This window comes from Bos indicus, chromosome 10, assembly GCF_029378745.1.
Source record: "Bos indicus isolate NIAB-ARS_2022 breed Sahiwal x Tharparkar chromosome 10, NIAB-ARS_B.indTharparkar_mat_pri_1.0, whole genome shotgun sequence".
Taxonomy (NCBI): Eukaryota; Metazoa; Chordata; class Mammalia; order Artiodactyla; family Bovidae; genus Bos; species Bos indicus.
Window position 1 is genome coordinate 80,643,187 of NC_091769.1, and position 134,518 is coordinate 80,777,704.

General features: G+C 41.5%; 1 protein-coding gene across 2 annotated transcripts; it reads right to left on the bottom strand.

Moving 5' to 3' along the window:
* Positions 1–7,796: 7,796 nt before the first annotated feature.
* On the bottom strand, positions 7,797–101,237 carry DCAF5 (DDB1 and CUL4 associated factor 5). Of its 2 annotated transcripts, none has more exons than XM_070797759.1 (9): positions 101,119–101,237; positions 75,236–75,379; positions 72,689–72,725; positions 71,604–71,743; positions 69,722–69,851; positions 50,218–50,431; positions 34,568–34,634; positions 18,134–18,261; positions 7,797–12,466 (listed from the first exon to the last, which is right to left on the bottom strand). In XM_070797759.1, the coding sequence occupies exons 2-9, from the start codon at positions 75,345–75,347 to the stop codon at positions 10,697–10,699; spliced, it is 2,598 nt and encodes an 865-aa protein (XP_070653860.1). In that variant the 5' UTR covers positions 75,348–75,379; positions 101,119–101,237; the 3' UTR covers positions 7,797–10,696. The 2 variants fall into 2 exon arrangements, with proteins under 2 accessions (XP_070653860.1, XP_019824671.2); XM_019969112.2 differs by having other exon boundaries at positions 100,940–101,198.
* Positions 101,238–134,518: the final 33,281 nt, after the last annotated feature.

Below are 134,518 nucleotides of genomic sequence, written 5' to 3' on the forward strand. Positions count from 1 at the left end.
GGGGCAGGAGAGAAAGGCCCAGGAGTGGGCAGAAAGGGGCACAGAGGGTCTGGTCACCAGAAGGCAGGGATGGTGCGGAAGCTGTTTCTCAATCCCACCCTCTGACCCCTCAGTCCTTCCTAGAGCAGGACCCACGGAGTGTCCCAGGGGGAGGGCTGAATGGCAGAAGCACCTGGGAAACCGCACAGCTGACCCTCTCTTGGCCTTGAAGTCACCCTGAGGGCTGAGAAGAAGATTCCTGTGATGTCAGCCTGGCAGGGGTCACGGATGTGTGGTGGGCTCAGGTTTTCCCTCCACCCGGCCTGTGCAATGACCTGGTCCTTGTGCTAAAGGCTGGTCAGAATAGGGGAAGGAAGGGAGACTGGGGAAGGGAACCCTGTAGGGAGGGAGTCCACAGTGCACTTAGCAGAAGGGTGAGGAGAGAATGAAGGAGACTGGGACTCAACATGCCTCCTTTTCTGGACTGGGAGCGCCACTGGAGGGGGCTGGCAGGATCACGGTGTGCAGCTGAGCAAATGGTGCCTCCCACCGCACTGGGAGGTGCCAGTCATGTAGACCACAGTGCAGATGGCAACCCCTAGGGTCAGGCGCTCCACAGGCTGCAGGGCATAGGAGTAGTCACGCCCTCTGTGCCTAGTTGCTGTTGTTTAGTCACTAAGCCGTGTTTGACCCTTTCAGGCCCCATGGATTGCAGCAGGCCACACTCCTCTGTCCTCCATTATCTCCCAGTTTGCTCAAATGCATATCCATTGAGTCAGTGATGCTATCTAACCATCTCTTCCTCTGCCGTCCCCTTCTCCTTTTGCCTTCAATCTGACTCTGTCTGAAAAGCAACAGAATCTTTTCCAATGAGTTGGTTCTTTGACTCAGGTGGCCAAAGTACTGGAGCTTCAGCTTCAGCATCAGTCCTTCCAATGAATATTCAGGTTGATTTCCTTTAGGATTGACTAGTTTGATCTCTATGCAGTCCAAGTAACTCTCAAGAGTCTTCTCCAGTACCACAGTTCAAAAGCATCAGTTCTTCGGTTCTCAGCCTTCTTCATGGTTCAACTCTCACATCTGTTCATGACTACTGGAAAGACCATAGCTTTGACAGTACGGACCTTTGTCTGAAAAGTGGTATCTCGGCTTTTTAATACATTGTCTAGGTTTGTCTCTGTGCCTAGAGAACATTTTAGAGGCTACTGCCTATTCTAGACTTTGAAGGTAGGAGCACTCAAGACTTGAGCATTGTCCAGGAATTGAAGAAGCCTTCTGAAGAGGCCATCATCAGTCATAAGGTCAAGTGGTTCTGGCAGGGGCCTGGCCAGAGAGGCCTTCCTGACTGCCATGTCTTGTCCCTGGCCCCATAGGCACCCAGGACTGAAATGGCAGAGTTCTTGATCTTTCCCTGCATCACCAATCACAAGAGTCAATCCCAGTTAAAAAGAGAAAGTCTAAATAATCTCAGGCACACATGAGCCAGTCCTCTACAATGAAGACACAGCGTTGCCTCTTAGGCCTGCTGCCCCAACCGTTCCATCTAGCTTCTAAGTTTGACTTCTTTCCAGTGGAGACCCCAGAGGCATGCTTGCCGTTGGTTCTTTGCCTTTTCAGGTCCCCATCCCTCCTCCTGGATTCCCATCAGTAAAAAGAGTGTAGATGTTTAGTGGGCAGGGGGCCCAAACCCCACCCCTCAGGGATGCCTCAAGTATACTCGCCCATCTTGGGGGGAAGCGAGGTTGCCCACGGGATCCCAGATTAGGGGAGCAGAGAGAGGAAGTCAGTAGTCAGACGGAGCTGCTCACTGGACTCAGTTGACCTCACAAGGAAGACACACAGCACCCCGAATCAATAGGAGCCAAGCCTAGGGCATCCTCTCCAGTCTCTCTGTAGAAGGACACTCTGGGAGAGTTGTAGGATTTGGACACTGGCCTGAGCAGAAGGACAAACTTGCCTTTGTGTCAGCTCTTGCCCCCATGGTCAGCCAGACATGAACGAGGCAGGGTCTCTGCCAGCTCTTCCATCTGTTGGGGCTGCCCTGCTGTCCCCAGTCAGGCTAAACTAGGTGGCACCTGCTCATGGAATGCCAACCCAGGCAGGTGCTTGCAGAGCAAAGTGTTGGAGTTTTCTTTGAGCAGGGAAGTTTAAAACTGAGATAAAGATGAAGAGATCTGAACTGTAAGCTGCTTCTCACAGCTAGTTTAGGAAAAAGATCTTACCAGGACCCCACAGCCAAGATGAGTACAGAGATTTGGACAGTCTTCTTTGGTCTCCAACTGGGTAGATTCCATTTGAAATGTGTTCCTTCCTCTTCTGGTCCTTGGGTGCTCGTAACTGGAAAGTTCTTCTCTCATTCTTCAGTGCCAGCATACCTAAAACCTAATGAGCTTACACAAAAAATCTACAAACAATAAATGCTGGAGAGGGTGTAGAGAAAAGGGAGACTTCTTGCACTGGAGATGCCTTTAAAAACTAGGAATAAAACTACCATATGACCCAGCAATCCCACATAGGCATGTACCCTGAGAAAGTCATAATTGAAAAAAGTTACATGTACCCCAATGTTTACCGCAGCACTAGTTACAATAGCTAGGGCATGGAAGCAACCTAGATGTCCATTGACAGGTGAATGGGTAAAGAAGCTGTGGTACATATACACAATGGAATGTTACTCAGTCATAAAAAGGAACACATTTGAGTCGGTGCTCATGAGATGGATGAACCTAGAGCCTATTATACAGAGTGAAGTCAGTCAGAAGGACAAATATCGTATATTAATGCATGTATATGGAATCTAGAAAGACGGTACCGATGAACCTACTTGCAGGGCAGCCGTGGAGATGCAGATGTAGAGAACAGACTTAGGCACATGGGGACGGGGATGGTGGAGAGGGTGGGGTGAATGGAGAGAGTAGAACGGAGACATATTCACTAACATATGTGAAATAGATAGCCAGTAGGAATTTGCTGTATGACTCAGGGAACTCAAAGTGGGGCTCTGTGATAACCTAGAGAGGTGGGATGGGGTGGGAGGTGGGGGGAGGTTTAAGAGGCAGGGGACATATGTATAGCTATGGCTGATTCATGTTGATGTATGACAGACACCAGCACAATACTGTAAAGAATTATCCTTCAATTAAAAATAAATAAAAAACCTACTGGCCATCCTCTGATCCCTTTGATCTTTTCTTCCAGTCTCCCAAGATGTTTATCAGTCCCCTCTGAAATTCACCCAAGAGATGTGCTGACCTTTCTGGGCACTGAAACATCAGGATGGCACTCAGCACCCTACGAGCCATCAGAGCTGCTGAGAGGTGCAGCGACAAGAAACGTTAGTCTGAGGGTAAGGGCCCTGGTGTTGATTTTCTGCGGGTGAGGGCGGTCCAAGCTCAGCTGTCTCTGGTCTTCCTTTGCACAAGGCTCTTCCCTCCTCGCCCTGCCTCCTTACAGGCCATCTTCAATCCCCCACTAGGGCTGTGTACTGTCGTCAGAGCCCTGCTGGAGTCACACTGAGGGTGGGGAGATCAAGGTAAGTGCCCCCCTTCCTCCTCCCCCTAAGAACTACACCTAGGAACAGCATGATGTAAGGCAGGTGTCGGACTCAGAGGCCAGGCCAAGCCACTAACTGGCCTTGGGCTCTCCTCAGAAAGGAGAGGGTAGACTAGACAATACAGCTACCCACCCCACCCCTTCAGGAGCAGCCCTTCCACCCTTTCTTTAGCTTCTCTTCCGGCAGATGTGTTTTATCTAAAAAGTTCTCCGCCTCACCCAACCGCAGTATAATTTCACTGTCTCTTTTCCACCAGCAATTCATATCCATCCTTTCTCCTATTCCTCTGCTTACCCTCTTCAAAGGCCTGTGCTCTTGAGATCTCTATTCCAGATCTGGCCTGAGGCTTTAGTGGGTGGGGACTGAACTCTGACCATTTCCGCTCTTGGCTTAGTCGGACTTCTTTTGTTTTTTTTATGGTTGAACTTCTTCTTAAATTAGATGTTACAAAATATTTAACACACATACACATGTGAAACAATCCTGCATGGAAAACTCTGGTCAAAACTTTTCTTTGGCACAAACACAGAACATTTCCATGGCTTCCCACTTTCTTGATTCTCTAGGGCTGGCCCATGGCCAGATGGAGGAATTTTAGCTCTCAAGGCCAGAGAGAAGTTTGCTGTCCCAGCTCCTGAGGTCTGGGTCATCTCCAGTACCACCATATTAAGACTGTAGTTTAATAAAATCTGCCAGTATACCCCGCCCCCTAGCCCCGAAGGCTTGCTAATAGCTAAGCAAGGATCTATGGGCCCTGTCAGCCAAGTCTGGTTCTTTTTTAGAAGCTCTTAGACAAAGCCTTTAGACAGCTGGCTCCCTATGTAGGAGGTAGTGTCCAAGGCCTCAAGCTCAGCTTTAGTCTGGTCCACTATAATGGGGATAATTTACTCTTTTCTATGATTTCAGAGTAAGAATAAGGTTTGCTTTTGTTGAATCTGTGTGCATGCTCAGTGTCTGAATTTTTGCGACCCCGTGGACAGTAGGCCACCAGGATCCTCTGTCCATGGAATTTTCCAGGCAAGAATACTGGAGTGGGTTGCCATCTCCTCCTTCACGGGTTTCCAACCCAGGGATAGAACCCATGTCTCTTGCGTCTGTGGCACTGGCAGGTGAATTCTTTACCACTAGCGCCACCCGGGAAGGCCCAAGGATTGCTGCTGTTGCTGCTAAGTCACTTCAGTCGTGTCCAACTCTGTGCGACCCCGTAGACAGCAGCCAACCAAGCTCCCCCGTCCCTGGGATTCTCCAGGCATGAACACTGGAGTGGGTTGCCATTTCCTTCTCCAATGCATGAAAGTGAAAAGTGAAAGTGAAGTCGCTCAGTCGTGTCCGACTCTTAGCGACCCCATGGACTTCAGCCTACCAGGCTCCTCAGCCCATGGGATTTTCCAGGCAAGAGTACTGGAGTGGGGTGCCATTGCCTTCTCCACCAAGGATTGCTAACAAACAGTAAATTCTTTCTCTGAAGGAGAAGTTACTTTCTATATTCCTTGGCAGACCCCATCCAAAAAAGCCTTCTTCATGGTTGCTATCAACAAGCAATGAGGGCAGAGTAGAGAGGAATAATGAATGCAAACACTTTAGTGCTTTCTATACATCGGGCTCTAAGGCACAATAATATGCACGCACCCATGCACGCACATGTGTGCAAATGTTTTATCCTCTAACAATGTACTGGCATTTCCCCCCATTTTACAAATGAGGAGCTTGAGGTTCCGAGCAGCTGTATACTTACCAAAGATCTTGGCTCAGCGGTCGGTTCTGGTGGGCACTATAGTGATGTCTCAGGAATGAGAACTCATAGGAATGGGATGTAGACAGTACATGGAATTGTTAGGGGAAACACACTGACTGAAACTGCCCACCCTGGCCAGGCACCACAGTAGCCATTTGCACGTTATTTTACGACAGGAGGTCCTGGTAAGGAACACAGAACGAACAAGCTACTGCCAACCAGAATTCAGGAAAGGTCAAAGGCAGATGCCAGGTGTCCTGCCACCTCCCAGAATCCTTCTTGCTGGCACCCATCTTGGCTGAGCAATGCACAGGGTACCAGGAAGGACCCTGACTCAGAGTGACTGGCCAGAGAAAACCCAGAAGTTAATCCCATCACAATAAAAATGGAAACTGCAAGCCACGTGCCTGAGCAGTCTTCCTAGGTACCCTTACCTTCCTGCTTTCCACCCAGGTGCCCATTTTCCCAGTAAAGTTTCTTGCTTTGTCAGCACACGTCTCCTCAATTAATTTCTGAATGTTAGACAAGAGCCCACTCTCAGGTCCTAGAAGGCTCCCCACCCCCACCCCCCCATCCCGCAAACTTCCTGCAACAGTATGGAAAGAATGATATTTTGGAGTTGAGAGGGACCTCGATTGTACAGTTCTCAAGAATCTGAGTGATCTGCCCAAGGTTCATGAAGCTACTCCATTGAAGAATCAGTACAGAATCCACTTCTTTTGTTATTTCAATGCTATTTCTGTCCTGCTCACAGGTGTCTCTTATGAGGGAAAACAGACATTAGCTTTAGTAATTTAAGGTAGGGTCTTGGAGAGGCTAGAAATGTTAAAAAAAACACTGACTCTGAAAGAAAAAATAAGTAAGGGGAAGCCCGAAATAGTGTCACGGACCATAGCATCTACGAACAGTCCAACAGGGAGATGTTACCCTCTGAAAGCCTATACCAACCACTAACAATCATACTCATCTGTTTTGGGTACTTGTTTCAGTGTGCTGGTTCTCAGGATTATTTTTTCTTGGAATGTATGCATTCCAGCAAAGCAAATTTCTCCCAAACCAATCCTTCACTTTTATGACTTCCATTATAAATTTGGCAATTTTCAAGAATCTTGATGACCCGGTGTTTGAGGCTGATGCGGCACGTTCAACGCTAGTTCTGTGATCTGGAAGCAGTGCGAAGGCACCTAGCATCTCACTCCTCCTACTGCAGCAGTCCTATTCTTCCTCCCTTCAAACATCTTCCATGTCAGCTTCCCTGGACCACATCTCTCGTGGCTAAAGATCTGGGTTAGCACCCTGGTAACCTTTTGTTTTACTACCTTTCTCCAGCCTTGGTGGAGGTACTGACAAAGTCAGATACAGGGAGACTCGAAAGCTAGCCCTCTATATTTCAGCTGGAATATTCCATTAGCTCATGGCTTTGGGCTCCAGAAAGGAGTCATTTCCCAGAAATTTGAAATACTAGATACTCGATTTCCTTACAATGTGACTGTCTTGTAGATAAGCGCTGTGGGCCCCTGCTGCACAGCTCAAGTAAACTGTGGGTGAACAGGACTGACCAACTCTTCCTGCTGTCCCTGGCCAGGTCAGCGCTGGCCCAGTCATTTATCTTTGCCTTTCAGCCTCCTTCCTTTTTACTTTGCTTACCACCTTTTTACTAAGAGTGAAATGCAATTAGGGTACAGATGGCTTAGATTTTCTTTTCATATACATTTTTCTTCTGCTGCATGTGGGAAGCACTGTACTTTGAAGAAATTCAAAATTATTCCCAAGACACTTAATGTTATTTTTACTCCAGCATGAGTGCTCAAGGACAAATGAGCACTTAAGACGGAAACATCTCGCCTGAGAGAAACACACAGCTTGTCCAAAGCCCTTATCCTGATGCTGTGGGCAAGTCTGGACTCACCGAGCTGTACTTCACCTTTGTATTTCAATTGCTGGCATGTTGCCTTGCTTAGGTCATAAGGGATGGATAGTCTTCCTTTGGCAGTATAGATTTTCCTCACAAGAATTTTGGTTGGCAAGAACTTTTCAATTAACTGAAAGAGGCAGCTTTATAGGCAGGAGATATATGATGGGTTGGGTTTATTTTTAATTTCTGTTAGAAGTTTACCATGTATGTCTGGGACAGGGCAGGAAAAGCAACTTGATATTTGGAAACATCAGAAAACATAATTCTTTTGAGGCTGTCTGCAATGTCACTTTGCTGCATCTTTCCCTCAGTTCTGACTAACAAAAGGGTCAATTCCAGGATTTCAGTATCCTAAGTCCATCTAAGCCTGGGAAAGGAGATCAAGTAGATACTTGCTCCAACTCTAAATTTTGTGGTCCTAATGTGACCTTTGTCCCAATACCTAGAAATGACCTTGACCACTGGCATTGAGGCAGTGTACCACAGCTTTTCTTCTAGTGTTCAGGGTGGCTTTGAATCAAGTTTCCAATTAGGAAAGAATTGAAACAGGAAAGGAATAAAGGAGGAGGGGTGTCTAAGCAACCAAGTCTTCCTTGGAAGAGAAGAGGAAGCCATGAGAAGTGAATAATAGGTTTATTTGCATATACATAAGAGAAGAGCTAGCGTTGCTGGGAGAGAGGCAGGGCTTGTGAGGAGGTAAGGCTTCAGCAGAGGAAGGCACCTTGACAAACAAGGACTCCGGGCTCAGTAAACCAAGCACAGTTGCAACCTTCTTTCGCCCCAAGCCCACTACTCATTTAACTCATTTACCTGTTGTCAGAGAGACATGGGAATCACTTACAAAACCAGGTGGTAAATAAAGTGGAGGGAACCAATTTTATAAATCTGGACCAGCCACTTAAAACTTTATGTACAGGATGCAGAAAAAACCCATAAGAGGCACCTTTGAATAGTTCAAACCTAATCAAGTGCCATCTGCCCTGTTAGTAAAAATAGCTATCACGGAAGAATCTGGGGATTAAATGTGCCTCCAAAGTTGAGGCCTCAATCCTACAAGTTTAGGCAAAGGGACCCTAGAAGTGGAAGTTCCTGCCAGGTTTGCAGGACAATGATCACAGACAGGAGATCTTTGGGGATCAGAGTGGAATGGCTACAGAGACAAGCATTTCTCAGCCTGCTTCTGTGGCTACGCTGTGGGGCCGAGCTCCTGGCAAGCAGAATCTGGGGTGTCTCCCAAGGATGGAAGGCATCCTTGCTAAAAACATCTTTTCTTGGATTCTAAAGTTGAACCAGAATGAACTTTGACTTCTCTTCTGAGTACCCAAATGAGATAAAGGCTCTTAACATGAAAAGATCAAGTTCTGCATTTGGGAACAGTAACTACCCAGTGGCTAGTTCTCAAGGGAGCTTTACCTACTTCTTTTTCTCCAGGAAGATATGTGGATTGTCCTTAGAGAAGTCAGAAGTGGCCAGCTGCTGCTAGATGCAGTAATATAAAACAAAAAGACTGGACATGCTGACTAGGAAGGGGAAGAGAAACACACACTGAGTGATTATATCTTTTTTTTTTGTATATAAAGGATTAAAAAATTCCAATTTAATAATAAATTTTGGAAAAGCAAATGTAAAATGACTTGGGCTTATAAAACCAGAATTTACAATTATCTGTGTATAGTCAAAGACAAATCATAGAACCGTTCTGATTACAGATTAAAGTAATTCTACTGGTTACAGAATCACTGACCCACTCCCCGGTGAGATTACAGTTGTTCAATTGTAAGCATCTCCACTGCTACTCACACTCCTTTGTCTCCTCCTCCTCAGACAGTGTTTTCACACCCAAGTCACAGCACACACACCAGGCACGTCTTTCTTTTCACAAAACTTAGCAAGATGATCCCTCCTTCTGGCTTAGATCAACAACCTTCTTTTATAAATAACCCCCCTTCCCCTGGTCACTAAATGCGTCCACGTCTTCATCCTCCACAGGCTCCCTCCCCTTGGTCCCAGTTCCAGTAGGACATGTTCATCCCTAAAAAGAACGCTGGATTTGTGAGGCCACACCAGTCACAAGCTAGGACCTCCCCAGGCCCATGGCGCTGGGCTCCTGGTTGTCCAGTGCCTTTGTGCTCAAGAAAGCTGTAGTGTTCTCTCCCCCTCATCTCTGCCCAGCATTCTCCTGCCCTTTCATGACATCCACGCCAACAAGCTGTCTGCCATTCTAGGTTTCCCTGTCTTGTACAAGCCTTCATCAATAACCAAGTGACTGTAACTACCACGGCAATGCTGAAAAGATCCTTGTCTTTTCCTCTCTCAATCTTTATCTACCTTCATGAACAGAGTCTCTTCTAGAGGCCAGTGACTCTTCTCTCCACACACTCTGCATCCTGAGGGACCTACTCAATAAGAATCTGTTACTCTGAGATACCTACTCTGCAAGATCCAGTCACAACACCACAGCCTCTGTGAACTGCAGGCTGGAGGGAAGATGCCAGGCCCACCAATTCTGATCGATCATTTCGGGTTAAATTAAATGAACGCAGTACCACACTCTGCTCTTCCCTACACTTCTTCATTAACACACCTATAACATCCACTTTAGTAGTCTGAGCACAAAGCTCTTGAGAGCTGTCTTTCCCCTTCTTTCCATAGGCCGAGACACCACCATGTGGGGCCAAGCAAGTGCCTGCTGGCCTTCTGAGTGCCTCTTAGGAACTAGCACCTAACTTGTTAAAGTGTTACCCACAACCAGTTATATTCTATGGCCCCTACAGAATGGTGCTGCACCATCGATCAATTTGCAACCAGTGAGCTTTATCAGGGATCTATGTTCTCTCGAATCTGATCTTAACTGCTAACCTCTCATGAGCATGAAAATCGCTCCACTTTTAGTACACCTACTTTAATGCTCAATGAAGAAGTGCTACTGAGAAAACACGGAAGATTTCTTTAAGAAAGGAACCATGCTTTCCTTCCCAGCACAGCCAGTGGGCTGAAGGCCTGTTTCCACTCGTCTCCATTCTCTCAGCGTGAATCCACTACTCACTGGCAACACAGTCTGATTTAGCAGGCACTCGTCATTAAAACCAGAACATCTATGGCATATAAACGAGGTGAGATGGCAAAAAACACAGATCCAGAGAGCCTTTCTGATGGAGAATGGAAAGACAAGTCTGAGACAGTGAGCTCACGCGTGCCAGTGCACACACATGAGAACGAGTCAAACATCTCAACAAGGATTTACTGTAACAGAATCTGCACAGGTACACTATGCTCAAGTCTTACTAGAAAGGACTCACTTGCATTTTTTCCCTTTCTTAACGCAGCACGACCAATGGCCAGCTAAACATCAGACCCATTGTTGAATAGAAGGGAGCAGCATCAGACACAAAATTCCAGGCCCTGGTTTTACGTGCCTTTAATACTATTTTTCCTTTCCTCTGTGTTCACTAAACAGGATTTAAAATTTTTGTAAAGCTACTTTTCATAGCTTTTTGTTTTCCCTTTGTATTTATCATGTTTTTAATTTCTTCTCTGAGGAGGAATTCTCCGAATCTGGGTCTTCCAATTCGATTCGGTGCCTCTTGAGGCCACTATGGCCATGAACAGCCCTGCTGCTGTCTGTGTCTGGGGGGTCAGTGGGGTCCTCTCTCGTTCCAGCACTGGGGGACTCACAGGCCATTTCAGACCCACAACAGTCTTTGTGTAGGAGTATCCCTGTCAGGGACAAGTTATCGTGGTCAGTGTCCACACGTCCTGGGGAAGAGCAGGCCAGTGCCTCCAGCTCCCCGAAGTTCTGCCCATTGCTGTGGGGATGCGGGGGGCGGGGGTGCAAGCGTCCATTGTTGTGGTTGGCACAGATGGTTTCGAGGCTTCTCTCCTCACTGTCATCAGACTGGGTCCTGAGACAGTTGCCAGACCCGCTGCTCAGAGTGGAGCCAGATGCCTTGGGGACAGGAGGGGAGGGTGGCTCCTCAGCCCGGCTGCTCAGGGCCTTGCTTAGGGCCTTTCCATTGAGCTTCTTGGTTTCAAAAGTGTGTTCTACAGTGCCACCATTGTTGGAGTCCTGAGAAGCATCCTCGGGTGCCTCTGCCCAAGGGTGGCCACTGGGCTCGGGGCCCGGGCCATTGTTGGGGCTTACGGCAGAAGTCCCTTCTTTAAAAGCGTCCTTGCTGCGGCCTTCCGGCGGCATGTCCTGGGTCCTCTGGGCTACCGCCGAGTTTAGACAGGCTTCCTTGCTGGAAGAAGGGGCTGGGTTGTCCTTGTGGCTGGTTCCCGCCCTCCCTTCATCGGCCTCCCCAGACACGAGCGAGCTCTCTCCATCTTTGTTGTTTGAGTAGGAGATGTAGGAGTAGCGGAGCCACTTGTAAGCTTTATAAATCTTCCGCTCAACTGACTCTATGTCGGAAGTTGGCGATGCTCGGCTTGGCTGAATCTCCAGAGTGGACGCGCTCCGATCAGGGGAGGAGGTGGGGGAGGAAGAGAGGTCATCTACTTTGATCTGGGGGTAATCATAGTTGTCTTCGCCAATGTAGGTGTCGGTGGGCTTGGGAGGGGCGCCAGGCCTCTCTTCTCGAGGCGTCTTCTGCCGGCGCCGCATGGCATTCCGCTGCCGGGTGGATGCGCGCCGTTCGTTCAGCTCCTCCTCTTCCTCAGAGCTGCTGGAGCTGCTGGAGCTGCTGGACTCGTCTTCGGGGCTGGGAGACCGTGGCCGGGGAAAGAGGTCTGTGTCCAGTTCCACCTCACAGGCATTCTCTTCAGAGTCAGACTCGTTGGAAAGGGCCAGGAGGCGTTTGTCCTGGTAGCGCCGCAGGGCAGACAGGCGCTGCTGGCGAGACGTGGCATCCTCACACGAGGGCAGCGGCGGGGTGGACGCCACCACGTTTGTGGCAGTGACCCGCAGGGGGCCCAGGTGGAAGGCGCTGTCGGCAGACTCATCCACTGTGGGCGGAGGGGAGCGGGGCAGCGAGGCGGAGGACTCGGAGTCGGTGTAGCCAGAGCGCTCGCTGACCCCCGCGTGCAGCTGGAGGATGGTGCTCTCGCTGAGGTCACTGTCCGAGTCAGAGCTCCAGCCCTCGATCTCGCGACGCACCAGGGAGTCAAAGAAGGCCATCATCCGGGGGTCTTCCTGCACAGACTGGTTGGCGTAGTCGTGAGACAGGCCACTCCCACTGTTCAGCACAAGGCTGATGTACTCTTCGTGGGTATAGAGACAGCGAGAATCATCCTCAATCCGACCGTCCAGATCTCCGGTACATCCTGGCTGCTTGTACGGGCTCCAGATCTGCACAGAAAGTGAAAACAAAACCAAGGAAGCCTGATTGGAATGTATTCTAAAGCTGTTGGCCATAAAGAGCTTCCCCAGACTCTCCCTGTCATTTAGCCAGGACTTGCTAACCAACTTTAAGCCCAGGATAAACACATACCATGACTCCCACTGCCCCCCTCCCCTTTAGCTTCCTCTACCAGTAGCCTGGAAATCACAATAACCCCCTACATAATATCAGAGGACAGAGGATGACTTGAAGATTGCCCAGTGTGTTCAAAACTCTCAGAAGACTGGAGAGGTACCACTTTTCCAAAGTGAAAACAGACCAGCAGTCAGTCCTCTGCAACAGTTAATATTTCAGCCTATAACTACTTCTCCCCAAATGCAACATTTCTATTTTTAACTAATGGGAATTGCTTAGTGGAGCTTGGGAAGAACAGCCAGCTGCCTACACTGCAGTTCCCTCTTGGACATGCAGGCATCAGTTACCCAGGAAACTGGGTTCCCTTACCCAGGGAGCTGCTGGCTTGCTCCCCAACTATTCTGTTAGCTATTGGAGTAGGCAGGACTCACCCTCCAAGCCCACAGACCCATCTCTTAATACATTCCACAGTCAGACCTTCGCGCTCATAGCCAAAAAGTGGCAGAACTAGGATTCAGACTAAAGTCTGTCTGAATGCAAAAGCCCAGCTTTATGAGCTGAATTAAGTTATGCAAAAGTGGAGTTCAAGGTAATTAAGCTGTCACTGCAGATGAGAACGATTAGCTTCACCTGACTCTGCCAGACTGGTCCTGAGCAGCACAGAGAAGCTCGGTTATATCAGCTGGTAGTTATGGCAACTCAGATGAAATTCCAGGTGATTTTCTTGCCTTAACAGGCTCCTGTCTATCTTTAGATGGCACCCAACCCAGAAAGTAGTGGCTTCTCATTCCCTATCCTCTATCAAGCCAATGGCTTTGCTTCCCCAAAGTTATCCAAGGACAAATTTGCCTTCCTGTGAGCATGCTCCTGAGGCCTGCTCCCTCTATGCTTTACTTTGATCTCCCAGGAGGCAGCATCTCTCAGGAGGATCCCCAGTTCAAGAGGGGCTGAAGAAACCTTCTAGACTAGGTCTGTTCACCAATTCCCAATTCAGATTCATTCCTCCTTCAACTTTGTCCCCTGCCCACAACTCCTCAGGTGTCCTCCCACTCCCAGCTTCACAATCTCACCCAGGGGAGGGTTAAGGCAGTGATTCTCAAACTTTGGTGTGAATGTGAATTACCTGAAGAATAATTAAAACACTGACTCCTGAGCCCCACCCTCAGAGATTCTGATTTAGTAAGTCATGGGGAGGTTACCAGGGCTCTGCACTTTTAATAAGCACTCGAGGAGTGTGAAAGTGGAGGCACCAACTTTTAAGAAACACTGGAATATATTAATAGTTAGCATAAAATAAGTTGCATAAAATAAAGGCTTTGTCTGAAGCAATTCTCAAATTCTTTGTGAGACTCAATGTTTGGGAAACATTTAGATCTGGTCTTTAGCAACAGGCTCAAGCTATAAATGACTATCTTTGCAAACAGATGTCTCTGGGAATAAAAGTTTGGTGGCTTAGGAAAAAAACTGAAAGGTTCAACAAGCAAAAGCCCTTAGGATGTTTCAGAGTCGTAGTCTATATGCTGGGCTAAATCTCACTCCCCCAGTTAAAAATGGAAAATGTTACTAACCATGTTATATAATGTGAAGATAAATCCTTATGTACTTCCCAGAAACTCAGAATTTAACAGAAGAACAAAACGTTCATGGTGAGATGCTTGCTGGCCCAACTATCCAACGAGCCTGGGTTTAGTCTACTGCCCAGCCCCCTGCATCTTCACTTCAGGAATGAAAATCACAACACTGAAAGCTGGCATTTATATGCGCTCTGGAATGTATTAAGCTGAGGTAGACTTCATTCCTGAAGCCTGGAGTAATGGAACAAAATGCTGGGTCAGAAGGCAAGAGGCTTGAGTGTGGGTTCCCACACAGCTCTCGTTTGCTCAGCTCCCCATCCAAACAGTGAAATTAGACGGGTCTCATGCAACCCGAAGATTCAGAGCAAAACAAAAGATCCATCCCAGATGGCCAGTCTCCAGTCCTCAAGGGACCTATAGCACAGAGCTGTGGGAGAGGCAGAACAGGTAGGGACCTGAGCCTCCTCACTCACATGGCCCAGAGCAAATGACTTCGCCCTTGAAGGCTCTTTCCTCAGTTGTAGACATGAGAAGGATGAAATGATGCAACATATACCAAAGTACCAATAACTGTAGTGCTTCCTCCTTCATTTGGCAAATGAGTACCTCAACTAGAGGTTTGAGACTCATCCTCAAACAGACTTTTGAACAACAGAGGCACTGACCATCCCAATTATGTTAGTCCTCATCCTTAAAACATCAATTTCAAACATTTGTGAAATTATCTTTTTAATACTGAAAGTCAACAACTCAGAAGTGAAGCAATGAAAGCACAGCTTCCTGTTGCATGTGAACTGTGGCTAGACATCCCTCCTCATGGGACAAGGTTCATGAGAAAAGGAGGAGGGATGTGCAGCTTTCTCTTGAAGCCCAGTGACAGTGACAAGTTTAGCTCAAGAGGCTGTTGAGCAAACAGATGCAGTTCAATTCTTATTCAAAAATCATCGAGATGGAACACAATTTCAGTAACAAGTGTTCTGACCCACACAGGTGACCGTGACATGCTTGATGTAGCATCTCTAAACCCTCTTCTCTCTCTGCACTATTATACTAAATTCAGACATCTGGCCACCTACCAAGAAAAACGACACAGACAGAGACTTAAGTTGTTATTCCAGGAGCGCTTCACACTCTCTAATCTGGATTCCAAGACTCCCTGGGCCCACCTGTGGCCTACACCTTCCCAGCCTTACATCCAAGCCCTCCCCTTTCTGTGCTCTTCACTTTGGCCAAATGATCATTTCTTAAACAGGCCCTACACTTTGCTGCTTGTGAGCATTTACTCATGAGCATACTACCTGGAGTGCAGTAGGTGATCAATAAATATTTATTGATTCAGTAAAATAAATATCCAACCTCTCTCTTTAAAATGGCCTTCCCATCTTATTCCTTTTCTTTTGCAGACTTTTTTCTTCAAAATCTGGTTCAAGTATTACTTGAGATAGTTCAAGTGTACTGAGATTACCCCAGATGGGGGGAAAAAAATCTCTGCCTCCCCACACAGCAATGTTTCTATCTCTTATGTACTTTGCACTTTTCATTACTTTTATTTGTCTTCTCTCCTACTGGGTCATCAATTCCTATGGGGACCTGCATTCCTCACAGGGCCTAGCGCAAATCACACACAGTAGGTATGGTTCACAAATACTGGGTGAATAGACAAATATTGGTCTTTGAGGAAAAAGAAAACGCCAGCAATTGTTCATCTTTCTCTCTCTTATGTTTAACTACAAAATAACCCTGTTTTTTTGCTAAGTGTGGGCATTCAAGAGGATATACGATCTGTTGTGGGTGAGAAGAGGCTGGCCCTGACTCCTTTCCTCCAGGCTAGTAAGGCATCAGTAAAGGACAAGTCAGGGAGAAGAAGGTGGAGCAGAGACAGGTGGAGAGAGAGGCTGGCTGGATTAAAGTATGGTGGAATGATGCTCTTTGAGCCATTGACTCTCTCAGAAAAAACACAAGAAAGAAAGAGATTGTTTTTTTAAGTTTTTTTTTTTTTTAAAGTGGACTATTTTTAAAGTCTTTATTGAATTTGTTACAGTACTGCTTCTGTTTTATATTTTAGTGTTTTGGCCATGAGGCAAGTGGGATCATAGTTCCCCGACCAGGCATCAGACCGGCCTTCTCTGCATTGGAAGGTAAAATCTTAACCATTGGATTGCTAGATAAATACCTGAAAGTGACTTTTATTAAAATAGAAACTGTCAGGCACAGGTAACCTGTAAGGCACTCCTAGGTGTCATTCACTTGACAGATGGGAGACAGATTCAAAGAGCTGCCCAAGGGTACTAACTGTTACTGACTTAAGGTTTCCAGTGGCTAAACATGCCTCCTGGTGGGGCAGGGTTCAGACCCCACTGGAACCTGGAAGCAATGAGTTCTACAGTTTAGTCTGAATATTTTCACAGAGAAAATATTTTCTCCTTTAAGAACTTGGCTAGTCTCCAACCTCTAACCTCTTGGTTAAGGATTCCAACTGACTAAACAACGATCGGAGAGACTTAGCACAGAAGCATCCTAGGGTGTCAGCCAAGCAGGAATCTCTCTTCTAAAGGAGATGCTCAAGCAGAGCTCCCTGATAAAGAGAATGATGTCAACAGGACTACGGAGGACATGCTACTATGCCAACCTGTGAGTCACATGCTAAAGGAAAAGGGAAAGCAACGCAAGGGACAGGGCGGCTCAGTGATCACCCAAGTGAAGGACTGCTGAGAGGAACAGATACAGCGGGAGCGCCAGGCCACCTGCTGCCTTCCCACCAGCACGGGAAGGGCGGCCGGACACCGAGGAGAGCAAAGAATGGGGCCCGGTGCTGGCCTTACCACTGCTAGCTATATAATTAACCCCAAACAGTAAATTTATAATTTACATCTCATCCTCTGCGAAAAGAAAAAGTCTATAAAAACCGTCTAAGTCTAGGTCTAGCCCTGTTTATTTATGGGTAAATAAATGTATGCAATCATGAAAGTCAGCCCTGATCAACAATAAAACCTAAATAAAGGGAGTTGGAATAATGACAAATAAAAATACCGACCCATACTCCAACATTACACTTCTGATAGTTTCCTCTGTCTCAGACTTAAGTTGGATAGTTTTTAAAAAAAGAACAAAAGAAAATGAAAACTATCCATTTGTTACAAATCAATCTTCACATTTCCCCTGAAATCTCCCTCAAGTTTTCAATTGTTATTTTGGGGGAAAGTGAGGAGTTTTATGTTTTGCTGGGGGGAAGAGGGAGGAGATATCACCTATCTTTACTTAAAAGTCAAGTCATCACAGGGTCCTCAGGAATTCATCATTTGTCTTGAGCCCTCATTTTCTCAGCTGTGGAGAAGGGTTACTAGCAGTCCACTGGAATGTGAGTGATGGGCAGTGGGCCATCCTTCCGTGGACACAGGCCAGACTGGGTCTCTCATTTACAAGCTCTAAAAATATCCCTTGGCAGGGTTACGTTCATTCAGTCAATGCGCAACTGATGCCAAGTGTTCATCCTCAATCACAACCACATCAAGTGGTTTCTGATATGTCCTGAGACAAGTTAGCTATGGTTCTGGAAGTCACTTGTTGTATCTGTGCCATATGAGGACAGCAATTAATGCAAAGTGCACACCCAGTAACTGAGGGGATGGTAGCTTCTTTATCTCCAGATGGGGTTTGGAAGGCAGAATTCATCAGACTCCAGATCAAACGCCATTGGAAATGCAGCAGCATACAGGTAGTATCTGGTTTCAAAGCCTCGTGACTAATTTTTAAGAAAAGAGTCCCTCCTGAAAGGAGGGTTTAAAAACCGCTCTATTTATTATAACATAAATTTTTCCATATTTTGTAATATGCCAAAATAATTAAGAATTCTGATAGACCTTTAGTTATGTTTAGCTATGACGTGCTACATACATTGTTTTGTTTTTTTCCATTTATAAACTTGCAGTGATTTCTCTAAAAGGACAAAAGGGGAATGTGCCTCACCTTGATAATCTTTTCTACACCAGAAGAGCAGATCATGTAGGTGTGGGGGTTAAATCGGACCTGGTTAACAATAGACCGATGCCCTTTCAGCACCATGAAGGCTCCGTTGACCACCCTACCAATGCCACCTGGGAAGACAGAAGGAAACAAAAATCAAATGATGAAACAGATGGAAGTAAACAGGCTCCAGTAATAGCAAACAAACAGCTCTGAACCAGAGTCGAAATTTTTTACTAACTGATCACCAGCAGAATGCCTAATCTTACAGATAAAGTTGCTATGGAAAGAAGGAAGACGAAATATCTCTCAACATATGTGCTCTTACCCAGAGCCTTTATTTAGCCTTTAAGCATTGCCCACACCCACCCACTGCAATTCCATTGTCAATGGAGCCACAGCCACTTAAAACATTTCTCAAGTTTTTGATCCTTAGGATAGAATCCCAGTGTTACCTTAGAAAAGGCCAGTCATAAGCAAAATGAGACTGATCTGCTTGGGAACAGTTAGGCAGCTAAGCCAGGGACATGCAGAACCAGAAACATATAATTACTTAAGTGTACCCAAAACATCACTGATCTAGTTGCCCTCAATTTCTATGATGAAAGTAGCAAACAAAACATACAAAAACCTCTGGGAAAATAATGGAGAAAATTCTGTCTTCACTCTGATAGGGAGAACTAAGGATAAAGCAAGGAGATACGGGTCACTTTCACAGTAAGCAGACTCCAAGTATGGAAAATTACAGAGGGTGGGCCTTGAAGACATCATGTATGGAGGCTGCTGATAGAAACCAGTATCTTATGGACCATCCTGTAGGCTTTCTTTTTTGATGATGAGAAAAGTACCAGAGGCCTAGAACTTATAACACAGATGAAAATGTCATCATTTATGAACTTGGGATAATCTTAAAGGTTCAACTTCATTGGTAAGGGCATCACACTCCCACAGGACACAGGCACCCAAGTCTTGAAAAAGCTCACTTTTAAGCAGCCATCAACAGCTCAGTACACACAGGCTGACATGTGCTCCTGGTCGACTGGCAAACTGTGATGCATACTGCCGTTGCTGCTGCTAAGTCGCTTCAGTCGTGTCCGACTCTGTGCGACCCCATAGACGGCAGCTCACCAGGCTCCCCTGTCCCTGGGATTCTCCAGGCAAGAACACTGGAGTGGGTTGCCATTGCCTTCTCCATTGTGTGAAAAGTGAAAAGTGAAAGTGAAGTCGCTCAGTCGTGTCCGACTCTTTGCGACCCCATGGACTGCAGCCTACCAGGCTCCTCCATCCATGGGATTTTCTAGGCAAGAGTACTGGAGTGGGGTGCCATTGCCTTCTCCGGTGATGCATACCGACACAGACAAATGAGTGCTCATTTATTTAAGCAGGGAGAGCCTTCCCAGACCTTGTCAGGAGTGCAGCATCGCTGGGGCACAAAGTGCCATTGGCACCACCTTGGCTCCATGTGCTCCACCCCAGGGCCAACTTTATTCAGTTCAAACATTCATGCCAAACATTTCTCATCTCACTATCTGCAAAGAAAATGGCTAGAACAATATCCCTCTTCCAGGGATAATCCAGTTCTGCAGAAGGTGTCTTCTGCTTTTGGCCTCCTGACACAATTCCTCTTTCACCTGTCCTGCCTCATGCGAGATATTCCTCTCTACTGACATGTACATAACGTATCTTTTTTTTTTTTTGGCAACAGCAAGAGGTTGGAGATTGCACTGATTTACTTCTGAGTGGTGTCAACTTGGCTAGCACCAGGTGCTTACTCTACTTGCCGAGTGACAAAAATGTTCTTTCCCTAAATTCTGCCCCATGTCTGACATTATTAACATCTGAATAACCCAGAATGGACACTACACTTATAGCTATTCGTATTTCAGCCCAACATCATCACATTTGCTAATAAATCATAAAAGAGAAGAAAGTAACTGGGACATAGGTGTGTTTTTATGGAGACAAAAGAGTCAGGAAAGGTTTAAGCACCCAGGTAGGCTGCCATGACGGGACCACTGAGGCATCCTGAGTGTACCAGGTTCCTAAGGTGGGGAGGGAGGAGGGGAAGGTAGCCTGAGCCTAGTCAAAACAAAAAGAAACTTGAGAGAACTAAGAGGGATCCATGGGAATCTAAAACAGTTGTCTCAACACACCCCCAAAGAGTTCCTTTGGGTCTGTTTCTTTTCTATAAATGGTTGATTCAATAAGCAGCAATCCGGCTCACGCATTTCTTCTCAATCCTACGTTTCAACAGCCCACTCCTATCCATGCCTCCACTGGGGTGGTCACTAGCAAAGAAATTTAGGCTTGAACCTAGTACCAATGTCATTGAATCCTTCTGCTTCTAAGAAAAAGAATTAAGTGACTCAGAGAATTTCACTGACTTCTTCCAACTAGCTTGGCAGAGCCAGAATTTGAACCAGAGTCTGTTTGGTTTTAATGCCTAATATCCTTTCCATTGTATAAGTGGCCTTTAAGAGATGAAAAGGTTTGAATAGGGATAGAATCAGAAGGTCATAACCAATTTCTAAATCCTTCTGGCAGTCATCATATAAGTTGGTTTTCACTTTAAGTCCTAAATTTAGTAGCGGGTGGGGTGCTTCCCAGGCGGTGCTAGGTGTAAACAATCCACCTGCCAATGCAGGAGACGAGACAGAGGCGGGTTCGATCCCTGGGTTGGGAAGGTCCCCTGGAGGAGAAAACGGCAACCCACTCATGTATTCTTGCCTGGAAAGTCCCATGGACCAGAGGAGCCTGATGGGCTACAGTCTATGGGGTTGCACAGAGCTGGACATGACTGAGTAACTGAGCACAGGCAGAAGCGGGTAAGGAGAAGATTCTATCCAATGGTATCCTGAGTGCAAGGTCTATAGTATCAGCACAGGACATTTCATTCCATTGCCAACACCAAACAGTCTATGAAGGAGAACTGGATCTCCTGCACACCTAGAACCTGGAGTGCAACACCTGAACTAAAGCAGGTAACCACTGTTGAACAGACAATGTTTCAGGAGAGGGCAATTCTAGAATAAGTACCACTAAAGGAGGACTTTGGTGAGATAGAAGGTCGCATGTCTTAAAGAAACAGCTACCATAGAACCAAGGTTTATTAACTAAACCAATCTTTCTGTCGAAGATGACTTACAATACAATTACACTAACTTTCAGATCTAAAGAATAATTGAAGGGTATCAGTGCTTGAAAAATTCAGACCACGGAAAATCTGTTTCTACTGCTCTTTCACACGCTGTGACCTCATTTGGTTTCTCTTCTTGGCAGTAATTTTAATACAAGATAGTGTCTCATTCCTACCCAAGAAACCTGAAAAAGAGGAGGACGTCAATAAAGCCAAGAGACTAAAAGTGGAACAGGTACAGAAAGAATTACTGCTGCCATCTGTATAAAGTAATCCAGGCTATTCACAGAATCACAGCAATGAATAGGCTTCAGAGAGGTTCTCTATAGTCCCTTTCCAGTTTTCAGGTTTCAAGTGATTGAAAACAGCTGCTACTGTACAATTTACATAGAATGAGTTTAGAGAAGAAATTTTTATCAGTTCTGGAGATGTGTATAAATCAGATAGATTCCTTGAGTCTCAAATGACTAATGTCAAGACGCCAATACCAGTAAGAACTTGGGTTCTCCTCTCCTCCATTATCCAAGCAGAGCCTGCCCATCAACAGCAAAATCAAGCTTAAAAAACTTAGGCAGGGAATATTTTTGATAAAAACTACATAACCTACATAATCTCCCTTTAGGGTCATCACTCATCTGTGGGTAAGAGGCCTGGTAAGGATCAACTCCACCCCATGGTTACTATGTTATTACTAATAATGGTACCAATAAATATAACAGTACATACTCAAGAATAAGATCCCTGGTCATTCTTGAGTTGTCATTTGTTTATAAAGTTCTGTACAAACCAATGGTCATTTCTCTAAACCATCTGCTCTGGCTGGCTCAGCCAAACGTGCCGGTACCATTTTGTAGGTTTCTTTTTAAGCTGAGGTCAAAGTTTCCATATATCCATCTTTCCTTTGTTTCAGAAGGGATACTAGGGAGGTGGGAAATGTTATATCTTATCTGTTCTACTTCTCTATTCTACTGCAAGACCTCAGAAAAGAAAATGAGTGAGAGGGCCATCTCATAAGACCCCAGCATTAGTGATTCACTCACTATCCTGAGATTCTAGGCAACACAAGGCACTCAGAAAAAACACCTTGTTCAGAACCCTGATAAAGACCTTTCTAAAATGCCATGGCCAAATGTTCGCACAGAGAAGAGAAACGACTAAGCCAACATGTGTTCACTGCTCTCTTTTCTTAACTATGCTCTTTTCATAAGATTCAGCCAGAGATTTGTCCCCTCAAGCCTCTCAAGAGGGTCAGGACACCACTCCCACTTCTTGCCAACTTCAATTACTTCTGTTTCTTGTCAATTTCATTCATTTTCAACAAAGTCCTCCAAGAATGAGGATGTTTTCAACCCAAAAGCTAAAAGCACCCTGGTCAGGATTTCTAGATGCTTTGGTTCAAACAGAAACTTATCCACTGTGCTAGGGTGTGATCCTCAGCAGCACTTGGGACTGACTACAGAACAGGACACTGAAGTATTTTGTTCTGAAATAAACTCCGAATCAAACTGGGTAAAATGGCAGTATTAGTTTTCTTGTTACAGCCTTTGGATTTTCCACTCCTTCCTAAGAGTCCATTAATTAATGGGCAGGACAAACACCTTTGTGAGAATGGGAAGGAGAAACAATGGACAACACAGAGATTAAGGAGGGGGAGCCTCACAGCAAGAGTGAGGAACCAGAACAGGGACTAGATGACTGGAAGGGTCTGTTGGAAGATAAGAAATTAGGACAGCAGGAGATAGATTTGTGTTTCAAAAAAATAGAGCACTGGGTCCTCATGAAGAGGGTAAACATCCTTGATCTTCCAGGATTTCTATGTTGATATGTCCAAGGATAATAAGAGCTGGGTGTATAAGGACTTAACAAATGACGGTTAAATTGAAATTAGTGGAGAACACTGTTAAGAGCAGTGCTTCCCAGGTGGCTCAGTAGTTAATAGAATCCGCCTGCCAATGCAGGAGACACAGGAGATGAAGGTTCAATCCCTGGGTTGGGAAGATTCCCTGGAATAGGAAATAGCAAGCTACTCCAGTATTTTTACCTGGAAAATTCCATGGACAGAGAAGCCTGGCAGGCTACAGTCCACGGGGATCACAAAGAGTTGGAGAGGACTCAGCACTCACGCGTGTACTGTTAAGAGTGGTATTTTTAAAAACTTAATACTCAAGTTAAAAAAACACAGATTATGGTACAGGAAATGCTTTCAGCACTTCATGGGAGGACTTCATCTGGTAGCTCTAGATTAGGGCAGGACACGGACGGCTGCAGAACACACGGATGGGGCGAGGTGGCCAACGAGGACGTAAATGGCACCACGTTACAGAGAAAGAAGCTGGAAAATCCGGTAACAATGGTTATCTCAGTGATGCAACTGACTTCAAAACTCTGCAATTACCTAGTCCTCCCCTAAGCAATAAGACTTGGCTCGGTGTTTTTCACCAAAGAATCCAATGGTTAATTCAGTTTTCATCCTACTCATCTCATCTGACTTATTGGCAAGATTCAGCAGAGCTGCCTCCTCATGTGATGTTTTTTCCACTGTATTCCTAGGCTTATCCTCTTATGGTTTTCCTGCTACTTCACTGGTCACTCCTTTTTTTTTCTTTTAAATTTTTTACTGAAGGATAATTGCTTTACAGAATTTTGTTGTTTTCTGTCAAACCTCAACATGATGTTCACTCCTTTTTGATTTCCTTTTTGGCTCTTCTCCCTGGCTTCTTGACATCAGACTGCCTTAGGGTTCAGTCTTTGGTCCCCTTCTCTTTACCTAGTTATACTCACTTCACCCACTGCTGACCTCATATAGTCTGTGGCTTCAGATACTACCAATGTCGTACCAAAACTTCAGACAGCACCTACGTGCTGATACCAAAACTCAAAATGTTACCTCTAGTCCAGGTCTTCCTTGAACTCCATACCTCTATATCCAAACTGTTTACTCAGCATCTCTAGAGACATCTCAAACTCTACCTGCTCACCTTTTCTCCCAATCTAATGTATCAGAAATTCTGATGGCTTTACTTTCAAAACCTAACTAGACTCCAACCCCTATTACCTTGGTTCAAACCACCATCACTTACTCACCTGTATTATGAGAGAATCCTGTTGGTTCTCCTCATTTTTATCGCTGGCAGTCCCATTCCCATCATTTACCCTCAAAACTCAGTAACCAGAGTGATGCTGTTAAAACATGTCAGATGAAGTCACTCTTCTGCTCGAAATTCTCCAATGGCTCCCATTTCACTTATAGGAAGAGCCTACATGACTGGACACCCCTATATCCCACTTACCTCTATGACTGAGCTCTATTCTTCTCCCCTCTCTCATTCCGCTTCAGCACATTGATTTCCGTGCCATTTCTCAAACATAACAGACACACTCTCACTTCAAAACCTTCATGCTGGTTCTACCTCAAATTCTCTTACCCTGGATTTCTGCAATGCTCCCGCACCATCATGAGGTTTTATTCAGATGTGACCTTTTCAATGAGGACTATATTGAATATCCTATTTAAAATGACATTTCCCTGATTCCCTTCCCCACACTACTTCCTATCTCCCTCATTCTGTTCTAATTTTTCCTTTTCCAAAGCACCTTTTACACACACTATGTAATTTATTGTATCTATTGTTCATTGTCTGTTTCCCCAACTAGAATGTAAGCTCCATTCTAGCAGGGCTGTTTTGTTCTTCTGCTGTACCCTAAGTTTCTAAAACAGTGTCTACGTAGCACATGGTAAGTTTTCAACAAGTATCTGATGAATGAATGAAAAGGCATGTATATTAGACTTTGGAATATAAGAATGCAGGAAAAGAACCTAATCTCCACTGGTGGGCTTCAACATCCAACATGTGGATTATCCAAGTGTCTCTCTCCATCTTCCTGATGTCAATTTTGGATGTTTCTTTTATAGCATTTCTGACTACAGTAGGAGTAGAGAAATAAAGAAGCTAAGATTCTACCTATCCTTCATGATCCTTTGAAACACTAATTCCATAAAAACTTGACTGATTCCCCAAATCTGTTCAAGCTCTCCTTAATTATCTTTTTTATAGGCCTTGGAACCCATTTTAAAATTTAGCATGCGCGCGCACACACACACACACATACATATACCCTTTTCTCATCTCTCTTGGAGTAGAAGTTCTTGGAGGGCAAGAAAGTGTTTATCTTTCAATCACCCATTGGATTTGTATAACATTTTATCTAAGGGTACTCAATAAGTGAACAAATTAAAGTAAATCTCATTATTTTCTCTGGAACAAGGCTTGAAGGAGAAGGCTAAAGCTATTATCTACTAAAATGAGGTCTGGTAAGTCCTGTTCAAGCAGTTAATCTATTTCATTCCTGACTCTACCAGCAGAAATTAAGAAGGGCTGTGAGGGGCAAGAGACCACTACTTTTTCTCACTATATCTAAAAAAGAGTTGTCCAAACAATCTCTTAGTAATTCCAAAAGGTCTGCATGAACATTCCCAGGGCTCCAAGTTTCCAAACATAAAGAGAAATACAATCAGGGTAGTGACAATACAGAGAGAGCAGTGGCTGCTTCCTGGGGATCATGTAACCACTTAAGAGCTAAGAAAAGCCAGATGGGGATAGTCAGTGCTGTCAGTAAAGCTCAAAAAGGCCCACAGACAGCAACACTTAATTGTACAAAAAAGTCAATTACACTAAATTCTTCTTTCATCATCTGTATTTCACATGTGTTTGCAACCAACTACTTGTGAACAATTAAGAACAGTTGTTCCTCCAATTACTTGGGAAAAAGCAGATGCCCAGGTCTGACTCCCTGAGAGTAAATGCATCTCTGAGAGTAATGAGAGGAGAGACAGAGTATGCACACACAGGCAGGCTCATGGAGATGCACCGACAGCTGTTTCCAGCCTCCCTCCTCAGCCTGCTGGCAGTGGGGGTGGCTGCAGTGAAGAGCTGTATGCTTCCCCCTCCATTCAAGGAAAAATCTGTCATAGGACTTTCCCCTTTTAAACTATCAATGAGTCAAGAGCAGCCTTCGTGCAAGAAAAATGTAACTGACCATTCAGGAGGGTACCAGATAAGGCCCAAATCTTGGTCTCTAAGGAGTTTTTCAGAGGAAAGTTAAAAAGGAGAAAGCTTTTAAAATGAGAAATAGGCAAAACCAATACAATATTGTAAAGTAAAAAAAATAACAATAAAAAAATTAAAAAAATAAATAAATAAAATGAGAAATAGCAGCACTTATTATAAATAGCAACTCAGTAGCTACTGAGTACACTTAAAATATCCCTAAGAAACTAGGTATTATTATTACTGTTGTTATTGTTTACATTGTTAATATTCTTATCTTACAGAGAAGAAAGTTTTGGCAAGATTAAACAATTTTCCCAAAGCCTCCGACTAGAAGGTGAATGTATCAGAAATTTTAAGCCCAGGCCTACCAACTCTATTACACTGTGCTTCTTTCCATAAATAGTACGGCCTTAGTGTAGAGGCATATCTGAGGGGAAGCAACTCAATCAGTGAAAACCCTAAAGCCCTTTCCAACAAGAATTAGGAAAAAGGGAAGGAGAAGGTCATATGAATATTTTCCAGAGACACCCACCTCTACCACATGTTATCAAATCCTCCATTACTTCTATTACCTAAGTTACTAGGGAGCAAATACTTTGGAAACTATGGATCTATGAGCACTGATCTTATCCATAGCAGTAACGATGTCTTCCATTTGAACACATCTAGTTTTCAGAAAGCCTTCAAGACTGTTAAACCATTCCATGATATGAGTTGGTAGGGTGAGGGGTGGGGGTAGCAATTTTACAGAAGAAATTGAGACCCACAATTGCTGTTACATAACCTGCCTAGAATCACTCAATCCGTTATTGGAAGTACTGGACTTGAATCCAGGTATGATTTTAAGCCTAATGCTCCTTCCTATATACCATGCTGACTCTATACATAACTGTCAGTCTGTTTATCTTCAGAACTGTCACATAAAAACAGATGCTCTTCCTACGTACTTCAGAGGTGTAAAACATATTCTGATGGGTTGTTTTTTCTTTGCCACAGTGAAATTCCCAGTTCTATTCCTTCCTCTGATTTTTAAACAGGTTTTTAGAAATGAGTTGTTATTTGAAATCAATTGAAAAAATTGAGCCTAATTTTCCAGGTAGGAAGTTTTATCCTGAGTATTAGGTCTTACATCTTGAAATTATTTCCTCAACCTACTAGCAAGCCCTTTGTGAATTATTTAGCCAACTGGCTAATTCTGTTTATATAATAATGGCAACCCCTGGTGGCTCAGAGGTTAAAGCGTCTGCCTGCAATACTGGAGACCAGGGTTCTATTCCTGAGTCGGGAAGATCCCCTGGGGAAGGAAATGGCAACCCACTCCAGTATTCTTGCCTGGAGAATCCCAGCCCTATGTGAATTACTTAGCCAACTGGCTAATTCTGTTTATATAATAATACTAAATTCTGTTTATATAATAAATAAATTTCATCTCTTCGGCATTTGTGTAGCAAAACATTTCCCCAGTGATTGTCAGTCTTTCTGAACAGAAGCGTGCAGAAGAAAAAGATGCCCTTGCTCTTGGCTCACACTTAGCACTGCTCTCCATCTAGTTCTCAGCATTTGGCATGCACTGAGAAGCACACGGCAGGCATTCAATAAAAAATGTCGACTGCGTGTCATCTGATTATGCCATTAAGGCATATAACAGCAAGCCAACTTCCCCACATAGCCTGCCTCAGTATCTTACTCTGAAATGGCATGAACAGAGACAGCAACTCAGCCTCATTCCAGATCTGTTAAGTCAAAGAGGCAGTACATTAGATTAGGAATTTCCTGACAGACTTTCCATCATCTAAGCATTCAAAGCTAAGACTTAGGGCCACTTTAAGCCCTTATATGTTATGTCTGGCTCACTGAACCTTGCTAAATGTTTCTTAAAACTACAAATGGCCAACAGTTAAAAATAGAGAAATTACATAGAAGAAATTTCTAATCACTGGAGTTGCTCTGGGGCAACAAGCATGCTATCATGGTGGGCAACCTAGCAGAGGGTTTCAGTTAAAATTCCTCAATAAAAGTGTACTTGAATATATGTTAAGTTATAACTCAAAAAAATTATTGTGGGGATGGGTATGTGAGCAGAAAATTCTATAGACCACTGATCTGGGGTAAATAAACTCCAGCATGTAAATGCCTTTGCTGGGATATCATGTTTTCATTTTTATTCATTTAATAAAATTTTACTTCTATTGTGATTTTTCTTTGACAAACGTTTATTCACTAGTTTTTTATTTTCTTTCATCAGGGAATAAAAAAAGGGTACCAAAAATAGCATAAAAAGTATAAGTTAGGGGTTCCCTGGTGGCTCAGTGGTAAAGAATCCACCTGCCAGTGCAGGAGACACAGGTTTGATCCCTGGTCTGGGAAGATCCCACATGCCACTGGGCAACTGAGCTCATGCGCCACAACTATTGAGCCCGTGCTCTAGAGCCCAGGAGTTGCAGCTACTGAAGCCCCTGTGCCTGGGGTCCCATGCTCTGCAATGAGAGAATCACTATAATGAGAAGCCCTTGCACCACAACTAGAGAGTAGGCCCCCCTCCCCTGGTCACCGCAAATAGAGAAAAGCCCACACAGCAACAAAGACCCAGAACAGCCAAAAGTAAATAAAGGAAAATCATAAATCAAATAAAATTTTAAAAAGTATAGCTTAATGAAATTTTGTAAGATGAACACCTATATAACCAACACCCAGGTCAAGAAATGGAATTGTTCTTGGCCATTCAGAGGCCTCTATGTGCCTCATTCCTATTACAGCCTCTTCCCTTCCCTAGAGAAATCATTATCCTGGGACTTCCTGGGTGGTCTAGTAGTTAGGAATCCACCTGCCAAGGCAGGGGACACGGGTTTGATCCCATATGCCGCAGAGCAACTTACTCGGGGCTCGGCAACCACTGAAGCCTACACGGCCTAGAGTTCAGGCTCCACAGCAAGAGAAGCCACCACAATGAACAGCCCGCACATCTCAATGAAGAGCAGCTCCCACCTGCCGTAACTAGAAAAAGCCCACACTCAGCAAAGACCCAGGGCAGCCAAAAAAAACAAAAACAAAACCCCCACAAATACACCATTACCTTGACTTCTGTATTAATCACTTTCTTGCTTTTTAAAACAATTTTTATTCATTTCAGTATACATTCCTAAATACTTTTCATTTGGGGAGGGGGCGGTGGGCGGTGGGGACACCACACAGCTTGTAGGATCTTAGTTCTTCAACCAAGGATCAAACCCGGGCCTTCAGCAGTGAAAGCATGGAGTCCCTAAACCACTGAACCGCCACTGAATTCCTCCAGGGAATTCCCTACTAAATACTTTTGCTTTGGTTAATATATCTTTTGGATTTTTTATACAATAGGTTACCCCCTGTCCATCCTTTACCATCAGAATGTATCTGTTGAAGAACATAAGATCATTTCACCTATAGTTTCTGACAGTCTGGGTTTTGTGGATTGTATCCTCATAATGTAGTAGTAATACAATACACCCCTCCGTCCTCTGTGCTACCTGCAAATTAAAGCTAGATCCTGAGGTCTGATCAGATTCAGGGTTGTTGTACTTTGCAAGACTCTAGGCACCGCCATATTTCTCATCAGCATGCTCATGTCTAGCTGCCTTTCTTTTTGTAATGCAAATAACCAGTAGATGCTCAGTGTTTAGATGGATTAATTCATGAGGGCTGCTAAGTAATTATATTAAAACTCTGCAATTTCTTTTTTTTAAATGCCTTTTATTTTACCTATATTTTTGAAAGATATTTTCCTCGTGTATAGAATTCAAGGTTGGCAGGTTTTAATTCTTTAAGCACTTCAGAGATATCATTCTGTTACAGTCTGGCTCCCATCGTTTGATCATCAATCTTACTGCTATTTATTTACAGGTAACTTGTCCATTTTCTCAGGCTGCTTTTAGGCTTTTTCTCATTATCTTTTGCTTTCAGTAGTTTGACTTATGATGTGCCTGGGTGTGTTGTATTTACTCTGCTTGTTTGAATCTGTATTGTTATATTTACTCTGAGTTTTTGAAACTGAAAATTGGCATATTTCATTTGTTCTGGAAACTTTCAGCTATTATTTCTTCATATATTACTTCTGCTTCACTTTCTCTTATCCTTCTGGGATTTCAATTTCATATGGGATATGTTAGATCATCTATGTCCCTCTTGTCTCTTACATTCTGGTTTAGCTCTTTCCATTCTCTATTCTCATTGTCCTTCAATTCAAATGTCTTCTATTGACCTGTCTTCGATTCACCAAACCTGTCCTTTCACAATTAAACCCAGCCAAAAAATTCTTAGTATTAGACATATTTTTCAGTTTTAGAATGTCTACATGATTTTTTTCTAAGTAGATTCCAATTTTCTGTTGAAATTCTCCATCTTTTTATCCATTTTGTCCATCTTTTCTATTTTCTTTATCACATTTACAATATTTAAAGTTCCTGATTATTTGACTTCAATATCTAGATAATATTGTGGATTGGCTTCTTTTGATCCCTGACCACATTTTCCTGTTTCATAACTTTTTTATTGCATACTGGACACTGAGAATAAAGAACCACAGTGACTGTTATGGACTGAACTGTGTCTCTTGCAAATTCATATGTCAATGCCCCAACCCCTCAAAGTGACTATTTGGAGACAGAGGCTTTAAGGAGATAATTAAGGTTAAACAAATTATAAGGGTAGGACTCTAATCCAATAAGACTGGTGTTCTCATAAGAGGAGGAAGGGACATTAGCAATGAGACATTAGCAAGAAAAGGCCATGTTGAGGGTACAAAGAGAGGACAGTCATCAGCATGCCCAGGAGAGAGGTCTCAGGCGAAATCAAACTTGCCAGAACCTTGATCTTGGACATCCAGAACTGTGAGAAAATACATTTCTGATGTTTAAATAACCCAGTCTGTGGGATTTTGTTATGGCAGCCATAGCAGACTGATACAGAGATGAAAGTCATGTCCTCCATCAAGCATTTACCCATTCTACTTCTTTGTAGAAGTAGATTGATCATCCTCAATCCAATCAGGAGGGACCAAGTCAGGGCTGGATTGCTTCTTTAGTCAGACTAAGTCTACTTCTGGTTTAAAATCTCTCAAAGGCAAGGCCTGTAGACTGCATGTTGCAGGTCTCTTCCACTAATGGGAGTTTGTGTCCTCCACACCAGGAGACTGCAAGAGACTACACTTTGCCTTTCTGGTCCAGCTCCATCCTCGAGTGTGGCCTCTTGGGCTTTTGATGGACAGCCTGTGAAACCTCTGTTCTCTGCTTCTGTCCTTTGGAGATTTTAAGCTTATCTCTTTGTTATCCTTTTCCAAGCAGGTTCAAAATGTCCTGTGGAGCAGACCCCTCCCACTAGGGGAACTCTGTCTCCTAAGCACTGTATACCATAGGCATTTCATTCTGCTTTCCAGTCTAGTCCCCTAACTCTCAGTGCAACCCCAGCACCCAGCAAATGTCCTACAGAGAAGATGGGTCTTGTGCTTGGGTTCCTCTGAATCTAACATATCCTATCAACCCACGTGGCTGTTGAAAACTCTGATTTCCTTTGACCCTGGTAGAGGCTGTCTCCACGGCAGCTCCATTGACAACCTGGGCACAGATGCCATCAGGACAGAGCACAGCCAGACCTTCTGCTCAGTTGGGAAGGTTCTTCCTTCTTCAGAACTTTAGTTCTTCTCACACACTATTACCACAGCTCTCTGACATCTTTAAAAAGGTGGCTTTTGTAATTTGAGTTTTGTACTTATTGCAGTGGGAACTTGCTGCATCCTACACGGACTCTTCTGCTGCTGCTGCTAAGTCATTTCAGTTGTGTCCGACCTGTGCGACCCCATAAACGGCAGCCCACCAGGCTCCCCCGTCCCTGGGATTCTCCAGGCAAGAACACTGGAGTGGGTTGCCATTTCCTTCTCCAATACGTGAAAGTGGAAAATGAAAGTGAAGTCGCTCAGTAATGTCCGACTCTTAGCGATCCCATGGACTGCAGCCTACCAGGCTCCTCTGTCCGTGGGATTTTCCAGGCAAGAGTACTGGAGTGGGGTGCCATGAAGTCTAACTAATTTTTAATAGAAATTTTACATCATTCCTTTTTCCTCTTTGAAATAACATTTCTACTTTACTTACTTTCCCCCAAATTTCAACACAATATATTTTTATAAAAATTCTATCAGACTCACCAACAAAACTGTAAATACAAATTCAATTTTTTTTTTATTTGCTGTGACCGTAAGGCTCTAAGTGTTAACATTTTGGTACTGTATAGGATTAGAGTTATCATTACAATTCTTTTGCTCAGTTGCTCAGTTGTGTCTGACTCTTTTGTGACCCCATGGACTGTAGCCCGCCAGGCTCCTCTGCCCATGGGACTTTCCAGGCAAGAATACTGGAATGGGTTGCCATTTCCTTCTCCAGGGAATTACAATTCTTACTGGAACACAACTGATCAAAACAGATACACTTTTAATGTTTTATAAAAACCAATTATTATAAAATAAAGAAGCAATTTATTGCATAAGAAGATAAGGGAGAAGGGAGGGGGCGGGTTGCGTTATAGCCCTATGATGAAAGAATTCTTTTTTTTTTTTTGCCACCTTAAGAGATTTTTATACCTTAGGGGCAATGCACCATGCCAAGGTTCAAGTGGTCAGATATTTCTGGAGTATTTCTGATTTTCTGGTATTTTTTGATTGTCTGTTTGTTTGCTTCTTTTTCTGTAAAGTGGGAGAAGGACAATGGGAGAAGGAGGTGGGAACAGCCAATACACATGGAATTTAAGAATCTACAAATGGATTCCTTTAAACTAACTGTGCCTGTACAATCCTTGGAAGGTCCAGGCACCCATTTCCCAGTTTCAGTACTGGAGTCCTATATCAGTTCTGAGGGTCCCTGCCAACCCAGAGATTGCATAATCATCTACATATAAAGGCAGCCTAACAGTGGCCCATACCCTAAGCCAGTACAGAAATCAGCAGGGGAAAAAAATCTACAATACTACTGCTAATTCTCCCCCCTTCTCTCAATACAAACATGAAAAAGATTCCAGAGAACAGTCCTGGGAGAGGGAAATTGTCCACCTTCCATTTTAAAAGTCACATAGACTTAATAATGAAAAGTTTTCAAGATCATGTAAAAGATACAATTAAGCCCAAAGTTTATTTCTCAGCTAATCAATCTAAGATGTATGGGGGTGGGAGACTTAATACAGGACTAATTCTAGAGATAGAACATCATTTTTTGTTCAGATAGACTGTTGTTGTCCCATCTGGTTGTACATCAAAGGTAAGATGCTTCATTCACACTTTCCAAATACCAGAAGGGGAAAAAGGCCTTTTGTAACTTGTTTAGTAACCAGAGCATAGCAATAGGATAGTTTTTCCAAAAGTAAGCCTCATCAAGTTCTGAAAGGCAGATGTTTGGTAACAATATTGTTAATTCAAGCAATAGGCAAGGCAACAACTTTCCTCAACTCTAAGCCCTTGACACATTTTGTGTAATATTATCAGCACAGTCCTCTATTCCTTCCCTACCATTTTCCAGTTTGATGCCATGTATCACCTGGAGCAGATGGCTGTATTGAACTGTCCTGAGAATAAAAAATAGGCATTTTTCTACCAGTAGGAAGCCACCAATGAAACACTCATCTGAGCACGTGAGGACACTGGTATCAAGAATGATCCATGCTGCCTGAAAGCTCAGATGGCCTAGATCCAAACTTATAGAAAGCTGTCTCAGAATACATCTAGAGCAAATGCAGAAACATTTCTTCCTAATTTCTCTCATGTATGGGATCAGCCAAACTCCAGGGAGTACAACTGTCCATTAATAAAGAAAGTTTCCTTTTAATTAACATCACCAGGGAGGCCAAAGGAAGGGCAGAGGCCCTAAGAACTGTTTGTAGAGTAATAAGTGGAGCAGGAATGTGTGCATCGATAAAGGAAAAGCAAGGTAAAAAATATTCCAAGTGTGAAACAGGAGAGAGGAAAATGAAGAGGAGGCGCTCTAAGAAGTTTAAAGAAAAGTTCTTAGGAGAAAAAAATCTGAGCATGATTGTCAGATAAGGGTATGCATGAAGGTTATAGCTAAATCTGGCTTCTAATTTTTATTTTAAAGTTTACTCTCTACTCTCTAATAAATTTATTATATTAAAGGAGAAATATTTTCCTCTGTTTCTACAGATCTGCCCTTTCAGGGCACAGCATGCAGAAGGTCAATAGTGCCAACATTAGCAGCAGGTTCATACTAAGGATATGCTCACCTGCTTCTGGATCTGCAGGAATTCTCCACATGTACAGGTTGAAGTCATCAGAGCCTGAAAGGATATACTGTTGAAACAAAAAAAAAAGTATTTATTACTTATGTACTGATTGATAATATATGTATCTACCTATCTATACAGGAAAAGATTTTTTAAAAATAAACAAGATAAATGAACATATAGTCATAAGGCACAGCACAGCACTCTCTTAAAAGTATCTACAAATCAGAAGACTAGTTGGCTAAAACTCAGCAACAAAAACCAAACTGATTTAAAAATGGGCAAAGGATTTGAATAGATATTTCTCCAGAAAAAGTATAAAAATGGCCAATAACATGGAAAAATGCTTAACATCACAAATCATTAGGGAAATTACAATGAAAACCACAATGAAGTACCACTTCATACCAATTAGGATGGCTGTTACCAAAGGCAAACAAGCAGAAAACAAGTGTTCGTGAGTATGTGAAGAAATTGGACCCCCTGTGCACTGCTGGTGGGGCTATATAATGGTGCAGTCATTGTGGAACAGAAAATGGAGGCTCCTCAAAAAGTTAAACACAGAACTGCCAAATAACCCAGAAATCCCACTCCTAGGTATATAATAAACAACTGAAAGCAGGAATTCAAGATATCAGTATACTAATGTTCATAGTATAAAGCTCACAACAGCCAAAAAGCGGAGATGACCTAAATGTACATCAAGGGATGAGCAGACAAATAAAATGTGGTGTATACATCCATACAATGGAATATTATTTAGCCTTAAAAAGAAAATTCTGACACGTGCTACAACATGAGTAAAAATTAAAGACATTTTGCTAAATGAAATAAGCCAGATACAAAAAGACAGCTGCTGTATGAGGAACAGAGAGTAGTCAAATTCACAGAGACAGAAAGCAGAATGGTAGTTGCCAAGGATGGGGAGGGAAGAGAAATGGGGTGCTACTGTTTAATGAGTATCGAGTTTCAGTCTAGACAGATGAAAAGGTTCTGGAGATGGACAGTTGTGATGGTTACACAACAATGTGAATATACTTAATACCACAAAACTGCACACTTTATAGACGGCTACAGTGTTAAGTTTTATATTACATATACTTTATACCACATTTTTTCCAAAAAAAATAAAATTTAGGAGCTTCCCAGAGACCTTTTATGCAAGCCCAAGCATCCTGAACTTGCCTGTTGTCATCTGACATCATTGAGTCAATCCAGCTATGAGTTAGCGCCCCTTTTATGGGGTGGCTTCAAACTGCCTGATCTCAAAAAGACAGGACACTAAGCCAGATCTATTCTAATTAGAACTCATAAGAGCATTGTCTAACACTGTCTAATGGCAACCAGTGAGCAATTCTATGAGTTCACTTATTTCCAAAGATTAACAAAGTGCTCTACCTTACGTTTAGCTCAGCATTACTTCCTGCCTTTTGGTCCCATCTGCTTATTTACCTGGAAAAATAAAGGCCTACAGTTTTCTAATGAAAATTTCTGACTTAAAAATGACACTATGAACATCCAAAAAAAGTAAAAGTCCAATATAGCACAACCCCATGCCTAATAAAAATACATTATTAAATACATTATAATCATTAAAAATCAATTTACCAGTCTTCAAAACACTAGTGCTGCTAAGTCGCTTCAGTCGTGTCCGACTCTGTGCAACCCCGTAGATGGCAGCCCATCAGGCTCCACCGTCCCTGGGATTCTCCAGGCAAGAACACTGGAGTGGGTTGCCATTTCCTTCTCCAATGCATGAAAGTGTAAAGTGAAAGTGAAGTCGCTCAGTTGTGTCTGACTCTTAGCGACCCCATGGACTGCAGCCTACCAGGCTCCTCCATCCATGTGATTTTCCAGGCAAGAGTACTGGAGTGGGGTGCCATTGCCTTCTCCACAAAACACTCCACAAAACACATGTCACTACTAAGTGACATGATAAAGGAGATAAAGAAACTTGTATTCAAAGATGAAGAAAATGTTATCCATAGGGACTAGGTGATTTGGCCCAGGGCACAGTGGAAAAAGAAGTGGTTTCAGTTTCCTCACCTGGTTGCTCGTTGCTCTGGTCTGAATGTTTGTGTTCCCCCAAATTCACATGTTCAAATCCTAATGCCCAATGTGGTAACAGAAGATGGGGCCTTTGGGAATGATTGTATCTTGAGGGTAGAGCTCTCATAAATGGGATTAGCACTCTTATAAGAGACCCTACAGAGCTCCCTAGCCCCTTTCACCAAGTGAAGAAACAGTGAAGTCAGCTGGCTGCAACCATGAAGACAGCTTATACCACAATCCAATCAGGTTGGCACCCTGACCTTGGACTTCCAGCTTCCATAACTGTCAGAAAGAAATTACTGAAATTATAAGAATCATAAGTCACCCAGTCTGTGGTATTTTGTTATGGCAACCAGAAGAGGCTAAGGCTCCTTTAGTTCTAGGATTCTATGATTACCCTGTGAAGGAATGATGGAAGCCAGATCAGGGCTGAAAGTCCCTAAACTGCTGGCCCATGGTTACTTGACAAGTCACTACATAAGTATGTTCAAAATAAAGAAACTCAGTCTAGTCCTACTACATTTCAATTAAAAAGTTTCCTCAACAACAAAACCCAAAGATTTTTAAAATGAGCAAAGTACTTGAACAGACATTCTTCAAAGAAGAAACATATAATGGCCATATACAAATGGCCAATAAGCACATAAAAAGAAGCTCAACATCACTCATCATTAGGGAAAGGCATATCAAAACCACAATGAGACACTGTCTCACACTCATTAGGATGACTACTATCAAAAAAACAGAAAACAGTTCCTCAAAAAATTAAGAATAAAATTACTACATGAGTCATCAATTCCACCTCTGGATATATATCTAAAAGAACCGAATGCAGGATCTCTTACAGATATTTATATAACAATGTTCATAGCAGTTTTATTTATAACAGCCAAAGAAGCAACCCAAGTGCCCATCATCAGATGAATGTATAAACAAAGTGTGGTATATACACATGATGGAATATAATTCAGATTTCAAAAGGAAGGAAATACTGACATGAGCTACAACACGGATGTATCCTGAACACTGTGTGTTCATGACAAAAAGGCAAATACTGTATGCTTCCACTTAGGAGGTTAATAGAATAACTGAGTAGTCAAATTCATAGAGACAGAAAGTAGAATGCTGCTTTACCAAGAGTCGGGGGGCAGGGGAGAGTTGGGAGATAGTGTTAACTGGGTACAGAGTTTCAGTTTTATAAGATGAAAAACTTTTAGAGGCAGATGCTGGTGATGGTTACAGACCAATGTTAATGTACTTATCACCACAATATTATACACTTAAAATTTTTCCTTTAAAATAAAAGAAAAAAAGAAAGATGAATCCTTGTCTTGATGTAAGGTCCATTCACTAACTCCCTGCAGTTTATGATACTATCTTATTTGAAGTTAGGAAGCTGGAATTCAGGAGCCCAAGGCTTTCCTCTCACAGTCTGTTTGGCTAAACTACCTAGCAGTTAGGGGGAAAATTCACTAATTACACAAGAGCCAAGCACTTACATGCCAGGCACTCTGATGTTTACAGAGAAATATAAGGTAATATCCAGATTCCCAAGGAACTTAATTTAAGTAGAAAACTTACATGTGGGTACACAACTACCATGCCATGAAGCAGACATCACTAGGTGCCGTTATGAGAAATAAGGTGCCTGGTGAGTCACAGAGGTCAAGGCAAGACAGATTTGAGCCCTGAGCCACCCCTAGGTAAAGCTGTGGTAGAAAAAGGCTAAAGCAAAGCACAAAGATAAAGCTATGGTACTCATGTAGTTTTAGCAGAAAGCAGAAGCATGGGTAACTCACTCCTTCATACCCGGCTCATGTCTCTCAGGCCTTACTGCTCAGTGTACCTGATCGCCAAGGGCCAGTATTCATATCTCTTAGTCGAAAGTCTTCTCCAAGGCCCAGGAGGCTGCAGGCTGCTCTAGGGAATGAACCTCCTTGGGAGCAGGTTCCTACAATGATTCAAGGAAGCTGGCACATCAATATTCAACCTGCCTTGTTCCCAGGTAGAACAGCCTGAAGTGTGCGTCCTAAAGGATCTCCTGGTGGCTCAGTGGTGCTAAAGAATCCACCTACCAATGCAGAAGCAGTAGATGTGGGTTCGATCCCTGGGTTGGGAAGATCCCCTGGAGGAGGAAATGGCAACCACTCCAGTATTCTTGCCTGAAAAATGCTACGGACAGAAGCGCCTGGCGGGCTACAGCCCACGGGGTCGCAAGAGTCAGACACAAGCGAGTACGCACGCATCTCATGTGTTCTATGCCCCTTCCCCTCAGGATCAAACTTCAACTGCCCACAGTTGTAGTTGGCTCACTAAATCATCCTTCCTTTCCCTGTTTCTCTTTTCCACTCCTGTGATATTTCCTGCATTTCCAAATAAACTACTTGTATCTGAAATCTGAACCCAAATTAAGACACACAGCGGAGGGGGGACAGAACACAAAAGAGCTGTGCCTAATAATTTATATATAAAATACACGTATTACTCAGCAGCTCATCATTTCATGTTCTGTGTTTAAAAGAGGCTATAAAACTTCACACAGAGAATTCCCTCTACCCTGTGCCCACCCCCATACTTTTCCCAAACTAAACAAACAAAAAATAAATATTAAAAAAGGAGTGAGCTGAGGTTGGGGTTTTCAGAGGTTTTACTATTAATACATCACTGCGAAGGATCAGTGCTTCCCTCCTCTGTTCAACTATTCACCAGGGAAAGCTATGACAAGTTCAAGGGGGACTCCCAGACAGAATGCTGACTCAGAAGAGTGCCTTAGAAGGAAGAAAACTCCCGCAGAGCTAAGGCCTCTTGGATTTAATATGACAGCTCCAGAAATACAGAGAAAATGAATACAACGTACAGGCTTCCTCTCAGGGATAAGGGCAATTCCCGACCCTTTCTTCCTCTTGCAACCACCACAAGGGAACAGTTCGGGATGATTTCCAAGGAGGGGGTCTTGACCCACTGCCGTCTAGTCAGACCGTTTAAGTGTTCACACACACTAGAATCACATAACTGCCCTGAGGAATTCATTTATGGCATTTCTTGCTTGTCTGCTGGGCCCCTTCCAACATTAAAAGTTGGCTGCCTGGGATCCTGCTGACTGTGGGAGAGTAAAATAAAAATGATTTCATCCATGTATTCATTAAACAAATATTTATTGAATGTCTACTATGTGTTGGGCACTGTCCCAGGGAAAGGAGCACAGCACTGATCAAAAAAGACCCTGTCCCTACCTTCATGTGAGTTACATTTTATTGGGTGGGAAGAGGAAAAGAATTTTATGCATATATACTGGAGAGTGAATAGGGGAAAAAAAGTTTAAATATATATATATATGTAATATGTCCAGTAACAGTGTTACAGAGAAAACTTAAACAGCAGCTTAGAGCATATAGGGAGTGCTGGGGGTGGTTAGTTCCACTTTATGTAGGGTGGTCACAGAAGGCCTCTCTGATAAAATGGCATTTTGAGCAGAGCCCCGAAGGAAATGAGGGAGCAAGTTACATGGATATCTGGGAGAGGAACATTCTAGGAGAAAGACTAGAGCCCTGGGCTATTTTAAAATACTAGGAAGCCAAAAGAGATCTGTTTCTTCGCTTTTCCAATCCTCCCTTACTTTCTGTCTCTTTCTTTCTTTCTCTTCCTCCCAACCTCCTTCCCTTTCTTTCTCTGTTTAAAGCTCTGCAAAAATAAGCATCATTTCAAGTGGGCTGAGTCCAGAGATACATTTAACATCATCAGAGCAGTTGGAAAGATCCCTCTCCTCCCAGGTTGAGGGAGGTTGAAGCCTCTGAGGGGTGAGTGACAAATTAAAAACTCACTTCCCATGAGTGTCTCACCTTGTATCCTAACACAGACATACAGGGCAGGATACCAAAGGAGAAAGAATGTTTTAGGGAATCCGTTTTTTAGGCAATAGGAGCCCCACTTCCTAAAATGCTGAGGTATAGTGGGGTTGGGGAGGTGGGAGACCCACAGGCTACTTTAGATCAACGAGTAGAAGACATACCCAGTTTTCACTTGGCTTTGTGGGTTAAGATAGGTGACACCAGTGCAAAAATGAGCATAAGTTCTTGTGTGGATGCACACCATCCATAATCCTTCTCAGCTGGCCACAAAGCTTAAAGGCTGGCTACACTTTAACCTCATCTCTTACTGTTCATTCATTTCATATCCCAAGAGGAAAGCCTGTTTACTGATCTTGATGCAACCCAGTCATCTTAAGCAGAGTTAACCTGAGGCCAGTGCATGTTATCTAACCCACTGTCAGTATGGAGATACTAAGTTGTTCAAGCACACAAGAGCAACAATTGTTCCTCTTAATAGGTTCAAGAAGCACCAGCATGACCACCGCCACCACCAGCCACCCCACCCAAATCACCTAATAGCACTCTCACTATTCTATTCACCCCCCATGTCCTCTGTCAATCTATTAACCTTTAGAGAAAACAGGCACTCACAAAATACCCCCTCTTCTGGTAGACTGCCATAATGCCCTCCAACAACTCCCGCTCCTTCATCTTTTAGCATTCTCAAACCGAGCATGCTCTCAAGAAAGACTTTTTTCTACATGCAAAGGCATTTTGCTAGCTGGACTCCCAGAGAGGCCCATGCTTCTAAATATAAAGACCAACTTTGTAGAGTGACCTAAGTCACAAGCAATTGTTAATAACTTGAAAGTTCAAAGAAGGATCTAAATATGGCCTGCCACGGGAAAAATGCCTACTAAACAGAAGCTTACTGGGAAAAAAATTATTTATTAGCCATCTTCAAGCAAAGCAATAGTTTTTTTTTCCCCTAACGTCTTTATTTAAGCCTTAATGGTATCTAAAACAAACTTATGGTGACCAAAGGGGAAATGTAGAGGGAGGGATAAATCAGAAGCCTGGGATGAACATTCACACACCACTATTTATAAGACAGAGAATCAACAAGGACCTCCTGTATAGCACAGGGAACTCTACTCAAAATTGTGTGACAACCTATGTGAGAAGAGAATCTAAAACAGAGTGAATATATGTACATGCATAACTGACCACTTTGCTGTACCCCTGAAACTACTACAACATTGTAAATCAACTACACTTCAATAAAAGTAAAAGAAAAAGAAAATGCATCAGTAAAAAATTTAAAAATAAATAAACCTTAATGGTTAAACAAACCAAATAAAGGGACAAATGTGGAATATAGATAACTCCCTATCAATTATATTTTAAGGCCTCACTGGGTTTAGAAACAAACAAATGAAAAAAGTCCCCCTATTCACACCCACCAAAATCTATATTAAAAAGAGGAAAAAGTTCTAGAAGGCAGGAGGAACAGGCTATCTACCAGATACACTCCAAAAATAACCCAGAATATGTCTTAGGTTCTTTACTAACACAGAAATCTCTTTCTGCTCAATTTCTCTGCCCTACCTCTCTCTCAAAGTGTACACACACACACACGATGTGTATGTGTAAGTGTAAAGTGTGTACATACGTGTGTTTGCACAGTATTTGATATTCCCCAATATCTGCTAATGGAGAAAGAAACATCAGTCAGCTACTATTCACTGAGTACTGATCAATTTACACAGTTCTAAGGTTCTTCCCATAATAACTGATTAATTATTTCTCCAGTAAATGGCATCCCTGTCCAATTAACTGTATTGACTAGGACAGAAAAACCAGATGGCTCTCTGGCCTGGATCAGCAAGAGGAGAGAAACTGCTACTAACATTTAAATCAAACACAGTTCTCATTTCTCCCTGACCTTTGTCAGAAGGGGGAAAAAATGTGACTGAACAATTCTGTAATGTGCTCTCTATGAGATTATTTTCAGTAAAAGGCTTGCCTATTGGTATATAATATACCTTTGATCATATCATTTATACTGAGTGCCTGCCACAAATACCATCCAAAGAAAACAAGAAAACTTTTCTTTGGAAATGGCCAAAGCCATAGGTTTATTTGATTTTATTTGGTAAGAGAAAATAGAGGTCTGTTGGCTCCCAATAAAAGCAAACAAATATGCATACTCATAAGATTAACACTATTTTTTGCATGTGAAGTGATACGATTTTTGCTTCTTTGGATCATTTGCCATGTCAGCTCCACTAGGCTCCTGGAATTCTTTGGTTTATTACAGTAACTAATGTTTATGGGTTCTGAGTAGGAAAAATTCTATTAACAAAGAAACGTTCCATAAAGATAGCCAATAATTGTGAAATAATCAGTAGGAAAGAAATTTTTTTAAAAAGCTCTAAATCTCTAACAGCTGCTTGTAACAAAGTAGCCTGCATTACTTAAAGATGAATCTTTGGCAAAACTCTTTTGGAAACCTGGGCAAGAAGAGGCGTCATCAACCAAATGGCCTTCAGCAATCAATTTCTCCTCTGTGGTAAAGCTACTTAACGGAAACTCTACAAGGAGCACAGGGCAAGTAGGCAGGTTATACTCTGCTCCCATCATTAATATCTACCAGGGATTTCCAAGTGGAGCCCAGACTCTTAGTCAGGAACTATACGTTAAAGGAACACTACCATGCTGCGTTAGCAGATCACATCAATTCCATTCGTTCCTAAGAAGAAATCAGGTCACCTAGAGTTTCTTTTCAGTTTAACAATTAAAAACTAGACCTTTTCTAGTAGGTCTGCATATACCCCAAAACCTTTAAGCTTTCTAAGTTCTACATCAGCAAATGAACCAAAAGATGGTTTAATACTTGAGTTAAATCTTAATTCAAGATTGCTAATACTTGAAACCCCTACTTTTCAGGAATTCCATAAACTCCTTAACATTATATGCAAAACTATGTGCGTATGTATATTTTTCTGAAATGAGTGTTCAAAGCTTTTAGACTTTCAAAGAGGCTCAAGATTAGAAAAGAACTATAAATGGCTGATTTAATAAGTTATTTTCATGCTACCTTCTCTTTATAGAATAAAGTTTCCTAAAATATTCACCTAAAAAATACATACAACAAGGAATTCCTCGGCCACAATATTCTGTGTTCAGCTCTTTCTCATCAACCCATGGAAGAGGCTATCACCACTTGATCTGACAACACAGGTGGCAGCATGCCTAGGAGGAAGAAGCTACATCACAGGCAAGGGGCTGAGTCTAGTCCTGGTTCAGCTACTGACTGGATCTGCAGTTTCAGACCACTCTAGACCTTAGTGTCACATGGGGATCGAAACTGTCCAACCACACCCAAAGGTCGCTGGGAGGACTAGTATGACATAAAAGTACTTCTGAAGCTAAAGTGCCAAAAATGTGTGTGTGCGTGCTCAGTTGCTCAGTTGTGTACCACTCTTTGCAACCCCATGGACTACAGCCCACCAGGTCCCTCTGTCCACAGAATTTTTCAGGCAAGAATACTGGAGTGGGTTCTCATTTCCTCCTCTAGGGGATCTTCGCGACCCAGGGACTGAATCTGCATCTCCTGTATTGGCAGGCAGGTTCTTTTCTGCTATGCCACCTGGAAAGCCCAAAGGGCTAAAAATAAATGACATAAAAAAGGAAAGAAGAAGAAAAAGCTGACACAAAACAAGTCAAAGGAGATAGAACCCAAGAGTTGAATCTCCTCTGTTAAAAGGGTGACTTTATTTCAACTGAAGGGGAACATATGGCACACTAGGCCCCCAAGCGAGCTTAATCAGTTTTTACTGTTGCTGTTGTTTAGTCGCTCAGTTGTGTCTTACTGTTTGTGAGCCCTGCAACACGCTAGGCTTCTCTGTTCTTCACTGCATGGAATTATTAGGGAAAAAGAAAAAAGCAAAGCTGTAACTTTCTAGGTTGCTTTACTGGCCTGGATTGCACTTCCTGACAAATTCCTATACCTCTGCTATGCCCATACAATATCAACACAGAAAGGTTGAGTGGTGATGTAATGTCTGAGGCCAAGCCAGGTATACAAGGCTATTTTGTTGGCTTCACAGGGTACAAGTCAGGAGATGAGATATGGTGATTTAATTATCATGATTTTAGGGGTTCTGCCATCTATCAAGTTCAAAAGAAAGACCTGTGTAAATGATACCAATGTTCAGGCACTCAAGGGCTCAGCCCTTTCAAGAAAACTTTATTCCCTCTCCTACTTTCAGCAAGATGTAGTGACTATTAGGCCAGGTGTTAAATGAGACTAAAGCAAAAGAAGAATTTTAAATTACCACAGTCTATCTCCAAGCCACACAAACCCATTAGCCTGAGCTCCTCTGCTGGACTTGAGCAATCTAGCACAAGAGCCATTTAAGGAATTGTGAAAGAAAAGGAACAAAAGCCGAGTGCTGTCTTAAAAGTGAGTGCCAGAAAAGCTAGCAGGTGGAAAACTGGCCTTCTTTTTTAACCCTGTTAAGAGACTGACTCACTAAGTATACAGAGGGGAATATGAAGCTTGGGAGACAGAATGTACCTAGTCAGGCTTCAGGGAGAAAAGCAAAAACAAACAAACAAAAATCCAAGTATGACACACAAGCAAGGAGGAGAATCCTTTAGATTTAGGCAGCCTCCAGAGGAAGGAATGCTATTTGCTGTTTTACTGAAAGATTCCTCATTATACCGCAAGACTGGAAGGCAGGCTGCCTTAAAAAAAAAAGTTAAGGCTTTATTTGGGGCTAATTGTTTCTGTTGATACCCAACCAATCTGATGTCACTTATGTCACCTTATCTGATGACAGACGTTATCAAATTTGAATAAGATTGTGCTTAATCACTCAGTTGTGTCCAACTCTTTGCAACCCCATGGACTGTAGCCCACCAGGCTCTTCTGTCCATGGGGATTCTCCAGGAAAGAATACCGGAGCAGGTAGCCATGCCCTCCTTCAGGGGATCTTCCCAACCCAGGGACTGAAACCAGGTCTCCCGCACTGCAGGCAGATTCTTTACCATCTGAGCCACCAGAGAAGCCCTATATTATTATTATTATTATATGTATCAATAAATAAACTGTGTATCTATAGCCAAAAGTGGGGGTGACAGAGTGTATACAAGGCTTTGAATCAAAGTCTCAAAGAGGATACAAACTGGCAGTCATGTAAATGTGTCTACCACAGCATGTGGCACACAGTAGATGCTCAGTAAATATCTGTCTTCTTATTTTATAAGATGGAAGGGGGAAAGGGCATGAAGTTAGGACAGGTTCAGTAGGAAACAGGAAAAATGGATGTTTTCCTGCTGAAGCAGAGGTTTGAAACTTGTGGCTCTAGAACAGAACAGATGCACCTGTTCATTTAATTCATACAATGAAGTATGAATTTGCTGCAATACTTAAAATTCAAGAAACTTCATTATCAGTTAGTCAGTCAGTTCAGTCACTCAGTCGTGTCCGACTCTGAGATCCCATGGATTGCAGCACGCCAGACCGCCCTATCTATCACTAACTCCAGGAGTTTACTCCAACTCATGTCCGTTGAGTCAGTGATGCCATCCAACCATCTCATCCTCTGTTGTCACCTTCTCCTCCCGCCTTCAATCTTTCCCAGCATCAGGGTCTTTCCCCATGAGTCAGTTCTTCACATCAGGTGGTCAAAATATTGGAGTTCAGCTTCAGCGTCAGTCCTTTCAGTGAATATTCAGGACTGATTTCCTTCAAGATGGACTGGTTGGATCTGCTTGGAGTCCAAGGGACTCTCCAACACCACAGTTCAAAAGCATCAATTCTTCAGCACTCAACTTTCTTTATAGCCCAACTCTCACATCCATACATGACTACTGGAAAAACCAGAGCTTTGACTAGACAGAAAAGGAAAGATATACCCATTTGAACGCAGAGTTCCAAAGAATAGCAAGGAGAGATAAGAAAGCCTTTTTCAGTGATCAATGCAAAGAAATAGAGGAAAACAACAGAATGGGAAAGACTAAAGATCTCTTCAAGAAAATTAGAGATACCAAGGGAAACATTTCATGCAAAGATGGGCACAATAAAGGACAGAAATGTCACATAACAAATCTTTATTTCTGGTTTCTCTTGAAAAAAACCAAAGGCCCTCTTGGCCACAATAGGCTGAAGCTGAGTCAAAGCTTCATTTACATGGCATGCACTTAGATTTAGGTAGGGTAAATCTAAGTCGTGGCTATAGTCCCCACCACTCACTACTGCTTACTTCTAGCCCAACTCATTCATCTTTGCTGCTTGCCTTGCTTCTGTTGGCATTAAATTGTGACCTTCTATACAACGAAAAGGAGCCTCTATTGAGAGCTCAAAAATCTGGGTCTAGCCCTACTCAAACCTGTATGTCTTAACTTGTTTTAACTTAACTCTCTAAGCCTGTTTTCTCATCTGTAAAAGGCCCTCCTAGGGATTGAACAAAATCTCTAAAAGCTCTATAATTATTACTGATCCACAATGGTGGCAATGAGCATGCAGAAGACACAAAACACTATTCAGTTTTACACTTTATTCCAAGTCCAAGATCTTGAAATGTTAGTTTCATTCTGGGCCTAATGAATTACCTAGTGAACCTAGGATAGTCTAATAAGAAATACAGACTCTCTTGCATAATGTTTTGATTTGGGTGGACTGCATAATCTCATTGTAATGAAAAGCCAGAAGACTGTCTCAGATAGATAAGTCACTCACTGCCTTTCCTGACCATGTTCATTCCTATTATGGAAATTCTCAGATTCCTCTCTGGGATGGTTACTTACCCAGCCTATGACTAAATGAAGAGTTGCAGAGCACAGAGCTTCAGGCTGTGGGCGTTCTCAAAGTATACAAGAACAAGATCAAATGTAAAGACCTGATATAAGGAAAGAGTAGGCTTTGGAATTTGAAAGCAGCTAAAAAGATCCTGTTCGAACTAGTCAAAGAGAATCAGTCTTACAGATCATACAGTAACTATGGCAGTCGCTGCTTCAGCCCAAAGTGTGTAAAGGCAGAGCCCATAAATCACCTTTGAGAGACATGTTTCAGAAATGAGACAATAATTTTGGCCTCCTGTGTAACACTTAGAAGTATAAGCTCAGCTGATTAGTTTCACTGAAAATCCATTATTTAATCATCCTCCTAAAGCTCCTGGAAGTTGAGCACGAAAACAGGTATTATCAGTCCTGACTTACAGTTAGACAAGCCTTAGGCCCAGAAAGCTAAAAACCACATACTGACTAAAATACTTAAGATTCACTTCAACAAATATTTATTGTGCTCTCAGTACACCAGGCACTGGAGACAAGATAATGATGAATTAGCTAACATTTCTTAGTCCCTAAGGGGTGAAGAAAACAGCCACACATAAATCTCTGTACATCTCATTCCCTAGGTTATATACTCTGATAATCTCTATGGGGAATCTAAACAGACTTTAACTCTGAAATGGATCTGAAGTTAAGACTCAGTGACTTCCCACCCTCCTTTATCCATGGCAAACCACTTAGCCCATCCAAAAAACAGTCTAGTTTGTCAGAAAGGATACATTACCCAGACTCTTCTCATAAGACGTACATAACCGTCAAATCTGAATAGAGAAAATCAAAAGCCTTCCCATGTTTTTAATCATTATATATAACCTGAAAGGCAAAAAGCACCACATCCTGTCAATGTAGATAACCAGGATCACTACAAAATAACTCATGTGGTTCTGACTATGTACTTGACCCAGGAATTGAACCGGTGTCTCCTGCATTGCAGGCAGATTCTTTACCAACTAAGCTATCAGGGAAGCCCACTTGTCCCTACGTATCTCATAACTGTAACTTAGGGCAAAAGTTCTCACCTGGGGCAATTCTCCACCCAGGAGATAAACCGGCAATGTCTGGAGACATTTTTGGTTGTTTTGGGAAAGCTGGGAGAGATGACACTGGCATCTAGTGGGGAGAGGCCAGGAATACTGCCAACTATCCTAGAATGCACAGGACAGCCCCTCACAATGAAGAATTATCTGACCAAAGTGTGGACAGCGCCAAGCTGGAGAAATCATGGCCTAGGTGCTCTTATATCTCAGTTAGAAGCCTTTGTTCTCCAACTTTCAAGGACTCCATGCAGACAGGTTCCGGCTGCTAACACAGGAACCGACAGAAAACACAGCATCCATTCCCCTTCACCTCTTTTCTTCTTTTCCTCAGGCCCTGTGTCTCCGGTAATAAAACCTAATAAACCACTTCATGAAGTACTGCCTGCTCTTTATTGCTCAATGAAATAAAATTCACATGCATAAGAGGTTGACGGAAGATGGAAAATCAACAAAAGCAAGGAAGAAAGGTAGAGAGAGAGGGAGGAGGCGCTTGGTTGTCATTTCCACAGCTAAATGAAACTAAATCAACCATCTGCAGAGCAGAAAGCTACCTCTTCTATCAAGAGTCAGTTCATCTCTAGAAACTGCTTCTTTCCGCCCAAGAAACAAACTGCCTAATAAAAACCAAGTCTATAAAGAATTGTGGTCTCTCAAGGGAAATTTATCACTTATATAACTGAGGCCACCTAGTGGTTTTAAGTGAGGATCGCAGCTAAGTAGGCCCTGACTCGAATATAAATTCTGAATTTAGACATATATTCTCTATTTGCAAAAGGGGAAATCCCTAGTCTGCGCAACTTAGAAGATATTCTCAGCTTCTTTAACAAGCAACTCTAATTAAAAAGCTTTATTGTGTTCCTACTACATATGCTAATCCTTAAGCTATGATGTTGGAGAGCCTCCAGCAACCTCAGCTAGGGAGAAAAATCCTAGCTACTGCTTTCAAAAAAATAGGATCGTCACAAGTTCTCAAATAACTATTTCTTTTATGCCCCTTGCCCACAAACAACTTTAAAGCAGTGGCATAGAGCATGTGAGAATTACATGTAAAAATCTGACATAGCTGATGGATCCAAGAGAACACAAAGAATTAGCAAGAAACTAAAGTTTCTTTTTCCAATCTAGATGTGCAACAGCAATAAGATTTGTTGTGTTTCAGAAGAAGAAGAAAAAAAAACATTATTTGATCAATCTTCCTTTATATTTGTCTTTGCTAAAACTTGGTTACTAGACCAGTCCAACTGGTCCATTCACTGACACTCACTTCAGCACTTCTATGGCCAAGATTGACAAGGTATTGGTATGTTTTTAAACTGCCAGCTCTAAGGCAACATCAGTATTTCGACTCCCAGTAAGACTGTGAAAAGGCAGGAAACTTCACAGCTTTGGTTCTCCTTCCCAGTTGTGGTGCTGGCAATATAAAGGAAGAGAGTCAGCATCTGGCTTCCTCTCAAAGTTGCACAGCCCATTTCATCCAAGAAAAAGATGCCACCCAAAAGGGCCATTCAGGATGTATGTCTCTTAGCTGGTACCCACAGTGTTTCACTGATACCAAAAAAAAAAAAAGGTGTCCTTTTTGGCAGGCTAATTTTCTATGGACTTCCTCCTCTCTTCTGATATGACACATTCTTAGAATCTTAAAAATCTGTTCACAAACTTGGCAGATGTAGGTTGCTCAGAACTATATTGTGGTTTATGGTGTGTACCTCATATTATCCAAAGGCAACTCTGATGAAGAAACTCACTATTAAGCTGGAATGTCTCCAGACACTTACTGTTTCCCTTCAACTGTTTCTACCTGACATGGCTAAAGAGAAATAAAGACCAGTCCAGAAAGAACAATCTGAGAGCAAAGCCTGAATGTGGGATGCAGGAGGCAGAAGGCACGTACCTGGTCACGATCTCCAGCAAAACAGCAGCTTTTCATGGTGCAAGAGTTGAAATAACCCTGATTGTCAAACTGGAACACAGGCAGGCGGGAGTGGATGTCATAGAGCACAGGGGGCAGGCGACGCCTCAGAGCCAGGAGCTGGGTCCCATTGCTGTTGAATCGCACACTCATGGCACTTTGGAGGGATAGGTTGCCCCCATACCGCAGGAGAGAACTGGAAGGCAGAGAGCACATGGATCAAGCATAAGGCAGGCAGGATGAGAATCTGCAAAAAAAACACTGCATTTCATAACCAGGACCTCCTGTCAGGCTTGCACATCTGAATTCTGGCAGAAAGATGTTTCCACGCAGTGGGCTAGAAGGTAATAAAAAGGACAGAGATGACTCCTTGATTACATTAAAGCAAGTTATTTAACTTGGCGGTTCCTTTCTTCAATCTCCAAAAGTTGAATTACCACTAAGTTTATAGGAATGAAAAGACATATTAAGATGATTAGTTCTTTTATTTACCTGAGCTACAGAAGCAAACAGTTCCTTGTCAAGACCCTGAGAAGTCAGTGGTGTCCACCCTAACTGACCATCATGGATGGTATTTAAGAAATATATCTGTCTTTTGAATTAGAGACACAGAAACCATCAGCCAGAAAAACACGATACTCTAGTTTATTCTGGATTTTTAAAAATAATAATGACTTTATTGCTTATGCACTTATTTTTTAATTTCCAATCTGTTCAGAGAATTTTTATATTCCATATGGCATAACTCAAGAATAAATATTAAAGAAAAATTTAAAATTAAATACAGAGCCAGCAGTTACAACAATTAGAAAAGCAGGATGACTTGCTTCCCTTTATAATTCCCAATGAGTTTATATTTAGCTTTAAAATATACTTTGACTAATATATATAATTCCATTTATCCAGCTTCTACTAGAGACTGGTATATTCTGATTCACCCATTATTCTTCTGTAGCTTCATAATGTTCATAACATTTTTAAAAAGTCAGATGGTATGGGTCAAAATTATTTATTATGATGATTGAAAAGATACTTTCAATTTTACAGTTAACTAGGATGACCATGAACATTAACAATTAAACAGTACTAGGTAACTTATCTTTCTAGTAGTCAGTCTCCTTGACTACCTGGACACTGTTTCATTATAGAGACATGACTATTCATTGTCCATGCATAACCAAATTACTGGTAAGAAAGTGAGATTACGTACACTGATCATGTGCATTGGAAATGCTACAGAAATGAGGGCCACATTAGTGCTATTAACTCACTCTGTTTCAAAAGACATTGTGATCTTGCAAAGAGAGTCTAGTAGTTTAAGAAAAAAAGTTTATACATTTAGGGAATCAGCATTGGAAAGGGCCTTGAGACATCTAAATTAGAGCCTGGAAGATTTATTTGAAATTTATTAGTATTAGCATGTTTGACCATTTGACATAATTTTATTCACAATTTTAGTTTTTTCAACATGCTGTTTTATTAAACATAAATCCAAGTAGTCACCTTTTCTCTGAAACTCTGATATTAACTTTGGTTTTGAAGACTCTTTAATACATTATTTATATACAATTAAATTTATTTCATTATACAGATATAATAAAATGGTATGTGATATAAAACTTTGTAACTGACTAAGTGCTATACAAATTACAGAGATTACTATTAAAAAAAAAAAAAAAAAGGAAAGAAAGGAGTCCCTGGACCATAGTCCAAAGGAATTTGCCAACCTGTCCTGGTCATAAAAACATTCTGCACCACCGCTAGCCAGTCAGTCCTTTGTCCCCCAAGGCAGTCTTTTCACCTGCCTAGGGAAGAACTCTAGTACCTCAGTTATGTGTGAAAACAAGGCTTGGGCAAGCAGACTTTAATCCTGTTAAGTGTGAAATGGAAGGAAAGAGAGAAGTGGCTTAGAAAAAATGGTCCCTAGAACTCCAAACATCACGGAGAAGAAGCCTAGTCTTGCTGTAGGCCCCAAGAAATACTTCCTACAGACTGATGTTCTTAAAACGTCCTAACACTGGCCACACGCACACACATACAGGGAATGAATGACAGGGCTACTGAGTCCAGGTATTTCCTTTACAGGGTGTCCTAGCTGCCACAGGCACGCGGTGTTTCCTAAACACTAAGCTCCAAAACAATGAGAGCCTTTCAAACTCGAGATCAGCCTAGAGTGTGCAGATAAACCGGCATCTGTTGGGGGTGGAAACAAACTCAACAAAAAGAAACTTGGCCAACCCCACCAGCCACAGCAGCAGGGGTTTGCATCAGCTGAGGCAGCCCTGACGGGAAAGCTGGGGCCGCTGGCAAAAGCCCTTTGCATCCGTTAATAGCAACTTCCTCTGCAGATTCCAGTCAGACCTGCAGGACAGGCAGATATCTAGGCCCATCCCATTCCCACCCAAGTTCCTATGTCCACCACTCTGCAGGGGTCTGTTTGTGGGTTCCACAAGAGTCACGAACTTTTCCCTTAGCTTCTGGGCAGGGGACTCCTATCTCTCACACAGAGACGGTAGGTACATAGGAATCTTGCTCCTAAATGTTTAAGAGGACAGCTACAAAAACAACAACAAACAAAACTGTAGCAGCAGTTACTAAAACTAAATACTTTATGTTTGGGGGCAAGAATCCTTTCAGAGGGATAGACTGACACTTGAAATTCAGAAAGTGAGCTACATTAACTATAATTTCTCAGCAGGGGTTCTGCTGCTGGCTCCTCCCTATTGAGAATGATAAGAATGATCTAGTTCATCAGAAGAAAAGGCTTAGCAGTAGTTTTCTCTCAAAGTCAAGATACAATGTCAAAGATCCTGTTGTTTATGATTCCAAGTGTAAGATGCATGATAAATCATCTGGTACTTTTTCTCAAATGTAGATTCTCAGGTGCAGATAGTCTAATTCAATCTGAGAAGTGGGCCCAGGAATTTGAATTTAACGAGCAACCTTAATTAATTACGATGCATGTGACTTCCAAACCACTCTTTGAAAAACATGGTTCCATTTTAGAATTTAGGGTGAGTGTGAAAATAAGGTGGAGAGAAAGCAGATTACTAGAAGCTAAATGAAAAGCCAACTACCCAATATGGCACTTTTTTTTACAGCCCAATGCCTAACAGGAGAAAGGACTCCAATTCCTTTTAAGATCAGAGTTCCACTCTACCCACAATGCCTGAAATGCTTTTTTCCTGCCCTCAACACATGCCCTGAAGGAGAAGTTTCTTGTTTACCCTTTGGAGAACTGACGGTACCTATATAAAAGAATGCCTCAAATTTGACAGTGTCTCCACTCCTCCAGAGAAGTGGCTACCATTACACACCCAAATGAGATGAGTGCTATCTTGAAGGGAGTAGCAACAAGTTGAAATGAATTCAAATCAAAATATCCCTATAAGAAAAAGGAAAGCAAAAATCAATTCCTGGCTTATCTTCACACATTGGTGTGAATGAAGGGGTTTGTTTGGTGGTGTCTCAGAGAATGAAGAATCTGCCTACAATGCAGGCGACCTGGGTTTGATCCCTAGGTTGGGACGATCCCCTGGAAAAGGGAATGGCAACCCACTTCAGTATTCTTGCCTGGAGAATTCCATGGACAGAGGAGCCTGGGAGGCTACAGTCCATGGGGTTGCAAAGAGTGAGACATGACTGAGTGACCAACACTTTCACTTTCGACCTATCTTCAACCAAGAATGTGTAACAAAATGCAACAAGAATGGGAAGGAGGTGATCCAAGGGTTAGCATGTAAAAGGCCCAGGACAAAAAGCAAGAGAACCTCAGAGCATCAGGAAAATACTCCTCATTAGTGTGCTCCTCTGTTTTCTTTTTTTTGCTTTTTTGGTGTTTTGGCCCCTCAGAAATAGTCAATTGGATTTCTTTATTGCTTTGGCAGGATAAAAAGAACATTTACAAAAAGTCTTTGGCCAAGGTTAAAGTCTTGGAACAGAAGAGAAATAAACCAAGGCTGTTTCCAGAAAAAGTGACTGGGAGTATCACATTTAGCACAAGATAAAGCACTCGTAAACATTCCAAGATCTGGCTGCATGAAGCTAGACTTCCATAAATTTATGACTAAGTAATTCATCAAATAGTGCCAACAAGATTTTCTAAAGCCCACTGGCATGCATTTCCTCGGAGTTACTATGTGAAAGTTTCCTAACACCTGTGAAACGGCTGGAGTCAAGGCACTGCTATTCCAAATCACAGACATCAGAGCTGGTGCCAGTCAACCAGAGAGGAAAATTCAACGTCTCATAGGTAGGAAAAAATCTCTCCCCTTCTGTTTCTGCTTTAGGACAGGATGACCTATAAGGAATACAGGTGGCATTTTGTACTTCCTATAACACAACACAGAGAACATGACAAATCCTAGAGGATTTGTTAATGGAATTAAGTAAAAAGTGAACAAGTTCAAAAAGTTACAGCCTGTATCAGTTCCGTTCAAGTATATTCAAGATCTTGGTAATCCCATAAACTTTTTCTTTTTTAAAAAAAATACACTTTAAAAAATAATTTTATTTATTTATTTTTGGCTGTGTTGGGTCTTCACTGCTGTGTGGGCTTTTCTTTAGTTGTGGTAAACGGGGGCCACCCCCTAGTCGCAGTGCATCGGCTTCTCGTTGCGGAACACAGGCTCTAGGGCATGTGAGCTCAACAGCCGCAGCTCCTGGGCTCTACGGCAGGCTCAGCAGTTGTGGTGCACAGGCTTAGTTGCTCCACAGCACTTGGGATGTTCCCAGATCAGAGATAAACCGGTGCCTCTTGCAATGGCAGGTGGACCTTCCACCACTGAGTCACCAGGGGAGCCTTCTTTCTTTTTTTAAATTGAAGTCTAGTTGATTTACAACATTGTGTTAGTTTCTGGTGTACAGCAAAGTGATTCAGTTACATATATGTGTGTGTGTGTGTGTGTATATTCTTTTCCATCATAATTTATTATAGGATACTGGATATAGTTCCCTGTGCTCAGCAGCAGGACCTTGCTGTTTATCTATTTTATATAGAGCAGTTTGTATCTGCTAATCCCAGACTCCTAATTTATCCCTCCCCTACTCCCTTTCCCCTTTGGCATCTAAGTCTGTTTTCTATGTCTGTGAGTCTGTTTTGTAAGATTCCACATGTAAGTCATATCATATGGTACTTGTCTTTCTGATTTACTTAGTATGATAATCTCTGGGTCTGTCCATATTGCTGCAAATGGCACTATTTCATTCCTTTTCGTGGCTATATAGTATCCCACTATATATACACATCATATATACATATACATAATATATACACACACCCCTCACATCTTCCTTTTTAAAATTTTATTTATTTATTTTTAAAAATGATTGTGCTGCACACGTGCCTGCAGGATCTAACTTCCCCAACCAAGGACTGAATCTGGGGCCACAGTAGTAAAAGTACTGAGTCCCAACCACTGGACTGTCAGGGAAATCCCTAGCACATCTTCCTTAACCATTTCTTTTATGCAAGTTGGAAGGGGAAGAACCTGGGCTTTCAGGTACTGCAGAGCCTCTAATCACCACCTTCCAGAACAGGGGCATCACACCCAGAGCTGAAGTGATCTACAGCCCATGTTTTTGTCTTTGGCTCAGGGGATCCCAAAAGCCACATATAACCAACCAAGATCTCAACGCTATACAAGATCTCAAAACGAATTAAAAGGCAGTGCCAGAACAGATTTGTCCTAGGACACTTGTGATTTTTCTGTAGAATTAGGGACTCAGCATTCAGTCATATCAGTTCATCAGATGATTTGCTTATTCAAAAAATCCCGCTTTACTGCAAGCTGTGGAAAACAGAGAAGGGTTTTATAAGCAGTCATTTAATCTTCATCCTAAGATATTAATGGCTCTACCTTCTGACAGATGTTACAAAGCATCAGCCCTGACCTCACAGTGTAGAAAGCTGGAGGGAGAGTTTAATGAATACAGGTTGGTAGGAGGAAGAAAAAAGTCAGAGGAAGGCGGGAGACTGAGATGGCAGTTGCTACAGCAACGTAAGGGTGCAGAAGGAGTGGGTGGGAATACAGGCAGGTAAACAGGCAGTCCCTGATGGCAGAAGAAGAAACTAGGTGGGTGTGCTGACTGTCAGAGAACTAGGCCACAAAGCCAGAGGGCTGTTAAAGGGGAAAGAGGCAAAGCCTAGAAAAAATGCTAAGCAGAAGAGGGTTTGAAAATAAAAAGCACAATTTGATCCCTTCTACGAGAACACTTATGCAAACAGTGGAAAAGAGGAAGAGAGGAATGCAATGGGAAGGCCAAAGTGCTGACTGATGAGACGTGATTATAGGAAGACAGCCTGTTTCATATAGGAGCCGCTTACTGAGAGTGTCCAAAAACCAAAGTCAGTTCTAGCTGGCAAAAATATAAATGCCTTAAGATAATGGTTTCCAAACGTTTTTATAGTAACCCTTTATAATAAGCTTATTTTATACTGTATTCCAGTACACCCACGTTTATTTAGTATAAATTCATTAAACAACTTGCCATCTAATGTGAGCAGTGCACTGATATTCCATTTTGTAGTTAATAAATACTTGTGACCACCTAAATCAATTCCATGGCCCTATGGATTACTGAAAGAGTTTCCTATCTTGTCTTCATGCCTCTACTCTTGGCCCATGCTTCAGTTCATTCTGAATATGACAGCCAGAGGGATGCTGAACCATGAGTCAGACTGTACCATTCGTTTGCCAGTGGATTTCAACCAGGTTAAAACTCAAACTCTTTATAATCCCAACAGAGATCCTAGACACCTCTCCCCGCCAATCCCTCATGTCTGACTCTACCTCCTGGCACTCTTTTTCCCTTACCCTACTTCAACCACATGATGCCTCCTTAGAACACATCAAACATCTGCTTCAGGGTCTTTGTACTTGCAAATTCTGAGGGAATGTTTCTCCCCAGATATGAACATGGTTCATTCATTTACTTCTTTACTCAAATATCCTCCTCAATTAGTCTGTTCTGATACCCAATGCAAAAATGAAACTTCCCCAATGCTCCCTGTCTCACTTGCCTGTTTAGTTTCTACTAATGAATCACCATCTTACATACCATTTATTTTGTTTCTTATTTGTCCTTTCCCACTACACTATCACCTTGTATACCACTTCCTATGCATTCCAAGTGCTTAAACAGTGCCAGACATGTACCAGCATTCAATAAATAGATGCTGCATGATCTAATGGATCATGAGCAGCAATCTGAAATACTCTGACTTTACAACATTTAAAAAAAAGGCTCCACAAAGGTTTTACCTGGCTCCTGACATTTGTCTGCTCACAAAACCTAATCTTGAGAGGGAAGCAACAGAGCAGGAGAAAAATCAAAGAAACAGCAGGAGGCTTGGAGAACATCTAAGTCAAAGTTTTCTATTACAGCAAAGAACTGTGGACCAGAACGTAAAATAATTTGCCAGTGACCACTCAGGTATTCTCTGCACTGACACCACCACGCATCCTTTAAATCAGTCAAATTTATGTACCTGCTAATAAGTAGTCAACAAGAAGGAATAGTTTAACAGGTAAACACGTATCTTAATTGTATCTTGTACTTTAAAGCAAGTTTCTGGTATTTGTAGGATAAAAGTTCAAAAGGAAAATTAATAGTCAAACTTTAGGAAGTCAATTACAAACTAAAAAAAAAAAAGAAAATTCATTTACCCCTTTTCAGAAAGTAGACAGTGAATTCTATAGGCTTTGAACACATGCCCTACCCAATCATATCTAAAATTAGATAGTGATAAACATTTAGTTTGATGGATATACTGAGAACAATAAGAAGATATGTCAATCAAACTATAGCATTTAGTTAATTTATTTTTATACCTTTCACTTTATTTTCTAAGTTTTCCTACAATGAACATACACTTCTGTAACCAGAAGAAAATACCTTATTCTAAAATGTCATCTCAAACATACTCCTTCTTTAATTAAGGGACCATAGAAGATAGCTTTGAGGGAAGTATGAGAGAGCAGAATTTAAAGAGCTTAACTGAAATTTCAGATAATATGCTGCCCTACAGGATTCTGGTGCAGATGCAAATCTGAAATTAAGCCATTGTTCTAAATTCTTTAAAAGACAGTTAAAAATTTGCAAAGGACTCTAAAACTACCAGTGTCCCTCACCATCCTTCTCAATGAAGGCAAATAATATCCCTCCTTTGAAAGGATTTTAAGTAATAAACATGCCCCACCTTGGTTAGCACTGGACACAGTACCAAGTTAGATCTGAAACTATACTTAGTTTGGTTTCTCTTTGCAGATACACCATCCCACTTTCCAGGTACCTATAAATAAACGGCAAAGTGTATTACTGGAATAAAAAACAAATTCAAAGTATTTTATGTAGAATCCAGAAACATTAGCAAGGTTCCTGGAAAGTCTTCCATACACGGGTATATTCATGGATAAATGAAGCCAAGATTATTCAGAGTATACCAAGATATCCCTGTCTAAAATACGTGACTCACAACAGATAAAGTACAAATGATCAAACCTAAGATCACAAAATAAAAAGTTCAAACTATGAAGAATTCACCGATTCTTCAGTGATTCTTAAAAGAATCAGATCACAACAGATACCCTTGAAGAAGCAACACGTTTTTCATTAAATTTAATTTCCAAAATGTTTACATATACATTGTATCAACTAACCCTTACAATCACCCTATAAGGTGGACAGTGAAGGTAACATTATTTTCATCTCAAACTGGAGGAGACCTAGGTCCTAAATGTTTATATGACCTGGCCCTGACATACAAAAAATAAGAAGCAGAAATAGGGCCAACAAGTTGTTTTCTGCTTCTTGGTTCAACAAGATTTCACTGACTACGTGGTGGAGATGAATTATTCCACCCAGCAAAAAGAACAGCATCAGATGACAATACATCAAGGCCAGAAGGATTCATCTAAGTAATTCACCTCAGATCCTTCCCTGTAGTTCAGTAACTCATATATATATAACTCATATATGCATGCCTTTACTGAATAACCATTTATTGAAAACCTAACTATTCTAGATACTATGCTAAGCACATGGATTTAAAGATGAAATAAGATGGAAAAGACATCCTCAAGAATTAATGAAGGACAAGAAAGCCAGCAGTTTCCTTCTATAATATGAACAATGTTGTAATAAGGGGAATATGTGCTGTGCAAAACATAGCGAGAATATCTATCCCTCCACTGGGAACACAGGAGAGGAGCAGTCACAAAAGACTTCCTAGAAGAAAAATCTAAGCTGACTCTTCACAGAGAGAGAGAGAGATGACTCAAGTTCTTAACTGGCAAAAGAAACAAGATAAATCTGGATATGTTAATACATGGATAAATTCCCAAAACATACTGATGGGTGAAATAGTCAAGTTGTAGAATAACTGCATAGCAGTACATCATCCGTGTGAAAAACATACCTCCATATAGAAACAAAAATCATGTATTTTCTACAGGTACATGTATAAGCATATAAAATCAAAGAAAAAGTTCTGGAAGCATATACAAACATTCATTACCCTCAGGAAAGAGGGCAGGAGACCAGGATTGGAAGTAGTCAAGAGGAATTTTAGCCTTATTCATAGTTTTAAAAGGAGAATGCTATTATGTATTACTTACATTTAACATTTTGTTTTGAAATAATTATAGATTCAGAGGAATCTAGGGTTCCCTGGTGGCTCAGATGAAAGAATCTGGCTGGGAAGATCCCCTGGAGAAGGGAATGGCAACTCACTCCTGTATTCTTGCCTGAAGAATTCCATGGACAGAGGAACCTGGCAGGCTACAGTCCATGGGGTCACAGAGGCAGACATGACAGAGTGACAGTCATTCTCAGAGGAATTTGCAAAGAAATTTTCTTATAAAAAGAGTTTGCAAAGAATAAAAATCATATGATCATCTCAACAGAGATGCAGAAGAAGCTTCTGACAAAACTCAACAACAGTTTATAATAAAACTCTCCAGAAGTGGGTGTAAAGCGAACATATCTCAACATAATAGAGGCCATATATGACAAACGTACAGCTAATATCATACTCAACAGTGAAAAGTTCAAAGTTATTTCCTCTAAGATCAGGAACAAAACAAGAATGGCCACTCTTGCCACTTTTATGCAGCATAGTTTTGAAGACCTAGCCACAGCAATCAGAAAACAAAAAGAAATAAAAGGGAACCCAAATTGGAAAGGAAAAAGTAACACAGTCACTGTTTGCTAATAACAGGATACTATATACAGAAAATCAAGAAGGTTCTTTGAACCCTTTACCCAGACTCTCCCAGTGTTACCACCTTGCATGACTAGTATGATATCAAAACCAGGAAATTTACATTGGTACAATCTATAGAGCTTATTCAGATTTTGTCAGCTATACATGCACTCATTTGTGTGTGTGTTGCTCTATGCAATTGTATCACGTGTATAACTTCAAGTAGTCACCACAATACTTATGTGTACCATCACCACAAGACTTCCTTTTATAGCCACATCCACCCCTTTTACCACTAAACCCTAACACCTGGCAATGACTAATTTGTTCTCCATCTCATGAATGTTACATTAGCTCATGAACGTTATATAAACGGAAGCATGCAGTATGTATCCTTTTGAGATCGGCTTTTTTATGTAGCATAGTTCACTTAAGGTTTATCCAAATTGTTGCACGTATCAACCCTTCAGTTTCTTGTTTTTTATTGCCAAGTAGTATTCTATGGCATAAATGCACTACAGTTTTCTTATTATTTTTTTAAACTACTTACAGATTGAAAAACATATGGGTAGTTTCCAGCTTTGGGTATTATGAATGAAGCTGCTATGAACATTCATGTACAAGCTGCTATATGAAAATAAGTCTTCCTCTCTCTTGGATAAACACCCAAGAGTGCAACTGCTGGGTCAGATAATAAGTTCATTTTTAATTTATAAAGGAACTACCAAAACATTTTCTAGATATTTTGTACTATTTTACATTCCTACTCACAATGTATGAGTGATTCAGTTTCTCCACATCTTCACCAGCGTTACTTGTATTTTAAAAAGCTGAACTGAGAAGTCAGTCAATGTGTTTTAAAACAAAAGACAAAACCAGACATTTTTGGCTTCCTTATGGATATATACAACACTACCTATGAAATATTTTTGTAACCCCCACCAAAAAGAATCAAGCCTAAAACTGTTTCAGTCCCTAGACCCAATACCAATTTATGAAAAAAACTGAGATAAGAGGGAACATGCTAAATGATGGTATAAACATGCAATCAGTACAGCTGCCCCTTGGCATCTATGGGGGACTGGATCCAGGAACCCCACAGATATAGAACCCAAGGATACAAAGGGCCTCCTGTATAATCTAAAATGTGAGAAATCTGGTAAAATAAATAATCCAGTTTCTTTAACGAATAAGTTACAAAAGAAAAAAATGAAAAGTAGGAGTATCCAAAAACTTAGAAACCATATCAACTAATTGCTTGGTACAGACCTTATTCAAATCTTGATCCATAAGAACCAACTGTAACATTTAGGAGGCAATTAAGGAAATGTAAACACTAAATATGCAATGGTATTAAGGAATTATTACTAATTTTTTAGGTGTGATAATATTATGATTTTTAAAAGAATTATCTTTTCATGGAAAGTAATATGGCAGTTATGGCAGTTCCTCAAAAAGCTTAACATAGGCTCACCATATGATCCAGCAACTACACTCTTAGGGATGGAACCCAAAGAACCAAAAACAGGTACTCAAACAAATACTTACTCATAAATCTTAATAGTAGCACTACTCAGAATAGCCAAAAGGTAGAAAAGACTCGAATGTCCATCAGTAGGTGGATAAACAAAATATGGTATATACATCCATACAACAGAAAATTATTCAGCCATAAAGAGGAATGAAATACTGTACTGATACATGCTACAATGTGGATGAATCTCAAAAAGTTTATGCTAAGTAAAAGAGGCAGACTAAAGGTCACAGCCATAGATACAGAAAGCAGATTGGTGGTGGCCAAAAACTAGGGGCGAAGTATTCTGGGGAGTAGCTGCTTCATGGGTGTGGGTTTTATTTTGGAATGATAAAAACGCTTCGGAACTAGACAGAGGTGGTAGTTGCACAACACTGTGAATGAACTAAATGCCACTAAAGTTTTCACTTTAAAATAGCTAATTTTAACTATTTAAAAGAGTTAATTTTATATCATGTGAATTTTATCTCAATTTTTAAAAAAGAATATCTTTCAGAGATACATAATAAAGTATTTACAGAGGAAATAATACAAAGTTACATGGAAATGGAATCATCTCAGTGGAAGAATAAATGAAGTAAGATTGTCCATGGGTTAATTATCGAAGCTGGGTGCTAGGTGCAATGGCATTTATTTTACTATTTCTCAGTGTGTGTGTGTGAGAGAGAGAATTTTTAAACATAAAAAGTTTTTTTAAAAGAAAAAGAGTCAAGACTTGATTTTAAAGTAAAAATGTCTACTTGATTTAGGGGACTGGTGTCACCTCCCCCTGGGTAAGAGGAGTTGGGAAGTATTAAAAGGGAGGCTATGAAGTGGAACATGCTTCCACAACTCCCACCCATTCACCAGGCATTCCCCAGATGCTCTGGTCTGAAACTAAGCCACTTGCTATAAAAAGGCACATTTGTGTTTGGTGAGAATGAATAGACACAGGGAAGCTCTAGCCTAAAGCCGGAAGACCCTGGGTCCAAAAGAACACAGCAGCAAACTCAACACACATCTCTGAAAAATCACAGCTTCCACCTTGCAGGATAAGCAAAGTTGCCAAATCACCTGGGGTATGTATTAAAAAACGGCAGATTCACAGGGTCTGCCCTGGATTGACAACTCAATCTCTGGGTCTGTGCTCCAGGAAGCGTCACTTTAACAACCTCCCCGGGTGATTCTCATGCCCTCTGAAATTTGAGAATTACTGGGTTGGGATAATGGGGCCCTGGTGCCTTCTTGCAGCGAAGCTGATTCTAGAGCTCCACCTTGTGGCCCAAACACTAGAAAGCAACTTTGCCACAATTCTTGACTTCCTTACATCGCTAGTTTAACTCATTGACAACCGTTCAAAGCCCTGCAAGAACCCTTACAACCTCCTCTAAGGGTTTTTCTCTACACATGACATTTTGATCCATGCTATTACACTCAGGGAGTTAATGAAAACATTACAGAGAGCTAGCTTTGAAAATACATACTATTTCGTGATGAGTGTAACACTGCACTATTTACTGAAGGTCATAACATTCTCTAAGCATTGTGCTAGGCAACAGATATAAAACATGGCCCTGTCTTTAAAAATCCACAGAAAAACATGCAAAGTAATAGTACAGATTAAGACAAGTTCTTCCTTTCTGAGAAGCAATTCCCGAGCACTAGAAAGAAAAGACATAATCTTTTATCTGGAGATAAAACATAGTCATAGTAAAGATAATCAATGATGGCAAAAACGGTGACTAAGACATGCAACATAAATGTCACAGACCCTAAGTACTTTACAGAGGCGCTGGAGAGAGGGATCCTTTCTGCCAGAAGCGAGGGAAAGCTTCATTCATTCGACGTATACTCTGCACCAAAACTGGGCTAGGTGCTGGGGACACAGCGAGTAAAAAAAGGAGGGACGCTTTAAGAGAATGCAACGGAGAGATAGAGCAAGGACGTCTGCACCGATGGGCTGCCATTTGATCTTGGACCTTGAAGGGTAACTAGAATTTGAATAGGTAAAGAAAAGATAAATTCTCCTTTACGTGTGTTTGTATGTAGAGGACAAGCTACAAGGGGAAAAGGGACACTGGCACCAGAGAAGGGGCTGACTGCTTGCTTAACAAGTTTCCATTTCGTCCATAAACCAGGTCATCCATTCATTAAAAAAAAAAAAAAATTTCTTGGAGCATCCCACATTACTGGTTCTGGGGAATATGGCCATAAACAAAGATAAGAAGCAGCCTCTAGAGCTCCTGGGTAGGGGAATGGCAGAAGCATGTTTTAAGGACGTGTGCTGTGTGCCAGAAGCAAGAGCAAGTTAAGAAGCTAGCCGACACCTTAGAAGTCGACACCTTATGGAAAGAGTAATATGGACCTGAAATAGGACAGAGGCTTTAAGAACTGAAAATAGTAGCCAGGCACTAACACAGAGCAAGGCTGGTTATGGCAGAGAGAGTAAGAACTAGAAGAGGCATATGGGACTCTGGATTTTAGCCAGGATCATTCCAAGAGTGATGGTGACATTAATAAAGAACTTGAGGAAGGAATATAGTTTCAGGGGAAAAACAAGCTTTTATTATGGGTTTAATAGACAGAACATTTGCCTGAGCACTGGATAGGTTCATATAAAAAGTAAAGATGGGTGAGTGGGAGAGAAGAGATAGAAAGCAGAGCATGAATGATTTTTTCCCCAGCCTTTGAAGCTGAACTCTTGAGCTCTATTTTCCCACAACAGTATGAGCAGCCCTCAAAGGGAATGTGGCAGAGACTGCCCGGCTGTTCAGAAGACAGAGCTACACTTAATTTGGTCTCTACAGAAGTAGGATTGGCCCAGGCCCAGAAAACAGATATCTAGGCCCCAAAGCCAGGTGAGTTACTAAGAGTAAGCAAGTCCTTCTTGACAGCAGGAATTTGCATTTACTGCCCATTTACCCAACACATAAAAGCACCAGCTTATGAGGTAAGTCTGCAGGAATTCCTGGCTTGCCCTAGTTTTATTATCGAGTGGGAAAGAAACACTCTCTTTATTATCCTTGTCAAAGAAAACATTGTTACCTGTCACAGAACTAATAGTTCCTGACAAAAATTGACAGAAACTATAAAGACACGAGAAAGGAGAGAAGTAGTGAGTGAGCAGACAGCTAAAACGGGCAATCATAATGGTGAGACAAGGAGAGTAACAGCTGGGGAAACTACACTTTTCCTTAATGCTTTGGATGTTCAAGGAGCTCAGTTCTGAAAACTGCCCAGAGGTCACTGCAATAGACCAAGCAAGACATCACAACTGGGACCTTGGCAGTGATAAAGGACAGGATGGTTGTGAAAAGACACCAGCAGAAACAATTTACACGAAATGAATGAAACCTCACCCAGACTTGCAATTATACTTCTACATGTGAAGTTTTCTCGTATCCAGTCATTATACTCAAGTTACCTACCTATGGTCCACGCACGTGCACTCAAATCCCCAAAGCAAACCTTCCAATTCCAAAGACTACAGGGCCAGGGAAGTAATATAAATGAGAGGAAACCACCTGGGTTAAGACATGAAGGAGTGGTGGGACTTGTAACACATCCTACAGGTTTTAAGAGGAACGAACCCCTGATTCAGCTTCGGCTGCTGCCATATGAGAATAAAGGTCCAATGATTTCAGGTCTTTTGACTTTTTCAAGAGATGTTAGAAATTTTGATCTTTTTCTATGTAATTTTCTAAACACTATTATATCATGTAGGTCAATCAAAATATCCCTGTGGGTTGAATACGGCCTATGGGCACCGAGTTTACAACTTCTGTTCTAAAACTTTACAAAAGAAAAATTAATAGCATGTTCAGATTTCCAGGGTTAACAGAGCAAAAAATTTGGAAAGTCAGTGTGCAAACTGGGGCTGGGCCATAAGACAGTGAAAAGTGAGGCAGAAAGTCTAAAGGACTCAGACTTTAGAGTTGGTAGGTCTGTATTAGAAAAATTTGAGAGAATTTTGACAAAGTTTTATTTCCAGGAGGCACAGATCAAAGAAAACTAGGATATACAGGGTCCCTAATTGATTTAAAAGGGGGAAGGAAATAATACACATATACACATGTTATTTCACCTCTCTGTATGTACCTTGACTTCTTTATCATTAAAATAGGAATAACAGAATCGATTTAATAAGGCTGTCATAGGATTAAAAAGGAATTATTCATATAACTGTCATTTTCCCCAGCAAGTCATGTTTAATATATGTTAGCTATTATTTATTATTATGAGGCACCGAGAGGTAAAGTAACATGCTCAAGATCCCATGGCTATTAAGGTGTACTGCCTAGCTTTGTATCCGGGATGTACTTCAGATCCTATTCTCTAAACCATTAAGCTCTTCTGCCTCCGTTTAAATTCTGTACGAGTAAGTCAGATCAGATGATAACTGAAGTCCCTTCTAAAGCTGACACTTTATTCTAAAGGCCCGACCTCTCATCAGCTTATTTCAGGGCAGCAGTGGGATAAACAGGAACCTGTCCACACTCCTATGGGCTGCCTGCTGAAGTGGAGAGACACAGCTCAGGCTTGGGGTAGGGTAAGAAAACCACTCTAGCATGGAACTAACCCTACGGTAAGGTAGGAAGGAAAAGGTATTCAATGTGAGCCCCCTTCGTTGTTCCACGGAGATATATTTGCTTCTAGGAAGCCAGTGGACCACTCAGGCCCAGAACGCACAGATGTGCCCAAGCTACAAGCTGGAAGTTACTGAGAAGTCGGCTAAGGAACCACAATAGGCTCTAAATCAAGAATCTTTAGAACACCGAGCAACTCATCCCCTTGGGATTCAAGGGTCTCTGTGAGAACCTGGTAAAAGCTCTCCTCGTCCCTAGAAAAAAAATGCCCCATGTGCTCACTCAGATACACAAGCACATATCATTTTACCTGCGATTATAAGGGCTCATAAATTCTCAAAAATCTCTCCCTAGACATTAAAGTACCCCTGAAATAGATCATCTCTCCTGTTCTATTCTATTAATCTCCTGTTCTCCCAGGTGATTCAGAAGTGTCCCAAGATTTGGGGGCTGGGGTTTCCAGGCAGCTGTGTTAGGAGACAAATCATCCACTGCAACGCAGCATAATTAATCCCACATGGAAAAGACAAAGGGCTGTCTCTTTTTCCCCACACCAACTTGTACTAAGAAAGTTCAAACGGAAAAGAACTGCACTTTAATCTCCAAACACTAGAGGATGTGGAGAACAGGACCCCAAGAATATCTCATAGCTGTTTTCTGCCTCATATCCATAAAATTACACAGAACCTTAGAAAAGATGAAATAAACAGGTAAAAACATCCTAGTCTCCACAGCACTGTGCTCTTCCTTTTACTCCAAGAAAGGAATCAGTCAAGAATGCCAATTAGCTTTACTAGATGACTTTTATCCCATATGGGCTTTGAAAACTATAGGTTGCCAAAGAAACCACATAACCTTATGCATAAATGAAGTAATCAAAACAAGAACATAGTATTTTCCCCCATAAGACTTGTAACAGTTTAGGTGTTAATGAAGGACTATTAACGAAGGACTATGTGTTACTGAGATACATGTGGTCTTGTGCAGTTGAGAGATTTGTAAATCAGCGTAGCCTTTCTTGGTGGTGGGAAAATTTGACAATTTTTATTTTAAAAAGATGTAAAAACATCCATTCTTTGTCTGATGCAGCAATTCCCTAGATATTTTGCAAAGGTAGGCCAAATATGTGTGACCAGGGTCAGTGAAACATAGTTTATAATGGCCCAACAGGAAATAAGAAGTCTGGTTGTTGGGTACATCACATGAGTGGAAAACTAAGTAGCCATCAACAGAATATGCTAGATCTGCTATGTGCTGATATGAAAAAAGCTGCAAGACATATTATTAATTGAAAAAAGACGCCGGAAACAAGGTATCATTATGTGGTTCTTTTAGTTTAAATTCTTCTAAGGATATGTATTCTTTATGCTAGTCATATGCATTAAATTTTGTTCTTGACAGATACCTAAGAAACTGTTCACTGTAGTTACTTTTGGAGAAAGTGACCAGAGACCAGCAAAGAGAAGAACGGTACTGACACAAAACATTTAAAAAACATACAAGCAACAGAGATCAGCTTGAGATAGGATCCTCTTTTTATCTTTTTCTTTACATTTTTCTGGATACAGACCCTAAATTTAGTAAGTGTTACTATAAAAATATAGCAGAAATCTCACTTAGAATTTTTTAAAGAGAAAGAAGCCATGTTTAGTGAAGGGATAAGTAGAAAGGGGAGGAGGACCCAAATACAATGCACAGTACGAAGCTGGTGGAGGAAAATCGGGAGAAACATTAACATTCAACCACCCTCTTCTCTCAAGATACTGCTGACATCATGAGCTACTCAAGCTTTCCACTGGGGATGAATAGCTCAGGCCTCACTCCAGTTGCCAGCTATTCATTCTCAGTACGGAAGATAGCAGGCTGGGAGAAAGCTGGCATCGTTAGTCCAAATTCTGCCTTTTGTGATATGGAAAAGGCAGAACAGTTGCGCCCGAAGAGCGCAAAGTGCAGAGAATGCTAAAGCTAAACACAGGAGACTGTCTTCCTGGCAGAGAACAAGCCTCCCTAAGCACACAGTGCAAAGGCACCACAGGGGTCCTGCCACTACACGCACTCCCGTGGCATAGAAAAGGAAGAGCCAGGTGCACATGCAACAGAGAGCAGGAGAAATCTCTGCTGCCCTACGGAGCCTCAGGGATTCCCCACTCAACACCAGGGATCCCCCCTTCTGGGATCCCATAGTTCCAACCTCATCAGACTGGCCCAGAGAGAGAATTAGCTAGGACTAAAAAATCACCAAGGAAGATAATCCTCTGTGCTTAATTGCCCCTTTCATCTGAGGCCCATGAAATAAACCATAATCTTGTTTACTCTGCATGATACTCTTCTGCAATAGTGCCTTAAAGTGGGAAGTTACTACCATATGGAATTTTCAGAAAAGCTAGCAATGCATGCAAATCTTTCATAAAGCAAGGTTTGGTTTTATATGCCATAAAAGGTCATAGGTGCCATAAAAGGTCATCTCTCCCCCGTGGGATTTAAGGAACATGAAAGAGATTCCTACTTGCCCCATCCACATATTTCTCTTAATGATGTCTGATATTCCCCCGTAAGTGATTTGAATCGTCGGCTCAGAATTGCCCTAAGAGTACTCTTTAATAGTGCAAACACAGGGGACATACCCCTAACACCGCGGTGGCGGTCTTAGCCTTTACTGTTGTAGTCACTGGTCCTTTGGAGAAATGGAAAGAAAAAAAACTTCCTCCTCACAAAAACACACTTAGGTGAATACACAATATAATTCCCATGCAATTTGGGGATTCACAATTCTCCTGAAGTTCATATCCCCTTCAGTCTGGGGTTAAGAATCCCCAGTTCAGTAGTAATGAGTTTAATAAATCACCATAATTCCCCTTCCATGCATCTGGGGAACCATGGACCTAAAGATAGAAGGCAGTGCTAAAGCAAGGCTTTCCCACTGCAAAGTTTGCCTAGAACTGATCCTGTCTAGAGCCTAGACTACAATTTATGACTTTTCCTTAGCAAGGAGTGTGGATATCTCACACTGCCTGCCCCTTGGGAATAGAGTTCTCCTGGCTTCAGAGAAACCCGGATACATTAGGAGATGTCCAACCGAGATCAACTGCCAACCAGCTTCCCACAACACATGCTGGCTGATTATATTTCTTGAGAGTTCAGGCAGGGAAAAGCGGTAACACCTTCTGAATAAAAGGAGCTCACCTCTGAGGTTTTCGAATATCCCAGAGTCCCACTCCTTCCTTCGAATTGGCTGTGGCCAATAACCTGGGCTCCACAGGGTTAAACATGACACTGTGAAAGGCTGATGGATAGTTGGCCAGGCAGAAGGGCTCTGTGAAGAGAAAAATTCTGATCAGTCCACTTCAGGCACTTCTGGGCCAATGGCAGGTAGACAAGGAGGAGTGTGAAGGCAAGGAAGAGCACAGCCTTAACAACTACCACTAGCATGCTTACTCACAAAGTCCCCACAAGTCCTGGCACACACCCTCTGTACACAGAAAGTCTGAACACAGCAACTTAAACACATATGCACGAAGTTTAAGCTATAATATAATACTGAGAAATACACATAGCACCTATTTAGATCCCGTAACAAAACACAAATGGTCATTGTAACCAGGAAGGTAAGCTGTTTCACAGTAAGTAAAACTGAATTCCTCATGAGCTAAAAAAAATTCACACTCAATTACTGGTAGTAGTATTATACCTTAATCCAAATTTACCAGCTTTAGAAATTAAGTTTTATAACTATATAGACTTAAAATAACAGTGCAGTTTTTCCTTCTGGCAATACTGTTCCCTAAATTGAAAAGAAAATGGCTTCAGTCTAGAATTTTAAGATTTCATTTCCAATGTTGAATACTTCAAAAAAAAAAAAAAAAGGACGTCTAATACTTGAACTTCTCTTGCGTCCAGCCAGCACCTATGTATATCAACCTCCCCTAGAAACCCTGTAGCCTCTTGCACACACTAGCTGGCTCCAGGTGAGGAAGGAGCCACTAGGCTGCCTGGGAGGACTCAATCCTGTGGAAGTTGTTTAGAAGCCGAAGGCGGAAAGCACTTCTCAGTCCATGACTCTGTACAGGCCTCTGTGGGGGGAGAGGGCACAGGGAGTGCTCAATCATCTCAGCCAGGAGGCAGTCCAGACAAAGGGGAATTTCATCTAGGAAGCAAACCATTACATTCAACCATAGATGCTGCTTTGGCTACCTTATCTTCCTGACCCTAAGAATAGGCTTCTCCTAAAGCCTGAACCTCAGTAATGAGCACAGACCAACATATTAAATGCTCCGCATATAGAATAAAGACTCAGAGCCTGCCAGACAAGGCAGGCAGGATAGGAACTTGGGTACAGAGGTATGGCACTGACAAAGCTGCACCAAGAGTGGGGCTGTGGGTGGCACTGAAGGCATGCTGGAGCAAAGAGCCTTTGAAGATAGAGCGACTGAACTCTCTCTGCAGGAAATGAGCTGAAAAGGTGAATTTCCTGAAGAACTTCAGAGAAAGTCAACAAGACAAATTCTTCATTTTACATTTCAGAGATGCAAAGAAAACATTCAGAAGAGGAACTCACCCAGACAATCCCCCTTAAACAGAGTGTATCTGCTATAATTTTAAGTTTCTATACACAGTTAAGGTGAGGGTCTGTGGTTCTTCCAGCAAAATAACAACCTTGGAACTAGGATGCAACAAAGTGCACGATGCCCCCACTCTCTTAAATAACCAAGAACATGCGCATTTCAGCACCATGCGCACAGCCGGCCCTTGTGGCTCCCCTCCACCAATGAGGCACCACACATTCTATTCCTTGGGGCTACCTCGCAACAAGACACTGTGGTGTTTACACCACTGCAAAGGTCTGTGGACCACAAGTGACTGGAAGAGGACTGGCAAAGGTGCCTCACTTCTGACTACTGGGGGGTAGGATTGGACCTCCAGAGACACACATTTATGTCCCCATGAGAGTTTCCTCTCCCTTTACAGCACTTCTGCCCAGGTTACTCAAGTCATAAACTGGATCTGTGATGAAGCTGATATCAAACTCTGCAGCACAGTCCAGCTACGTTGTGCACAGGGGCCCTACCTCCATGGGGAGATTCCCGGATGTCCCAGATGAGAACCCGGCCATCATCGGAGGAGCTGGCAAAAATGTTGTCATTCACAGGGCTCACTGACAAGCCATACACCGCATCTTCATGAGCGAACACATCTAAGGTCTCACTGCTGAGAGACAGAGAGCAGAGAGAGGCACACAGGCACACACATACACACAAAAATAGTGCAGAGTCCCAGCCCTCTAGTTCCTAGAATGAAGCTCTCTTCATTTCCAGGAGAAAGCCAACCCAACTAAACCCCCCAAAAATACCTACTTTTTTACTAAAAAGTAGGTATTCAACTTTCAGGTTAAAAGAAAAAGGTATTATTAAAGAGACAAGACCTCACAACAAGTTTGTTTTTTGCCCTGAGTGTATTTAAAAGTGACTCAAGGGAATTCCCTGGCAGTCCAGTGGTCAGGACTTGGTGCTTTCACTGCCAGGGCCCAGGTTCAATCCCTGGTTGTGGAACTAAGATCCCCACTGTACTCCTCCTCACCACGTGCCCACCAAAAAAGTGACTCAACATATGAGTTTCATGTTTTGACTTACTACAGACTGCATCTGCTTGTGTACAGACTTGGGGAGTGGTGCTGGATTTCCAAAAAGTGAGGGAAAACAATAAAGCAGCCCTGATGCCAGCAAGGGAAGAAGAGGAATTCCTGATGTCTGGCATGTGAGAAAATGCATGGCCCAAAGCCAGGCTGCCTCAGTTCAGATCCCAACATCACTTGACCTTAAGTTACCTAACATCTCCATGCCTCAGTTTTCTAATTGAGATCATAATAGTACTGCCTCATAAAATTACTGTGAGGGTTAAGTGTTTCCTTCCCTTCTAACCTTGCCCTTTAAAATTTCACCAGAAAACTATAATTTTATAGCAACTTTGTAAATCTTTTTATAAATCAAAATTTAGTTTGAAAACTATTACCGAAATCTTTTTTTCAGCAAAAGACAGTTGATTTTATGCTATTTACTTCAAAAAAAGAAGAACTATTTTGGTCTAAAGAGATAACTGCCTTTCTTCATATGAAAAACAGAGTTAATCACTTTCACATATCAACAATCTATTTACCTTTCAACATCATGGAGGATAACTTGCTCATCGTTTCCTGTAAGGGAAAAAGGAGACATTTGACAATTCCTGCAAAGTGGTCCCGTTCATATTACAATTCAGTATGTTAAAGATTTCAGGGAAAACAAATGGACAAAGTCAGTGTTAATAAAAATTGAGTGCTAATTAGAAAAAAGGTTTATAAAAATCATTAAGGATAGAATATACTTATAGAGAATTTTAAAAAGCATAATAGCAACTAGAAATAACAAAATAACAATCTCCAAAATGCATTATCCAATGATTAAAAAAACAAAACAATGGCTCTTCAGGAAAAGAGTAAGTGATCACTGGCAAATCAATCAACTACTCCAAGCTATGTTTTTTTCATTTGTTCTTTTTTTTTTTTTTAAACAAAACATTCATTATCCGTGAGACCTGGAATAATATCTGTTACTTTTCTATGTCTCAGCACAACAGGAATAATTGTGTCTACTTCATAGTAGTTGTGAAGATAATAGTGTAAAAGCATTCAGACTAGAACTAGGCCCCCCAACAAATGTTTGCTACTATTCACATCCTCATCTTTTATAACATTAAAATTTAATGATGATTTAATTAAAATTGGATGATGATGATGATACTAAACGAAGGGAAAGTTTTTATCCACAACTTTTTTCTCTTGCATTCTCTTTATTCCATCAAGGCATCTACAAATACTATACATTCATGATATGTATAGTCCTGCCTTCAAGTGGTTTATACAGCTAACAAATAAAAACTCCAAAATGAAGACAGCAAAAAAATTTCCCACTCTATGCTAAAAGTATAAGCAGTAGAGATGTGGCTAGGTCATCTTAAAGTCCTCCCTGTAACTCTATTGTGGGTTCATATGAAGTAAATCAAACCCGCGTTAATGCCTTATAGGTAACAGGCACAGTGTGAAGTGCTGAGGATCTGAGAGGAATAAGTGAGGAATTCACAGTCTACCTGCACGAACAATTAACAGTGATAAGATGGGTTATCTTATAGTGATATGCTCTACCATGGGAACACAGATAAAGGGGCAATTGTGTCCTTTATGAGCAGGGTGAAAGTACATGGCAAATATGTTTTTATGGGAAAGGAGACACTTGAATAGAAACTCAGAATTCTAACCGATCGAAGGCTTAGGGTAATTGGTGGGGTTGGACAATGATTATGGCCTGTGGAAAAACAGTAATGGCACTTAAGATGGCAAGTGACTTAGGAATCTAGAGCACAAGATGCGGGGGAGGAAAATGAGGCCAGGCAGGGAGACTGGGTTCAGACTTTATCCTGTGGACAGACACTGAAGGTCAAAGGTTCACAGGACTGATTCAACTTTTCAAAGAAAACTTGTATAAGCAATGAGTAAGAAGATACTGGTAGCAGAAATCACAGAAGGACACTACAGTAGTCTAGGCCAAAACTGAGGACCTGAATCAGAGTAGTAGGTACAGCAGCAGAACAGAAACTGAAGGATGAATATGAGGCTTTCAAAACATTAATAGCTGGTGACTTATGAGATGTAAAAATGACAGAAAGGCACGTTTGGTGCTGATTTTGAGATTTCTATTAGATTGAACCATATAAAATTGTCATTGTTGTAGGTTGAAAATGCTTCAATGTCAGCGGTTCCTTAAAAGTTAAACCTAACAATTTAGATAATTACTTGAATGGTGATAATAACTGAGAAACGGAATCCGTGAAACAAGAGGAAGTATTTGTGCAGGTGAGAAGAACTAAAATCTTAGTTTTAGATCTGCTGCATTTAAACTACTTTTGGAACACAAGGTAGATATCCAGTGGGGAAATCTGCAGCGCAGAAGAGAAAGTGTTAGTCGCTTAATCATGTCCGACTCCTTGTGATCCCATGGACTGTAGCCCATCAGGTTCCTCTGTCCATGTAATTCTCCAGGCAAGAATACTGGAGTGGATTGCCAGTCCCTCCTCCAGGGGATCTTCCCAACCCAGGGACTGAACCCAGGTCTCCTACACTGCAGGAAGATTCTTTACTGTCTGAGCTACCATGGAAGCAGAAGAGAGGTCAGGCCTAGAAATGTAGTGGTCAGACAGGAGTGTGATTGATGGATGCCATCAAGAGGCTGGCTTGACTGCAAGCCATTCCAGTTATACCCCAACATAACATGTTTTCAAAAAAGAGCCACTAATGGGTCATAATACCAACTGGAATCAAAACCTTTAAAATCTTTAAAAACAGAATAGAAAAAAAAAAAATCAGAGTGAGTCACACATAGTAAAGTTAAGTACTCTTTCTAATATGTATCTGTGTACCAGACTGCAATGTGAAGTTTTCTACCAAAAAAGATAGAAAGAAACAAGAGCAAAGGAGAGAAAGGACAGACAGACATTAGTCTGATATGTGTATCTAAACTGCTATCATACAGAGAAGACAAGCTACGGGAAACCAATATTTCCACAACTCAGTGGGCTAAAAGAAAGGAAATTTGGAGTAATTTTAGCACTCCTTTATCTGAAATCCCAGCCACAGTCAATTTCCCAAGGGGAAATCTCCCTTCTGCTCACCTCCAGAGAATACTTTGGTGTTCCCACTGTTGAAAGCCAGGCAAAAAATGTTGGAATGATGCTCTCCTTTCAGCTGTATGGGCTTAACTCTGGAGTGGATAGCTTGTTCCATGTGCCATAGTAGAACCCGACGATCATCTCCTCCTTGAGAGGGGAGCAAGAATCTAGGGTTAAAACAGCTGGCATTTCAAGGCTGATACTTCATTTTTCCAGCCTGAATCCCATACTTTTCAAAACTGCATCTCCCCACCTCCATGAGACTCTGATGCACATAAACCCAGGACTCTATCCCCTTAATCTTCAGTGGACATGTGGCCTCTAAGTCACTCACTCTTCCCCAGGAATTACATCTTGGACAGACACACAGAAATTCCTGAATTTTCAGAGACCCAGTCATTTACACATTTCTTCATTTGCTACCTAAAATTCTTCCACTAAAGTTTCCCCACTTTTTTTCTGGTCTAACAGAACCTGAGTTGCTTTCTACTGCTTGCAAAGAACTCTAAAGAAATTATCCCCGAATTTAAAGCATAATAGTTTTCCAAAGCACTCTCCTTGATGAGATCTCATTGACTATGGGACACTAGACAAAGGATAACTGAGGAACTGCCTGTCACAGCAGCAGGATCAAGACAGAACTTGGCTCTCAAGAAGCTCGGTCCAGCTCTTTCCTCTGCACAACTCTCTATAGTCTGAGTAGAATGAGCAATATTCTACTGCATGCGCCAGCTCCTAGAGAATGAGAAGATACATGTTCTACATATTCTTTATTTTTGCAAATGCATTATACATGTCTGGAAGGATGAACAATGGACTGTTAAAAGGGTTTACTACTTCCAGGGAGTAGGATTAAAAAAGAGTTAGAACACATGTTAGAAAGTTTTTACTTTTATAGATTTGGCATGGCTTGACTCTTTATAATAAGCCTATATTATATTCCTAATAAAAATGTAACTTTCAACAGGGCAGAAAAATAGTAAGTTCTATACTTCAGCCTCCCCTTCTCCATTCAATATAATAGCTACAAATTGTATCACAATCATACAAAAGCGTACCACTAGATGCAACCACTAAATCAATAAGTCTATAAGAATTAACACAGAAAGATGACCACAGGTCTTTGTCAGGGGAAAAACATGAAGTGTAAAATAGTATGCATACCAACATCCTTTTGTGTAAAACAAATTTTTAAGAAGCTCCATGACAGCAGGAACCTTGTCAGTTTTGTTCACTGCAGACTTTCTAGCACCTAAGTGAATGCCCCAAGGAGTAGACACTGAATTAACATGCTTATGTTTGCATGTCTATGCTTGTATTTGCATATCTAGATGGCTGTAAAAGGAGTTGTTTTCAGTGGACACCACTTCTAGGCTAGGGCTACTGGGAGACTTTTCACTGTGATAAAATTTATGTAACAGAAAATGCAGCATTTTAATCATTTATGAATGTACAATTCAGGGCATTAAGTATATTTGCAGTGCTGTGCAAACATCACCATTATCCATCTCCAGAACTTGTACATCTCCTCAAACTTTTAGTTTGAGTACTGTACCCAATATTTATTCTGTACCCAATACACGGTCTCTCTCCCCAGTGCTCAGTAACCATTATTTTACTTTCTGCCTCTATGAATTTGATTACTCTAGGTACTCCCATATAAATGGAATCATGTAATATTTGTCCCTTTGTGTACGGTTTAGTCACTTAGCATTAACATCTTGAAGGTTCATCTATATGGTAGCACATATCAGAATTTCATTCTTTGTAAGGCTGAGTAATATTTCATTACACACATATCATTTTTTTAAAGTTCATTCATCCATCTATAGATATTTAGGTTGTCTCCACCTTTCGGCTATTGTGCGTAGCATTGCTAAGAGCATATGGATGTATAAATATTTGTTCAAGCCCCTACTTTCTGTTCTTTGGGTATATACTGTTGGAAAAATCATTATGTTTTAATTATTACTTTATACCTTCCTTTACTACTTGATGTTTTGCCATAAACATATTTCCTCTTTTAGTTAAAAAAAGTAGAAAATAGAGTAGCCAAATCAAACTTATTCTCCCTCCTCCAGAAAGAAGTTGCCTTCATTCCTTGAGTTCCTTTGTTTCTTGGGATTCTTCTTCCTTCCATTGTTGGTCAAAATCAAGTTGTGTCCTCCTCCAAAGTATTTCATTTATCTACCAGAATGATCCCTTAACTATGACCCACAATGTTCTTTGTTTATGATTTGCCTAATTCAACTAGGCTGGCCTGGGATGGTTATTTAAATCCCATATCTCTTATAAAGTTAAAGTCATGAAAATAAAGTTTGGGGGTTTGTTTGTTTTATTTTAATGGAAAATGGCATAAAGGGGTTTTCCTCCCTATTCACAGATTTGACAAGCCACGGGCACTTTAGTTCTACATAGTCTCTACTCTTTCTGATTTCCCCCACCACTTGAGGCCACAGGTCAGAGACTTGGCACTGTTTTTGCTACTCTGTATCTTAGAGAAATATTTTTCTGTGCCCACCTCTGTATCAAAAGTGCAAATTAAAAGATAAAGAGGCCCACATGTTTCTTCCACTTATTCATGTTTCTAATCTAATCTCTCTGAGCCTGACTTTCATCAAATACATACCTAGGATCAGCTTTACTCTCATGGGTTTTACGGACTATAAAGTCAACTACAAGAGAGTTAAGTAATTTGCCAAGGTAGTAACTGTAAATAAAATGGTTGGTTAATCAAGATTCAAAGGGCTTCCCTGGTGGTTCAGCTGGTAAAGAATCCACCTGCAACGCAGGAGACCTGGGTTCGATCCCTGGGTTGGGAAGATACCCTGGAGAAGGGAACAGCTACCCACTCCAGTATTCTGGCCTGGAAAATTCCATGGACTGTATAGTCCATGGGGTCACAGGACTGAGTGACCTTCACTTTCACGATTCAAAAGGAAATAGTTAAAAGACTCCATAGTCCCCACTCTCTTAACCATTATTGTAGATTGTTTGCATTACAAAACAAAAAACAAACCATAACCAACAAAGCAAATTCAGTTGATGAACAACTGAAGGGATTCTCTGCCTTGGTAGCACAACTCAAAACACAGTAGGTAAAAATAAAACAAAGGACCACAGGAATAAAAACAGAAATCAACTTAACTGGAGTTAAACAGAGGGAGCAGAGACAGGGACCAAGAAGGGACTGCCTGAAATGATAAAAGATTCTAGTAGCAACACACAAAACTGATCATGGCTTATTTCAAAGAATACACAAGAATTTCTACAAATCAATTTTGAAAACCACTAGGAAAAGAGGCAGACATGACAACTCACAGAAGAGGAAAATAAAATGGCAAATAGATATTATAGAGGATCTCAACCTCTAAAGTAATTAGAGAAATGTAAATTATAGAGCTCTTCTTTCAAAATGGCACAAAGAAATGTACAAGAATGTCCACTGCCTCACTGTTCATAATAGCAAAGAAAAAAAAAGTAGGTAACACAAATATCCATCAATATATGAACAATAAAAACAATTGGGATGAAAATACAAATAAAATCTAAGCTCAGTGGAACCACTACCCAGCATTTAAAACGAGCTAGATACATGTACCAAAATGAATAAACTTTGAAAACCTAATTTTAAGTAATAAAAACAGGTTTCAGAAGGATATGTAAAGGAAAACATTAAGTATATATAAACATGCAAAACACCACCATATTATTTAAGAATAAACACAAACAGTAAAAGGGGACCTCAAATGTATGTGTAAAATCTTGTTTCTTTTTTAAAATACTAAGATTAGAAGCAAATTCAACAACCAACCAACACACTGTCAAATTCGATATATCTCTTCCTATTTAAATATGGCATGACATTGTTATATCTTTTAGGTATAGCAATGGTATTGTGGTCATGTTAAAAAAGAAAAAAAACTTATCAGTTAAGGATGCATTCTCTAATGGGGTTAAGTGGTGAATGTCTGGAAGTTCCTTTAAAATATTCTAGAAAAAAAAATGGAGGTGAATAGGTGATAAAATATTAATTGTTACAGATGGGTATACTACATTTTTGTATATGCTTGCACATTACCAAAGAATTTAAAATATATATATTTTAAAGATTTTTTTAAAATGTGGACCATTTTTAAAGTCTTTACTGAATTTGTTACAATATTGTATCCTTTTTTATGCTTTGGTTTTTTGGTCATGGGGCATGTGGGATCTTAGCTCCCCAATCAGGGATCACACTTCATCCCCTGTATTGAAAGGTGAAGATATAATCACTGGACCACCAGGGACATCCCTATATATTTATATATATATATTAATGTTCATGATAGAAAAAGAAAATAAAACTCTCCAGGATGTGCCGGGATATCCACAGAAAAGAAATATAACTGAGGGAACCTCTGTGTTTCATTAAGATATCAACAGGCAGCACAACCTCTCTCTGCCAGCAGCACGACCTCTCTTGAACTGCACTAGCATTAAAAAAAAAAGTTCAGTAAAAAAGGAAAAAGAATATCTATACCTATGCACTCAAAGTCATAACCATTCTCAACCAAAGAATCTTCCCCTATCACCCAGATTATCTTTAATCTTCATTTTGGATTTAATTTTACAAAATAAATACTTGGGGATTTAACATGAATGGTTATTTGTAGAGTGCCTCGGGATCATGTAAAATGATGTGTTCTTAGTACCTAAAATGATAATGGCAGCCCAAGTCCACAGGAGACTGGAATCACTGAGGCAGAAACCATCCCTGTGACAGGGCCTGCTTCCTCTGCTTGCCCTCAAGGGCAGTGTCAGAAGCCGCTAGGTGCACATTCTCCCCGACCCTGCCCCATTTCCTCAGGCAAGGTATTAAGAGCCCTGTACAAAGATAACACTTTTCAACCATGTGTTGGCAAAAAACACAAAAGATACAAACTGAGGCATTATCTGAAACCGTTGGGCTGCTTTTTAGCCAGTAGAGGGAGCAGAACAGCTGTGCCCAAATTTCTGACCCCAAAAAGCTAAGGAGAGCTGATGAAGCAAGGATAGATCAGTTTAGAACGTGAAAAAAGCTCTACAGTTTCTACAGTTCTGTCTCTGTGAGTCATCTGGTCAGTTCAAAAAGGACACAGGTTGCCTGTACCACTTACTACCTATGTACCTTTAGACAGGTTGCTGCTGCTGCTGCTGCTAAGTTGCTTCAGTCGTGTCCGACTCTGTGTGACCCCAGAGACGGCAGCCCACCAGGCTCCCCCATCCCTGGGATTCTCCAGGCAAGAACACTGGAGTGGGTTGCCATTTCCTTCTCCAATGCATGCAAGTGTAAAGTGAAAGTGAGGTCTCTCAGTCGTGTCCGACTCTTAGCGACCCCATGGACTGCAGCCCACCAGGCTCCTCCATCCATGGGATTTTCCAGGCAAGAGTCCTGGAGTGGGGTGCCATCGCCTTCTCCATCAGACAGGTTACCTCTCTAAATTGTATCCTCTCATCTGCAAAACTGAGAAAATAAGGACCTATTGTCTATAGTGTTATTGGACTTCCCTGGTGGTTCAGATTATGAAGAATCTGCCTGCAATGTGCTTGATCCCTGGGTCAGGAAGATCCTCTGGAGAAGGGAATGGCAACCCATTCCAGTATTCTTGCCTGGCAAATTCCATGGACAGAGGAGCCTGGCGGGCTATAGTCCATGGAATCGCAAAGAGCTGGACATGACTGAAGCACAAACACATGTTAGGATTAATGATAGATCTGTGTGAAAGGCTTAACCCACTGCCTGATAAATAACACAGGTAGATAAATGTTAGCTAATGTGTTAGCTAATTATTATGCTATTTGAACTAAAACAATAGCTAACATCAGTTAAACCTACTCTGGGTGAGGGACTATCCTAAGGGTTTTACATGTAGTGGATCTTCTAATCCTCTTAATAACCCTATGAATCAGGTATTATCCAGATGAAACTACAGAAAAACTAAGTAACCTGAAGGCACACAGCAACCAAAAATGTGAGCTGGGATCTGAATCCAGGTAATCTGTCTCCAGAGATGGTGCTCCTTACCACTATACAATCCAGCCTCTCAAGTACACAGAGGCTAGTCAGCAAAGCAAACGAGTGAAACTTGCCAGATTAAACAGCAAAGGAGAGATTACACAACTTTGTTTAAAAGAAAGCCACTACTAGGCCAGAGGAGTACAGGCTTAAGTCATATCTCCCAATGGTTTAAGAGAAGACAGCACCTTGATTTTTGCAGGCTGAGTGCAGGCTTCAGTGCAGGCTGCATGCAATTAGCCAATGGAGAGGTTAAAACTGGGTGATTTGTCCAAGGTCACAAAACTGGGGTCGAATGGCAGTTCCCAAATTAGGGAACTCTTTCAAGAGAAGACTCTACACATGGACATCACCAGATAGTCAATATCGAAATCAGACTGATTATATTTTTTGGAGCCAAAGATGGAGAAGCTCTATACAGTCAGTAAAAACAAGAGAGGAAGCTGACTGTGTCTCAGATCATGAACTCCTTATTGCCAAATTCAGTCTTAAATTGAAAAAGTAGGGAAAACCACTAGACCATTCAGGTATGACCTAAATCAAATCCCTTAAGATTATACAGTAGAAGTGACAAATAGATTCAAGGGATTGTATCAGATAGAGTGCCTGAAGAACTATGGATGAAGGTTGGTGACACTGTACAGAAGACAGGGATCAAGACCATCCCCAAGAAAAAGAAATGCAAAAAGCCAAACTGGCTGTCTGAGGAGGCCTTACAAATAGCTGTGAAAAGAAGACAAGGGAAAAGCAGAGAAAAAAAGGAAAGGTATACTCATTTGAATGCAGAGTTTCAAAGAATAGCAACAAGAGGTAAGAAAGTCTTCCTCAGTGATCAGTGCAAAGAAATAGAGGAAAACAATAGAATAGGAAAGATGAGAGATCTCTTCAAGAAGATGAGAGCTACAGAGAGAACATTTCATGCAAAGATGGGCACAATAAAGGACAGAAATGGTATGGACCTAACAGAAGCAGAAGATATTAAGAAGAGGTAGCAAGAATACACAGAAGAACTATACAAAAAAGATCTTCACGACCCAGATGATCATGATGGTATGATCACTGACCTAGAGCAAGACATCCTGGAATGTGAAGTCAAGTGGGCCTTAGGAAGCATCACTACAAACAAAGCTAGTGGAGGTGATGGAATTTCAGCTGAGCTATTTCAAATCCTAAAAGATGATGCTGTGAAAGTACTGATATGCCAGAAAATTTGGAAAACTCAGTAGTGGCCACAGGACTAGAAAAGGTCAGTTTTCATTTCAATCCCAAAGAAAGGAAATGCCAAAGAATGCTCAAACTACTGCACAATTGCACTCATCTCACACACTACTAAAGTAATGCTCAAAATTCTCCAAGCCAGGCTTCAACAGTATGTGAACCGTGAACTTCCTGATGTTCAAGCTGGTTTCAGAAAAGGCAGAGGAACCCGAGATTAAATTGCCAACATCCGCTGGATCATGGAAAAAGCAAGAGAGTTCGAGAAAAACATCTATTTCTGCTTTATTGACTATGCCAAAGCCTTTGACTGTGTGGATCACAATAAACTGTGGAAAATTCTGAAAGAGATGGGAACACCAGACCACCTGACCTGCCTCTTGAGAAATCTGTATGCAGGTCAGGAAGCAACAGTTAGAACTGGACATGGAACAACAGACTGGTTCCAAATAGGAAAAGGAGTTCGTTAAGGCTGTATATTGTCACCCTGTTTATTTAACTTATATGCAGAGTACATCATGAGAAACACTGGGCTGGAAGAAGCACAAGCTGGAATCCAGATTGCCAGGAGAAATATCAATCACCTCAGATATGCAGATGACACCACCCTTATGGCAGAAAGTGAAGAGGAACTCAAAAGCCTCTTGATGAAAGTGAAAGTGGAGAGTGAAAAAGTTGGCTTAAAGCTCAACATTCAGAAAACGAAGATCATGGCATCCGGTCCCATCACTTCATAGGAAATAGATGAGGAAACAGTGGAAACAGTGTCAGACTTTATTTTTCTGGGCTCCAAAATCACTGCAGATGGTGACTGCAGCCATGAAAATAAAAGACGCTTACTCCTTGGAAGGAAAGTTATGACCAACCTAGATAGCATATTCAAAAGCAGAGACATTACTTTGCCAACAAAGGTCTGTCTAGTCAAGGCTATGGTTTTTCCTGTGGTCACGTATGGATTTGAGAGTTGGACTGTGAAGAAGGCTGAGCGCCGAAGAATTGATGCTTTTGAACTGTGGTGTTGGAGGAGACTCTTGAGAGTCCCTTGGACTGCAAGGAGATCCAACCAGTCCATTCTGAAGGAGATCAGCCCTGGGATTTCTTTGGAAGGAATGATGCTAAAGCTGAAACTCCAGTACTTTGGCCACCTCATGCAAAGAGTTGACTCATTGGAAAAGACTCTGATGCTGGGAGGGATTGGGGGCAGGAGGAGAAGGGGATGACAGAGGATGAGATGGCTAGATGGCATCACTGACTCGATGGACGTGAGCCTTGGTGAACTCCGGGAGTTGGTGATGGACAGGGAGGCCTGGCGTGCTGGGATTCACAGGGTTGCAAAGAGTCGAACACAACTTAGCGACTGATCTAATCTGAAAATCACTGCAGATGGTAACTGCAGCTATGATATTAAAAGACGTTTACTCCTTGGAAGGGAAGTTATGACCAACCTAGACAGCATATTCAAAAGCAGAGACAATACTTTGCCAACAAAGTCCATCTAGTCAAAGCTATGGTTTTTCCAGTAGTCATGTATGGATGTGAGAATTGGACTATAAAGAAAGCTGAGTGCCGAAGAACTGATGCTTTTGAACTGTGGTGTTGGAGAAGACTCTTGAGAGTCCCTTGGACTGCAAGGAGATCCAACCAGTCCATCCTAAAGGAAATCAGTTCTGAATATTCATTGGAAGGACTGATGCTGAAGCTGAAACCCCAATACTTTGGCCACCAGATGTTAAGAACTGACTCACTGGATCACTGGAAAAGACCCTGATGCTGGGAAAGATTGAAGGTGGGAGGAGAAGGGGATGACAGAGGATGAGATGGTTGAATGGCATCACCGACTCAATGGACATGAGTTTGAGTAAACTCCGGGAGTTTACTCAGGGTTTACTCAATTTACAGGGAGGCCTGGAGTGCTGCAGTCCATGGGGTCGCAAAGAGTCAGACATGATTGAGCGACTGAACTAAATTGAACTGAACTGAAATTAGGGAGAAAAAAATCAAATGGTAAGTGCAGGCAGGGGTGGAGAGAGAAGGTGGTATCACATGAATTTGACTCTTCACTACAAAGAAGTAGCCACAGGAGTAATACTTCTGCTATTACTCTGCTCTTATCTAGTATCTTTATCCTGAAAATAATTCCACTCATCTACCGATTATCTCATTTTTCCACATATCCGATTAAGTAAGTAAGGTAGAAAAATTATCCCCATTTTAAGGATGTGAAGAGTAAGGCAATGGTTTGCCTCAATGAAGGAAGCCTCGACTCCTAGTTTGAAACACTTTACACTAAGGGAGAAGCAGAAATTAAAGTCGCAGCAACACCCTAAAGAGACAACTAGAACACTGGGAAATAAAATGGTTTCTCTAAAATCAGATCACTAACAGCAGTGGAGTTTAATAGAATTAGGGTCTTTAAATCCTAAGCCAGCACATCAATCCCTAGAAAATGTCTCTACTTCCTAAACAGAAATAGAGGGGAAAAAATCCATATCAGAATCACAGAAGAGAGTCCGAAGACACCTAACAGATCATCTTCTCCAATTTCCCCATTCTGCCAACGAAGAAACTAAGGCACAAAGAGGCAAACTCCCCCGTCCCAAAATACACACCACCAGTCAGAGGCAAAGTGGGATTCAAATCCAAGATGACTGAGTCCAAAGCCCCTGTTTCTCCTAAAGTGTAGTAAGCAGAGGCCACTGGATGATTTCAGACAGTAGAGAAATGACTTTAATAATTATGTATTTTAACGTGTGTTAGGGGGAAAAAACTTAGCATATTAAACCCATGATTTCACAGACATTATAGTAATATAAAGTTTCCTTTCAAATACTGTTTTAAGGAGTCAATTTAGAAAAAATGCTAAATAGCAAGGTGATATATGAAAAAAAAAATGAAGAGAAAACATAAAACAGCAGAGGTGGCCTAATTTCAATTTAATTTTTTTAAATATACACATATAAAGACTAAATAAAGTATGTCCCATATGTCCAAAATGGTCATCCTGAGTAGGTGTGATCTTTCTTTAAATATCTATTTTCCAATTTTCCCATAATTAATATATGACATTTAAAAAACATGAATAAGTGGGAAGTCTGTCTTATAAGTGCCATAATCTGATAAATTGTATGACTCAACAGGAAATTCTCAATAGTAAAGTATGGGAGTAGTGAAATGTCAAAGGGCAAAAGCTCCTCAAATAGAGCTGTTGAGTGCTCAGTCGCTCAGCTGTGTCTGATTCTTTGTGACCCCATGAACTGTAGCCCGCCAGTGGAATTTTCCAAGCAAAAATACTGGAGTGGGTTGCCATTTCCTACTTCAGGGACTCTTCCCTACCCAAGGACGGAACCTGGGTATCCTGTGTCTCCCACATTGGTAGGAGGATTCTTTACCACTACAGTCACCTGGGAAGCCCCAAATAGAGCTAGGGCAACACTAAAAACAGATTCTCTGGGCCTCAACAACGGTAAGAATTTACAGGGAATTTATGAGAGTGGACGATACATTCATTTTGAGGTATTCCCAGACCACAGACTGTCCTCATGTCCTGTCTCATTTCTGCCATAGAGAACTAACCTGGACAATATGCTTTCCCGATTAAAGCATAGATGGTCTTCATTCATTCTGCGAAGTTTCTTATTTTTACTTTTTTCTGTGTTTAAGAAAACTGCCTGCCTAACTTTTGCAGAAGCAAGGAACAACACAATAAAGTTTTCTTTTACCCTTCATAGGCAATTTCTAACAATTAAACCAATGTAGGCACCAATGCTTAGTCCCTCCAGGAAGGTAAACAGAGAGGTCAACTCTAAGACTAAATCAAGTTGACGGTGGTTGCCAAACATGTCAGTTTCAGTTGTTTCTTGCCGTATGTCTAAGGCAAAACATGCTGCAGCCACCTATGGCAGGAAGCCATAAAATATTAGTATTTGGTCATCAAACATAGTTAAGAAATCTACAAAAAAAAAAAAAAAAAAAACCAAAACCCACCAAAACTATCCTCAGAGACTCCAATTAGTTACCTGGCTTTAAGGAGTAATACCAAATACACAACCAGAATTTAGATACAAGACTTTAATGGAAATTTAGAATGAGGAAAGTTGTATAACAAGATTTTGACAGGTATCTGGATTTGCAAAAAATTCCTCCTCCTGAGTAACGTTCTTGGAAGACTTTTTAAAATAAGGAAGTATAGGCAGGCTAAGAATTAAAACTAGAGAGTCAACCAGATTGACAGTCTGCCTCCACCCTGGAAAATCTCTACTACTCATCTGCAAAATAATGAGGCATCATCAACTTAATAAAACAATCCCTTTCAGAGACAATAAAACTGCAGAGAGAATGTACTGGTGGAGTAAGCCACTTTGAGGAAGTCCTTTATAAATGCAGAACCTATGTTCCCTGCTGAGGGACCACGTCAGAAGACCCAGATTTTAATCTTGCTTGCACTGCTTTCTAGTTGTGAGCTACTGGGCTAATCATTTTACCTCTTTACTCCTTTATGTTCTTACATGTAAAATTAAAGGGGTTCAGTTAGATGATCATTAGTTCTTTTCAGCAATAAAACTGCATGATTCCACAGGGGCAGAACATCAGCAGCCTAAGATCACAAGACGGGTGAAATCAGGCCTTTAACCCAGGTCTCTTAAACCTCTTCAATGACACTCTACAGCCAACTGCCCACATACCTGAAAAACTACAATATCTGAAAACTCTTCACAGGGCCAACCTATACACTTGAAAGTCAACTTTCATTCCAAATGTACCTGGTGCTAGACAGATAATCCACAAAACTAAGCCTTTAGCATGGTTTCAATATCTATATCACATCACTTTGGGTTAAAAACACCTCAGGAAAAAAATTCCAACTCAGTGGAGAATCATTCATCAAAATGCCTTTCCTCAAAATCAACTCTGCAAAAAAACCAAGCCACAGGGAGAGTTTTTTAAAAAAGAAAGGAAGGGGACTTCCCTGGTTGTCCAGAGATTAAGAATCCACCTTCCAATGCAGGGGACACAGGTTCGATCTCTGGTAGGGGAACTAAGATCCCACAGGCTGCAGGGCAACTAAGCTTGAGCACCACAACTGGAGAGAGGCCCGCACACTGCAAATCCTAAGCCCGTGTGCTCTGGAGCCTGCAAGCTGCAAACAGGGAAGCCTGAAGCCGCTGCAATGAAGACCCAGCACAGCCAAATATTAAAGAAAAATAAATAAATAAAAAGAAAGAAAAAAGAATGTACAAGTGAATAGCAGGACAAGAACTATAAGAGGAAGTACATGGAAAGGTAGAGGTAACTTAGCCTCTAGAGCTAGCATTTTCTTAATGGTTTTAACATGTTTTTTGGCGGGGAGCGGGGTGGTTTCTAGGACAAGGAGAAAAATGACTAACCACCCTCTTTGCCTCTCAAACTTATACCTTCAAAGTGGCAGCTGAAAGACGTGACATGGGGAGAATGGAGGCTTGGAGGCTTTTCTAGCAGAGGCATTCAACAGTGAATAGGAGGAGTGAAGAGACTAAGGCTTTGGTTCTACCAGAGCTCCAGACAGCTCTTATGATCATGAGTAGGTGGCCCTAGACTTATCATCCAAACCAGGACCTTTTTAGGAATGAAAGAGCACTCATCATTGTATTAGGGCTATGGGGAAACTGGGTCCCAAGTAAATCAGATATATGGTCATCTTAGGTGTTAAGTGCCCCAGCAAAGGCAGGGGTGCTTCCCCAGTGGCTCAGCGGTAAAGAATTCACCTGCAACGCAGGAGACGCGAGTTCAATCCCTGGGTCGGGAAGATCCCCTGGAGGAGGAAATGGCAACCCACTCCTGTATTCTTACCTGGAAAATCCCATGAACAGAGGAGCCTGGAGGGCTACAGTCCATGAAGTTGCAAAACAGTCAGGCATGACTTAGCAACTAAACAACAACAAAGCAAAGGCAGGGGATCTACAGAGTTAGCTGATCGACCATATGACGAAACCTTACCTCACCTTATCAACCACAGGAGCCCCAGCAGAGGCAACAGGGAAGATGGAAATCAGCCTTTCAGCTAATACCATCTCTGCTCCTTGGGTAGAATATAAACTTGTCAGTTACCTCTGGTGCCATTTTCTCAGTGATTCCTACGCGTCACAGCCCTCTAGAATAAACTCCTTTATGACTGGTCCTAACAGGAAAACAGTACTCAAAGCACACAGACCTGCTCTCCAATGGATATCAACTCTGTATCCCAAGAGGTACATGACAGAATCTCGGGTATCTAACACTGCAAAGTGCAAGGAGTGAGCAAGGTGACAAAGAAGTGTGAACATGAAGGCATGGGAAGAGCAGGTATCTGAAGTGACAAACTGCTGTTGTCAATTCTTCCCCTTAATCCCTGACCTATAAAAACTGACGTAAGGGCAAGTGGAATCCAAGATCAGAATCTGAAGAGTAATCCTCCTTTTTCACCCAGTCAGTGAGTAACTCCGGAAGGAACCAGAACACCTTCTTTTTTACAGAAACAGAGTGACACTGCTGGTGACAGGAGTTAACCTGACCTGCAAGAGCACTATGCTCCTTGTTAGTGTTAAAAGTGCCTCCAAACGACTTATGGGCAGATCTCCCACGTTGCATTGTTTAAACCTTCTTCCAAAAAGCAGTTTATTCTGAAGCACATTATTTATCTCTACCCCAGGCATAGATATTTTCTCCCCATGTATAATTATAAGGAAATACACTTATTTCTGTCGGCTGGAATTCAGCCAAACATACTCAAGCAGCATACTTTCAGCAGAAATCAAACTCAAATCACAGGCTCAGTGAATACATATATATTGTTTGTACTTCTAGTGAGGTAAATGGGGAATAGGAACTAACTTGGTAACCAGAGTATGTATAGCCACTCCTATTCAGACTAAAGCAGGTGAGTTTAACCCAGTATGAAGTTAGTCACATGGTTTATAGAAGCAAGCATGAAACATGCAGTGTTAGGGAAGAAGACTTTAGAAGACTCCCAAAACCAAAATCCAGGTGAAGTAAGTTTTAGTCCTGAGAGAGATCTTGAGAGGTGAGAACTGAAGCTGTGATCAGAACTGTGCCTATTATTGGCTCCAAGCCCATGATCCATCCCCTCAACCCCACCAACCCCTTCCTGTTTTCACATAAAGGGGAAAAAAACCATTTAGCACACCAGAGTGATAGCATAGGGAGATGAGAATATAGGGGAAAGGTCAAATCCTTTTAAAATGTATGTAACATTCTAAAAATTTCAGAGCAGTTAGCAGCATGTCTCAGAACTCATGCAGACCCAGGCTGGAAATCCAGCTTCACCACAAACTACAGGTTTCACAAGTTACTTAACTTCTCTAAGCTTCAATTTATTGTCAAACATTTTTTTCTTTATTCCTGTTTTTGATAGCACTACAATGGGATCTTAGTTCTCCGTCCAGGGATGGAACCCGCACCTCTGCAGTCGAAGTGCAGTCTTACACTGGACTACCAGATAAGTCACTGTTAAACATTTATTTTTATAAACAGTAATATCTCAAACACCAGATGACCCATTCCTACTTAATGTGGTACACGCTGGGGAGCACTATAGATTTTTGAGAGATCAGCAGGAGATATAAGATAATGAGTTAAATTTTAGGGAGCTTATATTATGTTGGCAGTGGTGAGTAACAAGTATTAAAGCTGAAAAGAACAAAAATTTGGAAAGCAGCTATTGGAATCAAATTTTCTACAAAGATTAAGGTAATATATAAGGTAGTAAAAAACTCTTATTTCATTCCTAGAATTCTATTTCATTTTCTTTTAACGAGAGACAATGAATTCCAGTATCCATTTTTCCACTAATGCCCTGAGTGAGTGAATGAGTGTTAGTCGCTCAGTCACTCTGACTCTGTGGGACCCTATGGACTGCAGCCCACCAGGCTCCTCTAACCATGGAATTCTCTAGGCAAGAATACTGTATTGGGTAGCCATTCCCTTCTCCAGGGCATCTTCTCGATAACCCTGGTTTCTCACATTGCAGGCAAATTCTTTACCATCTGAGCCACCAGGGCAGCCCACTAACGCCCTACCTGTTCTCATTACAGAATCCTCAGCAGTCATTTATCAGTGTCTTCTTTTGATTCTTTAGCACTTAGTTATGACAATTAATACAAAACCTTCAAATCCCCTATCTTTCTAGATCATAAGTAACACTGGCTATTCTGCAAGTGGTAAATAAGACATACAAAGTGCTTAGCAGAGGGCCTGGCATTTCCACACACTATCTGCTAAATAAATGTTTTAAAAAGTAACTCAGAGGTATTATTGAGATTAAGGAGGCAGACATAGTGTGTTCTCAGTAAATATTTTAAATGAATAAACATAACATACCTATTTGAAATAAGTTATTTAATCAAAACATAGCAATACAATTTATCATCTAAGAAGAGCAACTAGAGTTGGACATGTGCTCAGAAATTGCTAACATTCAGCTTTGAACTGTTTCGAAGAGCTCCAGAAAAGGTCTCCTGCCTGATAAGCAGGGGCAGAAAACTATTAAAAGGTAACCTACAAGCAGCACTTGCCTAGGAGCAATGAGTCCTACTTAGTCCTCACTGCCAAAGACTAACCAAGCACTCTGGGCAAGTCACCTTTCTACTTCTCCACTCCTTCTTCCATAAAATGAAGATCTTTCCATCTCTCTGATTCCATGAGAAAGAAGGAAGAAACCAAATAGGTTTTCTAAAGTAGTATTTCCCAGTCAGTCAAGATCAACTTTTGATTTTTGCCGTATCTACATAACACAGCCACTGTCATTTTTCTTTAAAAGAACTTTAAAAAATTTAGCCTCACCTTAAGCAATAAATCCATGAAAGCTATTTTATACATGTTAGTTAACTTTTCTAATCTGTATAAAATAAATGTACTATTAAAATGTAAATATTCATTCAAAGATCCCTTAAAATCAGCTTGTATACCCACACTTTGGCAAATGGTAACCTAACTAATGTAGGTTATTCATAACTTAAAAGCAAAAAATTTAAAGAACACAAATTAAGTAAAAAATAAACGTAATTTCATGTTTCCACAATAATCTAAGCATTCAGTCAGTTCAGTTCAGTCGCTCAGTCGTGTCCATCTCTTTGCAACCCCATGAATCGTAGCACGCCAGGCCTCCCAGTCTATTACCAACTCCCGGAGTTCACCCAGACCCACGTCCATCGAGTCAGTGATGCCATCTAGCCATCTCATCCTTTGTCGTCCCCTTCTCCTCCTGCCCCCAATCCCTCCCAGCATCAGAGTCTTTTCTAATGAGTCAACTCTTCGCATGAGGTGGCCAAAGTACTGGAGTTTCAGCTTCAGCATCATTCCTTCCAAAGAAATCCCAGGGCTGATCTCCTTCAGAATGGACTGGTTGGATCTCCTTGCAGTCCAAGGGACTCTCAAGAGTCTTCTCCAACACCACAGTTCAAAAGCATCAATTCTTCGGCCCTCAGCCTTCTTCACAGTCCAACTCTCAAATCCATACGTGACCACAGGAAAAACCATAGCCTTGACTAGACGAACCTTTGTTGGCAAAGTAATGTCTCTGCTTTTGAATATGCTATCTAGGTTGGTCATAACTTTCCTTCCAAGGAGTAAGCGTCTTTTAATTTCATGGCTGCAGTCACCATCTGCAGTGATTTTGGAGCCCCCCAAAATAAAGTCTGACACTGTTTCCACTGTTTCCCCATCTATTTCCCATGAAGTGGTGGGACCGGATGCCATGATCTTCGTTTTCTGAATGTTGAGCTTTAAACCAACTTTTTCACTCTCCTCTTTCACTTTCATCAAGAGGCTTTTGAGTTCCTCTTCACTTTCTGCCATAAGGGTGGTGTCATCTGCATATCTGAGGTGATTGATATTTCTCCTGGCAATCTTGATTCCAGCTTGTGTTTCTTCCAGTCCAGCGTTTCTCACGATGTACTCTGCATATAAATTAAATAAGCAGGGTGACAATATACAGCCTTGATGTACTCCTTTTCCTATTTGGAACCAGTCTATTGTTCCGTGTCCAGTTCTAACTGTTGCTTCCTGACCTGCATAGAAGTTTCTCAAGAGGCAGGTCAGGTAGTCTGGTATTCCCATCTCTTTCAGAATTTTCCACAGTTTATTGTGATCCACACAGTCAAAGGCTTTGGCATAGTCAATAAAGCAGAAATAGATGTTTTTCTGGAACTCTCTTGCTTTTTCCATGATCCGGCGGATGTTGGCAATTTGATCTCTGGTTCCTCTGCCTTTTCTAAAACCAGCTTGAACATCAGGAAGTTCACAGTTCACGTATTGCTGAAGCCTGGCCTGGAGTGATCTTAACAAATCAATATTCAGTTCTTAAACTAGAAGAGATAATAGTTTTAATATAATGTGGGTCATCAAGAATTGAAAATAAAATTGATTCCTTCCTAACCTACATAATCTTCATTTGAATTAGGATTTTGGTTCCTTTAACCTTAAAAGGCTATAATTTCACCCTTGAGTATTTAAATTCAGACTAAAACAGTAAGAAAAGCAATTACTTCTTTCTTGAAACCATGAAAAAGAAAACAAAAAGATCAAAATTAAACACTGTTTATAAGCAATGAAAGTGCTCTTCACCTTGCTCAATGCATGAGAAAACAAATGAACCCACTTAACTCAGAATTCAGAAAGCAGCACTCCTGGGTCTCAAGTTTTACTGGTCAATAAAGTGTCCTTGATCTAAATGATTCCAACTACTTCACATCCAAATCTACCAGTAATCAAGTGAATGAGCACACACTTGTACCTGGCTGACACCTCTCTTCAGTGTGGGGCCAGGATACACAACTGAGGGCCACGGCTCTTCAGAACTCTTAGGGATCAAAAACTGTACTAAATTCAGTGATGATCCTCTGGACAATAATGAACATAAAGACAATTTTTTGATGTACTTATAATGTCTAATGAGACTGGTGGCCATCAATTAAAACTCACTAGGTTATTTTAAAGCAAAAGTGACACACCCAGCCATAATTTTAAATTTGCCAGTCTTTGATAGAGAGCAATTAGTTGACTGAAAAACGAGTGGGAAAAATAATATGTGTCTATAAATATCTGTGATACCATATCCTTGTGACATGATCTCTAAAATTTATCATAGCAGTGTCCTCCAAGGCCATTTCTATAAGCCATCTTTTTTTCCTACTCAGGCTAACAGAGAAGGGGATTTTTGCTATATTAAACACTAAAAACCAGAGAAAAATCAAATATCTATTAAAGTATCATAAAGCAGAAGAGAAAATTTTTAAAGGACCATGCACTGTTACAACTGAGAAGTAAAGGTTCCGCAAATGAAAGCTTAAAAGTATGATTTACACCTGATTCATCATCTCTGCACTTCCCATAGCTCCTGTCTTATAAATAGTATGTGCTCAAAAACTATTTGTTGAACTAACAGACCAAAGAATAAAATTTAACACCTTCACAGCAATGAATTATTAGTAAATAGAAAAGCCCAGAAGAAAATCCAAGAATTGATTCTCCTAATCACCATGTCAAAATGTATGTAACTACAAAAGCTTCTGTCAGAAAGCTGGCCATATTTCTCCTGATTAACTAACCCCTGGACCAAGATATTCATTCTAATTAAACATGTGAGAAGTTTATTAATAAAGTCAGAATTCATTTAACTGGCTAAAGCCAAACACTTTACCTACAGGTAATATGTTCTTACAAGAGTTAATTTACAGAAAACTGATTCCATAAAATGAAATATAGGGACTTCGTCAGTAGTCCAGTGGTTAGACTGCGTGCTTCCACTGCAGGGACCGTGGGTTTAATCCCTGGTCAGGGAAGATCTAAGATTCCTCATACCTCAAGGTGAAGACAAAAAAATTAATTTAATTAAAAATAAATAAATAAAGCTTAATTACATAAACTTAGTGGCCCAACCCACCCCCCACCCCCGCAAAAGAAATACAGCTGGTGACTGGGCAACAGGAAATGATCATCAGTTAACAGGTTCCAATTAAGCATATAGTTATTATCACAGCTATTATTTGATGCTTAAAATTATGCTGTGCCAACAGTATGGGGTTAAGCTTATTCATAAAGCGTTTCTAATAGTTCCCCTCACTGAGATCATTCTTAATTTTTCACACTGTTCTGTGCCATCTGCAATAAATGTTAGATGTTGAGGTGTCACTCTCTTAAAAGCTTTTTTGTGAGGTTCAAGTTAAACAACAACAGTAACAACAACTGCAGCAGGAGCAGCAACCAGAGCAACAGTATGGTCTAGATCCTTGTTAGAAAAACTTTACAAGTATTATTTCATTCAACACTTATCACAACCCCGTGAGATGTATCACTGTCCTTATTGTATGAACACGGAAACACAAAGGATGAGTGACTTGTCAAAGGTAACCCAGTAAGCAAGCAGTTTAGTTGATTTTCATCCCGAGGCACTCTCAATCCAGAATTTATGCTCTTAACCTCTATGTGTAACTGTGGATACTTATAATGATAAGTGAAGTCGGAGACCCACAGAAAACAGAAATAGGACTAAATAGTGAGTCCAATTATAAATATTATGACCAAGTAATTAAGTGCCTCTCCCCATTCACAGCTCCTACTTAATTAACACTTTGAAATAGTGTAGTTGCTGATGGTATCTGAAAAGGTTCTGAAGGTGCTTTTTCTACATTGGGTCATAAGGGTTAAAAAAGAGATCATAATCTCTCACCATAACTCAAAACTTCTCACTATGGGCTATTAATCTGCTGGTGCTACAAGTTCCAAGGCCTTAAGCATCAATTCAGGGTAAATGATATTACAGCAACTCTTATCCCAAAGAGCTGAATATTTTTGTTTACTGCTAAGTCTGTTTATACAAACCATTTATAAGATACAAGAAAGCAGAGATATATATATACAGAGCTACATTTTTTTTTCTTTTTTTTTGGCTTCCAGGATCTCAATTCCCAACCAAAGACTGACCCTGGCCCTGGCAGTGAAAAATGCCCAGTTGTAACCACTGGACCGCCAGGAATTCCCCCAGAGCTACATTCTGATTGGTCTTACAATCAGATCTCAGGAAGATGTTAATCTTCTTCCCCAGGAGAAAATAAAAAGACTTTGAAGTAAACATATTTCCATTCGAGGGAAAAGGAGAAACGCAAGAGGAGGCAGGGCTTCCCTGGTAGTTCAGCAGTAAAGAATATGCCTGCCAATGCAGGAGACTCAGGTTCAATCTCTGGGTTGGGAAGATTCCCTCGAGTAGGAAATGGCAACCCACTCCAGTATTCTTGCCTGGGAAACCCCATGGACAGAGAAGACTGTCAGGCTACTGTCTAAGGGGTCACAAAGAGTCAGACATGACTTTGCAACTAAACACCAACAAAGAGGAGGCAATGGAGGCAATTTAAAAAATCAGATGCAACCAAAGACTCAAAAGGTAAGCCTAGGCTATGCCCTAAATAAGTGCACTAGCATAACCTCTTTGATGGTGTTAGGATCTCTCATAAGCAGCATTTCAACATACATTTGTTGTTCCTTACCTCTCTCAAAAGAATCAACACCCTTAAATACTCTAAGATGAAACCTGCAAGCATCAAGCATAAGCTGTCCTTTATAGACAGTAATGTTCACTCAAACCTATGCAGTTTGCAAAGTACCTTCACATATAACATTTCACTGAATACACCTTCTTGTTAGGTAATGACAGTAATTTGATAATCCCAGTTTACTGATGAGGAATGATTAGGACTTGCCTATATTCAAACAATTTGAGAATCCCAGTTTACTGATGAGGAATGATTAGGACTTGCCTATATTCAAACAATTTGAGACTAGAAGAGCTTCCAACATCATGTGACACCAAATTCCAGACTTTTTCCATACCATTCTGTGCCTCCTCATTCCACATCAAAAAGTCACAAAACTATCCTGTCTGCCCCATTTGCACGTTCATTACCAGCACTCTTAAGAACAAGAGTCAGCTAATTACGACATGAGTTTTAAGTATAAACGGGAAAGAAAACAAACTCAGCATTTTTTCTGAGAGGCCTGGCACTCTGTTCATTACCCAAACCAAACCTGGCCTAATGTAGTTGTTACAACAGCCCTTCAGGTGGGTGCTGGTATTCCCTGCTCACATCAGGAAAGAAAAGTTTAGCAACTTGACTAAGTGAAAGTGAAGTGAAGTCGCTCAGTTGTGTCTGACTCTTGGGGACCTGTGGACTGTAGCCCACCAAGCTCCTCTGTCCACGGGATTCTCCAGGCAAGAATACTGGAGTGGGTATTCTTGACTAAGGTCACACATTAAACAATGTGTGCTGTGCTGTGCTAAATCGCTTCAGTCATGTCTGACTCTTCGAATCCGTGGATCGTAGCCCACCAGGATCCTCTTGTCCATGGAATTAGCAGTGATTTTAACCATGTGTATGTTATACCACACTGCCTTGTGTGATACCACAGTAACACCCTTTACAGTAACAAACAAAAATATTTTTTAGGTTAAAGTACTTTTGTATTTTAAAACGCCCCCAAACCATCCTCCTACTTATTGATGTCCTACATTCACTTCCCAGCTGAGCACCTTTTCTCCTTCCTGGTTTTCTCTGCTTTACTCTTAATATCTTCTGGACTTACTGTGCCCTGGAAAAGGGGCTAGCTGTTAGAACAAAAAACCAATGACGTGTCCTTAACAAACAGAATTGTTTATAAGGCCACAGGATTCATGCAAATATTTTTGCCCTAGGTCTAAGTTAATTCTAACAAATAGTATGTACCAGGGAATTCCCTGGAAGTCCAGGGGTTAGGACGCTGCGCTTTCACTCCCACAGCCCCAGTTCAATTCCTGGTCAGGGAACTAAGATCCTACAAGCCTCCCAGCATGACCAAACAAAATTTAAAAGAAAAAACAAACAACAAAAAAACCCTACCCAGATAGCGTGTGTCAGTTGAAAGAAATGTGAGCCTGCCTAAACAATTAGAAAATGAAAACAGTGAACAAACTAAGGACAATCTATCATTTTAAAAAAACTGTTCTTCCAGTTTTACTGAAACATAATTGACACACAGCACTGTAAGGTGTACAGTATAATGATTTGGCTTACATATATCAAGAAATGATAATCACAGTAAGTTTACTGAATGGTCCACCAGCTCATATAGATATAAAATTAAAGAAATAGAAAAAAAAATTTTTTGTTATTGGAAGGACTGATGTTGAAGCTGAAACTCCAATACCTTGGCCCCCTGATGCGAAGAGTTGACTCATTTGAAAAGACCCTGATGCAGCGAAAGATTGAGGGCAGGAGAAGGGGAAGACAGAGGCTGAGATGGTTGGATGGCATCACTGACTCAATGGACATGGGTTTGGGTAGACTCTGAGAGTTGGTGATGACAGGGAGGCCTGACGTGCTGTGGTTCACGGAGTCGCAAAGAGTTGGACATGACTGAGTGACTTGAACTGAATTGAAAGATTTACTCTCTTAACTTTCATATATAACATACAATAGTGTTAACAATTGCACTATACATTTCATTACTAGTACCTGTTTATCTTATAACTGGAAGGTTGTACTTTCTGACTGCCTTCACCCAATTCCTTACCCCTTGACCCGACCCCTGCCTCTGGTAACCACAAATCTGATCTTCTTTTCTATGGAACATTATATCATCATAATCATCACATTTGAGGGCTTTAACCAATCCAGACAAGATTTAAGAACTATAACAAAATGCATAGAAGTAATCTCATCTGACCTCTTACCACATTTTGGTGAAACATTAGGGATAGATAGCATAAGCCTCAAAATACCTGGTGCTCTTCCCCTCAGGTGTTAACTGCTAAAGAACAATGATAGATAAAATGTAAATATGATACCTTAAATAGTTTTAAATTTGGGAGGATTACTGAAAGACTTTCTAGAACAAAATTTAATTAGCTTTAACAAGTGAAGGTATATTTATGACTCCCAGAGGGGGTTTCCTTATCTGAAGCAAACAGGAGGACCTTTCTGTTGTATAAGTTATATTCATAATACAAAAATAAACTAATAAGGCTTTTAACCAAAACTCTACCTACCTTCTGGGAACAACTAAGAAAAGCTAACAAAAGCTAACACTACCTGAGCTAAACTGGACGAGCAGGAAAAAGCCTACTACAAGACTCGGAAAGGGATAGGAGTATATAAAAAGCAAATAGGAAGAACTGAGCTAGAGGAAGTGTGAGGGGAAGGAGGAGAAAGAGGCAAAGAAGGCTGGAACCCAGGAAGTACTGATGCAGATGGGCTACTTACGCCTAGAATCAGAAGGTTCACCAGAGCTGCCCTGTGGAAAGGGCCCTGCTCTTCTATAGACTAAAATTAAGATACAGAAAATGAACTGGTCAAGTCTAGAGAAAATGGGGCTCATGTAAGACAAAAGGGAACATACAACACAAGGAAAACCGGTAGAGAGGAGGCAACTTTTTATCGCCTTAAAAAAAAAAGTTCTAATGAACTTTAAATGGATGAATTGTATGGCATGTGAATTATATTTTAATAAATCTGTTATTTTTTAAAAGCGTGTTAAATTGAGCAATGTATGACTGCATTTATCATTTAATCAACATGCTTAATTAGCTCAGTCTGTAATAGCACCTCCCCGTCCCCCCCACCTCAAAATTCCCTCACTCTGTAGGGTACATTTACTTGGGAATATCTCTGTAGGAATAAATCAGTCTAGGAAGGAGACAGAGTATGATGAATACAGAAGTAGCAGTAGGGGAAAAAACTGAGCTCTTGTAACAGCTCTTCCCCTCATTCTTGCCCTGTGGGGGAAGGAAGCTTTTGTTTGGGGTTATGCCTCGAAGTGGAATATCAGATGTCTTCAGGAAATTATCTAGGGCCAAACTCTACCTAGTCAAAGAGAAAACGATACGATGTGGAGAAGTCAAGTCAGTCCTGAAGAAACCCCAGAAGGCTTATCGTGAAAGGATCCCAAGTCTTATCTCTGCTACCCCAAAACTGGACGGCACGCCCCGTGCCACTTCGCGAAGAGTTACTCGCGAAGACGATAGATGCTTTGCCAGGATCCCAGAAGTTTCTGGCGAGCTGCCCACTGACGTAAATTAGAAAACCATTCAGGGACCGGGCTGGGTGAAGCGAAGCGCCACGTCCAGCGCAGGGCTCCCCCTTCCTCCCTCTAGACGTAGGAAAAGGGATAGGGTAGGGAGGGTAGAAGGCGAGCGGGAACGCCAGATCAGCCGTCTTCGCCCTCGTACCCTGGGCCGGGTTTCGGGGAGCCGCCCCCAGCGTACCCCATCCCCACTCGCCCGCCTTGGGCCCACGACCCCCCAGATGAGGGCGGCGGCGAGCGCCCCCAGGGGCCGCAGGCGCACCTCCTCCGGGGCAGCTGTCGCCACCACCCGCCCGGCTCCGGCCTCCCCGGGAGCAATAGGCTATCGATTCAGCTGCCTGTCGCTAGGAGCCCCGGGAGAGCGAGGCCTACATTGCCCGGCCGGAGCCCCGGCCTCGATTTCACCACCTACCCCACACCGGAGGGAGAGCCACGGGAGTGGGGCGGGGGGGAGGCAATCAAGCCCAGGTGGGCGGGAGGAGGAGGCACAGAGACCACCTGCAACGGGCAGGCGCGGGGGGAAGGGGGTGCGGGCTCGCGGCTCCCGCCAACCAGTCTCCCGGGGTCGCCCCCCCCACCCCCCCCCCTCACCCCCTGCCCTCACAAGTTGCGCATTCAAGTTCAGGCCGGTGCCCCTTGGCCTTCCAGAGTCCTCGGCACTCCCGAAACCAGAAGAAAAACAAGACACGGAAGAGGCCACCCCCAGGACCCGAGGAGATGGCGCTGGGGCCCCTGAGGGCGCCGAGGGGGGCGGCCCACAGGGACCCGCCCGTCACCTCCCCTCGGCTCACCCGGAGTCGCAGCCCCGACCCTGTCACCGCCCTACCACGGCCCCCCCAAGGCCCCTTCCCAGGACGCCGGCAAGAGGGGAGCGAGCTCCCCCTCCCTTCCCCCCAACCCCGGCCTCAGGCGCGCCTCGGCCTCCTCCCCCTCCAAATCGCCCAAAGGCCCCCCGCACCTTTTAAAGTACACGAAGGCAAAGAGTTTCCCATCAAACTTTGTCAGGCCGTAACCTCGCCCCCCCACCCACCCCCTCGCCAACCCACACTTCCAGGGCAGTCATCAGGACAGATCACTTTACACTCGGGATAAAGCGAATTAAGGACCTGTCAACCATTTTAGGTCTTTTTTTTTTTTTTTAATAGAAGACATCCTCTTCTTTCCCCTTCCACCCTCCCCCAGCCAGGGTTTTAATCTGACACCCACCTTCCCACCACCGAAGAAGGGGGGGGGGGTGGTGTGGGTTGAGGAGGGAGGGGGTACGGACGGAGGGCAGGAGGAGGGTGGCGAGAGAGAGAGAGAGAGAGAGAGAGCGGAAAGGGGAGGTTGGAAGGGGGCTGGGAGGCGCGGGGAGGGGAAGGGGGTTGATTTACCTGAGACCAGCCACTGGCCTCCATTGTTGGAGAATTCAATGGCATTGACACAGCCGAAGTGGCCGAGGAGGTCCTTCTTGTAGAGGTTTCTGCAGCCTCGCAGGCGTCTCCTCTGAAAGTCCTGAGTGAGCAGGGGGTCCCCATGCAAGCCCCGCTGGGACAAGAAGCCCACCACTGACCTCATGCTGCCCCCCAGGCCAGCTCTCCTCTTCATGCTGGAACCGCCGCCGCCGCCGCCGCCGCCGCCGCTCGCTCGCGCCGCCGCCCCTCCCTCGGCCTCACGCGCGGCCGCCGCTCTCCACCACCCCCCCACCCGGCCCTCCCCCCGCGCTGCGATCCGGCTGGTTCTTTTAACCAGCCATAGCAAGAGACGGAGCGAGGTGTGCAGACACTCGGTGGCGTTCGCGGCTTCCTGACGGTCCCCTCCCTCCCCTTCCCTCCACCCCCTCCAAGACTCCTCCCTCTCCTTCTCCGCCTCCTCCAGCAGCTGATCCACAGCTGCGGCCGCGCTTCCGCGATGCGCGAGGCCCTTCCGCCGGCCGCAGGGGGCCGGGAGAACGCTGGCGGCGACGGCCCCTCCCCCGCCGCGGGCTGCGGGGCCGGAAGAACGCGGGCGGCTGGCCTTGAGACCGCGGGCGGCGGCTGGGGCTTTCGCACCGCAGCTCCTCCCCCGTGCGAGGACCCAGGTCGCTCTGGGCGGAGGCCGGGCTGCACCCCACCGGCCCCCTCCCCGACCGGTGCACTCTGTGAAGTTGGAGGCGCGCAACAATCAAAGTGGCCGCGGGGCCGCGGACTCGCCTTCCTCCCCTGGTGGCCCACGGTCCATCACCGCCCCGAGGCCCGGCGGGTGCCGGGACGAGTGTGCTCCTCGCTCTTTTTTTTTTTCCGGTCCAGAAAATGCAGCCCGAGGTGGCACAGAGGTGGAGGGAGGGTTGCAGACGGAGGCTCCGGTCGGTCTCCCTCAGTTCGCCTCATCCTTGGGCCGTCCAAGTCCTGCCCAAGAGAAGGGAATCAGGAGTTAGGACTGGACACTTGGGGGTAAGGTTGCTTGAAAGTGAAAGTCGCTCAGTCGTGCCCCGACTTTCTGCGACTGAATCGACTATAGAGTCCATAGAATTCTCCAGGCCAGAATACTGGAGTGGGTAGCCTTTCCCTTCTCCAGGGGATCTTTCCAACCCAGGGACTGAACCCAGGTCTCCCGCTTTGCAGGCGGATTCTTTAACAGCTGAGCCACAAGGGAAGCCCAAGGTTGCTTGGCGCCCCGCAAAGGTATTTTTAACACCACCCTTCCCCCCATTCAGTTCCCTAATTTTCCCTTCCTCCAGCCATTCAGTGAAAAAGAATGAACTGGGTTCCATCGGTTAGATGATAAAAGTGGTATATGGTGGGGGTGGAAAAAAAAGAGGGGGAATAAATTTTTCAGATCTGGCAAGAAAATTGCCAAAACCGAGTTGAGAAAGGTCCAGGTGAGCAGAAAGGACTTCTGTTCATTAGTTCCAGGTACATCTGCAAAACACAAGACCGCGTTATTCGAAAATAATACTACATGTTATTTAAGTGGGTGTGGTGAGGTCCTCTTCAAGGTCTTGAGTGTGGAGCTCTGAGGCTGTACAGCTGTTAACTAGCAGCTTCTTACCAGGCCGGAAGCAGCTGCATTTCAGTGGCCTGGAGCCGGAGCCTCTGCAATGACCCCAGTGAGGAGAGTGTTAAGTGCTTTGGAATTTTATCAGACGCTAAAAAAATAAATAAATAAATAAATCACCTTATTCAGTGCACTGTATTAGGTTGGGGCAAAAGTAATTGTGGTTTTGGACCATGAATTTTAAATCATTATAATTAGGCTCAAACTCATCTTTATTGATCAAAATAGAGACTATTAAAATCAACACACTTTTGCTAACAAAATAACTTTGTTTATTCCTGTAGCATAAAAATCTGTGCTTTGGGATATGAGGAACTTTTGGAAAGCTTTTTATGCATCCTGCTGGTTGAGAAAGCGTTTTCCCTGTAAAAGGTTATTGAGATGCTTGAAGAAGTGGTAGTCAGTTGGTGAGAGGTCAGGTGAATATGGCGGATGAGGCAAAACTTCATAGCCCAATTCGTTCAACTTTTGCAGCGTAGTTGTGTGAGGTGCGGTCAGGTGTTGTCATGGAGAATAGGGCCCTTTCTGTTTACTAATACTGGCTGCGGGCGTTGCAGTTTTGGGTGCATCTCATCGATTTGCTGAACATACTTATAGATATCATGGTTTTGCCAGGATTCAGAAAGCTGTAGTGTATCAGATTGGCAGCAGACCCCCAAACAGTGACCATGACCTTTTTTTGTTGTTGTCGTAAGTTTGGTTTGGGGTTGTGCTTTAGGAATCACTGAACTAAAATGGACCGGAATGGGTGAATTTAATTCAAATGACCATTATATGTATAACTGTGGGCAAGAATCCCTTAGAAGAAGTGGAGTAGCCCTCATAGTCAACAAGAGAGTCCGAAATGCAGTACTTAGGTACAGTCACAAAAATGACAGAATGATCTCTGTTCGTTTCCAAGGCAAAATATTCAGTATTACAGTAATCCAAGTCTATGCCCCAACCACTAATGCCGAAGAACCTGAACAGTTCTATGATGACCTACAAGACCTTCTAGAACTAACACCAAAAAAAGATGTCCTTTTCATCATAGGGGACTGGAATGCAAAAGTAGGAAATCAAGAGACACCTGGAGTAACAGGCAAGTTTGGCCTTGGAGTACAAAATGAAGCAGGGCAAAGGCTAACAGAATTTTGCCAAGAGAATGCACTGGTCATAACAAACACCCTCTTCCAACAACATAAGAGAAGACTCTACACATGGACATCACCAGATGGTCAATACCAAAATCAGATTGATTATATATTTGCAGCCAAAGATGGAGAAGCTCTATACAGTCAGCAAAAACAATCAGAAACTAACTGTGGCTCAGATCATGAACTCCTTATTTCCAAATTCAGACTTAAAATGAAGAAAATAGGGAAAACCACTAGACCATTCAGATATGACCTAAATCAAATCCCTTATGATTATACAGTAGAAGTGACAAATAGATTCAAAAGTTTAGATTTGATAGAGTGCCTGAAGAACTATGGAGGGAGGTTTGTGACATTGTACAGGAGGCAGTGATCAAGACCAGCCTCAAGAAAAAGACGTGCAAAAAGGCAAAATGGTTGTCTGAGGAGCCCTTACAAATAGCTGAGAAAAGAAGAGAAGCTAAAAGCAAAGGAGAAAAGGAAAGATATTCCCATCTGAATGCAGAGATCCCAAAAATAGCAAATCTTTCCAATGCAAAGAAACAGTGGAAAACAATAGAATGGGAAAAACTGGAGATCTCTTCAAGAAAATTAGAGATACAGAGGGAACATTTCATGCAAAGTTGGGCACAATAAAGACAGAAATAGTATGAACCTAACAGAAGCGGAAGATATTAAGAAGAGGTGGCAAAAATACACAGAAGAACTATATAAAAAAGATCTTCATGACCCAGATAACCACAATGGAGTGATCACTCACCTAGTGTCAGACATCCTGGAATGTGAAGTCAAGTGGGCCTTAGAAAGCATTGCTATGAACAAAGCTAGGGGAGGTGATGGAATTCCAGTTGAGCTATTTCAAATCCTAAAAGATGCTGTGAAAGTGCTGTACTCAGTGTGCCATCAAATTTGCAAAACTCATCAGTGTCCACAGGACTCGAAAAGGTCAGTTTTCATTCCAATCCCAAAGAAAGGCAATGCCAAAGAATGTTCAAACTACCACACGATTGCACTCATTTCACATACTCGCAAAGTCATGATCAAAATTCTCCAAGAAAGGAGGCTTCAATAGTTCGTGAACTGAGAATTTCCAGCTGTTAAAGCTGGATGTAGAAAAGGCAGAGGAACCAGAGATCAAATTGCCAAAATCCGTTGAATCATAGAAAAAGCAAGAGAGTTCCAGAAAAACATCTACTTCTGCTTTATTGACTACGCCAAAGCCTGTGTGGATCACACAAACTGGAAAATTCTTAAAGAGAAGGGAATATCAGCCCACCTTACTGCCTCCTGAGAAATCTGTATGCAGGTCAAGAGTTAGAAGCAACAGTTAGAACTGAACATGGAACAACAGACTGGTTCCATATTGGGAAAGATGTACGTCAAGGCTGTATATTGTCACCCTGCTTCTTTAACTTATGTACAGAGAACGTCGTGTGAAATACTGGGCTGGATGAAGCACAAGCTGGAATCAAGATTGCTGGGAGAAGTATCAATAACCTCAGATATGCAGATGACACCACCCTTATGGCAGAAAGTGAAGAAGTGCTAAAGAGCCTCTTGATGAAAGTGAAAGAGGAGAGTGAAAAAGCTGGCTTAAAAATCAACGTTCAAAAAACTAAGATCATGGCATCCAGTCCCGTCACTTCACGGCAAATAGATGGGAAAACAATGATATCAATGACAGACTTTATTTTCTTGGGCTCCAAAATCACTGCAGATGGTGACTGCGGCCATGAAATTAAAAGACGCTTGCTCCTTGTAAGAAAAGCTATGACCAACCGAGACAGCATATTAAAAAGCAGAGACATTACTTTACCAACAAAGTCTGTCTAGTCAAATGTATGTTTTTTCCATTAGTCATGTATGGATGTAAAAGTTGGACCATAAAGAAAGCTGTGTGCCTAAGGATTGATGCTTTTGAACTGTGGTGTTGGAGAAGACTCTTGGGAGTTCCTTGGACCGCGAGGAGATCCAACCAGTCAATCTAAAGGAAGCCAGTCCTGAATATTTTTGGAAGGACTGATGCTGAAGCTTCAATACTTTGGCCACCTGATGTGTAGAACTGACATTGGAAAAGACCCTGATTCTGGGAGAGATTGAAGTCAGGAGGAGAAGGGGATGATAGAAGATGAGATGGTTGAATGGCATCACCCACTTGATGGACATGAGTTCGATCAAGCTCCGGGAGTTGGTGATGGACAGGGAAGCCTGGCATGCTGCAGTCCATGGGGTCACAAATAGTTGGACACGACTGAACAACTGAAGTGAACTTGGAGATTCTTCTCAGTCCAATCACTGAATTGATTCTTACTGGGAGTCATATAAAATCCACTTTCATCACATGTCACAATCTGATCAAGAAATGGTTCATTTATTGTTTCATAGAATAAGAGAAAATGATGCTCATTTTGATTTGAAGTCAGCTCATGAGACTCCCATTTATCAAGCTTTTTCACCTTTCCAATTTGCTTCAAATGGTGAATGACCATGGAACAGCTGATGTTGAGTTCTTTGGCAACTTCTCATGCAGTTGTAAGAGGATCATCTTCAATGATGCTCTCAGTTAGTTGGTCATTGTCAACTTCTGATGGCTGGCCACTGCACTTCTCATCTTCAAGGCTCCTTTGCAAAACTTCTTGAACCACCACTGCACTGTACATTGGTTAGCAGTTCTTGGTCCAAATGTGTTGTTGGTGTTGTGAGTTGTCTCCACTGCTTTATGACCCATCTTGAACTCAAAACATCACTCAAATTCACTTTTTGTCTAACATCATTTCTGTAATATAAAATAAATATAAAATAAACAGAAGTAGTAAGTTATTTGCTGGGAAAAATTGAGGGCAAGAGGAGAAGGGGGCGACAGAGGATGAGATGGTTGGATGGTATCACTGACTGAGTGGACATGAGTTTGAGCAAACTCAGGGAGATAGTGATGGACAGAGAAGCCTGGCGTACTGGAATTCATTGGGTCACAAAGAGTCTGACACAACTTAGTGACTGAACAACAACAACAAGAAGTAAGTTATTAGCAAAAAAAAAAAAAAAAAGGAGCATTAAAACAATGTATAATATAACCACACTTAAGAATGTATTCCAATATCAAATGGCAAAGTTCAACTGCAAAACCGCAATTACTTTTGCACCAACCAAATACTTTCCCCAGAAGTTATCCACTGTGGTTAAACAGTAATAAACTACAATAGGCAGATGTCAGTTTTGCCCTTTTAGTTTAGCAAGAATTATATCCTCTGTATCAGAGATAACACACAGGCAGTCAAGTATACCACCATGAAAGATGAGCTGAAATGAAAAATACACTCATCAACCAAAATCACAGACTTCTACTTTTCATATAAGGACAATGATAAGATTAATAATACTAATAACAAAAGTGCAAGTAAATGTTTACTTTAAAAGTCAACATTATAACAAATGTTACAAAACTTAACAGAAATTCTCCAAATTCCAAAAATTATGGTTTTAATGGAGTATTATTTTCCTAAACAGGAAAATGTGTAATACTTTCTTTTAAAATGTTTAATTCTCAGGATGCTTCATAGTGTTTATTCATTGTAATAGCACCATAAAAATTAGTAGTGATATGACAGCTTGACTGGGCTTCCCAGGTGGCCCAGAGGGTAAAGAATCTGCCTGCAATGCAAGAGAAGTGGGTTCAGTCCCCAGGTCAGATAGATCCCGTAGAGGAGGGCATGGCAACCTACTCCAGTTTTCTTGCCTGGAGAATGCCATGAGCCTGGCAGGCTTACAGTCCATAGGATCTCAAAGAGTTCAGTTCACTTCAGTCGCTCAGTCATATCCGACTCTTTGTGACCCCATGAATTACAGCACGCCAGGCCTCCCTGTCCATCACCAACTCCCAGAGTTCACTCAAACTCGTGTGCATTGAATTGCTGATGCCATCCAGCCATCTCATCCTCTGTCGTCCCCTTCTCCTCCTACCCCCAATCCCTCCCAGCATCAGAGTCTTTTCCAATTAGTCAACTCTTCACATGAGGTGGTCAAAATACTGGAGTTTCAGCTTCAGCATCATTCCTTCCAAAGAAATCCCAGGGCTGATCTCCTTCAGAATGGACTGGTTGGATCTCCTTGCAGTCCAAGGGACTCTCAAGAGTCTCCTCCAACACCACAGTTCAAAAGCATCAGTTCTTCGGCGCTCAGCTTTCTTCACAGTCCAACTCTCACATCCATACATGACCACAGGAAAAACCATAGCCTTGACTAGACAGACCTTTGTTGGCAAAGTAATGTCTCTGCTTTTGAATATGCTATCTAGGTTGGTCATGACTTTCCTTCCAAGGAGTAAGCGTCTTTTAATTTCATGGCTGCAGTCACCATCTGCAGTGATTTTGGAGCCCCCAAAAATAAAGTCTGACACTGTTTCCACTGTTTCCCCATCTATTTCCCGTGAAGTGATGGGACCGGATGCCATGATCTTTGTTTTCTGAATGTTGAGCTTTAAGCCAACTTTTTCACTCTCCACTTTCACTTTCATCCAGAGGCTTTTTAGTTCCTCTTCACTTTCTGCCATAAGGGTGGTGTCATCTGCATATCTGAGGTGATTGATATTTCTCCCTGCAATCTTGATTCCAGCTTGTGTTTCTTCCAGTCCAGTGTTTCTCATGATGTACTCTGCATATAAGTTAAATAAACAGGGTGACAATATACAGCCTTGACATACTCCTTTTCCGATTTGGAACCAGTCTGTTGTTCCATGTCCAGTTCTAACTGTTGCTTCCTGAACTGCATACAAATTTCTCAAGAGGCAGATCAAGTGGTCTGGTATTCCCATCTCTTTCAGAATTTTCCACAGTTTATTGTGATCCACACAGTCAAAGGCTTTGGCATAGTCAATAAAGCAGAAATAGATGCTTTTCTGGAACTCTCTTGCTTTTTCCATGATCCAGCGGATGTTCGCAATTTGATCTCAAGTTCCTCTGCCTTTTCTAAAACCAGCTTGAACATCAGGAAGTTCATGGTTCACGTATTGCTGAAGCCTGGCTTGGAGAATTTTGAGCATTACTTTACTAGTGTGTGAGATGAGTGCAATTGTGCTGTAGTTTGAGCATTATTTGGCATTTCCTTTCTTTGGGATTGAAATGAAAACTGACCTTTTCCAGTCCTGTGTCCACTGCTGAGTTTTCCAAATTTGCTGGTATGTTGAGCGCAACACTTTCACAGCATCATCTTTTAGGATTTGAAATAGCTCAACTGGAATTCCATCACCTTCACTAGCTTTGTTCGTAGTGATGCTTTCTAAGGCCCACTTGACTTCACATTCCAGGATGTCTGGCTCTAGGCCAGTGATCAGACCATCGTGATTATCTGGGTCTTGAAGATCTTTTTGTACAGTTCTTCTGTGTATTCTTGCCACCTCTTCTTAATATCTTCTGCTTCTGTTAGGTCCATACCATTTCTATCCTTTATCGAGCCCATCTTTGCATGAAATGTTCCCTTGGTATCTCTAATTTTCTTGAAGAGATCTGTAGTCTTTCCCATTCTGTTGTTTTCCTCTATTTCTTTGCATTGATCGCTGAGGAAGGCTTTCTTATCTCTCCTTGCTATTCTTTGGAACTCTGCGTTCAGATGCTCATATCTTTCCTTTTCTCCTTTGCTTTTCGCTTCTCTTCTTTTCACAGCTATTTGTAAGGCCTCCCCAGACAGCCATTTTGCTTTTTTGCATTTCTTTTCCATGGGGATAGTTTTGATCCCTGTCTCCTGTACAATGTCACGAACCTCATTCCATAGTTCATCAGGCACTCTATCTATCAGATCTAGGCCCTTAAATCTATTTCTCACTTCCACTGTACAATCATAAGGGATTTGATTTGATTTAGGTCATACCTGAATGGTCCAGTGGTTTTCCCTACTTTCTTCAATTTAAGTCTGAATTTGGCAATAAGGAGTTCATGATCTGAGCCACAGTCAGCTCCTGGTCTTGTTTTTGTTGACTGTATAGAGCTTCTCCATCTTTGGCTGCAAAGAATATAACCAATCTGATTTCGGTGTTGACCATCTGGTGATGTCCATGTGTAGAGCCTTCTCTTGTGTTGTTGGAAGAGGGTGTTTGTTATGACTAGTGCATTTTCTTGGCAAAACTCTATTAGTCTTTGCCCTGCTTCATTCCGTATTCCAAGGCCAAATTTGCCTGTTACTCCAGGTGTTTCTTGACTTCCTACTTTTGCATTCCATTCCCCTATAATGAAAAGGACATCTTTTTGGGGTGTTAATTCTAAACGGTCTTGTAGGTCTTCATAGAACCGTTCAACTTCAGCTTCTTCAGTGTTACTGGTTGGGGCATAGACTTGGATTACTGTGATATTGAATGGTTTGCCTTGGAAACGAACAGAGATCACTCTGTCATTTTTGAGATTGCCTTTCGGACTCTTGTTGACCATGATGCCTACTCCATTTCTTCTGAGGGATTCCTGCCCACAGTAGAAGATATAAGGGTCATCTGAGTTAAATTCACCCATTCCAGTCCATTTCAGTTCGCTGATTCCTAGAATGTCGACATTCACTCTTGCCATCTCTTGTTTGACCACTTGCAATTTGCCTTGATTCATGGACCTGACATTCCAGGTTCCTATGCAGTATTGCTCTTTACAGCATCGGACCTTGCTTCTATCACCAGTCACATCCACAGCTGGGTATTGTTTTTGCTTTGGCTCCATCCCTTCATTCTTTCTGGAGTTATTTCTCCACTGATCTCCAGTAGCATATTAGTCACCATTACATACTATGTTAACTGTGAGTTTTATAAGATTCCCTTATGCAGAACTTCCTTTTTATTCCTATAATGTTTTTATCATGAAAAGACGGTGGATTTTATCAAATGTTTTTTCTTTGTATGTTGAGATGATAATATGGTTTTTGTCCTTTATTCTACTAATATGATTTTCATACGTTAAATCAATCTTTCATTTCTGCAATAAATCCTACTCGGTCATGGTGTTTAATCCTTTTTATATATTGCTGGATTCACTTCAATAGTATTTTGTTGAGTTGTTGTTGTTTTTCAACTGTACTCATAGAGATGTTGGTTTTTATTTTTCCGGTGATGTTTTTGTCTGGTTTTGGTGTCAGGGAAAATCTGGCCTTACAAAATGAGATGGCAGTCCAGCAACTATTTTTTGGAAGCATTTGTGAAGGATTAGTGCTAATTCTTTTTTAAACATTTGGTAGGATTCCCTAGGGAAGTCATCTGGCCCAGGGTTTTCTTTGTAGGAAGATTTTGATTACTGATTCAATCTCTTGTTAGAATTCTATTCAGATTTTCTATTTCTTCTTGATTCAATTTTGGTAGTTTGGGTATTTTTAGGAATCATCTTGGTTGTCTAATTTGTTGTCATGTTGATAGTATTCCCTTTTAATTCTGTTTCTGTAAGATTATAATAGCATCTCATTCCTGATTTTAGTAACATGAATCTTATCTCTTTTTTCTTTGACAGTCCAGCTGACTTGTCAATTTTGTTGATATTTTCAAAGAACAAAGTTTTGTTTTTTTGTTTATTCTATCTATTGTTTTTTGTTTCAGTTCAGTTCAGTTCAGTCGCTCAGCTGTGTCTGACTCTTTGCAACCCCACGGACTGCAGCACACCAGGCCTCCCTGTCCATCACCAACTCCTGGAGTTTACTCAAACTCATGTCCATTGAGTCGGTGATGCCATCCAACCATCTCATCCTCTGTCATCCCCTTCTCCTCCTGCCTTCAATCTTTCCTAGCATCAGGGTCTTTTCAAATTAGTCAGTTCCTCGCATTAGGTGGCCAAAGTATTGGAGTTTCAGCTTCAACATCAGTCCTTACAATGAACATTCAGGACTGATTTCCTTTAGGATGGACTGGTTGGATCTGCTTGCAGTCCAAGGGACTCTCAAGAGTCTTCTCCAACACCACAGTTCAAAAGCATCATTTCTTTGGCGCTCAGCTTTCTCTCTAGTCCAACTCTCACATCCATACGTGACCACTGGAAAAACCATAGCCTTGACTAGACAAACCTTTGTTGGCCCTTTTGTTTGTTTACTTTATTTATTTCTGCTCTAGGCTTTATTATTTCCTTCCTTCTGCTTGCTTTGGGTTTGGTCTTCTTTTTCTGATATGTTGAAATAGAAGTTTTGTTAACTGATTTGAAATCTTCCTTTTTTAATATAGATATTTACACCTATTAATTTCTTTCTAAGCACGGTTTTAGCTGCATCCTGTAAGTTTCTGTATGTTGTGTGTTTTCATTCACCTTGAGGTGTTTAATTTTCCTTGTGATTTCTTCCTTGGCCCGTTAGTAATTTAAGAGTGTATTGTTTAATTTCCACATATTGTGAACTTCCTAAAATTCTGTTATTGATTTCTAATACATTTTTTAAAGGGGCATTTTTTCACAGGTTTTGAAGTGAGTTTCCAGCTTGTGAAGTAATTGAATTCAGTAATTAAAGTCAGAGTAACATTTGTTACTAGAATATTCAAATCACATCCAACTTACTTTCCAGATATTTGGTTCAAGTTTTCCATGCATCATTCTTCATGATGAATGAAGAAATTCAGTTTGAAATAACCGTTAATGGAGTGAAAGTGAACAGAAATCCTCAATGGCCAGGATTATTCATTTGATATTTACTCAGTGGTATCTTCTGTGCTATTCAATGCCAACTATCTGGGTTTTGTATATTTGAAGTTTTCTTGATGGAATTATCATGAACCAGCTGTTTTTACTTATTTTAAATTTTAGGTTTCCACATGAATAACCCCTGGGGAGAGGTATGAGAAACTGTTTAAACAGTTATTGTTTATTGCACTGGATATGTAGTCACATAGCCAAAATTTCTTTTCCAGAAATAGTTCCATGGATATATAAGATTTATTGAGCATCTTCAGTCTGCTAAATACCATTTAGAAAATAAAATTGGGCAATGCCCCTTCCCCAAAGTAAAATATGATCAAGGAGAAGCAAGAAGATTCTTTGGTAAAGAGATCAAATATAAATTGTCATTATGGGTTCAGTGGTAATTGAGAACAGGCTCCTTGAAAATGAACTGACCACAGCATGTGTTTATAAACTTGTTTCCCCTCTCTTCTGAACACACCACATGAACTCAGGATGTAAATATAATCAGTATTCTTGACTACAGACCTCACTTAAGTTGGAGCTGGTCAAGTACTGGTCAAGTACCTGGCTATCCATGAGCTTGCTAGAAAATAATCATTGTTCAAATCACAAAATGGTCAAGCCCATTGAATCTCAGAAATCACCTGGTCAGATCCCTTCACGATTCATGGTTTATTTTGACCACTGTTAAATCAATAGCATCAACAAGAGATCCTGGCTCACTAGTTGTTGGGTGAAAGAATCTTCCTGAAATGTCTCTGCTCAGGATTCTCTTTTCTCTGTCATTTCAGGTCAAGCCTCCTTTATCTGCCTATCAAGTCCCTCCATGATTTGTCTCCACCATATCTATAATTAGATTTCCTGTTACTCCTCATCATACACCCACCAAGTAGGCTGGTAGCCCATTTTCCCTACATACCCATATGTTCACACTACTCTAACAAATCCTATACATACTCTGAGGTCCACTTCATCCATCAAAATCCTGTATATATTCTGAGATCCATTTCTTCCACGAGCCCCTTTTCTGACAACTTTAGGCCACAGTAGTTTTCCTTTCCTAAGATTTCTGTTATGGTTACAGTTAGCATCATAGTTTACCATTTAAATGTTTAATATTTCAGTATCTCCATGTAGTTTTAAAAAGTACCTCACATACTTTTTTTTTTTTAATATAACAATCCTGTGTGGTTGGCCAGAATTACTATTTTTTCACTCGGGTAATGTGTTTGGAGTATTTACAATGTGCCAGTGCTCTAGGGAGACACAAGGGAAATAATAGTAAAAAAAAAGAAGACCTTGACCAATGTTCATGGTACTTACAGGAGAGAGACAAACTTTAATCAGATAATCATGCAAGTGTAAGATTACAACAATACTAACAGTTGCTAACATTTTTTGAGCATTTATTATGTGGCTGGCACTGTTCCAAATCCTTTACTGATAATAACCTCATTTTATGTTCTTAATCACCCTATGAACAAAGTACTATTATTCTATATTGCACATGAGGAAAATGACAGTTATGGCACATAAGTGTATAATAACTCAGTATCCACATATAACAAATTCTTATCAGTAGAGTCCTTAGATCAGTGACTAACTTGTAGTAAACATGTCTGAGTATTAGCTATTATGATGGTGAGAGATTAAAATCCTGTTGGGAGAATCCTGTTAGAGACATTTAACTAGGAGCTATGATCTGAAGGAGGGGCAGGTGTAAATGAGGCCAAGTGGGTGGTTGGGTGGCTGTTTTCCAAGCAAAGGTAGCAGCACATGCAAAGAGGCTCAGGGGGAGGGGAGAACAGAGAGTGGGGGTGAGGGAGACCTAGAAGGCAGCCATTGCGATTGAAGCCCAGATGGGATGGGGAGCATGATATTAGATGAGGATGCAGCTGAAAAGTTGCTAGATTCTGCAGGGGCCTGGCCATGTTGAAGATTTTAGTTTTTATGTAAAAGTCACTGAGGGGTTTTTAACAGGAGCTTATATGATCAAATATGCATTTTATATGATTATTTTGGCTACTAAGAGGACAAAGGATTGGAGGGGGCTAAGAGTGGATTAAAGTAGATGTTAGGAAGATTTTCCAGTAGTACAGGGGAGAGAAGATGGTAACTTAGACAAGTCTAATGAAAGTAGAGTTAGAAGTAACTAGATTTAATATAAAAAGATAGAATTTGTTAATGGATTAGAGAGATTAGGGGTTGAGGGACAAAACATCAGGGAAACGCCTAGGTTTTTGTATTGCTATGCTAAGTCACTTCAGTCGTGTCCAACTCTGTGCGACCCCAGAGACGGCAGCCCACCAGGCTCCCCCATCCCTGGGATTCTCCAGGCAAGAACACTGGAGTGGGTTGCCATTTCCTTCTCCAATGCATGAAAGTGAAAAGTGAAAGTGAAGTCGCTCAGTCGTGTCCCACCCTCAGCGACCCCATGGACTGCAGCCTTCCAGGCTCCTCCATCCATGGGATTTTCTAGGCAAGAGTACTGGAGTGGGGTGCCATTGCCTTCTCCGGGTTTTTTTATTACTATTCCCTGAAATAAAATTCATAGAGAAGGCCAGGTTTTGAGGAAGAAAATCATGGGTTCAATTATACATACATTGAATTAGGGATCCCTCTGAGACTTCCAAGAAGCAATGACAAGTAATCTGAACTCAGACGCGTGGTCAAGGCCGAGGTCATTGATATAGAGGTGGTAGTAAAGTTCTAGGCATGGACAAGAATATTCAGAAATATTAAGCAGAAAGAAAAGAACAGAAGGCCAAGAGCCAAACTTTGAGAGATGCTTGAAGTTAATGCTTGGATAGAGGTGGATATGCTTATAAGGAGTCAGAAGAAGTGATCAAAAGTTTAAGGAGAAAACTGGGAGAGTATTGTCCTGGAAGCTGGGAGAAGACAGCATCTCAAGAAAGAAGAGTGATCAGTTGTGTCAGTTGTTGGAAAGTCATTAAGATAACTGGGAAATGTTGGATTTGTTGACACCAAGATTTTATCAGTGAGACAGAAGTGACCTTAATCAGAGTTTCTTCAGGGGTGTGACAGTGTGGGGCCCCAGAGAACTGGCTGAACGGTGAGTGGAAGGAAAGGAAATGAAGGCAGTTAGAGGAGCAGCTAGAAGGGAACCTAGGATCTAGGAAGGGTTTTGCTTTGTTTTCTTTAACAGAAAAAAGAGTTGAGATTGTTTAAAACTATTGAGAAGGATCCAGAGGGAAAAAATTTGAAAAAGATATATAGATGAAACCAGACTATAGTCTTCAGGAAAGTGTCCTGAGAAGACAGGGTGGAAGGAATCCAAAGCACAGGCAAAGAATTTGGCTCTAATTAAGAGGAAAGACAGCTTTCCATTTCAACAGAAGGGAAGGGAAGCAGAATGGGTACAGGTGAAAGTAGACTATCAGTTTAGTAGTAAGAAGATGGGAAATGCCCATGTGACAGTTCCTATTTTCTCAGGCAAGTCAATTAAACTTCCACTGGAAAGAATTTATCTTGCCTTGTTATCAGTTAGATACAGTTTACATAAGTCATAAAATACCTCAAAAGCCATAAAAGTCTAGAATCAGATAACCTGGAAAGGTCTGCTCTGAAGAATGTGTAGCTTTCCATTGAAAACATCAATCTGCTTATTTCAGATTTCAGTACATTTGTCACCCCATAGGTTTGTGGGACCTGAGAGTATGAGCAGCACCATTGGGGTGGGGCAGCAGGAAAATAGTGTCCTCAAGGGAGAGTCGGGTTCTAATAATGATAAGAAATTGAAGAGAAATTTTGACAACACGGGGGCTTTTGCAGGTTGTGGATGATAAGTTCCAGAGGGCACAGTGGAAGAGTTTGGAAGGTAGGGTGAGGCTGAGAGGAAGGCAAGGATGTAGAGAGTAATATAGGCATAATAATACATTAGCACGTTGATTCTCAGTGGGGGAGGGGGTTGCCCTCCACACCTAAGCTTGTCAGATAAAACACCAGCAGTTAATTTTTGAATCTCAAATACAAAGAGAAGTTTAATGATCCAAAAAGATACTTGCACCCCGATATTCATTGCAGCACTGTTTACAATAACCAAGACATGGAAGCAACCTAAATGTCCATTGACAAAGGAATGGATAAAGAAGAATGTGGTACATATATACAATGAAATATTACTTAGTCAGTAAAAAGAATGAAGTAATGCCATTTGCCACAACATGGATGTACCTAGAGAGTGTCACACTGAGTGAAGTAAATCAGGCAGAGAAGGAGAAATATAACATACCTTATATGTGAAATCTAAAAAGAAATGATACAAATGAACTTCCAAAACAGAAACAGACTCACAGACTTCTTAAAGGAGCTTATGGCTGCCAGGGAGGAGTGGTGAAGAATTGAACGAAGGGATGGAGTGTTTGGGATATATATAAAATGCATCCCTGCTATATTTAAAATGGATGACCAACAAGGACCTGCTGTATAGCACACGGAACTCTGCTCAGTGTTATGTGGCAGCCCGGATGGGAGGGGCATTTGGGGGAGAATGGATGCATGTATACCTATGGCTGAGTTCCTTTGCTGTTCACCTGAAACAATCAGCATTGTTAATCGGCTGTACCCCAGTACAAAATAAAAGTTTAAAACACAAAGAATAGAGGTTTAAAAACACAAGTGTGTCATGTTGTTTTTATTTTGCTAAATCTGGCAACCCTAAGGGAAACTTTGTCAATGTTATATGGTCCTAATATATTATGTACAATCACAAAAAATATTAAAATTTAAAAACTAAAGAATGAGGACTTCCCTGGTGGTAAAGTGAGTAAGAATCCACCTGCCAATGCAGGGGACATGGGTTCGATCCCTGGTCCAGGAAGATTCCACATGCTGAGGAGCAACTAAACCTGTGCAACACAGCTACTGAGCCCAAACTCTAGATAGAGCCCTTAGCCACAGCTACTGAAGCCCAAGCGCCTAACAGCCCGTGCTCCACAGCAAGAGAAGGCATCTTAATGAGAAGTCCCCACTTAGAGAAAGCCCATTCGCAGCAACACAGACCCAGTGCAACCAAAAAAACTAAAGGATGAGATGAAACTGAAATAAACACACTATTTTAAAATATAAAATTTTGTTTATTATCTATACAAAAAGTCCTTTTTACTCCCATGAACGTTATTTTTTAAATCAAGGGCGATCTGATTGACTTTGCTTTGCTTTTGAAATGGTGGTTTAACACACTATGATGTTATGATTTCAAAAGTTTGTATGATCTGACTACTACTTGGTTTTAACAGAAATGAAACACAAAAATATATAAAGGATCCAAGTGAAAAAATACCTGGTTGGGCTTATTCAAACATGAAACATTTTTCAGTCCTATTAAATTTTATTGAAATTCATCTAGTTAATTCTTACCTTCTGTGATATTAATCAGTTGCATTTGCAAATTAATCAATAGATGTGTTTTTAGCAAATATATTTAAAATTCACTGAATCTCTTTTATTTGGAAGATTCTTAAACACAGTAGAAAACTATTTCCAAGGTTTTATGCATGCGAATATGAATATTTTATAAGTGACATTCTTCTATGTTTTTTGGCAAGAAAAATAGAAACACTTCTAAATATCATTTTTCAAAATATTTGTTTACAATAGCTTTCAAAAAGCAGTTATTTGTCATTCATTATACTATCAAGTTTCTCTCGAAGGAAGAGAATTTAAAACATTAATTTTTCACATCTATACTGCTGCATACTACTATCATTGTCAAAAAAGTCAGCAAATTTGAATGCTTATATTTTGCAAAAAGAAAAGTATTTTATCCCTCACCACTGTCTTCCCCAGCAGGAAAAAAGAAAAAGAAATGTGAGTTATTTATAGGTTCTGACAACAATTTTAATACTCTAACAACAAACACTCAGCAAATCTGAGTGAAGCCAAATATCTTTGTCATCAATCCCCATTTCACCATAAACCACTGGATCATAAAGATTCTATCACCTGCTAAGGCAGGGAAAACAATCGATCTCTGGTCCAGGAACTGAGATCCCAATGCCATGGGCCAGCTAAGCCCAATGCGCTGCAACTACTGTAGCCCACTTGCCTAGAGCCTGTGCTCCACAAAAGAAACCACCGCAATGAGAAGCCCGTGTACCACAACTGGAGAGTAACCCCCACAGCTAGAGAAAGCTCACGAGCAGCAACGAGGAGCCTGTGGGCCGCAATGAAGACCCAGCACAGCCATAAGTGAATAAAGAAAGAATGAATTATAAAGATTCTGCTACATCAAGGTCTTGGTTCTACAAAATTGAGCACACCGATGTCATCGCTTAAACACAAAAAATAGAATATGGTAAGCACTATCAATCTGTTCGCACTGTGGAGCTCCTATGTCTCCCTGAAGATACTGAGATGACCCATAGCCAGCTGGCATCTAGACCAAATAAAGATGCCAGAGTCTATCTGTATATTAAATAGTAGCAAAGCTGAGTTTTCTCTATTATTTTTTTTTTAGATTTAAAAAGTATAAATATAAATCTAGCACTTTCTGTTAACATCCCAGTAGACCATCCCATACCCTGGATGTGCCCGTTCTACTCCACTGTGGGGGCCATTACACTAGAGGATGGGGTAGCTGGAGACCATTCCTATTTCTTTGCTGAGATGCATAAGGTGAAGACAGGTGCAGACTGAAGTCAGAAAGACCTGGGTTAGAGCTTCCTAAAATGGCTCCATCGTTCATCAACTGTGCAGTCTTGTGCAAGTTACATAATCTCTGGGCTTCTGTTCCTGTATTTGTAAAATAGAATAGTATTGTAAAGTGGAGATAATAACTCCTGATGGAACTGATGGGAGGATTAAATGAAATATTGTTGTTAATACAACTGTACCGCCTTTCCTAAACCCTCATAAACTGAGCACACTCCTCAAGTCCTTGACCTTAGCCTTGGCCTCTCCATCCCCTTCACCAGGATCATGGAGGCCATTGGTTGACAACTCCTTCAGGTTCAGGTCTTTTCATGGCAAAGCTCCTCTTACCTGAGCACAGTGCTTTCACTGTGCTCTAGAACCATCTCCTGTTATCTCTTCATGTACCTTGTTCCATTAAATATCCTCTCTTTCTTGTGTATGTTAACCCATCCAATTCTATTGGCTTTCCCCCCTAAGTTGGCAAATAGGTTCAAGTGTCTCCCAACACTGAAAAAAATTTGTAAACCAAGATAAGTTAAAATCTGTATTTCTGCTCTTCCTCAATGTCTGAGAGGAAACATGAATAACAGTTTAACTCTACCTCATTATTTAAAATTTCTGCATAGCATAGTGTTCTATGGTCAATAAATATCTCTTGAGTATCTATTTGTTCTATGCACTGAGGGTATAGCATTGAACAAGTTAGATAATATTCCCTGTTCTTCCCTGCTTTACTTTCCAGTGGACACAAAAAGTCAATAAGGTAAACTATATTATATGGTATATGATGATAACTACTTTGAGATTTAAATAAGGTGGAAAGAGAAAGCATCACCAAGAAAAGTGACATTTGAATAAAGATTAAAAAGAGGTAAAGGAGAAACCCTCAGGGATATCTGGGGAAGAGCCTTGCAAGCAGAGAAAATAGCAAGTGCAAATATCCTGAGGCAGGAAGAAGGCTTGCCATGGAGTTATAGTTAGAATATCTATCTGTAGGCAATGTTATCTACCTCTCACATTCAGTTCAAGGTCCTACTTGCATATATTGAAACCAAAGACTAAATTGTAGAGAATTCACTGAAATTGTCGTGGAACTAAGATCCCACTTAGTTGTGCACGGCACAACCACTGTCTTCTGTCCTCCATCGTTTCTGGTGAAAAGTAGTAGGCTGTCTTTTTTTTTTTTTTTTAAAGATGTATTTGCTGCACTTGGGCTTTCTCTAGTTGCAGCAAGTAAGGCTATTCTCTAGTTGCTGTGTGCAGGCTTCTCATTGCAGTGGCTTCTCTCGTTGTGGAGCACAGGCTCCAGGCACGCAGGCTTCAGCAGTTGCAGTGCGTGGGCTCGGTAAGTGAGGGCGCACAGGCTTAGCTGTTCCACGGCATGTGGGGTCTTTCTGGACCAGGGATCAAACTGATGTTTCTTTCATTGCAAGGTAGATTCTTAACCGTTGGACCACCAGGGAAGCCCCCAAATTCATTGTTTTTGACTCATTCTCTTGTGTGTAATGAGTCATTTTTCTCTAGTTACTTTCAGAATATGCCCTTTGGTTTTCAGCAGTTTGAATATTCTATGCCTAGGCATGGTTTTCTTTGAATTTATACATCTTGGCACTTACTGAGATCTTGGGGTCTGTAAATCTATGTCTATCAACAAATTTGGGAAATTTTTGATTGTTTGATCATTGTATCTTCAAATATTGTTTTCTGCCTCTTTTTCTCTCCTCTCTGTCTGGGACTCTAGTTTAGTATACATTAGGTTTTTCTTCTATATTGTCAGTGACCTCTGAAGCTCTGTTTGTTTTCCTTCCAATGATTTTTCATTTCAGTTTGTCATATTGGATCATTCCTATTATCCTGTCTTCAAGTTAAGCTGACTCTTTTATCATCTCTACTCTGTTGTTATACTTACCCAGTGAAAATTTCTTACTTCAGAAATTTTTTTTTCCTTTTCCAAAATTCCCATTTGGTTCTTTTCTATCATTTCAGTTTGTCTGCTGAGATGTCCTATTTTCCTGTACATTATGGGCATTTCCCCTTTATATCATTTAAAGTGGTTATAATCTCTGCTTTAAAATCTTTGTTGATTGCATCAACTGTATTATACTGGTATCCACCTCTGTTGATTGTCTCTTCTCTTGAGAAGATGTGATACATGGTCTTGTTTCTTCATACATCAAGTAATTTTGAATTGTTGTGGAGACTACATTCTGTCTAGTCTCTATTAGATGTCTGATAGTTGTTTTTCTTAAAGAGTGTCAGTTTTGTTGTGGTTTTGTTGTTTTAGCTTGCCATTATGGATGATTCAGAGAAGGCAATGGCACCCCACTCCAGTACTCTTGCCTGGAAAACCCCATGGATGAAGAAGCCTGGTAGGCTGCAGTCCATGGGATCGCTGAGGGTTGGACACGACTGAGCGACTTCACTTTCGCTTTTCACTTTCATGCGTTGGACAAGGAAATGGCAGCCCTCTCCAGTGTTCTTGCCTGGAGAGTCCCAGGGACGGGGGAGCCTGGTGGGCTGCCCTCTGTGGGGTCGCACAGAGTTGGACACGACTGAAGTGACTTAGCAGCTAGCAGTTATGGATGATTCAAACTGCAAATTCTGTTTTGGGGCTGCAGCACAAATTTCAGTTCAGTTTTTTTATCTTTGGTTGGGCTGCTTGCAGTTTGCCCTCAAAATATGCAATTCAGGGGTTCACCAGAAGTTGAACAGTGTTTAAACACGAATTATATGGCTCACTCTGGTTCTCTCCTTTCTTGGATTCTCCTCTCACTGTCCAACAGTTGTGGTTCCCCCCGCCACCCCAGGTCTCTCCTCTGGTCTTTTGGGTCAGAAAGACTGTGAATTTTCTATCAGAGTTTTAGCGCTTGAAGTAAGTAGCCCTGGATGAAGCCTGCCTTCAGGTTCAAGACTATAAAGATAGAAAATTCAACCCATGCTATTGCTTGCTACATTTTAGGTGTTGATCCCCTGTCAAAATGTATCTGCCTTTTTTTTTTTTTTTTTTAAATCACTCTCCAGTGCCTTCAGAGAGTTGGTTTGTGGTATATTTTGTCCAGAGTCCATGTCAGGTCCAGCACAGGGTTTTACTGCTGCTGCTGCTGCTGCTGCTAAGTCACTTCAGTCGTGTCCGACTCTGTGTGACCCCACAGAGGGCAGCCCACCAGGCTCCCCCGTCCCTGGGATTCTCCAGGCAAGAACACTGGAGTGGGTTGCCATTTCCTTCTCCAGTGCATGAAAGTGAAAAGTGAAAGTGAAGTAGCTCAGTCATGTCAGACCCTCAGTGAACCCATGGACTGCAGCCTACCAGACTCCTCTATCCATGGGATTTTCCAGGCAGGAGTCCTGGAGTGGGGTGCCATTGGCTTCTCCAAGGGTTTTCATAAGTGGAACTCCAGTAACATTTCATTAAGCTGTCCATTTAACTTGGGACACCAGGATCAATCAGTCACTGCCCAAAAATCAAAGTTCATTCCTGCTGCTCATTATGATAATTCTTCCCACATTTTTTTTTTTAAGTAAATTTTTTTTACTTTAGAACAGATGTAGATTACAGAAAACTTGTGAGGATAAAGAGTTCTTTTATGTCATATCCAATTTCCCCTATTATTAACATCTATCTTAGTATGGTACGTTTGTCATGTTTTTTTAAGTAGTATAACACATTTTTCTTTTATTCCTAAATTTTATTTCTGTGTTTATATTTGGCTGTGCTGGGTCTTTGTTGCTCGTGCGGGCTTTCTCTAGTTGCGACAAGTGGGGCCTACTCTCCAGCTGCGGTTTCCTACTGTGGTGGCTTCTCTTATTGTGGAGCACCTGCTCTAAGCCACTTGGGTTCAGTAGTTGTGGCACATGGGCTTGGTTGCCCTGCGGCAAATGGAATCTTCCCAGACCAGGGATGGAGCCCGTGTCCCCTGCACTGGAAGACAGATTCTTAATCCCTGGACCACTAAGAAAGTCCACACTTGTCCTAACTCATAAACCAATATCATTACATAATTGTTAAAACCCATGCATCAGATTACTTTTGTGTTCCAGGATCTCATCAGGGGATCCACTTTACATTCAGTCGACATGTCTTCTTATGCTATTCTTGGTTGTGACAGTTTCTCAGATGTTTCCTTGTTTTTGATGATCTTGGCAGTTATTTTTAAAAAATTTTATTGAAGTATAGTTGATTTACAATGTTGTGTTAGTTTCAGGTGTACAGCGATGGGATTTAGTTATATACATACATATTCATTCTTGTTCAGATTCTTTTCTCATGCAGGTTATCACACAACATTGAATACAGTTCCCTGTGCTATACAGTAGGTCCTTGCTGGCTGTATCTCATATATAGTAGTGTGTGTGTGTGTGTCAGTCGCAAGCTCCTCATTTATCCCTCCCCCCACGTTTCCCCTTCAGTGAGCATAAATTTGTTTTCAGTATTTGTTAAGTCTGTTTCTGCTTTGTAAATAAGTTCATTTTTTAAATAAATTCCACATAGGAGTGATATCATATGATATTTGTCTTCCTCTTTCTTACTTCACTCAGTTATTTTGTTCTTTTTTATGGCTGGTAATAATCCGTCGTGTATTTGTACCGCATATTCTTTATCCATTTCTCTGTCAATGGACATTTAGGTTGCCTCCACATGGAAATAGTGCTTCAGTGAATACTGTCAGTCTCTCAGCCATGCCCGACTCTTTGCGACCCCATGGACTGTAGCCCACCAGGCTCCTCTGTTCATGGAATTCTCCAGTCAAGAATACTGGAGTGTGTAGTCATTTCCTTCTCCAGGGAATCTTCTTGACCCAGGGATCAAATCCAGGTCTCCCGCATTGGAGACAGTTCCTGTCTGAGTCACCAGGGAAGCCGCAATTGGCGTGTGTGTATCTTTTCAAATTGTGATTTCCTCCAAATTTTTGCCCGAGTGGGATTGCTGGATAATATGGTAGTGCTATTTTTTTGTTTTTTTAGGGACTATTTTTTTGGTCATGCTGCACAGCTTGTGGGATCTTAGTTCCCCAACCAGGGACTGAACCCAGGCTCTTGGCAGTGAAAGCTGGAATCCTAACCACTAGGCCACCAGGGCACTTCCCAAAAGCCTTTAAGTTTAATTAGGTCAAATTAATAATAATAAATAAACATTTGTTTATTTGTGTTTTTATCTTCATTACTTTAAGGGGTGGTTCAAAGAAGATATTGTGGCTATGCTATGCTATGCTAAGTCACTTCAGTTGTGTCCAACTCTGTGCGACCCCATAGATGGCAGCCCACCAGGCTCCCCCGTCCCTGGGATTTTCCAGGCAAGAACACTGGAGTGGGCTGCCATTTCCTTCTCCAATGCATGAAAGTGAAAAGTGAAAGTGAAGTCGCTCAGTCGTGTCCGACTCGTATCGACCCCATGGATTGCAGCCTAACAGGCTCCTCCATCCATGGGATTTTCCAGGCAAGAGTACTGGAGTGGAGTGCCATTGCCTTCTCCGGATATTGTGACAATTTATGTCAAAGAGTGTTCTGCCTATGTTTTCTTCTAAGAGTTTTATAAAGTCCAGCCTCACACTTAGGTCTTTGATCCGTCTTGAGTTTATTTTTATGTATGGTGTAAGGGAATGTTCTAATTTCATTGTTTTTACATGTAGCTGTCCAGTTTTCCCAGTACCACTTATTGAAAAGCCTGTCTTTTCTCTATTGTATATTCTTGCCTCCTTGGTCATAGATTAATTGACCATAAGTACATGGGTGACCTTAGTAGTTTTGAAGAATATTGGTTAAATATTTTGTAGAATATAATCCAATTGGGATTCATTTGATGTTTACCTCATGATTTGACTGGGGTTATATGTTTTGGGGACAAAGAGCACAGAAGGAAAGTGACATTTTCATCAAACTATATCAAGGGTATTATATGGACTGAATTGTTTCTTGCCCTGTCTACTCTCCCCAAATTCATATGTTGAAGCCATAAGCCCCAATTTGACTGTTTTTGGACATAGGGCCTATCAGAAGTAATTAAGGTTTGACATGAAGTAATGAGGAAGGGGCCCTGATCCAATAAGATTAGTGTCCTTATAAGAAGAGATACCAGAGAGCTTTCTGTCTCCATGATGTGAGGATGCAGTGAGAAGGTGGCCATTCACAAGCCAGGAAGAGGGGTCTCAGCAGAAACAGAATCGGCTGACACAGCCTTCAGCATTATAAGTAGATTTCTGTTCTTTAGACGGTCCAATCTAAGCTGTTTTGTTATGGCAGCCCTAGTTTATTTAGGCAAGTATGTACTGTCATCATGACTTACTGCCTTGATTCCCTCAATGAGGTAGTGTTTGTCAAGATTTCGCACTGTAAAGTGACTCTTTTTTCCTCCTTGTTCCCTACTATACTCTTTGGAAGAAAGTCCACACGTTGTCTCTTCATTCACACTGACTTGACCTCTGTTACTCCAGGATCCCATCTCTTCTCTCCACTGAAATCCAGAAACCCGACTCAACTATACCTTCTCCCTCCGCCAAACCTGTCTAGAGAAAACAGTCACCAAATAGTTAACAGGCACACTGGTACCCATTCACTGATATATTTCTCAATGCATTAGAGAAGGGAGTGTCCTCTGGGATTTCTCAGATGCAATAGTGATGAGGTGGCAGTTCATACATGATAGAGCCACTCCAACCTTTCTGTCTTCTTAAGACTTTGGATTCCTTCTAAGTTATGCCAGAAGGTTTTGCATCTCAACTTTATTGAATATAGGCCACCATGAAAATGAAGTTTCATTCAACCAACTATCAGAACCATTTCCAGCTGCACAGTTAACACATTAAATCTAGAGTGGTGATAAGTGTGCCCACATCAACAATTCAACCAAATCTAATATTACATTCTATCTTCTTTATTTCCTTCTTGGAAAGGAAGGATCCATTGTTTCACACATTCTCCAAGTTTCTGCAAATATAAATCAGCAAAGTATTGCAATATTAAGCAAAAATGATTTCTTCCCAGTCAATCTGTGGAAAATGTTGAGATCTGACCCTAGTTATGAATCTAGAGTAGTGGTCCTCACCTGGTATGATTTTTTCCTCCTGGGGTGCACTTTGAAATGTCTGGATATAATTTCAGTTGTCACAACTCAGTCTGGAGAAGGTGCTACTGAATATAGTAGGTAGATGTCAAGAACGCTGCTAAATATATTACAGTGCACAGGACATCATCTCACAGCAAAGAATTATCCACAGGCACCGAGAAACCCTACAGTTAACAGTGAGTGATGAGAGTGAAACTGGAGGGAAATAGGCATCCTTTAGATGATATAATTACAGGACTTTAAGCAAGGGATGAGGGCTGTTTCCACTGATACTGGAGAGATTTGGGCATTCTAGAATCTTAGCTTTGAGTCAGTCCTAATGTCCCCATTCCAAGTTTCAGTATTATATTCTTCCCAAGTAATGCTCTGTCTTTCACTAGAGAGTTTTGGCAAGGCTATGAGATAACTTCTGTTGTTATTTTGAAAACTGCACAATAAAACTTTTATTTGTTTTAGTCCAGGTACAAAAAGGAAAGGGTTCTTTTAGGGCTGCCATAGAAGCTTTTGTTGTACCTTGAACCGAATGTTTAATGACTTGGACTTTCCATTTCTTTATGTAAGTTCTTCAGTGCGTGAAAATAAAGTTACTCCCAACCTATAGTCACCGTGCTTGTGTGCATGCCTGCTCAATCACCCAGTCATGTCTGACTCTTTGCAACCGCTTGGACTGTAGCCTGCCAGGCTCTTCTGTCTATGGAATTTTCCAGTCAAGAACACTGGAGCGGATTGCTATTTCCTACTCCAGGGGATCTTCCTGACCCAGCGATTGAACTCATGTCTCCCGAATTGGCAGACTGATTCTTTACCACTGAGCCACCTATGATAATACTGCTGAGGCCCCATGATAATCACCACTACCATCAAATAGTCAAGCATGGCTCCAAAGCATTTGTTTTAGTGGGCACTTCAATACAAAAGACTTAAAGTGATAAGTTGATTATCTATTATGTTACTGCATCTCATTTCCCATTGATTAATTGCTCAACATTGAGTTTGAATGTAAGGGTATGATCAAATCAACCCCAAATCCTATACCTGAAAGTCTCTTTCCTAGAACCACGCTTAGGACTATTTTCTTATTAGTTAGGATTCAATGCGGAAACAGAAACCACAGCAGTTATTTAACTGAGGAAACTAACACAAAGAGTTATTAGTGCTATCACAGGTATTGGAGAATTGAAAAAGGAAAATGAAACAGGAAAGTAGTAGCTGCAAAAATTAGATGGGGAAATAAAGGTCAAGGTTGGGAATATTGGGACCAAACACTTGAAGGAGGGGCCTTAGAGAGGTGGAATGCAGACCTTGAGGAGAACACGCTGTCTTATACTGACTTATTCTGGTACCTCCGTGGCTCAGGGGAGGGCCTGCATTTCAGGACTCAGACCTCTGAGGAAGGTGGCTGGCTGGCTGGTACTGGTGTCTCTGAGGAATGTGATGAAGCTCCTTCTGGGAATATGGAAAGAAGTCCAAAGATGGAACCAACTGTTACTGCTGGCATGGACAACTGTTGCCTGGGTGACACTGATAGAAACAGGAAGTGAACAAGAAGGAGCAAGAGCCTTTTCTCTCATTCCTGCCTCAGATCTCCCACTATTGGCAGAAGTTAACGGAGAGCCAGACTGGCAAAGGAAATATGTAAATTGCAGAGACCTAGCCCAGCACCAAAAAAGAGAGTAGAGGTGGGAGAGTTTGAAGCTGAGGAACAATTTCTTCACAACCAGCACAGTTAGACAACCAGGATTAGATAACATACACAAAAATGAGGGAAAGGAAGGGTTCTAGAACATTTCACACGTTTCTAGTATTAGTAACCAAGTGAGTAGTGGAGAAAGATGTGGAGTGAGGAGAGGAGGTAGTTTGTAGTGTGTGAAAAAAATCTGTTGTGTTGATAAATTTAGTTTGAGAAACCTGGAATCTAATATAATACAATTCAAAGTGTCTCTAGCCAATATGCAATTTTAAAAACTGTGGCAAGGTTTCTTTGGTGGCTCAGTGGTAAAGAATCTGCCTGCCAATACAGGAGACACAGGAAATGTGGGTTTGATCCCTGATCTGGGAAAATTCCATATGCCAAGGGGCAACTAAGCCGGTGTGCCACAACTGATCCTGTGCTCTAGAGCCTGTGAGCCAAAACTCTTGAGCCCATATGCTGCAACTACTGAAGCCCGTGTGCCTAGAGACCATGCTGTACAATGAGAGAAGCCACCTCAATGAGGAACCTATGCACTGCAACTAGAGAGTGGCCTCCACTCACTGTAACGAGAGAAAAACCCATGCAGCAAAAAAGACTCAGCACAGCCAAACGTAAAATTAAATAAATGAATCAATACATAATTGTTTAAATTGTGGCAAAACACACATAAGATAAAAGTTATCATTTTAATCCTATTTTAAATTACTAGGCAAATAAAAATCTTTTTAAAAAATTAATTTATTTATTGTAATTGAAGGCTAACTGCTTTACAGTATTGTAGTGTTTTTTGCCATACACTGACATGAATCAGCCACGGGTGTACGTGTCCCCTGTCCTGAACCCCCTTCCCACCCCATCCCATCCCTCAGGGTTGTCCCCGTGCACCAGCTTTGAGTACCCTGATTCATGCATCAAACTTGGACTGGTGATCTATTTCACATATGGTAATATACATATTTCAATGCTATTCACAAATAAATATCTTAAAATTGAACCATTGTAACCATTAACACATTTTTCTCTTTTTAAATTTAATTAATTAATTTTTGGTTGCGCTGGGTCTTCCTTGCCGTGCACAGGCTTTCTCTAGTTGCAGTGAGCAGGGGCAACTCTTCTCGGTGCAGAGGCTTCTCACGGTGGTAGCTTCTCTTGTTGCAGAGCACTGTCTATGGAGCCTGAGGGCTTTAGTGGTTATAGTATGCAGGCTCAGTAGTTGTGGTACAAGGGCTTAGTTGCTCCTCGGCATGTGGAATTTTCCTGGACCAGAGATCGAGCCGGTGTCTCCTGCATTGGCAGGTGAATTTTTATCCAGTGTACCACTAGAGAAGTCCCCATTTTAACCATTTGTGAGTGTACAGTTCTGTGGCATTAACTACATTCATATTGCTTTGCAACTGTGATCACTATCTCCAGAACTTTTCCATCATCCCAAACTGAAACTGTCTACCATTAAGCAATGACTCCCCATGCCTTCCCCACAGCCCCTGGCTACCACCATTCTACTCCATGAATTTGACTATTCTAGCTACCTCATATAAGTGAACTCATATACTATTTGTTCTTTTGTGTTTGGCTTATTCACTTAGCATAGTGTATATTTAAGCTTCATCCATGTTGTATCATGTATTATAATTACATTCCTTTTTAAGGTTAAATAATATTCCATTTTAGGTACATACCACCATCATGAGAAACACTGGGCTGGATGAAGCACAAGCTGGAATCAAGATTGCTGGGAGAAATATCAATAACCTCAGATATGCAGATGACACCACCCTTATGGCAGAAAGTGAAGAAGAACTAAAGAGCCTCTTGATGAAAGTCAAAGAGGAGAGTGAAAAAGTTGGCTTAAAGTTCAACATTCAGAAAACTAAGATCATGGCATTTGGTCCCATCACTTCATGGCAAATAGATGGGGAAACAGTGGAAACAATGGCTGACTTTATTTTTCTGGGCTCTAAAATCACTGCAGATGGTGATTGCAGCCATGAAATGAAAAGACACTTACTCCTTGGAAGGAAAGTTATGACCAACCTAGACAGCGTATTAAAAAGCAGAGACATTACTTTGTCAACAAAGGTCTGTCTAGTCAAGGCTATGGTTTTTCTAGTAGTCATGTATGGATGTGAGAGTTAGACTATAAAGAAAGCTGAGCACAGAAGAATTGATGCTTTTGAACTGTGGTGTTGGAGGAGACTCTTGAGAGTCCCTTGGACTGCAAGGAGATCCAACCAGTCCATCCTAAAGGAGATCAGTCCTGGGTGTTCATTGGAAGGACTGATGTTGAAGCTGAAACTCCAATACTTTGGCCACCTGATGTGAAGAGCTGACTCATTTGAAAAGACCCTGATGCTGGGAAAGATTGAGGGCAGGAGGAGAAGGGGATGACAGAGGATGAGATGGTTGGATGGCATCACCAACTCAATGGACATGAGTTTGGGTAAACTCCAGGAGCTGGTGATGGACAGGAAGGCCTGGCATGCTGCGGTTCATGGGGTTGCAAAGAGTCAGACACAACTGAGAGACTGAACTGAACTGAACTGAACTTCCCCAGGACAATGACCTCCATTCAGAATAGATCTAAAGCCTTCTCATTTTTTCATTATAAAGATTCCCCAATTCTCTGCCTGCCTTTGGGTCTTTGCCAAACACAAGTGATGGTGGCTGACTCCCTCCTATAGCAAGTTCTGAATAAATAGCTTCTGTTTTTTTCTCATTTAGGGGGTTTTCTTTTTTTTTCTATATCTTTTTACCTTGAAGGTTTGTGTTTTCCCATTTTTAAAGAGAGATTTCAGGAGGAAGTGGAGTTACGTATGGCTCAATCCATCATTTAACTGGAGGTCTGTTTTTGTGCTCTTTTCTCTGTGACCTAGATGTTAGAGTCTACCCTACTTTTTACCCCCAGATCCAAAAAAGCCCCATAAATAATGTTTGTCTTTTCCTCCTGCAAACCTGGATGCAAAATTCAATTCCTGTTCAAATCCCTCTAATGAATCTCCTGGAACAAAAACGTTAGAGAATGATACAGACGTTATGGACACTAACCTACGAGGAAGAGATGAGGTTGCATAACATGCACACACTTCTCATAAGCAACTTAAAATCCAATCTCCGAACATTTTAAACACTCTTTCTCTTCCACAGTCTCTCCTCCCAGATGTCTTTCTTCCAGGAAGATTCAGCTTTCAACCCCTGTTGTTAGATGAACTTGTCTCACTGTGGGGGTGTATATATCTCACCCTTACTCTAAGGGGCCTTCATGAATTTCTTCTAAATGAATATGGGCATTTTCCCCAAGAGATAGTCTCATTCCACTTCCTTAGGAGAAAAAAGAGTTCTGATTCTCTAAACCACCAAGAAAGGATGCCTTTTCTCACTTGCTGACAGTAAAGTCTTTTTTTTGCGTCCCCAGCTAGCTTGTAAGCTTCTTGAGTGCATAGCTGCATATTTTTATAATCTGTATAATACCTAAAATATTAGAAAAGTTTATAGAAGGGATCAGTGGGCAGAAAGGAATGACAGAATTTCAATGGAAGGAAACAGGATACTGAATAAGCCTATTTAGTGGTTTCCTCTAAGTTTTGACCTTTATCTTCAACACACTAAACAAATCGAATAAATGCTTTTCACCTTTATTGTACATCTACTAGGCACCGTATTCAGCAGCTTTTAGTTGACCTGTGTGATGTGCATTCATTATTAGTATCTTTCATTTCCTGTATCACTTAGGGATTGGGTTCTATTGGTAGTAGCAAAGACGACTGCATGACTTAAAAAAATTAATTTTCTCATGTAAAAGAAGTCCAGAAGTAACCTAAACTTAGAAACTGCAGAAGACATCAGAAATCCAGGCTTCTTCAACCTCTCCACTCCCCCTTTCTAGGCATGTGGCTTCCATCTTCAAGGTGCCACTGTGGTGGCAGAGGGCTGTGGTGCTCTAGCCATCAGGTTTTAGTCTCAGCAAGAAGGATAATGATAAAAAGCACCCCCTACCACCAAAAAGGACCTTTTTAATAACTTTACCCAAAGTCAAATGCAAAAACCTATTTATAACTTGTTTATACCTCATTGGCCAGAACTTAGTCACATGGCCACCATACCTAATCACAATGGAGACAGAAAAATGTATTGTTTAATACATGTAATATACCTACTACTGTTACTAAGTAGAGAGGAGAATGGATATTGGGTAGGCCACTAGCACTTTTGCCACAGTTCCTCTTGAATTTTCTGGACATGACATCCCTGTGCTTGGCATTAAGTTGTCCTTGGAATCAATTAATTACATTTCAGATAAATCAAGCAGTTCATAGCATGATCACTCGCTCTTTTGTAACTAATTGACTTTATTTATAGAGCAGTTTTAGATTCAGAGAAAATTCTAATAGAAAGTACAGAGTTCCTATATGCCTTTCCCCCAACCCCTACAGTTCAGTTTAGTCACTCATTTCATGTCTGACTCTTTGCAACCCCATGGACCACAGCACTCAAGGCTTCCCTGTCCATCACCAACTCCTGGAGCTTGATCAAACTCATGTCCATCGAGTCGCTGATGCCATCCAACCATCTCATCCTCTGTCATTCCCTTTTCCTCCTGCCTTCAATCTTTTCCAGCATCAGGGTCTTTTCCAATGAGTCAGTTCTTCGCATCACGTGGCCAAAGTATTGGAGTTTCAGCTTCAGCATCAATTTTTCAAATGAATATTCAGGACTGATTTCCTTTAGGATTGACTGATTTGATCTCCTTGCAGTCCAAGGGACTCTCAAGAGTCTTCTCCAGCACCATAGTTCATAAACATCAATTCTTTGGCCCTCAGCTTTCTTTACAGTCCAACTCTCACATCCATACATGACTACTGGAAAAACCATAGCTTTGACTAGATGGATCTTTGTCGGTAAAGCAATGTCTCTACTTTTTAATATGCTGTCTAGGTTGGTCATAGCTTTTCTTCCAAGGAGCAAGCATCTTTTAATTTCATGGCTGCGGCCACCATCTGCAGTGATTTTGGAGCCCCCCCAAAAATAAAGTCTCTCACTGTTTCCATTTTTTCCCTATTTGCCATAAAGTGATGGGACCAGATGCCATGATCTTAATTTTCTGAATGTTGAGTTTTAAGCCCACCCCACACAACTTCCCTATTATAATATTAACATTTTCCACTGGTGTGGTATGTTTGCTACAATTGATGAACCAATATTGCCATTATTACTGACTTAAGTCCATAGTTTAGGATTTTCCCGTGTTGCACAATCCTATGGGTCTTGACACATGCATCATATCATACAGAACCATACAGAATTCCATGTCCTTCAGTACCATACAGAGTAGTTTCACTGCCCTAAAAATCCTCAGTGCTCCCTCCACCTGTGCACCCGCTCTTCTTCCCCACCACTGGGTAGCCCTCTGGCCACCACTGATCTTTTTGCTGTCACCACACTTTTGCCTTTTCCAGAATGTCATGTACAGTAGTTGGAATCACACAGTATGTACCCTGCTCAGATTGGCTTCTTTCACTTAGCAACGTGTATTTAAGATTCCTTCTTGTGGGTTGATAGTTTTTTTTCTTTTTGTCATTGAATAATATTCCATTGTATGGATGTAACACAGTTTGGTTACCCATTCACCTGCTGAAGAACATCTTGGTTGCTTTCAATTTATGACAAAAGCTGTGGTAAACATTTATGTGCAAGTTTTTGTGTGGATTACGTTTTCAACTCATTTGTGTAAATATCTATGAGCATGATCGCTGGATTGAGTGGCAAAACTATGTTTAACTTTGTTAAGAAACTGACAAATTATCTTCAGAAGGAACTGTACTATTTTGCATTCCAGCCGGCAATGAATGAGAGTTACTGTTGCTGGGTATCCTCAGAAGCACTTGCTGTTGTAGTGTTTGGATTTTAGCCATTCTAATAGAATTTAGTGATTCAATGAAGTACTGGTATCTCATTGTTGTTTTAATTTACAATTCCCAAACAACAGGTAAAGTTGATAATCTTTTCATATGCTTACTTGGATATCATATAACTTCTTTGAGATGTCTATTTAGATCTTTTGCTCCCTTTTTAATTGGGTTACTGAATTTCAAAAGTTCTCTCTATAATCTGGATAACAGTCCTTTATTAACTATGTATTTTGCTGAGATTTCCTCCAAGTCTGTGACTTGTCTTTTCTTCTTTTGTATAAAACATTTTTGAAATGAATTTGTTCATTATATTTTCTGATTTCTTGTATCTCTGTTGTACTTTGTTATATTTCCCCTTCTAGTCCTAACATTATTCATTTGTTGCTATTTCTCTTCTATCTGGATCAGACTCACAGAACTTTTTTCACTAGTGTTTTCAAAGATCTGGTCTCCCCTTGTGGCTCACCTGGTAAAGAATCTGCCTGCAATACGGGAGACCTCGGTCCAATCCCTGGGTGGGGAAGATCCCCTGGAGAAAGAAAAGGCTACCCACTCCAGTATTCTGGCCTGGAGAATTCCACGGACTGTATAGTTCATGGGGTCACAAAAAGTCAGACACGACTGAGTGACTTTCACTTTCAAAGATCTAATCTTAGTTTTGTTGGCCATATGAATCACGTCTTTTTCTATTTTACTAATTTTTTCTATGATTTTGTTATCCTCTTCCTTCTAGTACTTTGAATTTATTCTCTTGTTTCTTTCTAATGTATTAGCTAGTCACTTATATAATTGATTTTCAGTATTTCTTATTTTCCAGTGTAAAAAGCATATGTTTACATGTATCGTGTAAATTTTAAAAATATGTATAGC

What these genes read in the sequence shown, in the direction of transcription:
- DCAF5 (XM_019969112.2), bottom strand. Translation starts at nt 101,153, where the DNA reads ATGAAGAGGAGAGCTGGCCTGGGGGGCAGCATGAGGTCAGTGGTGGGC. An exon ending in TCCTGCAGATCCAGAAGCAG is followed by an intron (nt 18,262 to 34,567) that starts GTGAGCATATCC and finishes CTGTCTTCCCAG; the next exon opens with GTGGCATTGGTAGGGTGGTC. An exon ending in GTGTAGAAAAGATTATCAAG is followed by an intron (nt 12,467 to 18,133) that starts GTGAGGCACATT and finishes CTTTCTGTGCAG; the next exon opens with ATCTGGAGCCCGTACAAGCA.